This window comes from Leuresthes tenuis, unplaced genomic scaffold (genome assembly GCF_036924035.1).
Source record: "Leuresthes tenuis unplaced genomic scaffold, fLeuTen1.0.hap1 SCAF_18, whole genome shotgun sequence".
In the NCBI taxonomy this organism is placed as follows: Eukaryota; Metazoa; Chordata; class Actinopteri; order Atheriniformes; family Atherinopsidae; genus Leuresthes; species Leuresthes tenuis.
Genome location: NW_027325372.1, coordinates 30,156,181 through 30,300,359, shown reverse-complemented (window position 1 = coordinate 30,300,359; position 144,179 = coordinate 30,156,181). Strand labels below are relative to the sequence as shown.

Here is a 144,179-nt window from a genome sequence, read left to right as displayed (position 1 = left end):
GCTTTCTTATACGTTATTAAACTATCTTTCCAGACTAATTGAGACTCTTCTAAATTAGAGGAACGCCACTGTCTCTCCAGCTTTCTTGCAGTCTGCTTTAACGCATGCAGCTGTGAATTATACCAAGGAGCCAACCTCTTCTGACTGATTACCTTCCTTTTCAGAGGAGCAACATTGTCCAGTGTTGTACACATTGAAACTATAGTGCTGTCAACAAGAGAGTCAAGTTCTACTAGAGTAAAATTTAGGTAGCCGTCCTCTGTCATATCTGCACATGGCAGTGAAGAAAAGGATGATGAAATCAACTCTTTAAATCTGGTTACAGTATTCTCTGATAGACACCTATCAGTATTCTCTGATAGGTGGCTGTAGCTCAGGAGCAAGAGCAGTCGCCCACCAATCGGAAGGTCGGTGGTTCGACTCTGGCTTCCCCGGCTACATGTCGAAGCGTCCTTGGGCAAGACACTGAACCCCACGTTGCCTCCTGATGTATCAATCAGGGTATGTATGTGTATGAATGATTAGAAAGCACGTAGTTATGTGTATCTTAAGACGTGCTGTGTGGGTGAATGTGGCGTGTAGTGTTAGAAGCGCTTTGAGTGGTCAGTTTGACTAGAAAAGCGCTATACAAGTCCATTTACCTTTTATGTATAAAATTCTTCTCAGAAACTGTGTAGTCAAGTAATGTAAATTCAAAAGTTATTAAAAAATGGTCAGACAAGACAGGGTTATGAGGGAACACTGTTAACTGTTCACTCTCAATGCCATAAGTCAGCACAAGGTCAAGGGTGTGATTAAGGCAGTGAGTAGGTCTGTGAACACTTTGAGAAAATCCAATAGAGTCTAATATAGAATTAAAGTTAATATTTAGGCTGTCATTTTCAACATCTACATGAATATTAAAATCACCCACTACAATGACTTTATCTGTACTCAGCACTAACTGTGATAAAAAGAATTCAGACAGAAACTCAGAATAAGGGCCAGGTGGACGATACACAACAACAAACACAAGAGGTTTTTGTGATTTCCACCATTAGCTAAAACTAATCTTGGGTCTAGGACTGATTAGTAACCCTGATCTGGATATAGCTGTCACTCCTCCTCCTCTGCCTGTGGTTTGAGGAACGTGAACATTTAAATAGTCAGAGGGAGTTGATTCATTAATGCTAACATGATTCTCCTGCTGCAGCCAGGTTTCTGTTAGACAAAATATATCAATATGATGATCACAAATCAAATCATTCACGAACAGAGACTTCAAAAGGAGAGATCTAATATTCAGCAAACCACATTTAATAGTTTGATGTTTTGTTCAGTGAAAGTTTTTGTTTTAAAAATTTTTTTTGCACAAGAGGATTTGCTCCTTTTGTGTTTTTTGATGGAGAAGTGTGCATGACTAAAACTCTGCATCCTGGTCTCAACCCTGGGTCGTCATGTTTTTGGATGACTAATAAATTTTAAATTTTAAATTTAATTAATTCTAATTAATTTTTTTAAATAAACTCCATATTTCTAGAAATGAGAGTCGCTCCTTCCAAAGTGGGATGGATGCAGTCTCTCCTCATCAGACCAGGTTTTCTCCAGAAAGATTGGCAATTATCTATGTAGCCCACATTGTTTGCTGGACACCATCTGGACAACCAGCGATTGAATGAGGACATACGGCTGAACATGTCATCACTGGTCAGATTTGGCAGGGTGTCATTACCGCCGACGTGAACAACTATTTTACCGTATTTACACTTATCCTTAGCCAGCAGTTTTAAATAGGATTCTATGTCGCCCGCTCTGGCCCCTGGAATACATTTGACTACGGTCGATGGTGTCGCTAATGCCACGTTTCTGACTATAGAGCTGCCAATTACCAGGGTTTTGTCCTCAGCGGATGTGTCGCTGAGTGGGGAAAATCTATTTTAAACGTGGACAGGTTGATGGTGAACCATGGGCTTGACCATAGGACTATGACTCCTCTTCCTGACAGTCACCCAGCCACTTTGAGGTCACGGCTGCTCGGGATCTGCTTGGGGACGACTAACAGAGCTAGCTACGCTCAGTGGCTCCGCACTGATGAAAAGGGCCTGGCTCGCTATCGGCTGGTTTTCAACAGTGCAGAACCGAGCTTCCAATTCAGTTAACCTTTCCTCCAAAACTACAAAAAGACTACATTTGCTACATGTAGCATTACCACTAAAGGAGGCAGAGGAGTAACTAAACATCTGACACACGGAGCAGATGAAAGCAGGAGATGGAGGAAAATAACTGGTAGCCATGCTAAGCTACAGAACCAGACACATCGCTAAAAAGTGAAAAATAAAGACTAAAGATTCGTAAGAGTGAGCGTTAGAATATAATAAGTATGCAATAGAGTTAACAATGCAAGATGTGTAAATTTTAGGGAGAAATAGGTGATTATTAGTAGTTCAAGAGGAGCAAGAAATATCACAGTGCACACACAAAGCAACAGGAAGTGATGCAATACGTCTTACTGCAAAGCAAAGCCGCCGTCATTGTGCCTGCAGACATAACTAAGGCGATTAACAAACTCAAAACTGACCTGACAGACAACAACTCTTTGAGACAAGAAATCAATAGTAAACAATAGTAAAATAGTAACCTACATAACCTATCAGACAGAGTGGTAGAAGCTGAGTCCAGGGTGGAGACAGTTGAGAGATGGGTGACTGAAGCAACCAAGGCCTTGAGGTCCTGCCTGAAAAAACGAATCCTGCAACATAAAATAAATTACCTAGAGTCACGCTCCAGACGCAAAAACATCCATATCTTTGGAGTGGTTGAAGGAGGGGAGGGAGAGGATTTGGGGATTGAGTTTGTCGATGCACTCTTCTGAAGCAAACTGCCAATCCCGGATGACATGGAGTTAACATACAATGCCCAAACAGATCCGGACCTCAAAGGCCTGCTCCAGATAAACCCCCAAGAGCATTCATTATAAATTTCCAGGAATTTGTGACCAAAGGATTGGTCTTAAAAAAGGCATGGAACAAGTCCAAAAAGGAAAAGATCCAGCTGAATAACAACACCATTTATTTTGATCATGGTTACAGAGGTGGTCAAGAAATACAGAGAATATAATTGGCTTTGAAAGTGAAAGGAGTTTGCTTTCAAACACCTTTTTTAAGTATAAGGATCTACTGGGAAATGGAAACAACTACAACAGTGCGAGAGAGGAGTTGAGGAGATGAGGAATCACAGTGGAGGAGATGACGCTAGTCAAGGGAACGACTAACTGGGGAGCACATTTGGAAGAACTGCTGAGATCATTGCAGAAGGTAACAGGATGTTGTGAGCTAGAAGTTGACGTCACCCAGATAGCGAAGAATAAACTACAGTTTCCAGAGTTTCCAGAGTAGTCATGCTGCCCAAAGAGGTGATCCCCAGAGATATGGAGGTAAAATGAAAAAGAAAACACGACAGGCTGGTAGGACTTCTGCCATTAAGAGGCTAAAAAACATTGACTGAACTGGACTAATATTAGGCTTTCTGTATACTATCAAGAAATGTCTGTGAGTGAGTTTTTTTACTCTTGTTTTATTGTGTTTTTTAGGAAGGAACAATATTATAAAGCCATTCATATTCTCCTATATTCAAGTGACAATGTCATATAACTTAAAAATAGTTTCTCTAAATGTGAACGGTTTGAGCAACTCAGTAAAGAGGAGTAGGGTGCTAGCAAAAACTGAGGAAAGATAAGAAGTGGTCTTTTTACAAGAGACACACATGTCAAAACAGGAGCACAAGAAGCTCATTCTTCTGCATCCTCCTTTCCAGGAGCTCCTCATTCATATACTCTGGCTCAAAACGGTACGGACGTCCATTGTACTCAAAGTCATCGTCCACATCGTCAAACTCTGATAAATATTCTGCCATGTTGCACAAAACTAGTAGTAGCAAACTCTGTGTGAAGATAGCCGACCGTCACACAGCACGTAGTACATAAGCTGTGTTGCAGCAGCATGCATCGATGGCGTCATCCCACTAGGCGTGTCTAGTAAGGCCCCAATAGCCCCCAATCAATGAATCAATCAATAACACTTTATTTATAAAGCATTTTTCATACATTGAAATATAGCACAAAGTGCTATACATTTTTAAATGCAGCCCTTATCCCCACCCTACCGTGCCCCACCCCAGTACATACACACAACCAGACAAATGCACACACACACAGAGACACATGCACACACACGCGAAGACACATGCACACACACAAATAAAATAAACTTGGAAATTTGTGGCTGAATACAGAGGAGCCAGGTCAGGAAACACCATCAAAGAAGGCCATCTGCACTCAGTGCTGCTCACGACCCACGACTAGGACGCCTCCACCTGGGCGCACACCAAGCTATAGGCCATCGAGGGGCCCACAGCAGTGGAGCACTGCCACAGACCCCCCACCTGGCCAAGCCGATGTTCACCATGAGTCAGAGACATCCCAGCCAGAGCCAATCACAGCACCAGCGCAGACAGCCTCCACCGAGGAAACACTGGGAATAGGGAATAAGAACATAAAAATACAAAGGCTTAAAACATCAAATAAATTAAATAAAATAATAATAGGAAATAGCTAAAATGAACTCTGTCGCAAAGAGTACAATGAATAATAATAATATTAAATGAATGAATAAATATGACATCAGTTAAGAGCCAAATTAGATAGGTGGGTCTTGAGCCTGTTTTTACAAATATCAACACTCTATGCGGCCCTCAGGTCCTCCGACAGGCTATTCCACAGACGGGGTCCATAGTGCTGAAAAGATGCCTCACCGTAAGTTTGTGTTCTAGCTTTGGGTATTATTAAAAGGCCAGTACCGAAGGATCTTAGGGTGTGTGACATGTTGGGTAAAATCCAAGCAACTCAGTAAATTTAAAAACTCTTTCACCATAAAAATCAGATGGTTTGTCTATGTGTAAGTTAAAATCACCAGATATAACGATACAGTTGTAGGTGGCATGGATAATTGATAAAAATTCAGAAAAGTCACTGATAAAGCAGCATCAAGCTTTGACGGTCTGTAGACAATGATGCGAAGAATTGAGTGACTGTTAGAAACAACTGCATGATGCTCAAAGGTGGTGTACTGATCAAATAGGATTTATTTGATTTTTAATAAATTATTGGCTATTGATGCAGTACCACCACCTTTCCTGCCACTTCTTAAGGAGAATGTGAAGTTAAAATTTGGTAGGGACGCCTCAGTGAGAATAACTGGCGCGTCTGTACCCAACCATGTTTCAGTTAAAAATAAACAGTCAATTAACAGATTTGTTTAAAAGAGAGCATACTTTGAAAAGTGCCATGTTGATGGTGACGGGTGATTTATAGACTGTATGTGTGGATTATTGATGGTTTGGGAGAGATCTGAGGTTATTTAAGTTCACAGAGTGGACATTGTGGGATCTGCTTTGCTCACGCTGAGAGATGATTAGGGATGCACCGATCAAGCTTTTTTGATTCCGATTGCGATTTCTGGGTTTTGCATATCGGTTGATACCCAATACCGATCAGATACCATTGTTGAATTTACAAACTGTATACCTCACTATGTGGAAGGTTTCAGGTTTGACTTAAATATTTGCTAACTAAACTTATCCTAAAATTAAACAAAATAATAGATATAAATATAAGGAATGAACCATTGTTTATTTGTTATTAAAATGTGTGAACCAGCTGATAATAAAATTAAATTAAATAAAAGCTAGAAATACATTTATATAAATAAAACGGAACACTGAAACAGAATAAGCACCTTTTTTTCAGAAAAGTTTTTACATTGAAAATGTACATTCAACGACTCTGTACACTGAGCTAAAAGTAAACCTCAAGGTAATGAATAGAACAACTTAATCTAATTAAAACACAACAGAACAACAATAAAAAACAGACTCATTGAAGGGCTGGGCTGTCTGGACAGGACAGGTTAGGAGCTGGACTGGGCTCAGTGGCACATTGTGCAGCTGTTGTCAGGAGTAAGCCCTGACTGCAGACCGCAGATCGGGGCGGGGCTCAATGTGGTCGGAGCTCACATTGAGCCACATTAAAGAGATTCACAGGGTTGTTTGTTTCGTTTTCCTAGACAGCATGTTTTTTGACGCACTGGTCAGGAATAACACTCATATTTCATTGTTTTCATTTAATTTTTAATTAAGTAAAGGCTGTTTCATATTCTGTTCTCCTCCTCTGTATTTTATTTATTTTTCTATCTTTATATAATCACGCAGTGATTGAGGTGATTGAATAAGAAACATTAATGAGAACACAAGTAGGCTACATCCCAATGCAGTGTGTCTCATAAAACAAGTGTAGTACTTTGCTCCTACACTAATTTTTAAATAAATATGAGCATTTTAGCTCAACAGCTTCCAGGTCATGTGACCTATTGGGTAAAAATGAGTGTAAATCAAATTTTGACAGCCTTTGTCATGTTAGCAGACGGTCAGTTGTTCTTCATCCATGCTCTTCAGCATCCATGATATAACATGAATCAATGTTTGTTATTGAGGTGAAAAATTATTTAATATTTTTGGTCTTTTGTATTTGTAATTATTACTTTTATGCGTATTCATTCCCCCTCTGATATGTAGAGACATGTCAGTATATGGTGACACACCAACGGTGACTAAATACACCAACAGTGGACCATTCCACTGTCCCTTCTGCAGATACAAGGCTGCAAAACCAATGACGGACAACCATATAAAAGACCATTCCTCAGTAAAATGCACACATTTTCATTATTTTTTCACAGGTATGAATCTTTTTTCATTTATTATTGTCATGTCCAGGGAATCCAGTCATGTTTATTTTTTGTTTGTTTGTTGTCTATTTTATTTTCTAAATTTATCTCTCCTTTTGTTTCAGGTGACTTGCCCCTTCCTCTTGCGTTCCCCTGCTGGTCTAATTGTCTTCCCTTCCTGATTGTTTCCCCCAGTTCCCCACCTCCTTAAATGTGTATATTCAATTCTATTCAATTTTATTTATATAGCTCCAAATTACATCAAATGTCATCTCAAGGCACTTTGCATGAATGAATCCAATCATCCATCCATCTTCTATACCGTCAATCCGTTAATCGGGGAGCAGTCATCAGGCGAAAGGCGGGGTACACCCTGGATAGGTCGCCAGTCCATCACAGGGCCGCATAGAGACAAACAAGACAAAACACCCATACACGCTCACACTCACTCCTACGGACAACTTGGTGTCACCAATTAACCTGACATGCATGTCATCATGCATGACATCTCCGGAGTACCCGGAGAGAACCCACGCATACATGAGGAGAACATGCGAACTCCACACAGAAAGGCCCCAGGCAGGGATCAAACCTGGAACCCTCTTGCTGTGAGGTGACGGTGCTAACCACCACACCACCGTGCCGCCCTATCAATTAATTTAAAAATAATCCACTTCATTCGTATAGAGCCAATTCAAAAACAATATTCTAGCTAAGGAAACCAACAGATTGCTGTGGAAAGGAACGACTCCCTTTTAACAGAAAGAAACCTCTGGCAGAATCAGACTCAGGAAGGGTGGCCATCCGAAGAAAGATGAAACTAATGATGGAATTACCTTTTTAAATCTGGTTACAGCATTCTCTGATAGACATCTTCTATATGTAAAATTCTTCTCAGAAGCTTTATAGTCAAGTAATGTAAATTTAAAAGTTATCAAAAAATGATCAGACAAGACAGGGTTTTGAGGGGGAACACTGTTAACTGTTCACTCTCAATGCCATAAGTCAGCACAAGATCAAGGGTATGATTAAGGCAGTGTATGTATTCAGCATTCCCATTTGTTTTGTGCCAGTTCAGCTTGTCCAGAGAAAGCAGGCATGTCCAAACTATTCCACAAAGGGCCATGTGGCGGCAGGTTTTCGTCCCAACCAAGCAACAGTACACAAGACTTGACTCAGTTAATCAACTGATCTCAGGCGTTTTCTGCCTTTGAACCCTAATCCCTACAAATGTCCTGTCATGGTCTTTGTCTTTTGTTCCCTATTGTGCTCCTGTTTTATTTTGAAGTTCAGTGTCCTGTCTTCCTGTGTGTTCTGTGCCTGTGTTTTGTCTTGTGTTGTAGCCTGTTCCCCATGGCTGGTGTTCCTGTGTTCCTCCTGTTGTCTGTGAGTTCAGTTTGCGAGTAAAAATAAAGTTCATTGTTCACCTACCTGTCTCTACCAGCATCTGCATTTGGGTCCAGTTCTCTGCAATTCCTGACACATATATTGTTCGTGAGATGTACAGACTATCTCTGGTACAATCATATACAGTAGGTTTCTATACAGAGGTGTATGTTTTTGTTTCTGTTCTGGGGAAAATCTATAAAAACTTTGTTTTAAATATAGGCAGAATGGATAAAATTATGGACGGGAAGAAAAAACAAAATCTATCTAATATATATAATTCTAATTATTTCATACATTGCTGTTTGGTAATGTGCTGCATGGTCTTCACCACCAGATGGCATCCAAAAATGAGTCAATCGGGGCTCGACGTGGCCGTGGCTCAACGTTGAGCCCGGCCGACATTGAGCCCCGCCCCGATCTGCGGACTGCAGTCAGGGTTACTTGGTTGTCAGAGCACTTAATTTTCCTTGACTTTTTGAAAAAGAGTTTGATTTGAGAGTTTTTGCTACTCAAGCCAGTCGTAGCGAGGAATGCTCTTCTGGTCATTTTCACAAAAATAAAACACCCGTTTTATTTTATTAAAAAGAAAACCATAAGGATAGAATTTGCGCTTTTATTTTATAAACAGGAAATTAACCTCCCCTCGCTATAGCTCACTTGAAACCGCCGTAACTCTGTTTCAAATTACGCTATAGAGCCGGTAACATCAAGTTTTAAAGCTTTTTCGTGCGAGAAAGTAGCCGTTTATTTCCCCGTTGTGCCGCCAGTTTATCCAAATAACGCTTGTTTGCACATTTGCTCCGAGTGGTGGGTGAAGTCCAGACCAGCCGCACCTGTAGCGGAGCAGCCCAGCCCAGGTCTGCGGAGGGGATCTGCAGTGAAAACTACACCGTCATACCGGTAGAAGAACACGAGCCAATTGATTTACCTGCAGCTTTTTGGAGATTAAACGCATGGATGAAAATAAACATATGTGGCAGCTTCGTTAGCTTATTTGAATGAAAAGTGTAAAATGTAAATAGCATCCAACAGTGTGCAGAGAAACAGACAACAAGCACATAGATTTTCCCGTTTTTTCAAAGGGGGCGGGGACCCACAGTAGTTAGTGCAGTCTCTCATATAACCTGTGTGATTACTCTGTTATTTTGTTATGTACTTGTTGAGAAGTATTAAAAAAAAAAAATGTATTCTTTTTTTTTTTTAATGGATCGGTCCCATTATTGGTGTCGCAGGCAGAGGCGAGCCAGGTGTTCAGGCTGAGCAACCTGCTGAAATGCCCTATGCCCCTGCCACAGGTGTGGGTGGGGCCAGAGATAAAAAAGACCTAGTTGGGGACTGCGAGAGTTTGTTAAAAAAATTGCATAAAATCCCACCTTAAAAGCTCAGCTTGTTGTTTTGAGGTGTGTTGGTACCCACATGAATGACTCTGTTTACCTGCGGGTGAGAGCCCAGGACGCTTGGGATTTTCTCCGTTATATCCGTAACGGTGGCGTCGGGGAATGACAGGGTGAACGCCCCCCTCAGACGGACGTTCCAGACGATGGAGTAACCGATGACGAGTGTCCCAGTCCATCCTGGACAGGTCATCAGTCCATCTCAGGGCCATACAGAGACAACGGAGAAAAACAACCACATACGCTCACACTCACTTCTAAGGACAATTTTAGAGTTGCCAATTAACATAACATGTATGTTTTTGGAAGGTGGGAGGAAGCCGGAGTACCCTGAGAGAACCCACATACACGGGGAGAACATGCAAACTCCACACGGAATTTTGTGTTTTTCTGCTCACAACAAACATGAGCCACTTATCAGGCCTGCAACAGGGTAATTGAGCTCAAAAGACTTGGTTATCAACAAATAGGTCATAACCTGAACTGGACTGAGAGGGGAAATATATTGTTTACATGTGATATATTTATTTTCCTATATATTGTTATTCAATCAATTCTGTTGTTTTTACTTTAACTTCCTGTGCCATAGTTATATTGATTACTGATTTACAATTCTTCATAAAGGTTACACAGGCTTAAATAAGGTTTAAAAACTAAAGTTAATTTTTCTTAGTGGGTGTAAAACAGAGTAACTCATATATTCCTGCTAAGTGGAGGCACCATCATAATTAAAACTGAATAAATGAAATAGAAATAAAAGGTTCAAAGCCGAGGATTCAGCAGGCCCCCTTGGGCTGAGAGTCAGAGTGGGGGAGAGATGCGGGCCCATTCTGACTGCCTGTGGCCTGTTTGTCAGGAAGTCCTTAAACCAAAGGCTGAGGTTGAGCTCTATACCCAGGTAGGTCTGGACCTTTAACCTATTGAAAATATTTGATGCACAATGAAAAAACAACAAGGACGATCCAGGACTGCTGAGCAGCGAGATAAGTTTAGGGACAACATTCCTCTCCCAAAGGTCTAGCAACTGGTGTTCTTAGTTGCCAGTTGCGCACATGTGAACATTTGATGTTTGTATAACAAAAGCAGCTAAGAGAACCACTGACTTAATGATGAAAACAGCTAATTAAATCAATTTTGAACTTTTTTATATAGAATTCCATGCGTCCCTTCTCTCTGCTTACATTTTCCTAAATCTTTTAAGAAGTAACAAGCAACTGTTTGAAAAGGAATTGTTATGTCCAGTGTCAAACAGAGGTTTTAGAGGTAATTAATGAATACATTGATTTTCATGGCAATTAAAATGATTATCTATAGAGCTTTTTGCTGTTAGTTTTGAATTGCTACACAAGTAAGGGACAAATAAAGCGAAAAAATGTTTTATTAGTAAGTTGAGGGAAACCATATTAAAATGCAAATGCACAGGCTGTTAATAGTTCTTCAAAAACCAATAATCCCCTACAGTCACTCATGTGTCAAAATGGTTAATGGAAAAATATCCCAGAAGCACAGAGGGTCGTTTTTCCATTCCACTTTTGATTAAAGCAGAAATTATGTTGGGGGAAAACTACGGATTGGGTCTGGATGGGACTTGTAGAGATGGCTTAATTCTAGCAGGACTCATTGTTCTGATTTGATAGAAATTTCTTCACATGGGAAGAACTCTTTGTCACGAACCGTGAAGCACTGGACACAGATGCAGGGTAGAAACAATAACCAGATTTTATTTATATAATGATAGTCGCTTGCAGAGCAAAGCAATAGATTATAAATTCCTAACTCATTCTTCTCGATACCTATGGAGAGAAGAGTGAGGCTATAAAACTTATCAAAAGAAAACTCTCTCCACGCTAGGAGGAAAAAACAAAAGGTTATATAAATTTTTACAACTAAACTTATCCCTCTCCGACCCGTCGGAGGCTCTATAGAAAGTTAACAAAACCAATAAACAAAAGAGGCTCCTTCTAATGGAGTTACTATGAAAGGTATCACTAGAAATCAAAGAGACTCCTCTACCGGAGGTACTACTGAAAATACGAACATACAAGGAAAACTTAACTTCGCTAAATCTATGACAAAACTTACAACAAAAAACGCTCTCAAGGAGGAAATCATTAACAAACAAGATCTATGGGTTACGTAGTCGTGGAATCACTGTGGAGGCTAGCGGACGAAAGCTCGAGAGACAATACGACACACTGGCAACGAGACAAGGGAAGACGCAGACTAAATACACATGAGGGACCAAGGGGAACAGGTGGAAACACTTGGGAATCAGGGAAGACAATGAGAGACATGACACGGGAGGAAGAGCAAGTTATCGGAAACGAGAGGAGTTGTTAATTTCAAAATAAAACAGGAAGTGACAAGACAAGATACAAAAACCTAAGAGTCTCTGTGAGACCTGACACTCTTATAATGAACAAGAAGATTCCAGGCTGCATATCAGATCTGTATTCATCACTAGCATTCATTGTACAGCTAACTCTATGTTAGAAAACATTAACATGAAATTATATCAAGTAGTGGTAAATGAAGAGGGAGGTGGTTAGAATAAAAAGCTTTAAGTGCTATGCCTATATCTTAAATGACCCTCTGACTAATTAAACTTGTATGAACTATTAGATTAAAATTTGCTTTTATCATATAGATAAGATATTTAAGGGACTCTCGTAGGGCTGTAGCTATAGAATATATTGGTAATCGAGTATTCTATTGAATATTCCATCAAGTAATCAGATGAAACATACTTTTGCTTAATTAAAGCCCAATCATAAACATACAATAGAAAGCATTGAAGTAGTGCTGTTAGGGTACGACAGCTCCATCTTGCAATGTACACATCACAATGTAGTCTTAAATTTTTAAATGATGAATTTAAAATGATCCCACACCTTCAACATCTTCTCTCTTCCTCTTATTACTTTCGCTTTGCTGCGTTTGCTCATTTTAGCTGTTTACGGTCCCGGTGTCTGCCATTCTGTACATCAAGACTGTCCCCACATGTTACCAAAAGCCTGCTTCCGTCTTCTTCCCCTTTGCAGGGAACACATAGCCTATAACACAGGCCTCTTCAAATGGCGGCCATTTCATGTACAAAACAATTCAAAGTGCTTTACATAAAATAAAAGCATTGCAGCGGGGAGCAGAAAAAGCATTAAAAATATGTAAAAGAATATAAATAGAAAGAAATAAAATAATTCAAATGAATTAAAACAAGCAACAGTCTCGATAAATTAAAATATACCGAGCAGATGTCATGCATAGAAAAGAAATATTTTTAACCTGGATTTAAAAATGTCTACATCTAGTGACAGTTTAATCTCCAGTGGCAGTGTGTTCCACTTGTTTGCAGCGTAACAGATAAATGCTGCTTCTCCATGTTTAGTCTGGACTCTGGACTGGACCAGCTGACCTGAGTCCTTGAATCTAAGAGCTCTGCTAGGTTTATATTCTCTGAACAAATCAGATGTATTTTGGGCCTAAACTGTTCTGGGTTTTGTAAACCATCAGTAGGCTTTTAAAATCTATTCTGTGACTGACTGGAAGCCAATGTAAAGATTTTAAAATCCAAATAACGCTTGTTTGCACATTTGCTCCGAGTGGTGGGTGAAGTCCAGACCAGCCGCACCTGTAGCGGAGCAGCCCAGCCCAGGTCTGCGGAGGGGATCTGCAGTGAAAACTACACCGTCATACCGGTAGAAGAACACGAGCCAATTGATTTACCTGCAGCTTTTTGGAGATTAAACGCGGGCTGGATAGTTTCATTTTGGAAGATAAATGTAGGTCTCATAGATGAAAATAAACATATGTGGCAGCTTCGTTAGCTTATTTGAATGAAAAGTGTAAAATGTAAATAGCATCCAACAGTGTGCAGAGAAACAGACAACAAGCACATAGATTTTCCCGTTTTTTCAAAGGGGGCGGGGACCCGCAGTAGTTAGTGCAGTCTCTCATATAACCTGTGTGATTACTCTGTTATTTTGTTATGTACTTGTTGAGAAGTATTAAAAAAAAAAAAAGTATTCTTTTTTTTTTTAATGGATCGGTCCCATTATTGGTGTCGCAGGGAGAGGCGAGCCAGGTGTTCAGGCTGAGCAACCTGCTGAAATGCCCTATGCCCCTGCCACAGGTGTGGGTGGGGCCAGAGATAAAAAGACCTAGCTGGGGACTGCGAGAGTTTGTTAAAAAAATTGCATAAAATCCCACCTTAAAAGCTCAGCTCATTTTAGCTGTTTACGGTCCTGCCATTCTGTACATCAAGACTGTCCCCACATGTTACCAAAAGCCTGCTTCTGTCTTCTTCCCCTTTGCAGGGAACACATAGCCTCAGAGAAATAAAAGGATACCTTCGATCAAACTCATTTTGACAGGTGACCTCTGACCTCTTATCGATCAATCAAATTAATATGACAGGTGACCTTTGTTTGACATCCGTTTGCTGACATCTGGGGATATGACTTTTGACCTCTTATCGATCGATCAAGCTATTTTGACGTGTGACCTTTGTTTGACATAGATTAGCCATCTGTTGAAGAGATCTTTGACATCTAAGGAAGGGGGTGTTTATGGCTAGGGTTAAGAATGATTACAGCTAAAGTCAGGAGGTTGTGAGAAATATATTAGTTGAATGTTTAAATAAGAGAAAGGGTTAATAGAAAAGGTTAAGTTGTAGAAGCGGTCAGCATTTTAACAGCTTCAAAGACCGGTCCCTGTAAGGTAAAGATGGGAAAATAATTAGATGTGTGGGGGGTCGCAAGAATGCAGCATTGCCAGGATTTGTGTGTGGGGTGGAGGGTAACAGACATTTGGCTCTGACTGATCAACTCATACTATGAGAGTCAACTGCCTGCATGCTGTGGCACTGGGCAGTAGGAACAAATGGCCCGGGGTTCAATAAGAATGCAAAGTACAGTGTGGTAAACAGTATGTGTCGTTGTCTTAGTTCGCAAGTAAACAAATGAACATATAGGATGTTCACTAGAATGCACCATGCTGTGTGGGAAAGAGACAACATTTTAAGTCTCGTACGAGCAAGGCTCAGGGTGCCGGAAAGTCCTCCTTTTACCAGGTGTTGCTAGCACTGCATGGATTTGGGTGGGGTGGGGGTGTTAACAGACATCTGGCTCTCTCTGGCTGCACCATACTGTGACACTGAACGGAGGATGGGGTGTTTATAGCAAATAGAGGTAGGTTTAAATTACATAAAAAGGTTTCCCTCTTAGTTTGCATACATGTTGTATATGGTATCATGGGCTAATCTACAGAGAATTCACTAATAGAACAGGTTGCCCATAAAGTTTACATCTAGTTCTCGCTCTGACTGATCAACTCATACTATGAGAGTCAACTGTCTGCATGCTGTGACACTGGGCAGTAGGAACAAATGGCCCGGGGTTCAATAAGAATGCAAAGTACAGTGTGGTAAACAGTCTGTGTCATTGTCTTAGTTCGCAAGTAAACAAATGAACATATACGATGTTCACTAGAATGCATCATACTGTGTGGGAAAGAGACAACGTATTACTTCACAAGTAAACAGAATCAATCTGTTACTAACCGTAGGGTGGATGTAGACCAGGTGTGAAGAGCAAATGGGTTGAAATTAGCACTTCAAGAAATTTTTAAAACACTCCCTTATTTCTATGGAGGGGGATGTACCCTTATTTCTATGGAGGGGGATGTAAGACTATATAAAATGGTTCAGGCATTTACGTCAGGGGCTCAACCGGCAGGACAGGAACCATGGACACAGGTACGCAAAAAGTCTCCTTAAAACTTTAAAAAAAAAAAAAAAAAAACCAACAACAAACAACTTTTTTAGGACGGAAAACAAGAGCTGACATCCATACACAGCCAACCGGCGGTTCTTTGGCACTCTTAGGAGTATTCAACGGTGAGTAAAAAAGATCTGATGATAAACATATGAATGCGTGTATAATTATATTACCACACCATGACAGAGTGCTAATTTCCAGAGTTGGACGCGGAGGATTTGGATGACTTCATATTGACGCAAGCCGATTATGGTAATGTTTCTTTAACTTTAATAACCTTTAACAAGTGAAATGTTTCAATGAAATAACATCAGATGTAACTGTTTACAGATTTACTAAACAGTGTGGAGCAAGGGCTTCCCCGAAAAAAGCAGAACCCAGCCGTGTTCGAGGGTGAATTGACTTTAATCGCACCGGGAGGGGGAAACGGACTTTCCCTGAATAAATCCCGGCTACGACGAAGACTGCTCCCTGTACAGCACAATCAGTTTTCAACCGAGTGTCCGAGTGTTAGTAGAGAGGACGGACGGCAGGAAACATCTACACACACCACCGAGTATACCTTTCACCCCACGAACAACACCGCGACCCGAGTCGCCTGTGAGCGGCCTCAATACCGATACGGTTAAGGGTGAAGGGGCACGGGCTGTCGGTTTACTAGGCTGCATATCGGCGCTATTAGAGGTGCCGGGCGTTGCTCGCGGGGTGGAAGGACCCCTCGCTAAACAGCCTGATCAGCGAGGTAAGTTTTTAAAAAAAACTCATCACACATTGTTTTTGTTTTCTCACGTGAGCGCGTAAGCGTCATACGTCATCAACACGGATGTGACGCATAGTGAGAGAGTGAGGGTGGGAGGGGTTAAAAGAGCGCAACCTTTTTCAGTAGAACTCATGTGGGGTGCCTGTAAAACAAGCCAGTTGATATATTATTACTGCTCTGTCCACTTATCCGTGCTGCATTCAACGGGAGCATTACATGGTAACATCTATGCAAATTTCACATAGTGTATACTTAAGCAAGGTTTTTTTTTATTTATCTATTTTATGCTATTAAACTGTGTTTCAATTTGACAGAATCTGACGTTATAGTTCCCGTGAGGTCCGTGGTGAAGAATCGACGGTGCAATAGAGTGCGCAACAGACTGTCACTTGTCGAAGGGCTAATGAAAGGTACAACCTCTTATTATTATTATTATTATTATTATTATTATTATTATTTTAAATTATTATAATTTTTTATTTTTTTATTTTAATTTCTTTAATTTTTTCTTTATTTTAATTTTTTTTTTTTTAATTTTTAAATTTTTTTTTAAAAATTTTATTTTATTTTATTTTTTTTATTTTTATTTTTTTAAATTCACAATCACTGAACCAGGTATATTCAAAATACTTTTATGGTTATTTCTCCTTCATCCACAGAGGCCGATCTGTCGATAGAACGGATAAATCCTCCAATCCGACCCGACCCTCTTCTGTGGAGGAAAAGACACGCTACCATCCGACGTGAAAGATCAAGAGCTCGGGCATTCATGAGAAGTAGCGAGATTCTTATACAGAGAATTAACCGTGACTTGAACGTGATTTCGAAGTAAAGTAAATGTGTGTATATATATATATAAGTAGATATCTTAACCCCTCTTAGCCATTCTCAATTCTGTGTAAAGATGGATAATCAAGCAGGCAGAGCTGTGCCGGCTGTAATATCCGAGGCTGTGGGAAATTTGGAAAACATACCCATACCGGTTCATGTGTGGGATTACTTTACACCACTGGAGTATGCGCTCCTTAATGTCGATTATCAATCATCTCCTATGAATATTGAAGAAGATGAAAATGATCAAATTGATGTGTTACATGAATTAGAATCATCAGTCCTGAATTTAAACGGGCCTCCACCACCCGCCCTGAGTTTACAAAATGAGTCATCGAATATCGTCTCATCAAATCCAGCTCGTTGTGTCAGACCACTAGAGACAGCTTTAGCGATTAGTGCTTCTCAAACTTCAGCATCAGACACAGCCTCATCAAATCTGAATTCTTTACCTTCTCCAGCTGCAGCAGAGCAAACTCGGCAGCATGGTAGGGGGTTGAATCAGGAGAACGAAGCCGTCCCTGAAACGAATCGGAGAGCTACACCTCCACCGATTGAGCGTGAACGTTTCAATTGTCTTGAAATAAGACGTCCCGTCACAATACCGCGTCCGTGCCCTGATAGAATGCCCAACATCGCTGAGTTCACTTCAGCTGTTATGAGCAATCTTATTGAAGTGGCAGAAACAGCGCGATCACACGCCAGATGTAATGATGTCATCCAGCTAGAATTAGTAGGTGAGAGTTTTTCTCAACACATTACCGTTTCTGTCACAAATGAGTCTGATGTAATCCTGAAAGCCTTTCTGGATTTTTTAGACGAGTTAACTCAATCGAACGCAGAGATTGCCTCTGATACTAACATGGAGTTAGTCCTCCAGGTAGTAAGAAACCCTACAGGGGGCGCCAAGCGGAAGGCTTCAAAAACCTTAGAATGCGAATTAATCCATAAGAAAAAACGTCACTTGTACATTACAGATAACTGTGACAATCAGCTCTGTTTCGCCATCAGTCTCGCGCACGTCTCCGGTTCTAAATTTACCGATAGTCAGGCTTCGGCCCAGGCGAGAGAGTGGCAGCGTCAGGCAGGGCTGACTGATCAGACTCCAGTGTCTTTCAGTGATGTTGCAAAATTTGAAAAAATCCTAAACAGAAAAATTGTGGTGTTTCACAGAACCATGGGTTATCGAGCTCTGTGTAAATTTGAGACTGATTTCAGAGATCGATCAAGCCCTCTCTTTCTGTTATTACTCCAAAACCATTACTATGGAATAAAAAACCTCAAAGGATTTTTAGGGTCGAGGTACATTTGCGTGCACTGCTACACCAGTTACAATGAGCCACACTCATACTACTGTCCTGGTTACTGTCCTGTGTGTTGCGACTCGTCATGTACAAATCAAGAGCTCAGTCCTGTATTTTGTGGCGATTGCAACAGAAGCTGTCGTAACTCGTCGTGCTTCAACAGACACAAAGAACCTCGTGAGAGACCCCGAGCCAGAATGCAAGTGAGTGATTGTGATCTGATTAAAAGGTGTCCGACGTGTAAGAGATTTTATCGCGTTGCGATGACTAAGGTAAAAACCCCCCACGTGTGTGAAGGTTTAAAATGTACAATCTGTGGTGAGAAACTGACCCTCGGTTCTACACCAACTCTCGGTGGACATCAATGTTACATTCAGCCTAGCAGCGCCGACCAACGGCTTGACAAAAAACTGATCTTTTATGATTTTGAATGCTTAGTCGGTCAGAACGATGTGCATGTCCCCTTTCTGGTCTGTGCAAAAACGCTGAAAGGTGTCGAGTGGTCTGCCTACGGATTGGATTGTGTCAAGAAATTCCTCCTCCGTTTCAGGAGACCACGCTACCGTGGATACACGTTTATTGCTCACAACGGATGAGGTTATGATAGTTATCTAATCCTTAACGTCATGGTGCAACTAGGTATGAAGCCCTCTCTCATCACACAGGGGAGTAAAATTCTCTGTTTTACAGACTGTGATTATAGTTTGAGATTCATCGATAGTCTGTCCTTCCTGGCTTTCAGGTTTCAGTGATCATACCAAAGGTTTCTTTCCCCACAGATTCTCTTCAGAGCAGAATTTGAAATATGTGGGGCCTTTTCCTTCACCGAGTTACTACTCTGTAGAACTCATGAGCCCCAGTGAGCAGGGAGAGTTCTACAGATGGTACGATGTTTGTAAAGGCACCTTTAACTTTCGTGAACAGAGCATGCTTTACTGCAAAAATTATGTAGATATACTGTTCAAGGGGTGTGTCAAATTCCGCGAGCAATTCTTTAACAAGACGCGCATGGACCCCCTGAAATGCATCACGATCGCGTCGGCCTGTATGAAGGTTTTTACCGCCAACTTTCTGCAGCCTAAAACCCTGGCCATACCTTCACCCGTTGATTACAGTCAGCAGAGTAAGACCTTCTCAAACGCATTCATCCAGTGGCTGGAATGGTTAGCGTTTAGCAGAGGGATTGAGATTAGCCACGCGTTAAACACAGGGGAAAAAGGAATCGGTCCTTATCACGTAGATGGGTATGCGGAAATTGACGGTGTGAGGGTAGCTTTTGAGTTTTACGGCTGTTTCTTTCACGGCTGCCCCATCTGCTATCTGCCTCAGGACACATGTCCGCTGAGGAAGGAGCCGTTTGAAAAGTTCTATGCAGAGACCCGTGAGAGAGAGAGAGTGCTTCAGTCAGTGTATGGTCTTCGTCTGCATATCATGTGGGAGCACGAGTGGACTGAGATGAAAAAGTCCCATCCGGAGGTCATTGAATTTCTCAAGAGCTTTAACGCCCCCTCTCCAAGACAGGCACTGTACCGTGGTCGGACCTGCGCACTCAGGTTGAGGTACAGTGCGGGGGTAGATGAAACTGTGCACTACGCTGACTTTACATCTCTTTACCCCTATGTAAATTGCAGCTTTCCTTACCCTCTCGGCCATCCCAGAATCATCTGCAAAGATTTTGATGACCCTGACAGCTACTTTGGTTTCATAAGAGCTGTTGTTTATCCTCCGCGTGGGCTGTTTTTCCCAGTTTTACCTTACAAGTCATCTCACGGAAAACTTGTATTCACTCTCTGTCGCACCTGTGCTGAAATGAATAACCAGGCAGGTGCATGCAACCACAGCGATGAGGAGAGAGCACTAACAGGTGTGTGGGTGAGTGTGGAGTTTAGCAAGGCGTTAAAGCTTGGTTATCGTCTTGCTAAAATCACTGAGGTGTGGCACTTTGACAGGACCAGTAGCTCAATCTTTGTAGACTACATACACACATTTCTTAAGGGTAAGAGGCTTCAGGATATCCCGCAGATGCAATTGATGAGGAGAGTAAGCTGAGGTACGTCAGAGATTACAAACTCCATCAAGGTATTCAGTTGGATACCAGCAAAATAGAGGTGAACCCTGCTAAAAGACAGGTGGCTAAAGTGTGTCTGAACAGTTTCTGGGGGAAATTTGCGCAGAGGAGCGACCTCCATCAGACCACCATCGTCACAGACCCGAATGAATTTTTTAATTTCATGTTCTCGGGTAAATACAAGATAGCCTACTTCCACTTTCTAAACCCTGACATGTGCATGTTGCAGTGGACTTACAACAAACGGTGCATCGCTCCACCCAACAAGGTAAACAATGTATTCATTGCAGCATTTACCACCGCATATGCACGCTTAAAACTGTACAGCTGTCTGGAAGTAATGCAGGACAAAATTCTCTACATAGACACAGACAGTCTGATCTATGTGGTGAAAAAAGGTGAGACTCCTCTGAAACTGGGAAACTATCTGGGGGATTTGACCGACGAGCTGGGGGGTGACACAATTCAGGAATTTGTTGCAGCAGGACCCAAGAGTTACGCCTACCAGACCAGAAATCAGAAAAAAGTATCGATGCGCGTTAAAGGCATCACTCAGACGCATGAATGCAGCGAGAAGGTCAACTTTGACAGCGTCAAAGAGTTAGTGGAGGGATACTTGGCTGACTCCAGAGAAACGGTGATCGAGACCCCTCAGCGTACCATCAGAAGAGATAAAAAGGGGTTTCTGTTAAAAAATGTGACATTCCAGAAAAAGTTCCGGGTGGTGTATGACAAGAGACGCCTTTTTCCTGACGGTACAACTCTGCCTTTCGGTTATTAAGGTATTAAGGTGGTTAAGAGGGGAAAAAATAAAAATAAATAAAAATGCCGCAATTTTCTGATATGAAGGAGATTGATTTTGACCCCAGACTAAAGACTCCTTTTTCATGTCTGATTGTGGGGCCCAGCGGATGTGGAAAATCAATTTTTGTTAAAAGTGTTTTAAAAAAGTGTAACCATGTGATGGATGTTGTACCGGATAATATTGTTTGGATTTATACCTCTTTCCAACCATTGTATGCTGAACTGCAGCGGTTGAATAAAAACATGAAATTTGTGGAAGGATTGCCTCATTCTTTTGAAGATGAAAATCTGTTCCCTCCTGATTGTAAGCACTTGGTTATTCTGGACGATGTCATTTTTCAGGCTTCAGACCATCCTGAAGTGGTAAAAATTTTCACACAGTACAGACATCACAGAAATATGAGTGTCATGATGTTGACTCAAAATGTATTTCATCAAGGGAAATACAGTCGCACCATCAGCCTGAAGAGTAACTACCAGGTGCTGTTTAAGAATCCCAGAGACAGATTGCAGGTGAATATACTAGCCCGTCAAATCTTCCCCTCAGAGAAAGCTATTTTCCTGGAGAGCTTTGAGGACGCCACCAGAGAGCCGCACGGTTATTTTAATCGTTGACCTGACCCACTCATTCCCAGAACAATACAGACTGAGAACGGGTTTACGTCCTAGTCAGTGGCCAGCTGTCTCTGTTCCGAAAGCATAGTAATTTATCATGTCAGCCCGTATAAAAAGGAATGCTCCGTTACTCAGAGCTCTGTACCACGCCACACCTCAGAAATGTAAGGACATTCTCGGCCATTGTTCACCCGACTTTCTTAAAGCTTTGTGTGAGATTGCTCTGAATATTTTAAAGGGTAACATTAAGCTATCCCCTCCCCAGTATCGGAGTTTGAAAAAGCAAAAGAAAGTTATCAGACTGCTAGCTGATAAGAGAACCGGTTTAAAACGTAAGCAGCTGGCTCTCAAAAGTCAAGGAGGTGGGTTTATTCTCCCCATCCTAACGGCTCTTGCACCCGTAATTGGGGATCTAGTGGCCGGAATCGTTAGAAGATAAGATGTCGCTCAGGACGGAACAAAAGATGTTTCTCATCTCACCTCATCAGTTCAAACACTTGAGTCAGTCAGAGACTTCTATCAGACAGACGGCGGAGGATGATTTGGATAATAAAATGAGAGAGATACTCGACGAGTCAGGAATGACCTCTTATGAAAAAATTAAGAAATACGACGCCCTGCTGCAAAGATACCTCACCCTAATCAAGCAAGGTCAGATGGAGGAGCCGCGGATGACTGTGACTCTTCAGCGAAATAGTCTTAATGATCCAATACCTGAATCAGATTCCCGTGAGACGGATCGTGTTCACGAGCCCGATCAGCTAGAATTGGATGCAATGGCGAGTGAGGTATTAAAAATCCTTCCAAAGCGCGATCGCAGAAATGGTGAATACATCTTGAGGAAATTATCTGAGAGAAATGGCTGGACCACCAGAGGAGAATTTGTTTATCAGGGGCAGGTTGTGAGAGGATCACATTTGGTTGATTTACTTAAAAACCTTCTGCTCCCTTTTAAAAGAAAAGCCCAAACCATGCAACCAGCAGGCTGGACAAGTTTTCTCAATGTTCTGAATGAACTGAACATACCTTTATCCTCTGTGAATAATCCGCAAGCCTGTGAACAATATCGTCGTCTCAAAACAGAGCTGAGCGGAATGGAGAAAATACCATCTGTAAAACCGAAGAAGAAGATAACCCTCTCCCCACATTTTTTAAGATCTGGACATGCTGAGCGAGACGAGGCTGCAGATGAACATAGTCTGCATAAAAATATAAAACCTCTGCGCTGGGTTACCTTTTCACCATAAATTTCTGTAAGAAATGAATAAAATCATACCGTCATTTGTTCTCAATAAAAAATTTTATTGATTCCAATTTTCAGAGTCTACAGAGTCATCACTTTAATGCATTCACAATTTATAGCACTCTTTGAACATCTGTAAAGAACAGGCTCCGTGATGAAATGAGGTAGCACTGTGCTTTCTGATGCATCTCTGATATTTTTTCACAAAGTTAGATACCATCATATCATTTTTAAGAACATCGTCACTGTAGGAGGATAATACTTGTTGCAGAGACATTCCGCACGCCCGGTGGCAGAGGTAATAAACGCACTGCTGACCGCACACGGTGGACAAGGTGTTCTGAAGTTGGCGATTATGGTACGTTATCTTCAGGGATCGGTCTTTCAGAAATGACACAATGTCTGAGGGGTAGTGAGAAAAATCTGGCGGTAGCCCGTAAGAGTCGAAAAAGGTGGCTTGACCGTTCTCCTCCAGAGTCAGAGCTAGCCAGTGCTCCCCAGGCATGTGAGAAGGATGTGTGTTCACAATGAAGTAAGCCGGCTTTGTAAACGTTTGTGTGAGCAAGGGGAGTTGGTCACTAGCCCACACGCCACAAAATAGGTCTCCCAGTAGATGGTGCAACAGGCTCTCCAGTTGGTGGTTATTCATGCTTACTCTTTTAATAATAGTCCACCAGCACCTGTCTTCTTGAGTTGATCTCCAAAATGGAATCGTAACATGCATAGACAATGAGGGTTGTGGTGTGAGGTAGCGGAACTCTAAACCTCATCTCCAGTCTTAAATTCCCATTAGAAACAGGTGACAAGGCGTCGCTATCCTCACCAGGATTGAGATTAAAGATAAACAGCGAGTAACCGTTGTTAAATTCTTCACGTGTGATACTCAGAGGGAGATCTTTTAAATGACGACCTGTCGCTGTGAACAAATTGTAAAATTCCCGGACTGAAATGCCTTGGTTGAACTGAGGCTGGAACGCCTTGGCGGGAACTTGTTTACCATCCTGACAAAGAGCTAGATACTCTATATCCATATGTTTAAAGTTGAAGGGTGACAAGTCCCTTCTTCCCGTGAATGCCTCGTGGTGCACCATACCTAAAACAATATATTTAGGCATCGCTCCCAAAAAGAGATTCTCCTGATTGCATATCCTCGAATTTTCAGGGATGGAGTATGTTTTTACATTCACTCGTGACAGTGGGTAGAGAGCGTTTTCCTCTCATATCCACAGAGTTCAGCAGGAGCCTTTCGCAGAAAAAGATATCCCCATGGAGGGGGCCCAATAGGTGTACTTCTCTGGAATTAGCTGTACAGAGAGCCCTCTGGTTTAGCCCTCTGTTTGGCCCATTATTGGTTACTATAGAGTCTATGGTGCCGGCTGTGTCTTTACAATAAAGACCAGCGCTGAACTGACTCCTTAACGTGTCTTCAGAAAAGTTTAGCAGAGTCTCGATCATAGCTCTATATGGGTGGGTGGCACCAGACTGTGAAATTAATCTATCACCCAGAGTAACATCGCATTGACTGAATAGTGTATTGAGAGGATAATTGATGAGACCCACAGGTGCGTCGTTCGCCAAGTTTGTGCCGTCTGCATTGGTGATCTTCACGCGTAGATGTAACAAGGTATCGTTGAGATCCAGATACTTTTCACCATCTCCCGGTATAAAAAACTCAATCGGACCATTCTCAGTAATAGCGGATAAAGGCATAATTTCCGTGTAGATCTTATCCCTGATAGAAAGCTGGGTCATAGGGACTGAAAATAAGTCCAGTTCTGCCAGGGTGCACTCAGGGGATTTGTGATGCAAAAGAGCCATGTTTCACTCTCTTTCTCTCTCTATTTATGATTCAGTGAAATATATCCCTGCTCCGTGCAGACTTCCTCCCTTTAGGCTTGATCCTTCCAACTGACTTCTTTCTTTTGAGCGGCCTCACTATTTGTGACCTCCTCACACGTTCACCCGGCGGCCGCTTTCTTGGTCTTCGTGACAGAACCATGATACCCGATCCTTCTTGTCCTCCCGTCTCTGCAGGACCAGAGATCCTTCTCATGGTTTTGCCTATGACATCTGAGGCAATGTTTGTAGCTGCTGTTTTCAGATGAGGCTTAGCTATAGCAAAACCTTTTTTAACAAGGGGGGCTACGAAGCGAAATAATTTTGAAAATATAGAACCTATTCCACGACCGTACATTACAGGTGCTCCATAAAAACCAGGCAGGGTACCTCCGACTGGTTCTGGTAATAGTTTACGAAGCGGTGAGGATCATTCATCCACGCGGAAACTGGAACTGGTATTATTCTTAAAGACGTTGAGACTAGCGTTGGAGGGCAGGGTGATATAAAACCCCTCATCCTCTGGTGTAATGTTGCGGGCTAGGAGTAGCGATGGCCCCCTTTATACCTCGTGAAGGTCACTGGCTCTGACCCAGCTGTTGAATTTCTCAGGCCAGTTTTTCCAACGGACAAAAACCTGTTTTACACCCCTGATGTTGCGTCGTTTTAATATCTTCTCCACTTGATACATCTTGTCTTTATTCAGTTTATTCATTAACTTTTTGAATCTCCTCCGCGTAAAATGAACCTTCAATAGCTTCTCCATCAAAATCTTTGAGTTTGTACACAGGGGGAGATCGTGCAAGCTGCTCGGTCACTGTAAACACTTCATCTGTAAAACTATGTTCATATTTCTTGTCAAACACGCCTCGCAGTTTAGATATTCTTACAAGATCTCCTTTTTTAAACTTTATCCTTGAGTCCTTGCAGCGTCGATCGCGTGCAGAGCCGTATAGGTTCTGAAAAACTTTAAAGGTGTTTTCTAGAGTCACCTCTACAGGCTTCATTTTGATGCTCGTGTGGTAACTGTGGTTGTAACTTTCCACGAGATCCTGCAGGACGTCGAGGTATCGACGTGTGTTATTAGCAGTAAAATATCTCCACATCCTGGTTTTTAACGTGCGGTTAAACCTCTCAATCACAGATGCCTTTACCTCGCTCGGAGTAGCAAAATGCACAACTCTGTGGTTCTCTAATAATGCCTTACATTTTTTGTTATAAAATTCTTTCCCCGCATCAGTTTGAAGTTTTTTAGGGGTCTCGCTTTCTCTAAAAACGGATTCAAAAGCCTTTACCACCTCTGCGGCTGTTTTTCTCTTCATAGTGCGAACGTAAGCCTTTTTTGAAAACACGTCAATGACGGTTAATAGATAATTATAGCCGTCATTGTACTCAGCCAAGGCCTGCATGTCGCAGAGATCTGCTTGGAATTGTTTTAAGGGGCTGGTGACAAAAACTCTGTTTCTCGGAAAATGTATTCTTGCAGGTTTATGTAGAGTATATGCATCTTGCTCTGATAAGAAGTCTTGCACTTTTTCGCACGCGACTTTCTTACCCGTTTCGTCCTGTACAGCTTTACGCAACCTCTCTACTCCCCCAAAACTACCTGGGTGGATAGGATCGTAGAAAACCTTTTTCATTAACCTCGTTTCAGCCATCTCACCTTATACAAACTCTGGCTTGTAATGACAGAAAACACAGAACGCAAGTATATTTCAACCTTTTATTTTTTCTCTAATGTGTGATAATAGACATGCACACACACAAAGAAATGATCACAAAAAGCAGGAATGCTAGTAATATAGGATTTAAGAAAAGTTAAATGTTATAACAACATCACATGATTACAATATTAGTCTAAACACATCTGGCTGATGGAAAGAAGGAATGTAATACCCCCCTTTTAACCCTCCCAGAACTTTGTCATGGTTTGAAGCTGCTGCAATTTCTTTACATCTTCTCCAATCAACTGCTCGTACATATCGTGTATAGAAGTGTTGATTTGTTTCACCAGAGTTAGTTCGTACAAGTAAGCTTCTGCCACAGCCCTGACTCTGGCATCATCTTCACAAACGTTACGCGCAGTTAGAAGATGTTGAATGGAAGCAATGAATCGTTGATTATAAAGTCTCCGCATCAGAGTGTAGTAATGGTCATGAAAAAAGTCGTCCTCGAGGACATCCTTGCACTGATGTTGGCGTAAACTAGGGTGATCGACACTACACCCGTAGCATGATTCAATCATAAATTTTTTGATGGTCTCATTCAAGAGGTGTATCACTGCAGTTTTCACAACTTTGATAAAACCTGAGGGGACCCATCCATCAAACTCGTCCTCACCCTCTCCTCCGGCATCCCGAGTGTCTGCAGGGGACCCCTGGCCTGGTGGAAGCTGAGAGTCCTCCATTTCTTTAGATTTAGCTTCCTCCGTTGTTACGGCCGCGGCGGATCCTATCGGGTAGAGCGTTAAGTAGCGGTCATCAGGCGCCAAATTTGAGAGCTCGATCTCGAGAGAAGAGGATGAGTTGGAGGAGAAGACTCAGACGAAGTCGCTGGTGAAGGAGGTTGATACGGCTCCAGGTAGTATCTGTCGCTGTCTGGTGATCCAAACTGCGGTGATGTGGATGTTGCAGAAGGGGTCCCTGTATGCATCAATAGCGATGGAGAAGCATTCTCCAGATCGTGGTCAGTGATCTCCTCGCACAATGTCTTCTGGACGCTAGTTCTCATCCTGTTCCTCGTGTTGATCGGTGTATGACCTGTGCTGGAGTGTGTCCTTATAAACCTGAAGGGGGTGTGGTTATTGAGGTTGAGGAGGAGGGTTCTCAGCAGAGGGAGGTCTACACAGCCAGGGTTTTCTTGACTGCTAGAATCTCACCCCAGTTCTGGCAACTGTGGAACAGCGTGGAAACTCGATCCGCTATATCATTCATCTTCTCCACCCAGGCTGCATGAGGTATTGCTAACAGCGTCCTAAACACACCACAGTCAGAGTTATAACACTCAAGAACAAAAAGATCCCCGTCTTCATTCTCATTAGATTTCCGGTGGCTTGCACGGAAGAACCAACGGCCTGTAACGCCTGTTTTCGATTGCCACACAGCAGTGAAAACCATCCTTGTTTTGGCCAGCTCAGCATCATCCAGAGGATTCTTCAGTCTCGGACTCTCCAGTCTCGGCCGTTTGGCTGCAGACGTTGCCGGGATTTCTTCGGGTTCTTCTTTCACTGTTAACACCTCCTCAGCCGAGCCCTTGCCTCCTTCTCTATGACGCGGTATCGCTAGTTTCAACACTCCCCAGTCGTTGGAAGTTAGCATACCCACAGTGGTCAGAGGTCCCGGCTTCTCACCACCCTCGTCAAGCTGATACAGACAGAGGTCACCTGTTTCATACATGAACACATAGCCCCATCTTCCCCGCAGTCCATAAGGCTCCAGTGACCATTCTTCCCGTAGAGACACGGGCGGCGGTTGCTGCGTTCTGCACAGAAACACCATCCTTTTCTTGGGAGCATTTGGTACCAAGGGCTGATCTTCAAATATCGTTACCGGAGTCTCACAAATGAGAGACCGCAGAGCACACGTCCTCTCCGGGGCCTGCGTAGATTTATCCTCTACACTCACTCTGCTTCTTGTCCTTGGCATCTTGAATCAGCTATCTTTCACCCCAAAGTCGTTCTCTACACACTGACTGTCTCAGGGTTTTTATCCTTTACTCGAAACCCCTCCCCTGTCCACCCATTGGCCCTCAAACCTGGGGTCGAACAATACCCCACCCCACACATCTAATTATTTTCCCATCTTTACCTTACAGGGACCGGTCTTTGAAGCTGTTAAAATGCTGACCGCTTCTACAACTTAACCTTTTCTATTAACCCTTTCTCTTATTTAAACATTCAACTAATATATTTCTCACAACCTCCTGACTTTAGCTGTAATCATTCTTAACCCTAGCCATGAACACCCCCTTCCTTAGATGTCAAAGATCTCTTCAACAGATGGCTAATCTATGTCAAACAAAGGTCACATGTCAAATTAGCTTGATCGATCGATAAGAGGTCAAAAGTCATATCCCCAGATGTCAGCAAACGGATGTCAAACAAAGGTCACCTGTCATATTAATTTGATTGATCAATAAGAGGTCAGAGGTCACCTGTCAAAATTAGTTTGATCGAAGGTATCCTTTTAATTCTCTGGCCTCTTCAAATGGCGGCCATTTCATGTACAAAATAATTCAAAGTGCTTTACATAAAATAAAAGCATTGCAGCGGGGAGCAGAAAAAGCATTAAAAATATCTAAAAGAATATAAATAGAAAGAAATAAAATAATTCAAATGAATTAAAACAAGCAACAGTCTCGATAAATTAAAATATACCGAGCAGATGTCATGCATAGAAAAGAACGATTTTTAACCTGGATTTAAAAATGTCTACATTTAGTGACAGTTTAAGGGTGTGTGATGCTGTGAGGGAGTGTGATGCTGTAGTGTCGCGAGATTGTATGAGACTATTGGCAGATTCAAACAAGGCGCGCCTCAAATAGAGCAAACAATATAGTAAGATTATAATTACGGCAATAACTACTGTTTAAATAAATATATTATCGGGTGAAAAAAAACAAAACACTGGAGTACAGTGAAGAAAGTCTGGAAAGCCTCACGGATTTCATCGACGAGTGTTTTGACAGGATCGTCATGGGGAAAACTAACCAAACCCCATCTGCTAGCAGCAAGGCTTCAACTTCAAAGAGAAGTCGTAATGAAGAGTCACCCGGAGCGACGTCTCCAGCTGGTAATGATTCGACGGACATTTTAACATCGATCGATAACAAATTATCCAGCTTCGACGCCCGTATGTCTCTGTTGGAGATTCTACACAGAGAGTTCCAGGCATTACGGGAGTCGTTGGAGTTCAGCCAGCAACAGGTGCAGACGCTGGCTGCAGAAAACGCAGCCCTCAGAGGATCGGTGAAAACACTCACCGAAGGAATGAGCCGGATCTCTGATGAGAACAAGAGGATAAAAGAATCAATTATTGATCTCCAGGCTCGTAGTATGAGGGACAATCTGGTGTTTTCTGGAATCCCGGAGCAGGCAGACGTGGATCCTGAACTCGCAGTGAAAAACTTCATTCAAAATCAGCTGAAACTTCCAGGAGATGTAGTGAAAAACATTACTTTTCACCGAGTCCACCGCCTGGGAGGGAAAAGACCTGATGCCCGCCGACCGAGACCGATTGTGGCCAAGTTCGAGCATTATCAACAGAAGGTCCAGGTGAGGGGACGCGGCAGGGAGCTGAGAGGAACGGACTTCAGCGTCAATGACCAATTCCCCAAAGAAATCTTGGAAAGGCGCAGGGTTCTGTTCCCCATCCGGAGAAAGTTCATGGAAAGAGGATCCCGAGCTGTCATCGCGGTGGATAAGTTATTCATCAACGGGCAGCTGTACCGCGACCAGGAAACCACTCCTTGGCTCTTCTAAACTCCAGGTGATCTGTATTCGTTAACTTGTAGGAATCATTTCACTGTAGATGACATAAGTAAGATGAAATAATCTATCCAATTCACAGTTATCTATCAAGGCAAAATATATAGCTCACTGCCAGTCTCACCAGCACAGGATGTATGCAGTTCATATTTGTTTATTTGGGTATGTTTTTTTGTTTTTGTTTTTCCTTTTTCTATCTCACACTTCCACTCTTTTGCACTGTTTTTCTATTCTGTCTTTCTTCCCCAACCCGCTGCGTTTCCACCTTAATAAGTAATGTTAACAAGCACGGCGCACATAGAGTTTTGAGCAGAGCACATAATAAAGTTCCACACAGCATCGACAGCGCAAGTACATATTGTAGCAAGCTCATATTGACAACTGAAACACCAACAATGGCATGTTCATGGAAGCATATATGCACACACACGCACGGGATGCTTTTAGCAAGCATCCAGCACTCACTGCGTTAGTCTGAGCATGTCCACGCTGAGGTTTATCTCATGGAATGTGCATGGTCCAGAGAGAAGAGATTAAAAATCTCCAATAAATTGAAGGATTTACAGGCGGACATTGTTTTATTACAGGAGATTCATTTATCAAAGACTGTAGCTGATGTTCTCACCACAGCACAGTTTCCTCATGTGTACTCAGCCTGTTACAACTCCAGACAAAGAGGTGTAGCCATTCTGATAAATAGAAGAGTAAATTTCACCGTAAACAACACAGTTATAGATCCAGAAGGTAGATTTCTAATAGTTCATTTATCTATTCAAAATGTGAATTTATGCATTGCAAATATATATGGTCCAAATGTGGATGACCCCTCATTTTTTCACTCCTTTTTCACTTCACTCTCTGATCACTCAGATAACACACTCATCATAGGAGGGGACTTTAACATGGTATTAGACTCAGGAGTAGACAGACTCAGTACTTCAGGAAGTCAGCGGAACTGGCAGTCCACGAATATTGTTAAACAGTATATGAAAGATTTTGGTCTTTGTGATGCTTGGCGCTCCCACCACCCCACTCTTAGAGAATACACCTTCTTCTCACCGGTACACCACTCATACTCAAGAATAGATTATTTATTAGTTAGCAGTTCCTTGATGAATCCACCCCATCACTATCAGTGATCACGCTCCAGTTTCTATCACACTGAAGAATAACAGAGTTACACCACCAGCTAGGAATTGGAGATTTAATACATCATTACTAAAAGACCCTGATTTTATTAATTATTTCAAAAGGGAATGGTCTGTATATATAGAAAATAATGACCTGCCAGGAATGTCAGCTTGTACTCTTTGGGAAGCCGGAAAAGCAGTTATGAGAGGCAAAATAATCTCTTTTTCATCAAATAAGAAAAAGAGGGAAAGTTCAAGGATATCAGATTGAGAACTCAGGATTAAATCATTAGAAATTGTCTACAGTACCTCCAAAGAGGAACACACACTGAATGAACTAAGAAAAGCTAAACTTGAATTAAACAAAATTATTGATAAACAAACACAGTTTCTGATACAAAGACTTCGCTTGGAGAACTTTGAGCACGGCAATAAATCTGGAAGGTTCCTAGCTAACCAACTAAAGAGAAACAAAGAGAAAACAACAATCACTTCTGTTAAAGACTCAAAAGGAAATGTCACCAATGACCCCGATGTAATCAACAATGCTTTTAGGGACTTCTATAAAACCTTATATTCATCACAAAATGATCCATCAGACAGTAACATAGATCAGTTTCTTAGTAATATCAACCTTCCAAAATTACAAACCGAACAGGCAATGGCTCTGGATTCACCTCTCTCAATAGGAGAACTCCATGAAGCCCTTCAACATATGCCTAGTAACAAAGCCCCGGGACCAGATGGTTTTCCAGCAGAGTTCTACAAAGAATTTTGGACTGTTTTGGCACCTGCATTTCACAAAATGGTATTACAAGTTAAGCAGAATGGCAGATTATCCCACACATGAACTCTGCTAACATTATCTTGCTACAGAAACCAGGAAAAGACCCCATACTTCCATCCAGCTACCGCCCAATATCTCTAATAAATGCAGACCTCAAAATAATTTGTAAAGCCCTCGCCAAAAGAATAGAAAAATTAACTCCACTCATAATACATCCTGACCAGACAGGTTTCATAAAGGGTAGACACTCATCCACTAACACTCGCAGGCTAATTAACCCTTTAGGCGCCAGAGGTTTTTTTCTAAAATCCTTGATTTTGACAAATAAATTTCAAAAGGCTATATCTTAAAACTGATAGGAGATAGAGACTTTCTGTAAATTAGAGAAATGTTGAGGATGACCCAAAGTGTATGTAGGAAGCAAATTGACACACCTAATTTGCATATTATGACGTCATGGCGTGGCGGCCATCTTGGATTATAGAATTTTTATGAAATTTTCATGTTTCAATGATGAAATGCAGCCTTTTTCCCCAAATATGCCCCTATGAATGTCTGTGCTATATTAAATATTCTATATTCAAAGCACTAGACAATGCAAAATGTTCAGGGAAATAGCAAAGAGTAAACCAACACTGTAAATTATTTCTAGTAAATGGCCGAAAAAATGCACATGAGCGATAACCTCACGTTTGCCTGCAGAGGTCAAAATAGGCCCATGCCTATCCATCCAGGTGACACTGTTTGTAGTTTTTTATGGTGTGATACCTTTCATTGCATGGTACCACACAAAGACCCACCCCACACTGCCTACAACTGTAATTTGTCTGACGGCGCCCTTAGGGCGGGTTCGATCAGAACATACGACACAATCTGGGTGGTCATCAGCCTTATACAGAAAGTGACGTTCTGTGAGTCTCTGTGGCATTTCTCCCGATGACTTCTTCATCCCTTTATGGCTCTCTTTCCTGGAGTAGCCTTCCAGTAAACCAGTTACTACGTCTTGCACAAAGACCTTCAGAAACTTGTGAGGAGCTGGAATACAGCTTCAGTAAATTATGTGAGCATTCACCATACTTATGCTAAGAATAGCATGGAAAATTCTGTTATGCCACTTTCTTGATCTGTGGGGAAAGAGTTAGGTCTTCATTCTTTGATCTGCAGTGTCAATGCACCCCATGAATGAATTATAATCATCAACACACACAGGTGTATTTATTAATCTGTACCCACTGGTAGTGTGTTTTGTCCTGATGCGTTTTTTCAATTTCACTGACAGTTACATCAGACCACTGGTGAAATCTTGAATGTGGCTTGATTTCATGGCATAACGATTTGTTTATACAGTCAATAAATTCCAGAAATCATCATTGAGAAAAAGTGACAAAAAATCTAGGGCGGAATCAGCATTGGATAGTTCTCTGTCCCCCTGATATCCAACTGTTTCATCAAATGGCTTTATCCAATTTTGGTACCCCACCTCATAAGTAAAATACTCAAAGCCTGCATGTCCATAACCTGGTTTAGTGAGACGCATGTTGGCTGACTTGGCTCTGCGCTGAGTGACAGCGCGTCTGCCTCTAAATGCACCACTTGTGCCACCTTGCGCTCCTGTCATGTCTCCACCAAGTGCGCCAACACGCGCTCCGGTCAGTGAACAGACAGCATGGCTGCGGCTGCATGAACTGCGCCGCTACGTTTTCCCACAGTTCTCCCACTGACACTTCGACCACGTCTGACATGTCCATCAGATTTGTCAAGCTACTGGCTGGGCGATCGCGAACACTTTGTAAAGGCACCGTGTCAGAAAGCACAGCGTTCACTTGGCGAGCTCGATAAAAAGACCGAACACGCACATTACTCCCAGCCTCGTTCCCTCCAGTACTACCATGCCTGCAAACTCCTCGATGCAAACTTCGACCCGTGAAACATTTTCCTCACCATCAACATTGCTGGGCAAAGGATCTGAAGTTGGTGTTTGATGTAGGAAAACACTTTGTCCGACTGCTGGTGAGGCAGGGATGCGGCGCGGGAACGTGTCGCCACTAGCGGGACTAGCTAACAGCTGACCGTCATCTTCTGAAGGTAGATTTTCCCCTTCAGAATAAGGATTATGAAATAGAAGATCCAGCGCTTCTTTGCAGGTAAACCTTTTAGTGGACATTGTGCGATTATTGGAAAAAAATACTCGCTCATGCTGCCTATATCGCTCTGCTGCTGTCGCTCAATGACTACTCGCTCGGTGAAGAACTCGTACTGATTCAACTTGCTGTAGCTCAAAATAATTACATTGAAGGATGACGTTTTTTGCGTCAAAGGTGAAGTTTGACATGTCTGCCAACCAGAAGTGGAGAGTAGGAACAAAATATGACGTTATTTTTGCCACAATGGGCCGTTTTATTCAAGGCGCAATCTTGTCGACTTAAGTCAACCATGGCGCTTAGAGTGTTAATCTCATAGACTATTCTACCATCAACAACCTGGAAACCACAATAGTCTCTCTAGATGCAGAAAAAGCATTTGATCGAATGAACAGGAAATTTGTATTCGCAGCATTAAACAAATTTGGGTTTGGGTCACACTTCATCAACTGGATAAGGATATTATATAGCTCCCCAAATGCAAGTGTCAGGACAAATGATCAAACCTCTCCAAGCTTCAGTCTGCAGAGAGGTACAAGACAGGGTTTCCCACTTTCTCCCTCACTTTTTGCTATTTTCATCGAACCTTTAGCAGCTGCTATCAGACAAGAAAGAAATATTAAAGGCATCCAATTCCAAAATATTGAGCATAAAATAAGTCTTTATGCTGATGATGTTTTACTTTTCCTTCAGAACTCTCAAACGTCTCTCAATCACACGATCACACTCATAAATAAATTCTCAACACTTTCTGACTACTCTATCAATTGGTCTAAGACCACGGTTCTGCCCATTAACTGTAGGGTCCAGAATATACCTGCGATCACTTTACAGTCAGGAAATATCAGATATTTAGGCATAAACATTTCCTCCAGGCTCTCAGAGCTAACAAAGCTAAATTATGTGCAATTATTAAAGACAGTAGAGGATGATCTCTCTCGTTGGAAGTCCTTATCTATATCACTTATGGGGAGAGTTACAACCATTAAAATGATGATACTACCAAAAGTTAATTATTTGTTCTAAATGATCCCCATAAAACCATCTGCTACTTGGTTTAAGTCACTAGATTCTTGCATCTCCAAATTTCTGTGGAAAAACAAACCACCACGTATTAGTTTAAAAACCCTACAGAAGACCAAGGACTGTGGTGGATTAGATTTACCTAATTTTCAGCACTATTCCTTAGCCAATAGGTTACAGTATATATCAAAATGGTTTAAACCTAGCCCAATAGATGAACCATGGATAAATATAGAACAAGCATTGTGTGATAATCTGGAAATCTCTGACCTGCCACTTATTAGTCAAAACGTAAAAATTCACAAATGTTTTAAAAGCATTAACATCAGCACCTCTCTGACATTTCGTTTGATGAGCTCATATCACAACACGAGATAGGCAGCAATAAATTCCTAGAATATCAACAACTTAAGTCTATAATAACAAAGAAATATATCCTCCACCAACCAGACTTACAACTTCCGACTAGGGTAGCAGAATTTCTAAGCATCTGCACCCCAAAACTACTATCAAAAATATATAAATTATTGTCTAAAATAGATGACACAATGTCTCTTCCATCCTCAAAATGGGAGGCAGATTTATCCATCAGTTCTAGTCATAGCTTCTGGCCACAAATATGTTTGAACACCTTCAGAATGACTCAGAATTCTAATTTACAGCTCATACAATACAAAATTCTTCATAGAACACACTATACAGGACAAAGGATGTCCAGGATGGGTCTAACAAACTCAAACATCTGCTCACATTGCACAGATAACACACCTGATGATTATGCACACGCTTTGTGGTTTTGTGCGCCTGACCAGAAGTTCTGGCTTGAAGTCTGTGCGGACCTATCAACATGGCTAAAGTGTAGCCTCCCTGCATGCCCCACACTGTGCATACTGGGTGACTTAGACAACATCAACATGGAAATTAACTCAGCACACATGGTTCTCACAGTGTTATGTATCGCAAAGAAAACTATTCTCATGAACTGGAAAGCGAAGAACAATCTGTGTATTAACCAGTTTAGCAATTTTCTTTTAGACTATATTAGCATGGAAACAATGTCTGCCTCCTCAAAACATCAATTGGCTGAATTTAATTCTCTCTGGTCTCCTCTGATTAGCTTTATCACATAGTGGTGGTGGTGGGTTGCTGTTCCGTCGCTCTGGGCGGTTGGGTGTGTGCTGGGGGGGGCTGTGTGGCTTCGGGCGTCTGGTGGTCTCTCGGGTCATGGGGACCGGGTTTGTCATTGCTGGGGGGGACTTTGTGTCGGGCTTGGAGGGCAGTTTTGGGGGCTTGCGGGTGGGACTGTCTTGCGGTGTGGGGCGGGGTCCCTTAGGGGCCTTGGGGTGGTGGCTGCTGGCTCTATGCCGGGTGGCCAGGCCGCTCTGGCGTGGGTGGTGGTGCTGGGCCTGGGCCCTGGTGGCTGGGCGCTGCCTGTCCCTGGGGGGGCTGGGTTGTCCTGGACGCGCCACAGTATGGTTGGGTTGGTGCAGGTCCTGGTGCCAGGCTTGTTGCTCTGAGACCTCCAGGGTGTCCGCAGATTTTTTTTTTCAGGGTGTTGGGGCGTGTGTTTGTTTTTTCTCTGCTTGTCTGCTTTCAGGTGCTCCTGGTGGCGCTAAGGCTGTATTCCCCTCAGAGGCCATTGATTGTTGTCTGTTTTGTTTTTTACAGGTGTAGCAGCTGGTTGTCTGGTTTTTGTTTCTATTTTTGTTCTGTTTCCCCTTCTTTCCTCTTCTTCTTTTCTTGTCCCCCGGTCCGGTTCAGTTCTATTACATGTCATATATTGTAAACAGAAATAAATAAATGGGCATCAAGGGGAGCTTTACATTTATAAAACTTCCCTTGGCAAAGCAAATCTGTTTGGCATCAAAGGTATTCAGACTACAATTCTGCTGCCATAATGCTGAACAGGACAAGGGGAAGAAAAAAAAAAAAAAAAAAAAAAGTGACAGTTTAATCTCCTCTGGCAGTTTGTTCCACTTGTTTGCAGCGTAACAGCTAAATGCTGCTTCTCCATGTTTAGTCTGGACTCTGGACTGGACCAGCTGACCTGAGTCCTTGAATCTAAGAGCTCTGCTAGGTTTATATTCTCTGAACAAATCACAGATGTATTTTGGGCCTAAACTGTTCTGGGTTTTGTAAACCATCAGTAGGCTTTTAAAATCTATTCTGTGACTGACTGGAAGCCAATGTAAAGATTTTAAAATTGGTTTGATGTGTTCAGATCTCTTAGTCCTGGTTAAAACTCTAGCAGCAGCGTTCTGGATGAGCTGCAGATGTTTAACACTCTTTTTGGGAAGTCTGAATGCATGGATGAGTTTCTCCTGGTCTTTTTGAGAAAACCTTTAATTCTGTTGATGTTTCTGAGTTGGTAAAAAGCAGCCACATCAAAGCTGTCACCAAGGCAGATCTAAGTCTATCAACACTCCAAGGTTACGGACTTGGTCAGTGATTGTAAAGGCCCGAGTCTCAAGGTATTTACCAATGCTGACCCTCTTCTCTTTGCTACCAAACAGAATTATCTCAGTTTTGTCTTCATTTAATTGTAGAAAATTCTCTCTCATCTCGGTGTTTATTTCCTCCTGACACTGACACAGTACGTCTGCTGGGCTGCAGTCGTCTGGTGACAGAGACATATATATCTGACCTAAAGGATATACAAGTTAAAGAGAAGAGGTCCAAGAATTGACCCCTGGAGGGACTCCACAAGTCATGGCTACTTGCTCAGATTCATAGCTGCCAATTGTAACAAAATAACTCCGGCCTTCTAAATAGGACCTAAACCAGTTAGAGACTGCTCCAGAAAGTCCAACTCAGTTTTCCGCCTGTGCAACAGGATCCTGTGATCTACAGTATCAAACGCAGTGCCGAAATCCAACAGAACCAGGAAAATTATTTTGATTTGTTGGCCAAAAAAGTTGGCAAATTCTTTGCATTTCTCACTAGTGAGGAGATCTGGGTTTAACTGTTTAGGAGGATTTGTGAGTTTTTCAACCATAGCAGACAGAGTTTGAGAATTGTTGGCATTCTTATTAATCAGTTCAGATAAATGAGGCTCTCTGGCCTTGCACAGCTCATTGTTATAACTACGCAGGCTTTGTTTGTACAGTTCATAGTGTATCTGAAGCTTTGTTTTCCTCCTCTTACGTTCAGCTTTCCTGCATTCTCTTTTCAGGTTTTTGACCGTAGTGGTGTTTCTCCATGGTGTTTTCTGTTTGCTCAGGGTGCTCTTGATTCTTATCAGTGCAACAGCTTAAATTACATTCAAAATTCTTAAGTTGAAATGATCCAGTAGTCCGTCAACCAACTGTGCGCTCATTGTAGGTGACATAGCTATGGCTTCCCTAAACTGAGCACTTGTTTTCTCATTAATGTACCTCTTCTTAACTGAGAAGCTGGTTGTTTGAACATTCTGAGTAATCAATAAATAAAATAAAATACAGAAATGGTCAGACAAGGCCAAATCAATAACCACAACAGAAGAAATAGCAACACCATTAGAAATGACCAGGTCCAGAGTGTGACCTCGAAAGTAGGTCGGTTCTGTTACATGTTACTACAAATCAAACATGTCCAGCACAGAAGAAAATTCTTTGGCATTACCATCCGTCTTATTATCTCTGTGAATGTTAAAATCCCCGGTCAAGATAAAATGGTTAAAATCAGTCGAGATAACAAATAATAATTCAGAAAATTCACCAATAAAACTTGTACAGTATCCTGGAGATCTGTAAATGATTAAGAACAGAATTTTAGGAACACCCCTTAAAATAAAACTAAGATATTCAAAACAAGTGTAATCACCGAATGAGATCTCTTTACACTGGAATGTATCTTTAAATAAGGCAGCTTCTCACCCACCTTTCCTCCCATTTCAGCATTTATCCATAAAACTAAAATATTTAATTTATTTTTAAACCTAGACCTTATTTCTGGCATGAAATATGTTCATCTACTCACTGAGAGCAGTTTGTCTTTATTTCACCAATACTTTAAGATGAATGAATGAACACGTACTATTGCAATATTAGCTTATAGCTTCCATGTTGTTGTCCTCCAGGGAGATAGGTGGGCTCAGGGGGCTTTCAACATAGACGTCTACTTGGATGACGTCATCGACACGCAAGCTTGTTTACTCTGTGCTCTGAGACAGTCAGCTAACTTCATACAGTTTGCTACTGCTAGTTTTGTTCAACATGTTAGAATATTTATCAGCATATCAACATATTTATATTTATCTCGAGGAATCTAAATATCTTCTGAAGAATGCCGACTTTCACCAAATTGCTCTCGGTGAGTAGATAAATGTATTTCATGCCAGAAATAAGGTCTAGGTTTAAAAATACCGGAGTTCCCCTTTAAGAACTGTTACGATACGCCCCTCAGGCTCATGAGAAAGATGTGGTTTGACATCAAGCTGTATTTTTCTCGGCGTGGCAGGGAGGGGAGCCATGAGCTGACCATAATCATGACTTTCATCATCCAAAGTATGGCGTTGAATATGTCAGCTTAGCGCATAGTCCTCTGACAAAAAAATCATAAAGATCCGAATGACCCACACAAGGGTTCATTTTCGCCAGGCCCGAGGATCCTCCGTCTCCAGTAAAAAAGTTTTAAAAAGTACATCTCCAAGTGTCCACCAGATGCAAAATCGTTTTAGCTCCACGTTTTAGCTCCATCACCGTGGCATCAGATGTGTGGTACTCCAGGGAGCCAATGGGTATCCACTACCTGGGGAACATGCTGAAAAAAAAAATCAGCAAAGAGGTCTGTACAATAGCTACATTCTAAAAACAATGCAGAACCCCTCTTCTGTCCTCATTAATATAGCCTAAGTGTGTTTATTATTGTTTCTTTCAGGTGGCTCTGTCGTGGGTTTACACCAACCACAGCCTCCGGAGAAAAGCTGTCCGTTGTCTGTCTGACGCCGGGCTGGAAACTCGCCAGATCATGTTGGTGACGAGGCATCGTTGTGAGAGCAGCCTGCAGACTTAAGCTTATTTTATAGTTGATGCGTCGCTCACGACACGGCGCGTGACGTCACAATGACGTATTTCATGCACCAGTCAAAATTTGTAACTTGGACCGCGCGGAGAAGAACAAACCAGATGGACCAAGTCGAAAACAGGCTCAGCGAGGAAATGCGTCTGTACAGGCACCTGTACGACACTGCACAGAAACAGCATAAGCATGTAAAACAAACCGATCTATTATTATTATTATTGTATCCTGAAAGGCAACAATAATTTCCAAGTGTGTCCACTGAAGCACACTATTTCATAACAAACAAACAAAAAGGTAACACAATAATGGTGATAACACACCTAATGCAATTTCAACTTCTGCATGCTCATCAGCTATTATGTAAGTAATGGGTGAGAATGCTGATCATTGATGACAGTGCTACTCTTCCTGCTCTTGATGGGGGCATTGTTTTCTTCTCCACTTTTCTCGTTCTAGAGTAGTTAGCAGTAACCTTCACATTCACTTAGCAACACCTCTGTGACAGAGAAGATTTCAACTACTAGTACATTGACTCGCGCCACTATATATGGCCGGGACAACACCGTGACGCCATCAACACCACTCACGCGAGCCATTGCAGAAGCCACACTGGGCCCTTTAGTGGGCTCCGTCAGTACAGAAAACACGAAAATGGAGTAACATTTTGTCATCTCCCAATGTCCCAAGCAGTGGTCATAGCAAGCCACAAACTTTAAATCTACGTCCATCAAATGCCACGATGATGGACATGCCAATATCGCTTTCAAATTTTACAATTAATGGAAATGTAGCATTTAGTTTTAAATAGTGCGTTAATAGTTAAATTACCTCTGGCATACTGCTATTGCCTGTCTTTCTGTCTTGCATACTTAGGCTACTTGCTTGCTTTCCTTTCTAACATTTGATGATCAGAGTGAATGGTTGATAATATTTGCTGTAATAAAAACTATCTGTGGACTTTGGTGTCCATTATTAGAAATTAATGGACTTCGCGTCGGGCGGTTCATGTCTCCGCGTCGTCCATTAATTTCTGATAATGGACACCTCATCGGGCATCATCCTTTACTTCAACAAGGTTTTGAGGCAGAGGAAATTCCTCGATAATTTTTTGTAATCGAGTTACTCAAGAAATGTATTTCTTAATAGTATTATTGTTATACTTATACTTTTTTGCAGCCTTGTATGCTCAATGCATACTAGATAATAGTGATATAAGGTGGGGACATCCCATGACCAGTTCTAGTCTCTGCATATTACAGCAGCATAAAAAGTTCTGTTCAGTCTTTTATAATTTGAACCCAAGCCCTGCAAAAGAGCTAAAAACAAGACTGAAGTCAATACTAGATATGTACACCAAGATGAAGAAAATCAGAGTGGTGGGAAGGGGAGAGTAGAGTAAAGTCTGTGGTGTCTACACAACAACTGTCTTTTAATGCAAAAGAAGCAGGGCCAACTTCAAGCACCTGTTATTTAAGGTAAACCTGTTGGAGCAAGTCTGGGGCAGCGATTTAGACTGAGGACATATCAGGTGTGTTTGTCTCTGAAGCGCTTTGAAGCACCAACCTGACAAGAAAATTATGGTCCTGAAGCAATGCATGCTGGGTAAAAATCTAAACACCTATTTCATGCTATTTAATAATTTGAATTGGCTTTTATTTACAGATAATGAATCGTGTCATATGTGAGAACAATATAATTTACTCAGCCATCGTTTCAAGAGAAAATGTACCCACCTTCCAGTGTGGGGATTATTATGTAATCATATGCACATAATGATTCTCTACTAACCAATCATCCATACACCTAATATGACAAGCTTGTCTGAACAGTATGTGATACAGTTCTCCATGAAAGTGTGTTGCTTTAACTGGAATGGTGTCCACTCAGGAGCACCTAAGGAAAACCTGACATCTTCATGTTTGATACCATCTGTATGGTTGTGGAGAAGGAAGACACATGGACTCTATCTTTGTACCCAGAAGCCTTCTGAAAACAAGACTACAACTTACAGTTCAGCTTTTCTAGTGTAAAGACAGACCCAAAGTTTACACACAAAAAATTTTGCCTTTTTAGGAAGGAAATGTTCAGATTTTTCCCTACTTATTTAAGCTTAAATAGAGTAACACCTGCAAGGTTGTTCAGGCAGGCAACTCGAGCTGCTCATCGAGCTGTCACATACTCTACATGCCACTTATTAAACACACCCCACTAATATTTAAACTTGAAAGCTCTCTGCCTTATGCTTGATGCTGCCACTGCTGCTGCTCTTCAATACCACACACTGCTTGCTTTTCAGCAGCTCTTGCTTACTACGCCTTGCTCGCAAATGCGATTGTTTTTTTAACTTACAGTTTGCTTTATCGTCGGCTGTCTCCAATTTGGAGAATGACTTTCATTCCTTAGGGAGAAAGGTGACATTATTCACGAAACCACCGATTCAACCTGCTGATATACGTCCTGAGCAGTGTTGGTCATCTTACTTTTAAAAAAGTAATTAGTAACAGTTACAAATGACTTCTCCCAAAAGTAATTGAGTTAGTATCTCAGTAACCTCATTATAAGAGTAATTAGTTACTCAGCTCATGTTCTATACGCTATTACGTTCTATAACATCTTTAACGTCAAATATGTTTATATTAACTGATTGAAGAATATAAACACTATATACAGTATTTTATAACATTTGGTATTTATTTGATCTCAATAGTTTGCAGCCTGCCATATGACATGAATAAAAAAACAAAAACGAAACAAAGGAAAATCTGACCATTAAGTAGTTCAAATCTCTGTAACTGTATTTTAGGCCTACTGCACAATAAACAGAAGACTATATTTAGATATTTGGGCTTGGGGTTGGGTTAGCAGCAGCAGCAACAAGTGCCAGCATGTATTGATGTGAGGTGCTTCATAAGATTTGAACTGCTTGAGGCAGATGTGGATAAAGTCTTTTTCCTGGGCATAGCGTGGATGTTACATAAACATTCTTGCCTTTAATTAAAATGAACGAGAAGTAGTACCGGTACTCCCAGTTTGAGGACGCTACCTTTGAATTTCCCTGGCTCGTCGCCATTGTCACTGTCTTGTTGTGTCTGGCAGTCAGCGTGTGCAGCGAGAAAGCGTGAGCAGGGCATGATCTGCCCACCAAGCCAATCATCATCGCATTTGCAACGGTGTCATCATCCCCACCCCTGCTCTCTCCAGGCAGCTGATGTTTGGCCAAAACCTGACACTTTGCGCTTCATTCAACCAAATTGTAGTAACGAGCCACTTCACATTCTCAGTAACGGCAACGGTGTTGCAACGATGGGAAAAGTAATTAATTAGATTACTCGTTACTGAAAAAAATAATGTCGTTAGTAATGCCGTTATCCTCTAAAGCCATCATTACCAACACTGGTCCTGAGCGTGATGCCCTCCTCATCAGCGCAGTACCTGAAAATGCAGGTAGTGGTAGGTTACCACTAAGATAAATGGTTAAGAACAAAAGATCTACAGTTCGACTCAGGGAATGAAAAGAGCCAATGTTTAGAAACACGCAAGACAGTATTTGCAGTGAACAATTAGTGTATTATATTTCTCAGTGTACCGGGTTATATGTACAATATATACAACAGTTGCATGCACACAAAATAACCCTTTAAAATAATGAATAGGGTTCAGTCGTTCTGGAAGGTTCAGTGAATGGGGGCAGGCTATAGAGCCTCCTACCGCACAGGCAGAGTTTTGACAGTCAGAGTATGTCTCAGTTCTAGGCCTTGAGCAGCTCACCATCCGGATGTAATCACAGCTTTAATTAATCAAGGGGAAAAGACAAAGGGCAAAGGGACCTGGCCTGTGTAAGGCAGTTACATAACCTCACAATACTTTAGACTCAGGGTAAAAAAATACTTCAGACATAGAGAAACTAAATTGAAGACGGTAATATGGAATTAATGGAGTGGGGTTACAACTAGGGTTGCCACCTTTCAGAAATGAAAATAAGGGACGCCCAGCACAGCTCCTCCGGGCCATGACCACTACTGCATGTGGGGCGCCTGCAGGAGTGGTTTTATTTTCTGCGAGAGTTTTTAGTAAAGGGGTGATTAAGCAATTAGTCATACTTAAATCTTGAAATCAGGTGAAGTCAGGTCATCCAAACAGTTAAACCAAGATCAAGGTCACATATATTTCTATAGCACATATAAACTGAATGTGAACTGAAGTGCCAAAGTGCTTTACACAAATATTAATAAAAGTGCCATGAAAATAAAAAAAGTCATAAAATAAGAATAAAAGTACCATAAAATAAGAACAGTAAAATAAAAAGTGTGCAAAAGCTATCACACATAAACAATACAGGAATCCACAGGAAATATCAAGTCTGGTTCACAGCAGGACCAAGAGGACCAAAGGCCAAGGAGAAAAAATTATTTTTTAAGGAAGACTTTGTCACAGTTTATGTATTGTTAATCTTGTTTAAGGTCTTTTGTCATGTTTTTGGTTATGTTTTTCCCCTGTCACTTCGTCTCACTCATGTCACCTGTTTCATTGTCCTCAGCTGCACGTCATAACTAATCACTCCCTCCTCAGTATTTAGTTTCCTGGTTCACCCATGTTCAGGGCGGAATCCTCACTTTCACTACCCTTCATGCTACAATCACTAGTTAAGTCAAGTCTCTGTTCTCATAGTCATAGTTTTGTCTTGCTTTGTTTTTCATAGTCTTGTTAAGTTTCTATAGTTAAGTATTTTTGATTATCCGGCTCAGCCGAGCTTTATGTTTTTGCCTTGCTCCCTGTTTTTTGTTCATTGGGAATAAACCTTTTGATTTTGAAGAACTGCATCTGGGTCCTACCTCACCACCACTCCTGACAGACTTAAATGACTTCAACGATGCGGCATGTCGAATACAAAGTGGCAAGCTATTCCATAGCTTTGGAGCAGCCACTGAGAACGCTCGGGTTGCCCTTAGTTTTAAATCTGGATCTTGGGACGTCAAGCACCAGCTCATTTGATGATCTGAGGGTTCTGACTGGATCATGAATAAACCACACTAATAAAAGAATGTATATGCAATGATCACTGAACACTGTATTCCTAAAAATATGAACATTTTGACATAGAACACACATAAAACTGTACAAACATTTTTAATCAAGGAAATGTAGGCTATATATGTTAAAAATAAACATTTTCTTTTAACAATATTAATTAATTCATTAATTTATTATCTGTTTATCCATTAGTGCGATTTGTTCTTTAAATGGCCATATTTATATTGGCTAATACTACTTTGTATTAAATAATTAATAATGAATTCGACTTTAAAAATTCAAAATCCTAAATAATTAATCAAACCACAACAGTCTTCTGAAGTAGGCTCTGCTCATGCATGTACTGACATCTTCTGCAAAAGTACAACCAGATTAGATTGAATTGAATGAATCATAACATCATGTTCCATACCGTATAAGTCTCAGGAGATAATTGGGGTAGGAAGAACTGACACTGACGTTTGTGTCTTCTGCGTTCTGACTTGTCTGCAGTGTTGCTCTCTTGATGCATGTTGTCTTATGTCAGACAGCCCGCCGTGCGCCACTGACAACACACGCCTGCATATTTTGCAATTTCCCTTGTGATGATCTCAACTCATTTCTGTATTTCTGTAAGCGTTTTCGCTTAAGGGGAAACGCTGTTGATTCAGGTGTAGTGGACATTTTTAAAAGGTGCAGGTGTTGTTAGTAACTCTGGTGACAGCACCACCGGCAGGTAGCCAGGAACAGAGAACCGGAAATCCTGCGCAAATCCCGCCCATACAGTCAACGATCCTGCCACAACAATTTTGCTGCTATGAAAGTTAATAAACAAATTTCTCCACACTGGGAGGAAAACAGAAATGCTATGAACAGTTTAACCAAACAAAGACACGCTCTCCTAACGAGGCGGATTTAAACAAAGGAGGCACGATGAAATTGAACTAACTTAAAGCTCTCCTTTAACGGAGGCGACTATGAAAGGTTGCAACAAAAATCTCTCCTTGAAAACGGAGGAACCAACCAGGCTATGAAACTTACCGTGTAGAATAATAAACTATAATAAACTGTGACTAAGAACTATGAATAAATTCCAAACAAGATAGCACTGCAGGAGAATCACTCACTGCAGGCTCGTGGAATCTGTGGGTCGAAATAAGGCTGATAATGAGGCTCATGAGCGGAGACAACACACTCGCACAAGACAAGGGTTTAAGACTATTTGAACACATGAGGGACCAAGGGGAACAGGTGGAAACACTTGGGAATCAGGGAAGACAATCAGACGCCTGACACGGGAGGAAGGGCAAGATACCTTAAATGAGAGGGGAAGGTCAGTGATTCTTAAAAATAAAACAGGAAATGACGAGACAAGACATGAAACAGAACGTAAATCGTGACACTACGCCACTTACAGCACGTCCTCCAACGTCCCGTTCCAGTAAATAAGGCTTTCCTTATTTCCAGTTACTATGTGTCCCACTGGTCTATACCCATTCCAATACGTCTATGGGTTTCAGCCACTGTTGTTTCCTGCCCTTTAGAAGGAGGTTTCCTGCTCATCAGTTCAAGCCTTCATCCACTGCTGCTTCTTCCTCTGTGGGTGGAGTCTAAGAAATTGGCACCTGAAGTTGAGATCCTGAAAGTCATAAACCTTGCGGGAGTTAGACTCAAGCTCCCTCTGTCCATCCAAATGCACCTGACATTCCAGGTCTCAAGGGTCAAACTAGTCAGGAAAAAGTCCATTGGCGCCCGCTGATTCACCTTTGGCTCTACCCTGGTTCATCGATGGAGGGTTGGCCTTGTCTGTCCTGCTTGTCCCTCTAAGGCCTTGGAAAAGACTGAAGAGAAGCCATTGTCCGATGGGGATGACTAACCTACTTATGCTGGGGAAGAGGAGGCAGAGATGGACATCCTGCCAGTGGGATGCAACTGGGTCCAAACACCACCATTACATGTCTGTTTAGGCTGCAAAGCTCTCTGCCTCGTGCTTGCTGTCGCTGCTGCTCATCACTTGTGATAGTTTATGTTATCTAAACATAGTGAGACTAAATTTAAAGTTGTCCATTTTTCATCAGCTACTAATCTTTATGATATCAAATAACGCAGGTAAATGTAAAAGGTGGGAATTGATATTAAAATTGCTTGTTCTTTTTAAAATATTAGTTACGAAATACTTAACTTTTTTCCATATTCCATATATAGCTGCAATTTCAAATGCATTATTTGCCAGAAATATTTTTTCACGAACCAACAAGAAACATAAAAATAAAATAAATTTTTTCATACAATTTCTCATCATTGTGCTTCCTTTTTGATTTCACTAAATAACAGGATTGACATTGTAATAAAAACCTTGACTTTAGCTCAGTTGGTAAAGAATTTGTCTTTCAACACCATCTTTGTTTTTGTAAATGAATGACAAAAAATATGACAGCAGAGAGTTGAAGGCAGAGTCTCTAACCATAAGCAAAAAAAAGCATGCTAAAGCAAAAATTCTACTTCATGAATGAAATTTCTACTTAACCTCATTCCATCCTAAATGAGCTTTAGCCCAGAGACAGCGTCATATTAGGGTGTTGTTTATCTTGGGGAAGGAGTGGCTTAGACAGTTAAATGGCCCTCTTCCAACTATAAGTTTTTAAGACCCCTTTGTGTTTAAGGGTCCTTGCTACGACAGTAAACCCCAGATTGCCCCCAAATATGCTCAATGGTTTGTGATTATCTTGATAGAAAAATAGTCCTGCACATTTGTTGAAACCTTGTATGGGTGCTTGAGTGAATGACAAACAGACTTCAGGGATTTCAGTGAGAGCAGTTACAATTTCTGTTTTTATTCTAGTATTGCCTGAGGGCTTTGAGGTAAAAAATAATAACCATAGGTTTTTCGCTTTATTCCTTGGGAACCGAGACGTCATCATATTCTCTCAATCTTTTAAAGCAACTATGTGCAGTATATAACAAAATCCTTCCTTTTATCTTTATATTGAGAAAAATCATTCTTAGATTATTTGAGTGGGTAAAATGCACAAATTGTTCTTTCAAAAGTCTTTGTTCTGTTGTTTATCTTGTAATCTTGTGTGTGTTCAGTATAATGTACAATATTCTATGGGTCCTCAGATCAAATTAAACCATGTCTTTAATGTCAGTGTTATAAAGGTATGAAAAAATTATATTCATTACACTTAGAGTTGTTAGCGCAATCCCAATTGGCACTTTAAAGTGAACATTTAGGGCAAAATTTTTATGATGGGTCCTTAATGAGGACATCTTTAAAAGCCCTCCATGGGCCAGCAATAAACATGCAAACCTGGCGTTTTAACTGTTTTAATTACTGAAAAATTATGAGCAAGAAAAAGGCAGCGATTTCCCTCCTCCAGAGACTCTAATTTATTTCAAATCTGACTGCTGATTCTAACTGATTAGTTAAAGGATTTGATGGCAGGTGCCACTGTGTCCCAGAGCAGACGCTATCAGTCTTGCATTCCAGTCTCCACATCCCCCAGGGACTATAATACGAGAGTGCCTCCCTGTGTCCAACTTTCTGGCACATTTGATTATTCGGATCTGCATGATCACACATGGTGCTAGATCAGAGGGTGCTCCAAAAGTAATTATAATCAGGCAGAGAGCTTATGTGTTCTTATTTTACTCTGGAGAAAATTGTGGTATTTCCCACAGACAGTTTCTACAAATGCTGTTTGTACATTACACACATCTTTTATGTGAAAGATTGAAGCTACATAATTTGTCATTAAACAAATTAAGCATTTATGTTGCTTCAAGAAAACACTAACTTCTATTCTATTAAATAGATCTTGTTTTAGGCAATTCATTCAGTTTGATCATGAAAATATTTTGCAAAGCATTGCAAAATTGGGATTTTATGTGAAATTGTAGATGAATTCTGTAGTTTAAAGAAAACAGTTTATGAGAAATTTCAGGAGTAGAGACGTTTAGATATTTAACATCAATTGTCAAACAGTGATCAACATTGCGACACATGAGCAATTAGGAATTTTACAAACAACATGGCCATACTGTCAATTTATTTTTAATTTATTTAGTTTAGAAAACCTTTTCTAAACATCCTAAAAGGTTTCTAGTATTTGGTTTTATTTAGTGTGATTATTAACATATGGATAGTATCAGTACTAACTCAGACTATACAGGCTATAAACTAACATAAGATTTAAACTGTTGTTAGAAGTCTTCAATGAAATTTTGGAAAATAATAATAATTTTAATGAAAGGTTTAGTAAAAACCATGGTTAATTCTAATAGCTCTATTTTCATTATGATCACCTTGTCATATTTGTACTAAATAACAAACAAATAAACTTTTTTTTCCCATATTCTGCAGTCATGTTTTCTCTCCTCTTCAGCACTATTCTGTTGCAAATCAGTGCATTATTACACACAGACACTTATCATTGTACACAATTCTTCAGTTACCAGGAGTTGTGGTACATAAAAAACCTTCTACAAATAATTACTGACTAATTATGATAATAACACTCAAAGGAAGAATGCACATGCACCAACGATCAATTGATAAAATTAACAGATTTCTTTAATTCATAACTCCAACCTTCCATCCCCCAGGAAATAAATATTTAAGAGAATAATTTAGTTATATTTTGTAAGTTTTACAACGTCTGTACATGATTGCTGTTTTCATTAAATCCACAATAAGGGAAGCAACATCAATTTGTTTGTTAGAGGAACAAAAGCAAGAGGGGAGGGAGTTAAACACTTTTACAGAAGCAGCATAATTGGGAATAACTATGTACAGTACAAACCATTCATACAAATTAGACTAAGATATCTAATTCAATACTTGACATTTGATATATCAAATTAAAATGAGCAAGCTCATCCTCACAAACTACTCACTGATCAATCAGTTAGGCAGTCAGACATTCAGTAAGCCCAGTCATGTATCAATTATCCAGCCAACTCAATATTGGCATTCACAAAAGAAAATACAGACATCAACTGAGGATTGACAGTGTTACAGTACACATTTTGAGACTATACCGACAGGGAAACACCTCTTCAGTCCCAGTTCACCCCTATGTAGGTAAGACAATAATCTGACAATACTCAGATTTCTAACAGCTCCAACCTCACATTTGAATCTTCACTGTCTTTGTCAGTTGCTTTTGTGGGTTTTTTAAAAAAACGTCTGAGGATTATTTCTGTTATTATTTTCAAGTTAGGGTATCCTTTTGTTTTCTAGTTTTTCAAGAAAAAGAGCGGAGCATAAATAGCACAGCAGAGGAAATCAGTCCATATTTTGTTCTCCAAACAGTTAATGCACAGTGTAAGAAAAATGCTAAGTGAAAACAAAATGGGAATGGAAGTGATAAATAAAACATAAAGCAAAGTTTAACAGTCACATAACGGACTAATAAGCCCCTAAGAACTAACCATGGTTCAGTGGGGACAAACTTCATTTAAAACGTTAATGGAAAACCATCATTGTTATCACATAGTTTTTCAAGGTCAATTTAAAACATCCTACAATATTATATACCATTTCTAACAGTTAGAAGTAAATTCAGAACATTGATAAAGGAAAAATTATTTGAGATGGCAGAATGTTTTGTTGAAGGACATTATGGCTATTAAACACATTTCTCAGTGATGGAACCTCCAGATTGCATTTCACTTAACTGCTGTGGTATATATGCAATGCAGGAACATCAGCCAGAAGGGAAGTAGGGAGTGTCACTGTGGTAGTTGTAGTCTGGGCACACTTTCTGCACCAGTTTGTAGTCGGTGCTGTAGAAGGAAATGAAGATGCAGATAACTTTAAAAGGTTTAGAGCAAAGCCAGGAGACATGGCTCTGGGTTTGCTCCTGGTAGCAGGTCTTGGATGGGTCAAAATTGCAGAGTGTGTTCTTTGCACCCTTCTCCACTTTCTCGAACTCTATACGGCAGTTGAAAGACTTTGAGTCCTTTGCATCAATGACCGACTGCTGCGCTGCCACATCAAACTCCACTATCTTGGTTGGAGGAACCAGGCTAACAGATACATTGCCCTGCCCTGTGGAGTTGTGGCGGAAGTATACACTGAAGGTGCCATTGCCATGATCCACAATTTTGCCATTGATCAACAGGTTGAGTTTGACTGTCTTTATGTTGGAGTGGAAATCCCCCCAGCCGAACATCTTCTTAAACTTTCCTGTCTTAACCATGGGCCGCCGTTTAGCTCGTGGCCGTGAGTCCTGCAGGTCCGTGGAGTTCCTCAGCCAATCCCACAGGTCCTGTTCCGAATAGGGCTCAGGAGTGTCATAGCGAAGGTCCAAGGCTGTGTTGTTCTCTTTGCCATGCAGAGTCTGTGACAGCAGTCGACTGATGGACATTTCTTTACTGTTTTCAGTCCATATATGCTTTATAGTAGACTTTGGGCTTCCTGACCTTAGAATGTCTGACCTTGAGGCTTCAACACCTTTAACCTGAGGAAGAGAGTAAAACACATCTGTCAACTGGTGCGTAATGTTTGTAAATCAATATTCACAGGTAAATTAAAACTATATAAAGCCCTGCAATCACTGGAGGTCTCCAAAAAGATAAAATTACAAATGAGATATTCTCTTTTACACATTGTCAGAATGTAAACAATTCATAACCTCAGTGTTTGGTATCTATTAGTCGTCTTTGCCATCACTATCTTACAGGTTTGTAATGTCCATTTAATTTATGATTTGGTACAAATTAGAGATGAAAATTAGATGAATTTGTTTTGAAAGTATTTTCTATTATATTATATTGTACAACCTAACATTCACCAGTCCTTAAAAAAGAAGTAAAAATTTCAGAAAGGATTACAGATATAACACAAACTTTTTAAGGACTGAATATTCTGGATTGGTAAAACATGCCTCAAAATCATTGTTGTCATTAATGTTCTAATCAATGTCAATTTTTTGCAGGTCAAGTTCAGGAAGAAAATATGGAATTACTCAGTCATGAGTAATTCCCTGGTCTGGTTTTATGGTGTTTGTTGTCACTTCTTTCCTGTCCTTTCAAACCTCAGTTGAGTCTGGTTCTGCTAGAGGCTTCTTCCTGTAAAAGGGAGATTTTTCTTTCCACAGTCGCCTTGTGCATGCTCAATATGGGAAATTGGATTGAAGGGAAGATGATCTCCTTAGCTAGGATACTTTCTTTTAATTGGCTCTGTATTTATGAATTGGACTAATTTGGAAGGTAATTTGATTGGATTAAGATTGCATTCCAATTAACTGGATTATAATCTTTGAAATGCCCTGAGATGACATTTGTTATGATTTGGCACTATATAAATAAAACTGAATTGAAATAAGATCTGTACGCCTTCATATCTTATCCAAACTGAACGACAGCAGAGGTGGGGATCACTTTATCTTGTGTCCCACCAAAATTATTAGAGTACAAGGGTCTGCAGTCCTCATAAATCATTTCACAAATTTGACCCATTAATTATTTGGTTTTCCAGTTGAATTAATTATAGTGCGATGCTGTCAAAACCCAATCTTCTTTTTATATACTCTGATTGGGACCGATAGCTCTCTACTAGCTGACAGAGGCAAAGCAATACAGAGCTGCTGAATTGCTAAGTAATAAGACCACCTATGAGTCTCTGAAGAGGAACCAAATAAGCAGTTATAAGAAGTCACAGACTACCTAATTCATTCATCCATCCATCCATCCATTTTCTATACCGTCAATCCGTTAGCAGGTGGGCTGGAGCCTATCCCAGCAGTCATCGGGCGAAAGGCGGGGTACACCCTGGACAGGTTGCCAGTCCATCACAGGGCCACATAGAGACAAACGAGACAAACAACCATGCGCGCTCACATTCACTCCTACGGACAATTTGGAGTCACAAATTAACCTGATATGCATGTTTTTGGATGGTGGGAGGAAGCCAGAGTACCCGGAGAGAACCCACGCATACACGGGGAGAACATGCAAACTCCACACAGAAAGGCCCCAGGAACCCTCTTGCTGTGAGGTGACGGTGCTAACCGCCACACCACCGTGCAGCCCCTTTATTGGCACAGAAGTGTTGTCTAAATTTAATTAAGTTTTGTTTAGAGATATGTCATCTCAAGACACTTTAAAGATACAGTTCAATTCAAGCAAATCCTAATTCATTTGATTGCAATTAAATGAAATCCAATTAATTAATAACCAAATCAGTCCAAGTCATATAATCCCAATTCAAAAAGAAAAGTTGCCTTGCAAAGGAATGTAATGGAAAATTCATTCTTATGTGCACTGTATTGAGTGTTATTGTGTATAACCTGCAAATGACCTAGCTGCAAGGTACCACCCTGTCCTGTTTTCTTAAATTCCTCTTTACAATGGTAGGCTTATTATAATGAGATAGGTGCACTTTAAGGGGGGAATGGGTGAGGCTGATATTTACGACTGTATCTGGGTTACCTCAACTGATGGTTAGGAAGGAAAGGCAGAAGAAGAATCAACTATACCCAAAGAGAGATGATGTGACAAGTAGGCAATATAATGGAGTGTCTTTGCCTCAGTGGTCAGAGCAACTCTGTATTTTGTACTGCGTTGTTCTCTCTTGCAAGATATTATTAATAAAGACATCTTATCTCCTCAGAAAATAACTGACTCTGTGCCTTACTAAAATTTCCCGAAGGACTTTCTACCACCTATTTTACATACAGTGACTGCAGCTGCGCCATTGATTCTCCAGTGTCCCACATCATGGCTAATCACATGATGGAAGAAGTGAAAAGAAGAGCTCAAACAAGGTAAAAGCAACAAGGCATTTGATATATGTGGATGATATCTGGGTGTTTGGGGTGGAACATTAAGATTTTAATTTGTTCTCCCATGCTGACAGATGAGATTGTCCACACAGGCAGCTGCATGAAATGTGCATCTCAGTTGTTGCTTGGACCATGATGCAGCCACATGTCCTCTTGAGTTTCGGAGTGGTGCCTATTTTTCATGCATGAGGTATGACAAGTGCCAAGGAAGGGGTTTTCAGCACAGTAAAAATGCTGCAAAACATTTGTTGGTCATCACATTGATCTCATATCAGCAAGAGCATGGAAGCATACGACCCATATAAGGCAATTAATTAATTACAGGGTGCTGCTTTGAAAAAACTAACAAACACTAGTATCAGTCTTACCCTTAGCAAAAAGTAGTATACTTGAAGTTAATTTTATTATGTATGCTTGAGTATAAGTATAGCAAGTATACTATGGACCATGTACTTGTAGTGTACTAGAAAGTACACTAATTTAATACTTCTTAAATTACCAGACTAAATTGGAATATTTTTAAGTTAATTAAAGTATACTTTCAAGTATACAACAAGTACACTCATCTGTATACTACTAGTGTACAATGTATACACTTTCAGTTCACATTTTAGTTTATTGAAGTATACTTTAAGTATATTTTTATGAACTTAGAATTACTAAAACTAAAAAAATACTATTTTACTAATTGTTATAAATGAAGTATACTTGTAAGGCGGTCTTGCCTAAGGACCCCTACTGGAGGTAGTACCTTTAATGCAGGGGATATGAACCCAGGTCACCCCATGAAAGGTGGAAATCTTTCAACAAGTTTCATGTTTATATAACATTTAAAAAAATACCTGTCTGAAGGATGTGGCCATGGCGGGGCAGCGAAGATCGTGTTATGGCGTTTTTGGATTAAAAGTGTTATCATCATCGCAATGTCATGAAACCTGGCACACATGTCCACACTGACGACCTCATACGTATGTAAATAATATTATTTGTGGCAAAATGGCTGTGTAGCGCCCCCTAAAAACTTTCAAAATACCCCTGCCATTGGGCTTAGTTTTTCGTAGGCTGGAGAAATTCGGTACAAGCCTTTGTGGTGCCCAGGCGCACAAAAACACCTCTAGAAATCATGGCGCTGGGGCCACAGCGAGTCGGCCATCTTGAATTGAACGTGCAAATTAGTACCGAACTCCTTCTACAGATTTAATGCTACTGGGTTCAAAGTTGTTGTGCTTACTCTTCAGCCATGGGGGATAAACAGTTGTGATCAGATTTTCCAAATTCTAAAAGGTGTGTCCGTGGCAGACCCTCAAACTTTGACGACTTACCACTGCTCGCCACAAAACACAAAGTCACTCATAACTTTTGCATACATTGTATGATCTTCACCAAACATCATAGGCTTGCCCGGGACTCCAGCCTGACTGCGTACATATATGTATACTGACATGCAACAATAGCGCCACCTGCTGGTGGTTGGAAATGTCAGTCTGTTTCCACACCTCACATTTGATCGAACTCCTCCTACAGATTTAATGTTAACGGCTTCAAATTTGGTGTGCTTACTCTTCAGCCATGGGGGATTAAAAGTTGACTTTTCCAAAGTCTGACGGCTTTGTCCGTGGAAGGGCGGCGAAGGTTGTTTTATGGCGTTTGTGGTTTGATAGCCATATCATCATCTCAAGGTCATGAAACTTGGCACAAACGATCAAACTCTAGCCTGACTGCGTACATATATGTATACTGACATTCAACTGTAGCGCCACCTACTGGTGGTTGGAAACGTCACTTTGTTTACACACTTTGCATATAATCGAACTCCTCCTACAGATTTAATATTAACGGCTTCAAACTTGGTCAGATTACTCTCCTGCCATGGGGGATTAAAAGTTGGGAGAATTTTTTTCCAAACTCTAAACTCTGTGGGCATGGCCGGGCACCGAAGATCGTGTGATGGCGTTTTTGGGCTGAAAGCCATATCATCATCGCAAGGATCATGAAACACACATCCATGCTGACGACTTCGAATGTATGTAAAGAATAACGTGTGTGGCCGGAGCAAAATGCCTCTGCAGCGCCCCCCTACAAATTTTCTAAATATCCCTGCCATTGGGCTTAGATTTGCATAGGCATACAAAATTTGGTACATGCCTTCATCATGACCAGCCGCACAAAAAAGCCTCATGGCGTCACGGTGCACTTGGTAGTACACAGGTAGCCATTTTCACTGAAAAATGCAAACTGGTGCCATTTTGCCTGTTTCCACACCTTGCATATGATTGAACTCCTGCAGATTTCATGGGTACGGTTTCAAACTTCTTCAGGTTACTCTTGAGTCATGGGGGATTAAAAGTTAGGAGAATCTTTTCCAAAGTCTGAAGGGTGTGGCCGTGGCCAGGCGGCAAAGATCGTGTGATGGCTTTTGTGGGTTGAAAGCCATACCATTATCGCGAGGTCATGAAGCTTGGCACACACGTCCACAGTGACAATCTTGAACATATATAAAGAATATCGTGTGTCGCCAGAGAAAAATGCCTCTGTAGTGCCCCCTACTAATTTTAAGAAACCCTGATGATGATGTCTTGATATACATGGGATTCTCAGCCCGCGTCCAATTCCAACCCAGACGTACGCACTTGTTCAGGCCCGATCATCGCTGCTCTCAGCTTTGATTCTTCTTTTTTCTTTCCTAAATTAATTGTTTGTTTGGGTATGAACATGCTCAAAAACTTACGAAATGCCTATGCCGCCAAGGGAATGCATAAAATGATGTACTTCTGGGTTTGTACATTTTTAGGGAAAAATGACTCCACAGCGCCATCTTTTGTGTTAGCCCTGTAATTATAGCACCTGGATTTTCACGAAACTTGGCAATCATTTAAAACACATTAAGACTAACAAAAAATCCTTGGAGCAATGTCCCAAACCCAAGAGGAAGTTGGCCATTTTGGTTCAGAGAGGTTATGTTGGTGTTTTGCAAACATAACATTTCAACAAACTCCTCCAGGACACCTGACCAAATAGCTTTATGCGGTAAAAACATGATTAAAAGTGATAAAGCTTTGTTGTAAAGCATTGGGTCTGCTTGATGTTTCACCATGAAACAGGAAGTTGACATATCTGCCACATTTTACATCCAAAGTGCACAAAATATCACACATATGGAGTCTCAATTACTCTGGAAAGATAGTTTAATAATGTATAAGAAAGCACTTCGTAAAGCTAGAACTGCTGATTATTCATCATTGATAGAAGAGAATAAGAATAATCCCAGGTTTCTTTTCAGCACTGTTGCCAGGCTGACAAAGAGTCTGAGCTCTGTTGAGCTATGCATTCCTTTAACTCTGATGATGATGCAGTGATGATTTCATGAGATTCTTTATCAATAAAATTGTTTCTATCAGAGAGAAGATTAATGGAATCCTTCCCACTGTTATCACTGATGTATCATCAAGTAGAGCAGCTTTAGAAGTATCTTTAGAACCTGATTTGTATTTAGACAGCTTCTGCCCAGTTGGTCTTTCTGAGCTAACAACAGCAATAGTCTCTTCTAAACCATCAACTTGTATGTTAGACCCAATCCCAACCAGACTGTTCAAGGAGGTTTTCCCCTTAATTGACACTTCCATATTGGATTTGATCAATCGGTCTTTGTTGACAGGATATGTACCTCAAACTTTTAAGGTTGCTGTAATTAAACCTTTACTTAAAAAACCTACTCTTGATTCAGAAGTGTTGGCTAATTATCGACCTACATCCAATCTCCCTTTTTTGTCGAAAGTTCTTGAAAAAATAGTTGCAGTTCAACTTTGTGATCATTTACATAGAAATAATCTGTTTGAAGAGCTTCAGTCAGGATTCAGAGTGCATCATAGCACAGAAACAGCACTGGTGAAAGTTACCAATGATCTCCTCTTAGCCTCTGATAGCGGACTTGTTTCTGTGCTTGTCCTGTTGGATCTCAGTGCTGCATTTGATACGATCGATTACAGCATTCTGTTACAGAGACTTGAACATGTTATTGGGATTAAAGGAACTGCATTAGGCTGGTTTAAATCACATTTATCTGATAGATTCTAGTTTGTTCTTGTAAATGAAGAATCTTCCTCACACATTGGAGTAAGTCATGGAGTTCCTCAGGGTTCTGTGCTTGGACCAATTATTTTTACTTACATGCTTCCATTAGGTAATAACCTAACATGGCAAAAATTTCCATTGTTATGCTGATGATACTCAGCTGTACTTATCTATGAAACCAGATGAAACCAATAGGTTGGTCAGACTACAAGCCTGTCTTAAAGACATAAAGACCTGGATGACTCAGAACTGTCTGCTTTTAAATTCAGACAAAACTGAAGTTGTTCTCTTTGGACCTGAGCGCTTCAGCGAGAAATTGTCTAGTTATATAGTTACTCTAGATGGTATTTCCTTGGCTTCTAGTTCTACAGTGAGGAACCTTGGAGTTATTTTTGACCAGAATTTATCATTTGACGCACATATAAAACTGGTTTCTAGGACTACCTTCTTTCACCTTCGTAATATTGCTAAAATCAGGAACATCCTGTCTCAGGGTGATGCAGAGAAAAGAGAAACTAGTTCATGCATTTGTTACTTCAAGATTGGACTACTGTAATTCCTTATTATTGGGCTGTCCCATATTTTCTCTGAAAAGCCTCCAACTGATCCAAAATGCTGCAGCCAGAGTTCTGATGAGAACTAATAGGAGAGATCATGTTTCTCCTGTTTTAGCTTCTCTTCATTGGCTCCCTGTTAAATTCAGAATAGAATTTAAGATTCTTCTCCTCACATATAAAGCTCTTAATGACTGAGCTCCATCATATCTTAAAGATCTCATTGTAAGATATTTTCCTAACAGAGCACTTCGCTCCCAAACTGCAGGTTTACTTGTTGTTCCCAGAGTTTTTAAAAGTAGAATGGGAGGTAGAGCCTTCAGTTATCAGGCCCCTCTCTTGTGGAATAAGCTGCCAGTAAATGTCCGGGAAGCAGACACCCTTTCCACTTTTAAGATTAGGCTTAAAACTTTCCTTTTTGATAAAGCTTATAGTTAGGGATGGCTCAGGTAATCTGCTGCTATAGGCTTAGACTGCTGGGGGACCTCATCTGTCACACCTTTCCTCACTTTGCTCTCTTTTTCCCCGTGTTTAATTTCTCAAATGATTTTATGTACATGTGACATTATTGTGGTTATTAACTTGTGTTTCACTGTTCCAACAGGTATCCTTTGAATAATGTTATGGTGTTTTTCCCCCCTCTTTTCCCTCTTTTCTGTCTTCTCAAACCCCAGCTGGTTGAGGCGGATGGCCACCCTTCCTGAGTCTGGTTCTGCCAGAGGTTTCTTCCTGCTAAAAGGGAGTTGTTCCTTTCCACAGTCGCCACAGGCATGCTCATGACGGGAGATTGAACTGAAGACAAGTTTCGGTGCAATCTGTTGGTTTCCTTAGCTAGGATATTATTTTTTGAATTGGCTCTATATGAATTATTTGGATTATGATTACAATGAATTGAATTCCAATTGGCTTGAATTGGACTATATTATTTAAGTGCCTTGAGATGACAATTGTTGTAATTTGGCGCTATATAAATAAAATTGAATTGAATTGAATTGAACATATTATCACACTCAGCTCCTGTGCAGATTTACACGACAATATGTTAATGTTTTACGCATTTAGCATAACCTTTTATCTGATGCGACTTACAAATGAGGATATAACATTACCGCCAACATCAAAGCTTACAATAAACTACATAGAAGGAAACCACCAGTTTTAACCAAAGTGCTTAATGGAACAGCTCATATCTATTTGAATGCTCTCATGAAGACTCGGTCTCTCCGGTCGTCAGAGGATTGTCATCTAGCTGTGCCTACACCAAGCTCAAGACAATCCAGACTCTCCTACCGGGCGCTACCAGAACAGGGGCGTCCCTATCTATCTTCAAGAAACTCTTGAAGACCCAGCTTTTCAGAGATCATATCCTATCTCTAGCACTTACCCTATACTTCGCTACTGCACTTTCTCTTTCTGTATTTCCCTTGATGTCTGCACTCTATGTCTACACTGTCACCTCTGACAGAGCCTGACTAGTGGTTTTCCTTCTTTGGCTCTTATTGCTGGCTTTGGTGTTAACTGTAATGTTATATCCTCGTTTGTAAGTTGCTTTGAATAAAATCATCTGACAAATGCATAAACATAAAGAATGAAGGTCTGAGCACAACGTGGTGTATAAATAAATCTTTTACACAAGACAACAAATACAGTTATGTAGAAAGAGAGGAGGACCATTTGAGGGTTAGAGCTACAATGTAGAATAAATATGATAATTGATGACAATTACATACTTGGCATGAGGGCAAATAACTGTCAGTTAAGTGAAAGACAAAACTTAGAGCTCGCAAGCTTGACACTCACGAAGAGTTTATTAGAATTATTTATCAATCACGGTTGTTTTGTTTATTCAACTTTTCCACTTAAGGCCATCTCACTAACCATACACAAACATTCACCTCAAGACTAGTAATGACACACTTATATATAATTATCCTCACTCTATTTTTCCAAAATTTACTGCCTATGTGTGCTTGCCTTTATTTCTTATCAGTCCATTAGGGGATAGCTGTCACGATTTACATTCTGTTATATGTCTTGTCTCGTCATTTCCTGTTTTATTTTGAAATCACTAACTTTCACCTCTCGTTTCAGGTATCTTGCCCTTCCTCCCGTGTCAAGCGTCTTGTCTTCCCTGATTCCGAAGTGTTTCCACCTGTTCCCCTTGGTCCCTCATATGTTCAAATAGTCTGCGTTTCCCTTGTCTTGTGCCTGTATGTTGTCTCCGTTTGACCCTCATTACCAGCCTTGTCTTGCACCATTGTATCCACAGCCACAGTTTCCTCGAACCTAAAGCCGAGCGATCCTCCTTCAGAGCTACCTTTGTTGTAAGTTTTCGTAGTCATAGTTTATGTATTTATTACAACAGTAAGTTTCATAGCTTTGTCTTGGTTCCTCCGTTTTTGGAGAGTTATTGATTTGTAAGTTTCATAGTTCCTCCCCTAGCGGAGCGGTTTTGGGTTTTCGTTTATTGAAAGATTTTTTAGCCCTTTGTTTTTCCTCCTGAGTTGGAGAGATTTGTTTTATATCTTTCATAGCTGCACTCGTCCTCACCCAAAGTTACTGAGGAGAGTGCTTAGGATTTTCACAGCCTGTTTTTTGCTCTGTGAGGAGATCCTCATCCTGCCTTGTTGTGTTAAAGAATAAACATTCTTGAACCGACCCTGCATTTGTGTCCTGAGTCCTGAGGCCCTGACAATAGCTAAAGATGCTGTTAGTTCCAAATCATACCACTTTTTTCCCAGTAGTGATTTGATCCATGTCTGGACACATAGACGATGAACTTACACAAATGTTTTTTCTTAGCGCAAAAATCAATTTTCTAATAAAAATGTCCTATAATCTGAAACAAGCTGGTCACGTAACAGCTGACATTTCCTTCAGGTCCCTCATTTCAGTATCAGCTGTTGATTTAACATCACTTAGACGTTAGCAGACAACTTGTATGTAAACCATGTGCATGCATACAGCTGAAATTGACACTATGGCTCAGGACCTGAATAAATTAATTTTATAACCAATGAACAATAGATTAAAGAGGTACAAGCAACAGACTGACTGTTACTTGTAACAATTACTTTCCAGTTGTATCAAGTTTTACATTTTTTTTTTTAATTTCTATTTCTAAAGTACCTTAGAACTTGTGTTTGTACCAGTTAATTTTTATATATATCTATGGCATACACACAAATGCTGAACATTATTTTTGACTATAAGGTAAATATTTACCTTGCAGGCATTTTCTTGCTGTTCAGAACCACTGACACATATAAAACATTTGTCTACAAACAGCACTGACCAATAAAATTAACTAACCACAAATAGAAAACTCAAAAGAAAAAATAATTTTTTAGATTTCAAATTACAAAGAACAGGTTGTTTTTTTTCTGATCTGTAACAACAAGCAACTTATTCAGTTGTTTCCAGTCACTGTTCACACATCTCAACAAGTGCTCCTTTGAAAGAAAAAGCCATTAAACTCAGTTGCTCACAGCTATTTACACCCAGACCACACAATAGAAGTAAACTACTGGTGCAGAGCACCACTAAATCTAGGGTCTTGGAAAAAAAAAACAGTTTACCCATATGCAGAGGCTGTTGAATGGTTCAGTACTACAAGCAGACTATGACACACATTATTGGAAAATTGCTGTGTTCGTATTTGTTTGTACTGATTAATTACATTCAGACTCTGGTGTAGATTTAAGTTCAGTAATTCAGTTTACATAAATATTGACTTTTTAAAAAAGGCATACAAATAAAGGTTAAGGGCTATCTGTTTTGTAGTTCTTCATCAGATGAGATGGTGGAAATGGGGATTAAAAACAGTTCAACCTCTGAGGGCACTTTCATTTCTACTCTATTTGAAAAAGAAACAAGATAGCCCATTCTTACTGATTTATTTATCTATTTTGTTTTGGCTGAGTAATTTTAATACAGCTGACCTAGTCCAATGCTAATTGGTGAATGATTATCACTATCACAACTGTGGGGTGCCACTTAATAAATTGCTGTTGACGCCATAACATTAACTGTTGATTGATTTAATTCATTTTGATTTGTAGTATTTAGACATTTTGTGTAAATAGAACTCAGGGTAATCGTGGTAGTCGGAATACAATCCACCCGCGTGTATCTACATGTACTCAAGATTCACAGCTAGGGTGCTACAAATCCCATATTACCAACACATAATCATGTTTTAAGATTGCTTTACAACTTGGGTGTCTCTGAAAATAGCTGCCTTGACATATTGTTAATTTGCACTAACACTGGTCTTGTGAGTGAACAAAAACATCTATATTATCGTCCCATGATTTTTTTTTACATTTTCATTAATCTAAAAATGAATATAACTCCCAAATCTTAGAATGTCAAAAAGTACAAATGTTTAGAGCTTAATAATTAGATGCACAATTAACAGTTATAAAGTGAGATCAATAAATGTGACATCTAGTGTTTAAATTACAATATAGTATAATAGTATATAATAGTTAAGCATGTGAAATCCAGAACCAAATAAATATCGAGGTACCATAAATCAAAGCTGGCTTTATTTTGTCAGCACACAGATGGCCCAAATACACAACTTACTTCAATTAAAACTTGAATATAAGAGCTAAAATGGAGAAGTGTTTGGAGAGGAAAGAGGGCAACTGTTCACCTGTCATATCCACAGCTTTTTTGATCAGTGACTCTGAGCTTCCCTTCGAGCTGTTTCAATATTGAATTAATAATGGCAAATAAAGCTAAAGACTCCTCACATTCTCTTTGATAGTTCATTCTGTTTCCACTTTGGTCCCTCTCGACTAATCTTTCAGTGTCACACTTAACAAGATTTTCAGTTTGTAAAGTAAGTGGAGCAATAATTCCTCAAGCACAACCTGCCATCGTCTTTACCAACATCTCTTTGAATGCTTTTAAGCAACCACATTGCACCTTCTTCTCCTCTCAGTAAGGCATGCATTTAAGGATTAATATTTATCTGAAAGAACATATTAAACTATTCACTGTACAAATAAGAAGCTGAACTGATAGTTTGTGTGTAATGCTTGGCATTATTCTCTTTTTATAAAGACTGAACAGTTTCCACAAGTTCTACTGCTAATCATTAAATCATTCAAAATCATGAAAATTAGGTCCATGTGCACATCAACATTATCACATCGACACTACACGAAATTAAGCTCAATATAAATTCTGTCTCTATCTGTGAAGACTATTTTATTCGATGTAATCACTGTTTTTATTGGTGTGATTTTTTTTAAATGATCTCTCAGGCAGCTGAGGGGAAACACATTACTATTTTGATTTCTGTGAATGTACTGTTACATACAATGTGCTGTAAAGTGCACTGAGATTATACTGACTATGCATACATATACAGCATTAATATTGTAAAGGTCAGCCTCTTTCAGTTCTGATACTTTATGAATCAGGACTGTGCAACCAGGTGTTAAAATAAGGAAAATGTAACCATACAACACACAACGCTGGATTTAAACATTGTCAGAGTTGAGGCCTGTCTCACATCTTCTGAAAGACTGTTCCAGATTTTAGGAGCATAAAACTGAAACGCAGTCTCACCTTGTTTAGTCCTGACTCTGGACACCAGTAGGAGGCCCAGCAGGAGGCCCCTCTCATTTAGAGAGGCCAGTGTGCAGGCTGTTAAAAGTAGTCTAACCTGTTGGAGACTAATGCATGGATTAGTCTTTCTAAGTCTGGTTTAGACACTATTCCTTTGATTCTGGCAATGTTTTTTAGATGGTAAAAAGCTGCTGATGTTATTGATTTAACATGGCTGTTAAAGTTCAGGTCTGAGTCCAATATTACCCCTAGATTTCTAACTTGAGTATTAGGTTTTCGAGAGAGATTCTCAAGGTGACTGGTAACACTTTCTCTTTGTTTCTGTGGGCAACAGACAATGATTTCAGTTTTGTCTGAGTTTAGCTGGAGAAAATAGTTTTGCATCTACACACTGATCTGTTCAATGCAGTGACACAATCTACAGCCCCTGTTCTCCTGCCGTCAGTGACATGTAGATTTGAGTGTCATCTGCATAGTTGTGATAGGACACATTATAGCTGTGTATTAGCTGGCCTAATGGAAGCATGTACAGATTGATCAATAGGGGTCCCAGGAATGACCCCTGGGGCACCCCACAGGTCATATGCATTTGGTCTGAGACACAGTTACCAATTTCAACTAAATATTTCCTGTCCTCGAGAAAGGACTTGAACCAGCTTAAAGCACTACCAGAGATTCCCAGCCAGTCTTCTAACCTCTGTAATAAGATCGCATGGTCAACTGTGTCAACAGCAGCACTCAGGTCAAGCAGAACTAAGTCTGTGCTCAGGCGGATATCGTTTGTCAAATTGATCAGAGCTGTCTCAGTGCTGTGGTGGGGCCTAAAGCCTGATTGGAAAGTATCTAAAGCATTGTTTGACAGGAGAAAGTCAGTAAGCTGACTAGGACTTTGCCTAAGAATGGCAGGTTTGATATGGGCCGGTAGTTGTTCAGTACTGTGGCATCAAGATTGCTCTTCTTTAGAAGAGGCTTGATGACAGCGGTTTTTAAGGCCTTTGGAAATGTTCCTGCCTGTAGTTAGATGTTAACTAGATGAGCGAGTTGGGGTAACAAACTGCTCAGCACAGACTTTAGAAATCTAGTGGGAAAAGTGGGAAAAAAGGCAGCATGTCTATGAACTCAGACTGCAGATGATCTCTTCGACTGTTTTGTCAGTAACAGGTGTTAGATGAAAATTAACACTACATATTGGACACAATCAAGTAAAAAGATAAGTCCTATTTAGCCAACATTTGTATTAAAATAATTAAATATGTGTAATGTATAATCAGTGCAGGCATAGCAGTTCAGACTAATTAGTCATTTCTATTCACTATGACTGAGCCAGACCGTATGGATACCTTCTGACACTTACAGTCATATCAGAGTAAACAGACAAAAGTGAGACAATATGGTGACCTGAAAAAATTACCTTGACAGTTTTATGGATTCTGTAAGAAATAAATAAAAACAATATTTTGTCACCATTAAGTGCTGGAATTCAATTAACCAGGGCTGGCATACTCTCATACTCACTTAACAACAACAATTATATAACTAATGACAAAAGAAAGAGGCAAATACCATACAAACCAAGAGGTCAGAGGCAACAATAGTGACATTTCAGAACAATTAGTAAGGAAAGGGAAAATTGTTCACAGTAAATTACCATTAGTTTGTTTATTTACTCTGTTGCACCAGAGTTATGAGAGTTCTGTTGGAGTGTGAGGACATTCTTGTGAGTATTGAGAACAGCAACCCTTATGTTTAACAGTGTTTAAAGTGGACATGGCATGATAATTTCCAGTCATTAATTCTTAATCTTCGGTATCTCTAGATTATCTTTGCAGCCATCATATCCCTGCATAGTTTATAATTATTCAAGGGGGAGCTTTCATCTGGATGAAGCATCCTCCATGGATCAAGATAATTTCACTAAAGTACCTTCTGATTGGTTGAAATCCTACAGGTTTGCTGAAGTGCCAGAGAAGGAGATGATGGGGATTGATGATGATTGCTGTGTCTATAGGGAAGCTGAAAAAGGTTTACTTGCCCTTGCAACCACAAATACATTTTATTGGAGGTGTTTCCAAAACAAAAACAGAATGTCATGCTCTAATAAGTGGTGGTGGATTACTCGCTTCTTGAAGAGCAAAGACTTACGCTTGAACATGCACACTCGAGCTGGGGCGCACTAACTGAAGAATTTGACCATACAAGCAAAGTTAGGAACTATGACGTGATAGTGATAAGGTTGCTGAAAAAGACTTGAGAGTGAGAGCTCTAGACTACTGGATAAATTCAGTTCCCTCGGTACAGAAATAATAAAAGATGTGGTCATCTGCAATAGAGATACTGAACACAGTCTATTCAGATTCCATGTCCCCAAACTGTGAAAAAAATTCTCATGGAGGTGCAAGTTGAAAATGTCCTAATGTGGCCCTCCACCAGATGTTACCAGGTCTGTCCAGCAGTCTGCCTTGCCAATCTAACTGGTGCGACTCTATCAAGATCTTTGAATCACTCTTAATCTGACCACTCCCCTAAGATAAATTTGCCATGGGAGACCCTACCAGGGGCTAACGCCCCCAACAACGCAGTTCTCTGCATCATGGGCATACTCCAACATTAAGGTGGTGATTCTATAGAGGTGGCTTAACATAGTGCTTCTCATAAATATCCACTGATGGATACCATTTTCCTTAAGCAAACAAAATTTAGACCTGGTTGGTACTAGTATTTGTAGAGAACTTATTTTGTTGTTTCAAAAATCAGTTTTTGGCATCTTTTATAGTCGTACCACTTAAGATTTAAAATTAATATAATACCTAATCTGTAAATAGCTTTTAGTTTCTTTCAACAAATTTTGTTGAGAGCTTTATACTGTTGGGGCAGGTACAAAAGTGTTCATTATCTAATCAGAAGGTTGGCAATTCAATCCCCAACCTCTCTACATGTCAAGTGAATAAGACATTCCTCTGAGATTTTGGTTCATATTCACGATAGCATCATGCAGTGGCTGCAGATTTGTCGGCTGCACATCCATGATGTGAATCTGCTGTTCCACCACATCCCAAAGGTGCTCTATTGGATTGAGATCTGGTGACTGTGGAAACCATTGAAGTACAGTGAACTCATCGTCATGTTCAAGAAACCAATTGGAGATGATTTGAGCTTTGTGATATGGTGCATTATCCTGCTGTAAGTAGCCATCAGAAGATGATTACATCTTACTGTGATGATTACTGTGGTCATAAAGGGATGGACGTGGTCAGCAAAAATACTCAGGTAGGCTGTGGTGTTTAAACAATACTCAGTTGGTACAAAGGGGCCCAAAGTGTAGAATAAGTGTTTCTATGAATAAGACACTGTAAAGCTCTTTCTAGATATGGTTACAAGGCACTATACAGACCATTAAACTACTTCAATGTAAATGCTACATAACATGCCTGTCTCCAAATAGTATAAAGAATAAGTTAAATATGATTAGGATTACTTTATTGTCATGGTCGTCCGGTGCCTCACACAAAATTACTCTTCACATTTGAGAGTAATTGCCAATAGTCCAGGTTGGACCTGTTGAATGCACATGCACAAAGGTCATACACTCATGGAAACAGATGCCATACACTGGAGTGATGGGCAGCCAATCACAGCGCCCAGGGGTACAGTGCCTCGGCTGTGGCAAGGAGTGGACTGCCACCCCTCCAGCTGTCAGTCCACCGATCTATTCTGAGTAGCGAGAGTGGGAATCGACTCACTCTAATCACTGAGCCAATCATAGTGATGTGCTCACAAACTAACCTGATATCCTTCTTAAGAGTTAGGGAGACTAAAAAGAGAGCTCATATTAGAAATTCTGACGCAAATTAAATGTTAATATTGTTCAGATCTACTTACAAGAAATGTTTATTAACACACACACAAATAGTTGAATCAATTTTCATATGTAAGCCTCCTGCTTTTCTACAAATTTGAATTCCTAATTTTCAGTCACATGCTTTAAGTGGAAACTAAATCTCTCATTAAGAGCAGAGCTGGCTGTTTGTGGCCTACCCAAGGTTGTGCTGCATTGGTTTGTTGTGACTACATAATGCACTTCCTGTAATGATTCTAGTATGATTCTGGTGAAACTAAACTGAACTAAACTAAACTAACTGAAAATAAGTGTTAAATAACATGCATTTATTTAGTTTTATGTGAATGTTTTCTTATCAGATTTTGGATTTAATTTCTGGGTCTTGTGGCCCTCTCTGCCTGCTTCTGATTGCTGCTTATTATACAGTTGCTATGTCGTCCTGTGGTTTCAAACCATCCGTATCCACAGTTATGTTATATGTACGTACTGCTGATGTTGTTGCTGCTTGTGTTTTTTTTTTGTTGTTGTTTTTTTTTTCTCTCTGTTTGTCTGCTTGCAGGTGCTCCTGATGGTTCTCCGCCTGGTTTCTCCACAGAGGCCGTGAGATGTTTTCTGTTTGGTTTCTACAGATGTAGTGGCTAGTTGTTTGGTTTCGTCTTGTTTTTCATTGTCATCTCTGATCATTTCTTTCTATCTCGTTTCTCCTTCCTTTTTTTTTTTTGCTCTCACGCTTTCCCTGTCCCCCTGTCAGGTTTGGCACTATTATATGTAAAGTATTGTAAAAAGAAAAAGAAGCAGTACTTGGGTATCAAGTGTGGCAAAGAAAATGTATTTGGCATAAAACGGTATTCCGCTTACAATTCTGCTGCCATAATGCTGGTCAGGATAAGGGAAAAAAGATAGAAAATATTTTGTATTTCATTTATCATGTATGCTTATATTAACCTGAGAATTGTGAAAACAGTATTTCTTTTTTTTTCCTTTTGGCTACACTGCATTATGAAATGTATTATGAAATATTCAAAAGTTGCGGTGACCTTATGTTTTCCTTGAACTTTTTTCAGAATTGATCACACAAGCGCATCCAGCCTACAATAATACATACAGGAAGCTGAAGACAGGCCGGTGAAGAAAACTGACTTTTTTATAATTAGCAAAACTTGTAGCACAAGTTTCTTGTGTTCACTTTGAATAATTAAACTTAAGGCACTGCAAAGGCAGGAAGAGCAAAGTATTAAACTGAAACCTAACAATAACTCAGGAGAAAACCCAAGACGAATGACTGACTGACAGTAGACAACAATCTACTATGACAACGATCTGTAACCAAACTAAGAAAAATATGAAGAATATATATTGAGGGAGATGATTTCAAACAAGGAGCAGGAAAAGTAATCAGTAACTGACAGCCAGCTGCGACAGGAAGTTAACAGACCAGAACACACGTTAGAACCATCTCTTCTAAATAAAATAGGATGCAAGTGAACTAAACAGAGAGAAGTAAACTGTTGAGAAAAAAAAAATTACATGGGAAAACTAAGAAACCAAAAACAAATATAAAACCAAAGAAAAACCATTACAACACAAATGTCATTGTGGTAATATACAACTGACTATGCGTTGTGAAAAAGCAACACATGCCAGCAAATTCAGCAAAGAATATTTATTACATATATTCAGTTATACTTATGTAAAATTTGAAATATAGTAAATGCATCTCAGAAGAATTGACAGGGTATCTTATTGTTTTTATATTCTCATCTGTACAATTTATACTTAATGAAACAAAGTAAATCCCTATCATCAATAAAAACAAACAGAATAAATGCAAGCCTTTCATTCAATGCTTTGCACAACTATCACAGCAATATGAACATTCAGTGCTATCAAAAGCATATTTCTTATTGAAAGATTCTTTGAAAAGCTTATAGTATGCCTATATACAGTGGCAGGAAAAAGTTTGTACGCCCTTTGGAATTTCTCACATGTCCTAAATTGATCATAAAACATGGTCTGATCTCACCAACAATCTGCTTCAAGTAAAACCACCCAAACAATTGTGTGTAATCATATTTTTATTGACCACAAGATGGAATTATTCAAAGGATAGGGAGGCATAAGTAAGTACACCCTATGAGTCAGTAGCTGGTTCACCCTCCTTTAGCTGCAATTACTTCAACTAGACATTTCCTGTAGTTGCAGATTAGACGGGCACAGCGATCAGGAGAAATCTTTCACCATTCGTCTTTGCAAAACTTTTGCAATTCAGCAAGATTCTTGGGATGCCTGGAATAGATAGCTTTCTTGAGGTAAATCCACAACGTCTCAATTGGGTTTAGGTCAGGGCTTTGACTGGGCCATTCCAGAATGTTTATCTTGTTTTTTTGGAACCATTCCAATGTTGATCTGCTTCAGTGTTTGGGGTCGGTGTCCTGTTACAGGACCCATCCTCTTTTGAGTTTCAGCTTTTTGACTGATTGCTTAAGGTTTTTCTGCAAAATATCTTGATATACTTGAGAATTAAATAGCCAGTTGTCTAGGCCCAGAGGCAGCAAAGCACCCCCACACCATGATGCTACCGCCACCATACTTAACAGTGGGGATGAGGTTTTGGTGATGGTGTGGTGTACCAGCTTTCCTCCATACATACTGTTGTGTCTTCCCCCCAAACAATTCAACTTTTGTTTAATCAGTCCACAATATGTTGTTCCAGAAGCACTGAGAGGCATCCAAATGCCTTTTCGCGAACTCTAAACAAGAAGAAATGTTCTTTTTGGACAGCGATGGCTTCTTCCATGGCCTTCTCCCATGAATCCCATTCTTTTTCAGTGTCTTTCTAATTGTAGATGTGTCAACATAGATGTTAGCATGTTCTAGTGATTTCCTCAGGTCTACAGAGGACACTCTTGGATTCTTCTTTACCTCATTGATGATGACTCACCTTGCCCTTGGAGTGATCTTCGCAGGACGGCCACTCCTTGGCAAAGTAACAACTATCCCAAACTGTCTCCATTTATACACTATTTTTCGAACTGTGGACAGATGAACATCAAGGCTCTTAAAGATGGTTTTGTAACCCTTTTTAGCTTTATATAAGTCAATTATTTTGTGCCTTAAGTCTTTAGACAGCTCCTTTGTGCGAGGTATGATGCAAAGAACATGCCTCTCATCAAAACACACCTTTTAACTGGTTTTCCAGTGGGGTGGTTAGCTTACGACACACCTCAGTGATTGGACTAAAGGGTGGCTCCCACCTGAGTCAAATTGCCTAATCATCTAATTAGTCTAATTAGCTCTTGGAGGACTCTAAGGGAAGCTAAGGGTGTACTTATTTATGGCTCCCTGTCCTGTCAATATTTCCGTCTTGTGGCCAATAAAAGTATGATAACATGTGGTTGTTTGAGTGGTTTTAGTTCAAGAAGACACTGTTTGATCAGACCATGTTTTATGACCAATTTAGGAAGAAATGTGAGAAATTCCAAAGGGCGTACAGACTTTTTCCTTACTATATATATATACAAAGAAATATACATCTGAGTAATCACAACTTTCTATGCACCTACTGTTAATAACGTATTCAAGTAAGAAACTTTGAAGCCAAATACATGCATTTAGGAAGACTTAAAAGGGTATCTCATTGTTTTTATGTTCTCAACAGTGTAATATACACGCTATCATAATACAAAATAATAATGATACAAAATATGGCAGGCTCCCATTTTTTCATCTCAAAACAATGTATACAAACCATTTTCATAACATTTGGCGTTTAGCACATCTATCAGAACTATCAAAAACATGCTTCTTTAAAAGTGTATTTAAATGTTTGTCTGACAGATGAAGATGGCTGGTGTGCAAGTGCAACTATTGTTGTCAAAATCTTTTAACCACACCAAATCAGTCTACCTTGCTAATGTGAGAGATGGGCCTGCTTGTTTTTTAGGATTTCATTCAAGTTTGGCGTACATGACAAAAGTGCAACATGCATATGAGGTGCAGCATTCAGGCTGTTCCAGAATTTTATCTCTTTTTTTAGTGAGAACAGAGAATCCCACCTAACACTTGTATGACATTGTAAAAGGAATAAGCAACAATATGCTTCCCTTACTTAAGACAGGATACTCAGATGAGATGCTTTTTAGTGTCCGGTCACTCCTCATTTATGACAGCTCAGTTCCTTCAGCAGCAGTTAGTCCTAGCTCAAGCAGTGATTCTGGGCTTTCAAATTCAAAAGGATTTTGAATCCAACTTTTGTAACACAAATTTTTTATATCTGCCCTTAGGGTAATAGTGATCAAAGTTATCAATGAAATGTGTCTTTATAAGTCCAGTCAGATGTTTCACTTGTGTGTCAGTGATATAATTTTCCTCTCCTGGCTGTAACACAGTGGGGAACATGTAGTGGCTTGGGTTTGGACTTGGAGTCGTGCAAGCCACAGCTTCAGAGACTTTTAGGAAAGTGAGAGTTTGCAAAATTTTTGAGAAGTTTCGGAAAACATCATCATGCTGTCTTGCAGTTTCAAACTCAGCTTGTTGAGATAAAAAAAGATATCTGCCAGATATGACAATGTTAGAAGCCGTTCATCAGTGAACAGCTCAGTAAGTGAAGACTTCTTCTCAAGGGAAAAAAACATGGATTTGATTTCTCAATAGATACATTCATGAGGACCCTACCTTTATTTCCAACACACTTCAGTATGAAACAGTAAGTGTGTTCACCCCCCATGTCAGTGCACAGCTGATCAAAAAGCTGTCTGTTGAGTGTGCGCCCTTAATATGAAGGACTTCTTTAAGATCGGGGTATATTCCTTTGCAAGCCAAAGCCTGGTGATGAATGAAACAATGATTCCACATCGCCCATCGCATTTGCAGTCCTGTCACTCGTTATGCCTTCACAGTTGGCATATATCCTGTAGTTGTTCAGTGCAGAAAATATTTGTTGCCCTGTCATTCCAGTAGGAATACTCAAGTAACATTGAAGTCCCCCAAAAATTATTTTTCTCACATGTACTTTATTTTATATTACCATTAAACTGACAAAGTTACGTAATCTGAGACATCAATGCTCTCATCCAGCTGGATTGAAAATTCCCCTGATGCCTTTAGTATGGTTCTTTTTCATACAACAAAGTACAACCATGTTTGTTGTTGAAAACTATTTATAAATGGATAAATAAGAAGGACAAAGCAGTCTTAACTTAGTTTGAGTGAATTAAATCATTTTATAGCAAAATCCGTATTTCTTCATATCTCCTTGACATAAGCTTATTGTCAAGTATTGGGTGGGTTGCTGTGGTTGTGCGTGGCGTGGTGTAGATTAGAGGACCCGGATGCAGATATCTAAAGTAAAAACTTGATTTATTTAAAAGAACAAAAAAAATCATGGCTGTGCCGCAATACAAAAGACCTAAACTATGGAGAAAAAACATAAACAAAACCTGACTGCGACTATGACTGACATGACATTACATGAGCAGACATCCGGCGGCGTAGAGGCGAGCCCCCCTGTGGCGACTGTGGCAACTGTAGAGCCGGCAGCAATCTGGCGGCCGGCCAGACAATGAGGTTGCAGGAACTGGAGACGGTCTGGCGGAATGCCAGAACTCCGGCGAAGTGGGGCCTGGAGCTGGGGACGATCTGGCAGACAGCCAGACCTCCGGCGACAAGGGACTTGGAGCCAGTGATGCTCTGATGAACGGTCAGACTTCCAGAGACGAGGGGGCGGGCCCTTTGGAGGCACGAGGGAAGAGGAACCCCCGGCAGCCACCTGTGCAGACCCCCTCCCAAAGAGCTCCTCCAAGGCTGCACGGTTGACCCTCTCGGCCATGTGAACAGGTTTTTCATAGAAAAAGTCAAGGAGTTCATTAGATTCCTTTAGCCTCCGCAGAGGGTTGGGTTCTTTCACCTTGCAGGTCCAAAGGGCACTGACCAACTCCAGATACTCCTTTATATTTGTTGCGTCCATTCTGGCGAGATCTTTCCGTCAAGTAACTAATAACTAAACCAAGAACTAAAAACATAACAAAACCAACAGATGTGACACATATTGTTGAAGCACAAGTGTGCTTCTTTCTCATATATGCTAATATAAAGAAATTTATTCTTGAAACTTATTTGGATATGGATAAATATGAAGGACAGAGCATTTTTTAACTTGGTATGAGTGAAGGAATTCATTTTTGAGTGAAAGAATTTATTTTATAGCAAAATCCGAATTCGTGCATAACTCGTCAAAAGCAGCTTGTTCTCGGATTCCTGAAGATTTAGCGTGGTTCTTTCTCATACTACAAAGTACAACGTGTTTGTTGTTGAAACCTATTTAGACATGGATAAATATGAAGGACAAAGCAGTTTTAACTTGGTTTGAGTGAAGGAATTCATTTTATAACAAAATCTGAATTCGTGCATAACTCCTCAAAGGACCTTATTGCTGAAGCAATAAATCCTTCATTTTTTTAAATAAGCTGCTCCTCGAGGTTGTTTAGAATATCATTGACCCTTCTAGAAACAGTGTTGTTACTCAAGGAGATGCGTTTTAATTTTTGTGCAGATTTTTCATCAACAATTGTGCTAACAATGTCTATTGTGGCAGGCAGAATTAATTTTTCTACAATAGTGTTGGGCTGTTTCTCTTTGGCCACAAGGTCAGAAATCACATAGAAGGCAAGCAGGGCTTTGTTGTTTAATGTCACATTTCTATGAAGAAACTAATTAAACCCCTGCGCCAAACTCTGAAAGAAATCAAGTGGTTTATTTGTGAAGACAAAGTGTAGTGTTTCCAAATGTAGCTGGCTTCAAACTCTCATTTGCAAATTTTTCACTGCATATAACACACATGGTCTTCGGGCATCTTGGTTTGGTTTGGAACAATTAACAAAACCATATTTCAGGAAGTCTCTATATGGCCTTGACCTTGTTGTTCTCTTCTTATTTGGGGGCTCTTCACCTAACTCCTCAAAACTACTACCTGGTCAGGTTGAAAGCATCCATTGGCTCAGATTTCCTCACATCCATCATCATTATGGCATTTCTTACCGGAGGTAGCTTCGCTAACATTAGCTACAGACTTTTCTTTGACTGGAAAGTCTGAACCAATCTTTCTTTGCCATTGAGGGGTTGATTCACATTGATTTTCATGCTGGCTTCCCCCAGGGTCGGTGGTTCGGCAGGTGTCAGTATTAGCCTGGTATTGGCCAAGCAACAATTTATTTTGGCTGGTTGCCGACTCTTATTATACTCATGCTGTATATAGAAGAACCATGAGCGTGGCAAAAAAAAAAGAGCTTCCTTGTGTGGCTAACAGGTGGACTGCACATAGAATTTTGATAAAGAGTATAGTGGGCTTAAAAAAAAAAAAAAAGTTTATTTGGTGACCCACATAAAATGTCCTGCGACCCATTTTGGGTCGCGACCCCATATTTGGGAATAAAGAGGATCCAAACTATGGGTAGATTTCCATAATTGAAACTATTGGATCGATTTTGCTGGTGTGTGTTGTTTTTTCACAACGCATTGCTGATCATATTCAACGCTGCATATTACCTCAATGGCATTTGTGTTAGTGTTGTGCTGTTGTAATAGTTTGAGATTATGTTTAGTTTTATATTTGCTTTTTTGGTTTCTTTATTCCCATGTTAATATGTTTTTTTATATCCTGTTATATTTAGAAGAGATGGCTCTTACTTGTGTTCTGTTCTGTTAACTTTCTATGTCGCACCTGGTTTTCAGTTACTGATTACTTCACCTGCTCCTTGTTTGAGATTATCTCCCTCAGTGTATATTCTTCATATTTTTCTTTGTTTGGTTCCAGATCGTTGTCACACCTCCTTCTGTCAGTGAGTCATTCAGTCTTGTCTTTTCTCCTGAGCTTAGTTTATTGTTAGTCTTCAGTTTAATACTTTGCTCTTCCTGCCTTTGCAGTGCCTTTTGTTTATCTATAACAAAGTCACAGTTTTCTTCACCTGCCTGTCTTAAGCTTCCTGTAAGTGGTGTATGTATTATCATAGGCTGGATGCACTTGTGTGATCAATTTTGAAAAAAATGTTGAAACTTTTGAATACATTTCAGCTAAAATGACAAAAAGAAAAATAAATTATACAAATAATTGACATACTGTTTCACACATCTCAGGTTAATATAGACATATATTGTAAATTAAATACAAAATCTGATAAGAAAACATTAAAACAAAAGAAAATAAATGTATGTTTTATCTAAAATTTATTTTTTGTTTTACCAACATCATGCTACTATCATTACAGGAAGTGCATTATGTCCACACAACAAACCAATGCAGCACATCCTTGGGTAGCCCACAAACAGCCAGCTCTGCTCTGAATGAGATATTTAGTTTCCACTTAAGTATGTGACTCAAAACTTATGAGAGATGATATATGTGTTGGTAATATGTGTGTTGGTGCAAATTTGTAGAAAAGCATGAGGCTTGCATATCAAAATGGATTCAAAAGGAAACATTTAGTCTTAAAACATGTTCGCAATGCTTTATCGTCCCATCACAATGCATTTGGGGGTGGGGGTGATGAGAGCTTTAAAAAGTTACTTTGTGTGTTTGGAGCATCTTTAAATGTGTCATTATCCTTACCCATCAATCTTCCTTTTGGGATTTTACATATCCTTGCAAAATACTGTACATCAATCAGCCACAACATTAAAACCACTGACAAATGAAGTGCATTTGATTTCTGGACGTAACTTCAACAGATCCCCATGGCAACAGCACTGTCTGATGGCAGCAGTCTCTCATGCAAAAACAAAACAAATGCGTCTACAAAGGTGAATGACTTGGTTCAACAGCGGTAACAAAGACTGCTCAACTGTTTTTTTTTCTTTGTGAGTGTCTCAGTTGTGATGTAAATTAAGATCAACTGCAATTAAAGTAACTGAAAGTCTGATGAGAATGTGTTAGTAAAAACTCTATCAGCATTTGCAGAGATATAGGGATATAGATTGATATACTTGTGGAGTTGCAGTGCATAACACACTCCATTTAATGCAGATTCAAGAGTTCCTTTCTAATTTAAGCGTTCCTGTAATTTAGAAGTCTAAATTAGTCTATAAAGATAGTCTATATAAAAAAGCCCTTTGTCAAGCTTGAATTCTAAGAATTCATCGATAGAAGAGAAGAAGAATAATCCCAGGTTTCATTTCAGCACTGTAGCCAGGCTGACAAAGAGTCTGAGCTCTGTTGAGCCATGTTTTCTTCTAGTAGTGATGATTTCATGAGCTTCTTTACCACCAGTTTCTATTAGAGAGAAGATTCATGGTATTGTTCCCACTATTATCATCGATGTATCATGAAGTACAGCAGCTTTAGAAGTATACCTATCCGAGCTAACCACAACAATAATCTCTTCTAAACCATCAACTTGTAATTTAGACCCAATCCTAACCAAACTGTTCATGGAAATTTTCCTCTTAATCAATACTTCAATATTGGATCTGATTAATCTATCTATGTTGTTCTAGCTATGTACCACAGAGTTTTAAGGTTGCTGTAATTAAACCTTTAGTTAAAATCCTACTCTTGATCGAGGAGTGTTAGCTAATTATCGACCTATGTCCAATCTCCATTTTATGTCTAACAGTTTAGGCCTAAAGTTCTTGAGAATTGTTGCAGCTTTGTGATAATTTATTCTAGCACTTACGCTATACTTCCCTACCCCCTCCACTTTCTCTTTCTGTATTTCCCTCTATTCCTGCACTCTCTACATCTCTACACTGTCACCCGTCACCTCTGACAGAGTCTGGCTAGTGTCTACTAGCGGTTTCTGTCTACGTAGCTTATTGTTAACTTTGATATTAGCTGTAATGTTATATGTTTATGTTTATGCATTTAGCAGACACTTTTATCCAAAGCAACTTACAGATAGGCAGATAGAGTAAGGGGTCTTGCCTAAGGACCCCTACTGGAGACAGTACCTTTCATGCAGGCGATTTGAACTCAGATCTTCCACATGAAAGGTGGCAATTATACCACTACACTATCCAGTCATATTTAATCTGTAAGTCATTTTAGATAAAAGCGTCTGCTAAATACATAAACATTTACACAGATTAATAATATAATAATAATAAAGCGGAGACTGCAAGCCAGGCCTTCTCGTCCAACATCAGTGAAGATGAGTCATTTTGCGTGCCCTGCTGCAGCCACTTCCTCTCTTGTCCCTTTTGTCTGGGTGAACCAGTCGGATTCCGCTCCCCTTCCTACATACGAATTTCCTCATACAGACCCACTTCCTGAACTCTACAGCAGTGTAATAATACCCAACTACAGCCACCGCAGCCACTACAAACCACGCCCTGCAAACCATGCCCATACAAACAACCACGCCCCTGTAACCCATGTCTGTGTGTTGCAAGACGAGACGGTAATGGCGTTTCAGGTTACACATTTATATTTTTACATTTTGGGAAGACATCTTTTGCTTGGCAGAAAGAGCATTAATGACTGTTTTTCAAAGACAGCGGACTATTTGTAAAAAAACACAAACTCAAACCCATTTTGTGTCATCTTTTACATGTGTTATGAAAATCAAAATAATGAGTGAGCATGGGATTATAACAGGAGCAGTGGGGGAACACGGCATGTAGATGCAGAATATTTTTAATTGTAATTTAACTCAACATATCAAACTGAATAGTTTCTGTAATATATGTGTTGGTGAAGTTTGATTGAAGTGTGGTTTACCGTTACAAAATACGTTTCTTGAAATGCAGTCTTGTTGCTTTGGAAAGGACAATAAGGCTGTTTCTAGTTGCAGCTGCCTCTTCCTAGTGGACCAATTCAAAGTTGTTTTCCTGATTTGTAATTTAGACACACAAAGACATTAGATAATAGGGTCCTGTGTTTGAACTTGACAAGGAAACAATGCAAAAAGAATAAATTGACCATAATGGGATTTTGTAAATTTTAAAAGTTATGAGTAGACATGTCTGCACATTTTCAATCAAATAGGTTAGCAATATATTTTTGCTTTAAAGTATAAAGCAAAAGTATATTTAAAGTTTAAAAAAGTATGAGTTTTAATTGTATTTTATTCTCCTATAGACCAACATCGCAACATTTCGGGAGGTTAAATATGGAGGTAAGTTCAACCACGTTCGATCGATTCGCCTTATTGATCTGATTCTTTGTCAATTATGTTTTTGATTTATGGTCAGTATTCTGTGCGAGGAAACTTAACTGTTCACAGTATCCATCACTCCTGCCTGTTTGAAAATAGGTCACCATTCAAACAGCTATTAAATGAACATTTATAGCACACAATGCAATTTGTTTTGGGTGGTACTGTGTTATTACATGTTGCATACAAAATGATTGCACCCCTATTGCAGAATCGGTGTATTAGCTAAATTAAACTTTCATCAGTTGGCAGGAAACAAATACAGCCATAATTTTTGCAATAAATATATTTGTATGTCACTCAGGCACATTTCTGACATGTACTTAAACATCCCCGTTGACAAATCTCTTGTCAGTAAAGTTATTTGAAGTGATATCTGAAGCACACCTGATATAACTAATGAAGCTATTGGTAAATTGCAACAAGTGTACAACACCAGTTTTGCAAATGTGTACGCTTATGAGGGATTCCATTGCGGGGATTGAATGATTTTGAGACAGCAGTAGTCATAAAAAGTGGGATTTTGTGTCAAATTCTGAAAAACCACAATTATCATGTGTTGTCTCGAGCTTTTCCAATGTTCTTTGGTTGATTTGTTTATTGTAAAAAGCAGAAAGTTTGTACATTTTATCAATAATTTGCAATAGGTGTGCAATAATAATGAAAATGTCAATCCTCTCTTGATCCCCATAAAACAAACTGACGTAATTATGGTTTGCTTTCTGCAGAGTCCACAGTACACCAACCCTGCCACCGACCACATGTACAGCAAAGAGGCCTTACAGCTTTCCACCCAGAGAGCAGGTTAATGTGAGTGAAGATTATTGCATGAGAGAAAAATATCCAGTGTTTACAGCTGTACAGTAAGTCCAGTATTTGTGTCCTGATTAAGGACAACAATGACAGCATTGACCAACATGATGTGGTCACTACAAGCAGAGATGTTGGGATCCTGAGTGAAAACACATCTTCCGACAGGCTTGTGGTAAAGACATGCAAAGGATCAAGAAACAACCAATCTTATTTAATATACTTAAACAGAATAATTACGTTTAATATCTAAATGCTATTTAATCAAATTTTAGGAGAGGGCTCAGCAAGCTGAACGCCAAAGAAGAGTCACCAGTGACCTTGTTTTAACGTTCATCACTCAGGATAAAGATCTACCTGCAACATCTTGAAGTGCGTTTGCATACTATAACTAATTGAGGTCAAAACACGATTAATAATTTAAGTGAAACATTTTCTGTTAGCCTAGTGTTTGTACATTTACTGTGTGCATCCTCCCAAAATATATATATATATTTACAGGCAGCCATCACAGGAAAAGTTTCATCCTCCTGGGCAACATTAAAGAGCAGGTTAAAAAAATATTTTCGAGGAGAATGAGCAGTTGGAGTGCTGGGCTTCTTGACAAGCCTGGTTGAAGTACAGACAACCAGATGTCACAATCAAGTGGCATTTGTTATGGATGTGCTTCTGCCGGAGGTTAATTCTGAACCTTTTTTATTTATCATATTAACATATTTTGTATCATTACTGTTGTCAGTTTTTAACTTATGGTTAATATCTTGTTAACTGCAACATGACAGACTACTTGAATGTCAAAATGAAAGATGTTCTTTTGTTCACCTCATGACACAGGCAACAGTCCACGGCCTTTCAGCTTTCCATGCAATTTCCATTGAAAGAGCCACAGAAATGTACAACTGTGGACTGCAGTACGACTTGAGGTATGCTACAAACTTAAGGAGAGTGCTAATACCTATATGTATTGTTTGTACATTGTTTATGACAGCCTCTCAGCATGAATGTCCTTTCACTAATTGCTGTTTCATTTTGTCTCATCAGTGAGAAAAAGCTGCTATCTTATTTTAAGTAAAAAAAAACATTAGCAAGGAAAATGGACACATATACAGAAACTGGACACATATACAGAACCACTCAGAAGAGCTCTGGACTCGGAGGAGTTTTTGAAGAGGCTGCAGAATGATAAATATGTTGAAGTGAGAATGTTTGTTTTATTTCATTGCCAATAACAGTTGTTGCTGGCTGCTTCATTTGTCTGCTGAACTTTTAATTGAAATAACTATTGGTTCCAGCCTAAATTGTTTCAGTATTGAGTGGAGAAATCATGGTTTCGCATTGTCAGAAACGCATAATTTGAGATACGGAATTGTGCAGAAAAATGTTGCCATTCTGCTAAAATTCAATAATCTGGAAAACTAATTTAAAATTTGATTTATTTATTTGTGTTATTATGCACTTTGTGTGTTTATTTTCTAGGGTGGTCCTTGTGGAGTTCTTGCATCTATCCAAGCTTTTGTTCTAAAGAAACTACTGTTTGAAAACATCAAAAGCAGTGACACAGGCCTTCAGTATGTTATCTTTCAATTCATAGCTTTGGCCTATATCATTAACCTCTGTTCACCCTATTGTAATCAATGGGATGCTTTTGCAGTCATTAATTCACATCAAGGAATATGTTGAAGTGAGAATGTTTGTTTTATTTTATTGTCAATAAAAGTTGTTCCTGGCTGTTTCATTTGTCTGAACTTCTTTCTCTTTTACGGTACATATTTTAAAGTGAATTGTATACTTAATTCAAAATATTTTGTTTAGTTCTACACATTTTATTTGTGTCAAAGGGTCAACAGTACTTGCTGTAGTGTCGCAAAATTCTGTGAGACTATCAGCAGATTCAAACATGGCGCGCCTCTAATCGAGCAAACAACATAGTAAGATTATAATTACGCCAATAACTATTGTTTAATAAATATATTTTTGGGTAAAACAAAAACAAAACACTGGAGTACAGTGAAGAAAGTCTGGAAAGCCTTATTGATTACATCGACGAGTGTTTTGACAGGATCGTCATGGGGAAAACCAACCAAACCTCATCTGCCAGCAAAATGGCTTATACTTCCAAAAGAAGTCGCAACGAAGAGTCACCCGGTGCGACGTCTCCAGTTGATAATGATTCGACTGACATTTTAACATCGATTGATAAGAAATTATCCAGTTTCGACGCCTGTATGTCTCTGTTAGAGATTCTACATAGAGAGTTCCAGGCGGGAGGTGCAGACGCTGGCTGCAGAAAACGCAGCCCTCAGAGGATCAGTGAAATCACTCACTGAAGCAATGAGCCAGACCGCTGACGAAAACAAGAGAATGAAAGAATCAATTATTGATCTCCAGGCTCGCAGTATGAGGGACAACCTGGTGTTTTCTGGTATCCTGGAGCAGGCAGGCGAGGATCCTGAGCTCACAATAAAAAACTTTATCCAAACACATCTGAAACTTCTGGGAGATGCAGTGAAGAACATCAATTTTCACCAAGTCCACCGCCTGGGCTCCTTGGCTCTTCTAAACCCCAGATGATCTGAATTTGTTAACGTATAAATCATATCACAGTAGATGGAAATGTGTAACCCTGAAATAGTCTATCTAATTTACAGTCATCTGTCAAGGGAAAGTAGAAAGCTGACTGCCAGTCTCACAAGCAGGTGATATTGGTTTATTCGGGTTTGTTTTGGGCTTTTTTCTCTTCTGTCTGTCTTCCCAAACCCACTGTGTTTCCACCTCAATACATAATGCTAACATGAACGGCGCACATAGAGATTTGAGCAGCACACGCAATCAAATACCACGCTTATAGTCTTCCAGAATGTTGATGACATCGACGTGACGTCTTCATTGAGCATTTGAAGCTCTGCGTCGAGGGAACACGTTGCTCTGCAATTCACCATGCCGTTAGGGAGGTGTTGCTGTATGTTTGTGTGGTTTCAGGGGTTATAGCCGAATCCTTGCTTTTTTTCCGGTTAGAGTTAATAACAGTAAACAATGGCAACCGAGGTGGAGCAGCTGTATTTAGAGTTGGAGCTCATCAATATTGAAGAACAAATGCTTACAAATGTTGAAGCACAGGCGACAGAGGGGACTGATCACAAGGCTGCAGCAAAATTTCTGTGTAGAGAGGTGTTTCCCAGGTTTGGCATGCCAGACACCATCTCATCTGATAATGGTCCGCATTTTGTTTCACAGGTGATACAAGAAATGTTCAAAATCCTGGGTATCAAGCAGAAGTATGGATGTGTTTATCACCCACAGTCTCAGGGGTCTGTGGAGCGAGCCAATGGTGTCTTGAAAACCAAAATAGCTAAAATCATGGCTGATTGCAATGGCAAACTAACATGGGTAGACGCACTTCCCCTGGCATTGATGGCAATGCGCTCCCAAACTAACCGACTAACGCATCTAACTCCTCATGAGATGCTTACAGGGCGTCCTATGCCTCTCCCACAAACTAGAGGACCACTGGAGGGGCCTGCCATGGCTCAGCTGGAACGTGAGTTGGGAGATTATTTGCGTGCATTAACTCAAATCCACAGACTTGTGTTCCAACAGGTGAAAGAAGCCCACGGCAAAGACGAGACACACATTCCCCTTGACGTTCGTGACGTCCAAATTGGTGACCTGGTGTTCATACGGGTGTTTAGGCGACAGTGGAACGAACCACGTAGGGAGGGACCCTTTAAGGTTGTGCTCACTACTCCCACTGCTTTGAAGGTTGAAGGTAAGCCCTTCTGGTTCCACAAGAATCACTGCACCCGCTATAGGCCACCAGACCCACCTGGACACTTTCCAGAACCGTCGGGGTCTGAGCATGCTGAAAGGGCGGCGCACAGCCTCCCTCAGGACACCGGTTCCAGTCCGTCACCGACCTCCTCAAGTTCTGAATCACTATCACCACATGGTCAGAGGAGGTCAGCCCGTTTGTCAGCCCGTCGGCACAGACTGCAATCCAGTGACTCAGAGCATTCACATGCTGCTGAGACGCCTGACAGGCCCAGTAACCCTCTTACTGACGCAGGTGCTCCTGCAAGTCAGGTGGTGCCTCAAGACGGCCCACCAGCACCTGAAGAGCACCATTCGCAACACACACAGGGTTCTGATGGCGGTGTGGCACGTTCATCAGATGGCCCGTCACATGCATGCCCATCGCCACTTTAACCGCAAGAGGAAGTACCGGGCCCGTCTGAACCACAAACTTTCACTTATCCGCCCACGCCGGGAGCGGACTGGTTTACCTCTGATTCAGATTAGCTGCATGTTGGTGTTAACCCTCTGTAGGTTAACAATGGGGGAAATTATAGTAACCACCACTGCTAATCCTCACACAGTCACCCCACGATACACATTAGACACATGCGCTCTGGCAATGACCACATTAGCCACTAACAGAGGGATAATAGATAGTGATAATGGGGAAATTAAATACATAATGCATGTCAAAGCAGATATATATGATTATGTGTTAACAGAAGAAATAGGGGCCGAGTCAATGGGTAAGCATTGGCTGGGATATCCCCAAAACGCGGACTGCAGTGGGGAGGGGACGGTGACCATTCAGGTAAGATGCACCAAGACAATGTGTAAAAACACACAAACAGGACAGAGCATGTCAGTAGGAGAAGCCAGAATCAACGTAAGATTGATGAATAAAAGACAAAGACGGGATTTGAACAAATTAAGAACGGCACATTGGAACACAAATTTGTTCCAACAATGGATACAGTATTCAATAAGCGATATGTTTGCAGCAAGAAGGCAGGAAAAACGAGACTGCATTGCCTGCTATAATGCTAAAAAACTGCCCCAAGTTCAAATATTACCAGGGAGTAAGATAAGGGATTGTCCAGACATTTCCAAATGTTTTCCCCACTGTACTATGCACATGGTGGGGGGGAGGGTCGGGATGGAGTGGAAACAAGAAGGTCTGCCCCAAAAAGCTTGCTTTTGATGATTATGACACACTGACAGTACTTCCCCCAGTGTTGCGCAAGCCTGACGACCTTATCTTTCCTTTCTGCATAGCACGAGGAGACGAATTGGAGGAGGTTACGCAGAGAGCATCTGCAGTGATGACGGATGCGAAGGGATTGGTGAGATGCAGCAGATTAACATGGTACCCAAAACTAACCACAGGAAATGCCACAGGAACCATCAAAATATGTGAGACCAGTCCGAAAGCCCGAATACAATGTAAGCAAATAGTACCAAACGGGGGACATGTGATTTATGAACAAAATTCGTCATATATAGCCCAGTACAGACTGCTAGATTTGGGAAAGGATACAGAACCATTGGGAGATATCTTTTGGACTTGTGAGAGTAACGCCACTATGTTGCCACACCTACCGGCCAACTGGACGGGCATATGTGCTCCAATAATGTTAACAGGACGTTTATCCTTAATTACACAAGAATCAAATTAAACTAAAATACACCTTAGGAGCAAACGAAGTGCTCCTGACTCCAACCCAGATAAGGACTGGGATGTTTGGAAAGCATGGGATTGGAGAGCATCCAATGAAGTTTATATTACCTGGGATCAGATCCCCTTGGGTGTTCCTGATGATAACACTGCTATAGGAGAAGCCTGGATAGAGTCTGGGAGGGGATTAGGCTCGGTTCCGTTTACAGGAACTATAGCGAACGCCCAATACATAGCTAGAAACAGTCGGTGGGTCAATCTCCTTTGGTTTAATCAACAGAGATTTATGAATTTCACTGTCAAAGGGGTGGCGCTAGTGCGGGAACAATTACATGCAACGTCATTAATGACCTTACAAAATAGATTTGTGATAGAAACACGCATGGCAGAGGATCAGGGAGTTTGTGATGTAATTGGGGAAGAATGTTGCACCCTGATTCCAATGCACACAGGCGCCAACGGTAGTTTGACAGGAGTCCTGAAAGAAATGAAACGGCTGCGAGATGAACATGTGAAAAATTCCAATTGGAATACGCAAATTACAAGCTTTTGGGACTGGCTAGGTAAATTAGGATGGCTAAAATACCTAAAAATGGCTGGAATAGTACTGGCCGGAATTGTGTTGGTGGTGCTGCTGGTGATCTGCTGTGTCATACCTTTGCTCCGCCTCCTAGTATCACGTCTTTTTGTTAGCATAACTGGACAATTCCCTGTAGTGTTGCTGCAAAGTCACCCAGACGTGGAAGAACGTATAGGGCTGTATGAAATATAGGAAAATAGGTAGGAAGGTAGATGGTCGCCGCCTGCTCCCCACAAGGTACGTGTTGTAAATACTCACATACGTGTTGTAAATATTCACGTACATGTTGTCGATCGTTATATATACAAAGGAAGGCAAGTCTCTTGTATACATGTTATACTCATATAACCACTAAAACCTACCATGTCTCCATCACAGACTATTAGAAATGGCGGAAGCTTTCTTTACCCGACCACATGTGGCCGTGGATGATTGGTTTGGTCACAGTTCTAGCAGAGGGGACTACACACACACACCCGTAGGAACACACCCACCTCTAGCTGCCAACCCATTTGTTCCAAATAGGCACCTTGGTGACTCCCAGCAGGACAAAAGGCACTTCGACCCGCCGTCAGGGGGGCCTGAGTGGAGCCAGTCCCAGACACCTCCAAGGGGGAATCCAGTGAGACTAGCAGCACATCTATCCGACATCCAGTGGCCACTAGCTTTCCGCAGACCTCCGTCCAACCCGCAAAGTCCAGACGATCCAGAGGATCGAGGGCATCCTTCGGAGATCCACATCAACCAACCAGCAGTTGCGATCCAACCGATGGCAAGACCTCCATCTGTCAGACCGACCTATCTTCAAGTCGGCCCGGGTGATAGGGCTCATATCTCAGCATTCCTGACCCGGCCTTTCGATCAGTACATACAACTCAGTGATCTTCGGGGTGAGATTGGGACCATGACAAAAACAGTCTACTCTTGCGCTGCGAGCAGGTCTCACTCCTATGGCCCGCAAACAGATCCAGAAAGTCAGAAGCTCCGCTCATAGAGGCAAGTACAAACAGAACCTGACTCGGGCGAGAGTGGAGCAAGAGCGACTGACTCAGCAATTGGTCCTTGCCCAACAGACAGCCAACTCTCTGCAAAGGCAGAAGGATCGGACCCAGGCTGATTATGATCAGGCTCAGCTAACCCTAACGCAACTGCGACAAGCCAATGCCTCTCTTCTCACGTTTTGTCAAAACAGACTGCGGCGACAAACCACTGCAGTCAATGGAATAGAAGCCATACTGAGAAGGGGGGTGGGGGAACCCACCTTACCCCAGGAAGGACCGGCTGGAGGATTAAGACAATAGAAATGGGACTATCTGAAAGAGGATGTATAACCTATTACGATGGATTAAATGAATGAAAGTAATTAAGACAAAGGTAGTAACTACAGATATACACTTAGTGCTTGGTTATGGGTAAAGGGGATAATGATTAATATTAGTAAATCGGTAACCTTGCTGTGTAGGCATGGTTCAATGATGTATTCACAAGTGCATACGCACTGTGAATAAGTATATTGCTACATAGCACTATGTTGTGATGCTCTATAGCAATATACATACGGAAGTAGCGTGGGTGTGAACCCTCGGTTGTAAGCTTAGCCTGCGTCACAGGCACAGGCCTGATGAGTGCTTTTAAATTGGTACAATTTAAGCATTGTCCTAGTGGCAATGAAGCTAGTGAAAACAATAATTAAAAATCTTTCTATAAAAAAAGTTTCAGAGGATTTACCCTCATACGTGTGCCAAGGGTTCGCCCTTAGAACAAACCAAAGGTAACTGGCTGCGTGTGCAGAAATGGACATGGTTTGGTGTGTGCTGTTGCAACTATCATTATGTCACAAGTATATTTACTCTGCATGTTCACGTGTGATTTTTATGGTACGATTAGTTTAGTGTTGACATGTTGTACTGCTGACGTTGCCACCTGGCGAGGGCTTTACCTCTCCCAATTTACATGTGAGAGGATGTTTCTCTGGCCATGTCTGCATGGTTCAGCTAGGAGCCGTCAGGGACGATCACGAGAGCCATCTGGATGGGCCAGTCCCAGGATGGATTTTAAGGTGAAGTCGTACAGCTGTCCTTACAGCTGGAACTTCATCTTCTCGTGATCCTCACTGTGGGATGCATATGTGCTGACTACTTACTGTTGGTGTGGTGTTTTTACCTCTATCATATAACCAGTGTGCTGTACTTCATTAATCTGTGTGTGCACGATATCTACTGCCACGTGGTTTTCTTTGATGGGTGGTCCTTATCAGGACCACAGGGGGGAAATGTGGAGTAAGTTTACCGGGCCCCAAAAGTTATAGAATAAATTAAGGCATGCTGTCGAAAATTAAGGCATGCTGACGAGGGTTAATATATGGAAAGTACCCATGGAAGTCAGGCATTAATGTCTGGAAAGTACCAATGGAAAGTACCAACGTTTAGCTCTGTGTAAGGACGAGTCAGGCATTAGGGTCATGGAAAGTACCTAAGGTCAGTGTCGAGTCACGCATCAATGCAAACATAGTAAAACAGGAAAAATGGATGTAGAGGGGAAGTCAGGAGTAGGGGGAAGGACTATTGCATGAATAAAGGTTTTAAAAAAGACATGACGAAGGGCCCTGCCACGGGTAAGCTAATTGATTAAAACATAACGGTGGAAGATTGGGGAAAACATGCCATATGAAAGGAGGGGCCCGGGGAGGAGCGTCCACAGGCCCAACTTGTATAAAAGCAGGGACTTTCAGAAGAGTTTTCAGACTTAGCCCGGGCTACTTCTCATGTATGGTCAAATTGTAACTCTGCAATAAAACCATCATTGGACCGCGAACCAGCTGTCTGTCTCATCTTTGACACTCCGTGACGTCTCATCTTTAACTACTGAGTATAGCACATTAGGTAATTTGGACTCCACGAAAGTCACAACACAGTGTACACTAATACATGATTAGCATGCAGCAGTCAAAGATGCCACGACAATCAGGGACAGGACTCAAATTTGTTAGCTGGAACTGTAATGGTCTAAATCAGCCTATTAAACACAGCAAGGTTCTTCACCATCGACAACAACGAGGTGCTCATATTGTTTTCCTTCAAGAGACTCATTTAAAATCTTCCAGCCATATCAGATTAAAGGGGAGGTGGGTCGGTCAGGTATTTCATTCCAGCCTCAATAGTAAATCTAGGGGTGTTGCAATTTTGATTCACAAATCTGTTCCTTTTATGTGTTCTGATGTTATAGTTGACCCCGATGGAAGGTTTGTGTTTGTAACGGGGCAGCTGTATAGTAATTCTGTGATTCTGGCCAATGTGTATGGTCCAAATTGGGATGACGACAATTTTTTTCCACCAATTGTTTGCCAAATTACCTGACATGTCAAAACATCTACTGAGTTCTCGGTCTCTGATCCATGGCGCTTTATTAATCCAACGAGTAAAATGTATTAGTTTTTTCTCTCATGTACATTATTCTTTTTCTCGTATTGATTATTTTCTCCTGGACAACCGATTTCAGTCTTGCTCTTACGATACTATTTTCATTTCTGATCATGCTCCGACCACATTGGACTTGTTCGTACAGGAACGCGAACATACATGCCCCCCTTGGCGTCTCAATATGAGCTTACTATCCAATGACGACTTAGTTAAGTTTGCTTCTCATCAAATTGATTTTTTTCTCATTACCAACAGTACTCCAGGGATTTCAGCCTCCCTTCTTTGGGAGACTTTGAAAGCATACATAAGAGGTGCAATTATTTCATACAGCAGCTATGAGAACAAACAAAGGAAAAAAAATGAAAGGAATTGAGGTCACGAATTTCCCAGCTCGATGTTATATATATATGTTATATATATATGCTTCCTCCCCATCCCCCGATGTATATAAAGATTGTCTCTCTCTTCCGGCTGCGTTTGATGTTCTTTCTACAGCAGAGGTCGAGGAGCTCTTATTTAAGGCTAAATATTGTTTTTATGAATCAGGCGACAAGCCAACTAAACTTTTGGCTCATCAGCTTCGACAGGCTTCCTCCTCTCAACAGATTCCACAAATCCATACTCCATCTGGTGTCACAACTGACCTTAAAAAAATGAATGATCAGTTTAAACAGTTTTACTCCTCTCTATATACCTCTGAGGCCGAGTCTGATCTGTTAGCACTGGATAATTTTTTGACTTTTTGACTTGATTTGGTCAAGGTAGATGCTGATATTGCTGAGCGGTTAGAGGACCCGATCAATACAGATCGTCTTAAACGGGCTACATTTTCTATGCAGTCTGAAAAATGTCCAGGCCCAGACGGTTTTCCGACCGAGTTTGATAAGACCTTTTTTGACAAATTAGCACCAGTTTTGATCGAAATGTTTAATGAATCTTTTACTCTTTCCAAATTACCTCAGACTCTAAGTCAGGCCTCCATATCATTACTCTTAAAAAAGAATAAGGACCCTCTGTGTTGTTCAAGCTACCGTCCAATTAGTCTTTTATCTGTAGATGTAAAACTTTTGTCCAAATTATTAGCTCTACGGTTGGAATCAGTTTTGCCTTCGATAATCTCCCCTGATCAGACTGGTTTTGTTCAGAACAGGCATGGGTTCTTTAATCTCAGACGACTTCTTAATATTGTTTATAATTCTTCTACGTCAGTGGGGTCAGAAGCTGTAATTTCATTGGATGCAGAGAAGGCTTTTGACAGAGTGGAATGGAATTACCTTTTCTACGCTCTGGAGAGATTTGGTTTCAGCCAGGTGTTCATTTCTTGGATCAGGTTGCTTTATTCATCCCCTGTGGCTTCAGTCAGAACTAATAACACCAATTCAGACTATTTGCCTTTGTACTGCACCACTCGTCGGGATGTCCTCTGAGTCCTCTTCTATTTGCTGTTGCTATCGAACCTCTGGCTGTTGCACTTTGTTCAGAGTCACACATCACTGGAATTATTAGATATGGTATTGAACAGAAGGTCTCCCACTATGCCGATGACTTATTACTGTATGTTTCTGATCTCTTTGTCTCAATTCCAGCTGCTCTTGACATCCTTAGTTCGTTTGGTCAGATTTCGGGTTACAAACTAAATTTGGACAAGAGTGAGCTGTTTCCTTTAAATCAAGGGGCCCGGAATGCAGCTCAGGGTTTCCCATTCAAAATTGTTTCATTTGGCTTTAAATACCTTGGTATCCAGGTTAGAGACCGATTTGCAGATTTATTTAAAAACAGTTTTGTCCCTTTGTTAGATCAGATGCAGAAGGACTTTCAACTGTGGTCTCTGCTGCCTCTGTCCCTTGTGACCAGGGTTAATTCGGTTAAGATGAACATCCTCCCTAAATTGTCTTACCTCTTGCATTGTATAACTGTCTTTCTCCCTCAGTCTTTTTTTAAATTAAATTAGACAAATCAATCACTGAATTTATATGGAATGGGAAGGTCCCTCAATTGCGAAAGGAGCTGTTGCAGAGACTTAAGACCCTCGGGGGCTTGGCCCTCGCTAACTTGAGATTTTATTACTGGGCTTCCATCCTTCGAGTAATTCAGCTCTGGATCTCTCTGGAGGGGACACCAGTTCCTCCTGAATGGTTGAGAATGGAGATGTTTTCTGCTAAACCTGCTTTGTTGACTGCTCTCATCCACGCTCCCCTTAGCTTTTCTCCCTCCCCTTTTTGCAATAATATCTTAGTTAAATCCACTTTTAAAATTTGGAAGCAATTTAAACGCTACTTTGGTCTACAGTCTTTCTCTTTCCTAGCACCCTTATCAGCTAACCCTGTGTTTCATCCTTCCTTAATTGAAGGGGCTTTCTCTTTGTGGTCTGACTGTGGCATCGGGGGATTTAGGGACATGTTTATTTCTGGTATATTTGCATCCGTTCAACAACTCTCCGAGAAATACCATTTGCCTAAACAGCATTTTTTTAGATATCTTCAAGTGCATAGTTTCATCCGCAATCATAGCCCCAATTTCCCCAGTCTCCCGGAGCCTCTCCAATTGACTCCTTTTTAATCCCATTTCCTACCATAAAGGGTGCTATTTCACATTTGTACAATCTTATTTATACTTTGCAGCTTACCTCGCAGCATGAAATTAAAACCCAATGGGAGGAGGATCTAGGGAAGGAGATCTCGGAGGAGTTGTGGGGTGCCATTTTGCGTCGGGTTCCCTCCTCATCTATTTGTGCTAGACATGGTATGACCCAGTGCAAAATTTTACATCGTGCCCATCTCACTCGAGTTAGGCTCTCCAAAATCTATAATGATGTTGATACCCTGTGCGTAAAATGTCATAAGCTACCCATGTCCATATGTTTTGGTCTTGCCCGTTACTATTAATTTTTTGGACACAGATATTCAACTCTATTTCTGTTTGTAAAAGGTTAAATTTGATCCAACTGCATGTACAGCTTTGTTTGGAGTTTTACCTCCTACTTTGCAGCTTCCTAAATATAAAGCTGACTTTGTGGCCTTGTCTCTTTTTTAGCTAGACGTTTGATTCTATTGAGGTGGAAGTCCTCTGTGCCGCCTTCCCATTGCTCTTGGATCAAGGACATCCTTCAGTTTGTGAAGTTGGAGAAAATTAGGTGTTCGATACATGGTTCACTTTCAAAGTTTAATAAAACTTGGGATCCCTTTTTTGCACATGTTGAGGGATTAACTTTTACTGCTATTCCAGCGTGACCGCCCTGATTGTCTACTGATGGTGTGTTTTTCCTGGTGAATTTGTAGCATGCTGGGTATGTTTTTCATTTAGCTCTGTTGTAGTGAACATATTGGACTTTTATTTAGCAGTGGGTGACCAATTTGAGTTTTGATTTTGTATTATATATCTGTTTTTTTGTTCTATAATTTTTTTACCTGATTTCATATAAGCTTATTTATTTCATTTTTTTACTAGTTACAATTGACTTCTATGTTGACGCTCAAAATGCCCTCTCCTGTCTTTGCTATGTCTCTGAAAAATCAATAAACAAATGTTTAAAAAAAAAAAGAAGCAAAGCAAATCTGTTTGGCACAAAAGGTATTCAGATTATAATTCTGCTGCTGGATAGGACAAGGGTAAAAAATAAATAAATTTGACCAAATAATTTCAGACATGTCATTAAGGTGCCTGGGACCTGTGTGAACTGGTGGAAAAGGGGTATAATTGTTTTCCTCTAAAGTTGTTGCAGATGTGATCTCATCTCATTTTATTAATCTATTTTGATAATCAGGTGATTGCATGCGGAATGCAGGTACCAGCAATTCGTACATTGGTTTGTACAGATAAATACAGAATTATTATCAGGTTCTCAACAGTATTTCAATTCAGGGGGGGTGAAAAAAATTCTGTCCCCTAGGGGGGGCATGACAGAAATTGATTGAGAACCCCTGGGTTAATTGGTGAGGCGAAATTGCCCCTAGCAGAGGGAAGCACGAGCCAGTGTATTTCTAGTGTCGGTCCCAAGCCCGGATAAATAGTGAGGGTTGTGTCAGGAAGGGCATCTGGCCAAATCAATGTGCCAAATCAGATTGTCTTGCTGTGGCCACCCCTGATAAAGGGAGAGGCCGAAAGAAGAAGACGAATTCATTAATATCATCATCTAACATTTAGCTGTATTAAAATATCCAACATTGAGTATTATAGTAAGACAACATGAACTTTTAAAACACTATTAACTTTGTGGTTTTACTGTATATTAACTGCAAGAACAGTATATCAGAAGACCTGTTTAATCAATTTACAGGTAAAAGTTCAAATAATTCATATTGTTCATCTCTTGTAGAGGTTTCATGCTTTGATGCCTCTTTGATCTTACCTTCCTGCAAAGTCATGAAAGATTTAAGAGAAAGAAGCCACAGCGTGAAAGCGTCACTTTCTGTTCAACCAGATGAGCAAAACAGATTGATAACCAACAGATACTTGTATCAAATTAGTGACATTAATCTGGAAACAGAGACATGATAGCACAAACTGTTTAAGAAAGATCAGTCAGACGAGTCAGAGGTAAATCTGGTGAAAAATCTGTGGCCCCCTGTTGTAGACCAGTTTTGACATTTTTTGCACTCTTGAACACAAGAGAAACACATTGTATAGTGTGAATTAACGATGATCCATTTATCCTGAAAATCTGCTACTCTTTTTTTTTATCTCAGCTGAGTTGAAGATATAATGTTGTGTTTATTTGAAAATGTGCAACTATACAACTATACGCTTCTCCTCCGTTGTTGCCGCCGCTCTTCCAACCTCCAGCACATTCTCCTTCCTTGAGGTTAATGATGCAACTGAGTCCCTTTGCTCTACGCTGAGCTTATCTCTGGATAGTCTGTGTCTTCTATCCACCAAACCCTCCCGATCCTCCCAGCCTCACCCCTGGCTTAATGATACTCTCCGAGCGTCACGCACCAATCTCAGAGCTGCCGAAAGGAAATGGCAAAAGTCAAAAGATCCGACAGATCTAGCTAAATTCCAGGCGCTACTGTCATCATTTGCATCCAGTGTTACTAATGCAAAAAAGTCTTTCTACATCAACAAGATTCATAGTACTACTGACACCCGGAAACTTTTTTACACCTTCAAAACTCTACTTAATCCTCCGCCTCTGCCACCTGCTACCAATCTAACAGCAGACACCTTTGCGTCATTTTTTACTGACAAAGTGGCAGCTATAAGCAAACAGTTTACCGAACCTGGTGCCACAAAATCTGCATGCAGAAGTCCTACTGCATCATTTTCCTCATTTACCCCTCTCGCTCAGAGCAGTGTGCCTAAACTTCTCACATGTAGCCGTCCTACTACATGCCCGCTGGACCCCGTTCCTACTAATCTTCTCCAATCCATTGCTCCTACTGTAACTGCAGCAGTCACACATGTGATTAATGCTTTACTGACATTGGGCACATTTCCTACCACATTCAAGCAAGCTCAGGTTACACCGCTGCTCAAGAAACCTTCCCTCCCTCCAACTCATGTGGAGAATTATCGGCCAGTCTCTCTCCTCCTGTTTCTGTTTAAAATCATTAAAAGGGTGGTCTTTAAGCAGGTCACCGATTACCTCTCACATAACAACCTCCTTGACCCAAACCAATCTGGGTTTAAAAGTGGACACTCCACCGAAACGGCTCTGTTAGCTGTGACAGAAGCCTTAAAAGAAGCCAGAGCGACAGCTAAGTCCTCTGTACTTATCCTGCTCGACTTATCAGCTGCATTTGACACTGTCAACCACAGTATCCTTTTGTCCATACTCTCTAGCATGGGCATCACAGGGAGAGCACACTCCTGGTTTGAATCATACCTCACTGGTCGGTCTTTCAAAGTATCCTGGCTTGGTCACACTTCTGCAGCGCACCACCTCGTCACAGGGGTTCCACAAGGTTCAGTACTGGGACCTCTTCTCTTTGCCATATACACCAACTCATTAGGACAGATCATCCGATCACATGGCTTCTCATACCAATGTTACGCTGATGATACCCAGCTCTATCTGTCATTCCCACCTGACGACCACACGATCTCAGACTTTCTCTCTGACATATCAACATGGATGAAAGCCCATCACCTCCAACTTAACCTCCCAAAAACTGAACTGCTGGTCTTCCCAGCCAAACCAACCATACATCACAGCATCTGGATCCAAACTGAATCCCTATCTCTTGCTCCATCAAAGGTTGCTAGAAACTTGGGTGTCATGATTGATGACCAACTAACCTTCAAAGAACACGTTACCTCGGTTGCTCGTTCATGCCGCTTTGCATTACTAAACATAAGAAAGATCAGACCATACCTAACCCAACATGCCACCCAACACCTGGTGCAGGCCATGGTCATCTCTCGCCTTGACTACTGCAATGCTCTCCTAACTCGTCTTCCAGCCTGTGCTGTGAAACCTCTGCAGATGGTCCAGAACACGGCGGCGCGTCTGGTCTTCGGTCAGCCTAAAAGAACACACGTCACCCCTCTGTTCATTGAACTCCACTGGCTACCCTTAGCCGCCCGTATCAAATTCAAGTCACTGATGTTAGCCTACAAAGTGCTTAATGGAACGGCTCCCATCTACTTGAATGCTCTTGCAAAGGCTTATGTCACAACTCGGTCCCTCCGTTCGTCCCAGGATTGTCGTCTAGCAGTGCCTACACCACGCCTAAGACAATCCAAACTCTTTTCATGTGTCGTCCCACGATGGTGGAATGACCTACTGAGCGCTACCAGAACAGGGGCGTCCCTGTCTATCTTCAAGAAGCTCTTGAAAACCCAGCTCTTCAGAGAGCACCTCCTATCCTAGCACTTAACTTGTACTTCCCTACCCCCTCTATCTTTGCACTTTATCTTTCTGCATTCCCTATATGCCTGCACCCTATCTCTACTCTGTCACCTCTGACAGAGTCGGACTATTGGGTTTCTTCTATGTAGTTTATTGTTAGCTTTTTGTATAACTTGTTATATCTTGATTTGTAAGTCGCTTTGGATAAAAGCGTCTGCTAAATAAATAAACATAACATTTAATGGCAATCCTGCATCTATCCGCTTCTACTGGATATTTCATCCAGCTCTCAATTATCACCTTCATGAAGCATTAGAGTCAAGGAGAAGTAATTATTTTTACATCATACTGCTCCTTTAGGATGACTTCACCTAAGCTCTGAGTGTTTGTGTTGCATGTACATTCACACCACCAGACTTTTTCCTGGTGGCAAAGTCACTGCTGTCAATTCTTTTGCTATTTTTTATTGCCAGTTAAATATGCTTTGTTTTACATCAAGGGCAACAAATATTTTAACAGTTTTTTATGCAGGGGACTGCTTACTTGAAACTTACATCATAAATGTCAAATAGGCATCCCATTGTTTGGAAAACGGACAGCACTTTCAAAATACTTTGCATACTTGATGAAGCACTTGTATGTCACCATCTATCTAAAATGAACTTCACATACAGATCAATCAAACCTAATCAAACCTTTACTGAAGCAAGTTTGGACAAGAGTAAATCTTATTTTACACAATAAAAAAACCTTCAGTGTCATTCTTAGCTCATATTTCAATGAGGAAATATTCTCCAGTTTTGATATAACTAGTGCTATACCAGAAATACCACTAACCTCTTTAGGAGCCACCAATGTCATCATACAATTTGAACAGGAGTACAATGGTGGTTTCTGAAAATAATGTAACAAGCCCTATCTTAAACTACCCCAAAAGCAAAAGCCTTGCTTTTTAAGGTCATTGCTTCAACAGTTACAAACAACCTGGTTGCATAGAAAAATAGGTTTAATAGTTGTAACAGGCAAGATGTGTTGACAAAAAGTTGTTCACCATCCTTTCTATGCCTTGTGGTTTACTTGCTTTTATTTTTCAGACTGATTTTTAAGTACAAGCTATATTTATCTTCTGCCTCCATATCTCCATTTCTTTATTTTCTGTGATGCATCTCAGTGATTTAAGATTCTGTGTTTTAAATTCAATTCAATTATATTTATATATTGCCAAACAGTCATCTCAAGGCACTTCAAATATACAATATAATTCATGCCAATTAGAATCTAATTAAGTGTAATACAATCAGAATCTAATCAAATCCAATTAATTAAATCCCAAATTAGTCCAATTCATATATACAAAGCAAATTTAAAAAGTTGCCTAGCTAAGGATGTGCCATTGGTGAAAAAAGTATCTTGTCAAGGTGTAACTTCCAAAGGAATTTGACTTTTTTCATATTGTGGAAAATTATGTAATCACTCAGTCATGATGAAAAAAAAAACAAGAAATCACCTCCTTATTTGGACATTTAAAACTATGAGCTGTATAAATATATAAAGTATAAGCAATTTATTCTGCAGTTAAAAGAGTGCTTGGAGAATTTTAGGAGCTAATGCATCTGGTTTCAAATCAAAGTTTATTTCTATAGCACAGTTAAAGTAGACATGGTATGATCAGTCATTCTTAATTTTGGGTACTTCTATATTAGCTCTATACTCATATCTCAAAACAGGAAAGCGTCTTCGTAGAGGTCCCCTCCTTGTGCAAATAAGAGGATTTGGGGAAAGTGTCTTCTGATTGATAAAAATCTTGGAGGTTTGTTGAGAGGCAGTGGCTAGTATGCTAGCAAGAGTAGGCAACAACTCATAAACAAAGTAGAGACTCACAAATATGCTACATCACAAATGAAAAGTCTTCAATCCAGCTACAGATGCTTGAGCCAGAAAGTGAGCAGCACGAAGATTCACCACAAAAAAGATTACAACAAGACTCTCTCTTACAGCAAGTCTCTGTTGAATTTGCTCATTACCTGCTGCTGTGCAACATACGATTTATGTTGACTTTTAGTTACTCTGCGTGTATATGTTTTTCTGTTTATCTCCCTGTTAATAGATGCCAATATGAGAAGTATGGTAAAATGCCAGCTGAGGTAAAAAACATCTGCTCTAAGAACGATAGTTTAAATTAATACATTTTCGGGTAAAAGAAAAACAAAACACTGGAATACAGTGAAGAAAGTCTGGAAAGCCTCACGGATTTCATCGACGAGTGTTTTGACAGGATCGTCATGGGGAAAACTAACCAAACCCCATCTGCTAGCAGCAAGGCTTCAACTTCAAAGAGAAGTCGTAATGAAGAGTCACCCGGAGCAACGTCTCCAGCTGGTAATGATTCGACGGACATTTTAACATCGATCGATAACAAATTATCCAGCTTCGCGTATGTCTCTGTTAGAGATTCTACACAGAGAGTTCCAGGCATTACGGGAGTCGTTGGAGTTCAGCCAGCAACAGGTGCAGACACTGGCTGCAGAGAACGCAGCCCTCAGAGGATCGGTGAAAACACTCACCGAAGGAATGAGCCGGACCTCTGATGAGAACGAGGATAAAAGAATCAATTATTGATCTCCAGGCTCGTAGTATGAGGCACAATCTGGTGTTTTCTGGAATCCCGGAGCAGGCAGACGAGGATCCTGAACTCGCAGTGAAAAACTTCATTCAAAATCAACTGAAACTTCCAGTAGATGTAGTGAAAAACATTACTTTTCACCGAGTCCACCGCCTGGGAGGGAAGAGACCTGATGCACGCCGACCGAGACCGATTGTGGCCAAGTTCGAGCATTATCAACAGAAGGTCCAGGTGAGGGGACGCGGCAGGGAGCTGAGAGGTACGGACTTCAGCGTCAACGACCAGTTTCCCAAAGAAATCCTGGAAAGACGCAGGGTTCTGTTCCCCATCCGGAGAAAGTTCATGGAAAGAGGCTCCCGAGCTGTCATCGCGGTGGATAAGTTATTCATCAACGGGCAGCTGTACCGCGACCAGGAAACCACTCCTTGGCTCTTCTAAACTCCAGGTGATCTGTATTCGTTAACTTGTATGAATCATTTCACTGTAGATGACATAAGTAAGATGAAATAATCTATCCAATTCACAGTTATCTATCAAGGCAAAATATATAGCTCACTGCCAGTCTCACCAGCACAGGATGTATGCAGTTCATATTTGTTTATTTGGGTATGTTTTTTTGTTTTGTTTTTCCTTTTTCTATCTCACACTTCCACTCTTTTGCACTGTTTTTCTATTCTGTCTTTCTTCCCCAACCCGCTGCGTTTCCACCTTAATAAGTAATGTTAACAAGCACGGCGCACATAGAGTTTTGAGCAGAGCACATAATAAAGTTCCACACAGCATCGACAGCGCAAGTACATATTGTAGCAAGCTCATATTGACAACTGAAACACCAACAATGGCATGTTCATGGAAGCATATATGCACACACACGCACGGGATGCTTTTAGCAAGCATCCAGCACTCACTGCGTTAGTCTGAGTATGTCCACGCTGAGGTTTATCTCATGGAATGTGCATGGTCCAGAAAGAAGAGATTAAAAATCTCCAATAAATTGAAGGATTTACAGGCGGACATTGTTTTATTACAGGAGATTCATTTATCAAAGACTGTAGCTGATGTTCTCACCACAGCACAGTTTCCTCATGTGTACTCAGCCTGTTACAACTCCAGACAAAGAGGTGTAGCCATTCTGATAAATAGAAGAGTAAATTTCACCGTAAACAACACAGTTATAGATCCAGAAGGTAGATTTCTAATAGTTCATTTATCTATTCAAAATATGAATTTATGCATTGCAAATATATATGGTCCAAATGTGGATGACCCCTCATTTTTTCACTCCTTTTTCACTTCACTCTCTGATCACTCAGATAACACACTCATCATAGGAGGGGACTTTAACATGGTATTAGACTCAGGAGTAGACAGACTCAGTACTTCAGGAAGTCAGCGGAACTGGCAGTCCACGAATATTGTTAAACAGTATATGAAAGATTTTGGTCTTTGTGATGCTTGGCGCTCCCACCAACCCACTCTTAGAGAATACACCTTCTTCTCACCGGTACACCACTCATACTCAAGAATAGATTATTTCTTAGTTAGCAGTTCCTTGATGGGGATATTTCAGACACCAAAATCCATCCCATCACTATCAGTGATCACGCTCCAGTTTCTATCACACTGAAGAATAACAGAGTTACACCACCAGCTAGGAATTGGAGATTTATTACATCAATACTAAAAGACCCTGATTTTATTAATTATTTCAAAAGGGAATGGTCTGTATATTTAGAAAATAATGACCTGCCAGGAATGTCAGCTTGTACTCTTTGGGAAGCCGGAAAAGCAGTTATGAGAGGCAAAATAATCTCTTTTTCATCAAATAAGAAAAACAGGGAAAGTTCAAGGATATCAGATTTAGAACTCAGGATTAAATCATTAGAAATTGTCTACAGTACCTCCAAAGAGGAACACACACTGAATGAACTAAGAAAAGCTAAACTGGAATTAAACAAAATTATTGATAAACAAACACAGTTTCTGATACAAAGACTTCGCTTGGAGAACTTTGAGCACGGCAATAAATCTGAAAGGTTCCTAGCTAACCAACTAAAGAGAAACAAAGAGAAAACAACAATAACTTCTGTTAAAGACTCAAAAGGAAATGTCACCCATGACCCCGATGTAATCAACAATGCTTTTAGGGACTTCTATAAAACCTTATATTCATCACAAAATGATCCATCAGACAGTAACATAGATCAGTTTCTTAGTAATATCAACTTTCCAAAATTACAAACCAAACAGGCAATGGCTCTGGATTCACCTCTCTCAATAGGAAAACTCCATGAAGCCCTTCAACATATGCCTAGTAACAAAGCCCCGGGACCAGATGGTTTTCCAGCAGAGTTCTACAAAGAATTTTGGACTGTTTTGGCACCTGCATTTCACAAAATGGTATTACAAGTTAAGCAGAATGGCAGATTATCCCACACATGAACTCTGCTAACATTATCTTGCTACAGAAACCAGGAAAAGACCCCATACTTCCATCCAGCTACCGCCCAATATCTCTAATAAATGCAGACCTCAAAATAATTTGTAAAGCCCTCGCCAAAAGAATAGAATAAATAACTCCACTTATAATACATCCTGACCAGACAGGTTTCATAAAGGGTAGACACTCATCCACTAACACTCGCAGGCTAATTAATCTCATAGACTATTCTACCATCAACAACCTGGAAACCACAATAGTCTCTCTAGATGCAGAAAAAGCATTTGATCGAATGAACAGGAAATTTGTATTCGCAGCATTAAACAAATTTGGGTTTGGGTCACACTTCATCAACTGGATAAGGATATTATATAGCTCCCCAAATGCGTGTGTCAAGACAAATGATCAAACCTCTACAAGCTTCAGTCTGCAGAGAGGTACAACACAGGGTTTCCCACTTTCTCCCTCACTTTTTGCTATTTTCATCGAACCTTTAGCAGCTGCTATCAGACAAGAAAGAAATATTAAAGGCATCCAACCCCAAAATATTGAGCATAAAATAAGTCTTTATGCTGATGATGTATTACTTTTCCTTCAGAACTCTCAAACGTCTCTCACTCACACGATCACACTCATAAATAAATTCTCAGCACTTTCTGACTACTCTATCAACTGGTCAAAGACCACAGTTCTGCCCATTAACTGTAGTTTCCAGAATATACCTGCTATCACTTTACAGTCAGGAAATATTACATATTTAGGCATAAACATTTCCTCCAAGCTCTCAGAGCTAACAAAGCTAAATTTAGTTTAGCTTTTAATGACAGTAGAGGACGATCTTACTCACTGAAAATCATTAGCCATATCACTTATGGGGAGAGTTGCAACCATTAAAATGATAATACTTCCAAAAGTTATCTACTTGTTTTCAATGATCCCCATAAAACCATCCGCTACTTAATTTAAGTCACGAGATTCATGAATCTCCAAATTTATGTGGAAAAACAAACCACCAAGTATTAGTTTAAAACTCTACAGAAGACCAATAACAGTGGTGGATTAGACTGACCCGGAGAGAGCATTCCACCCTCTTTCGGCTGAGAACCATAGTCTCGGATTTGGAAGCGCTGATTCTCATCCCAGCCGCTTCACACTCGTCTGCGAATCGCTCCAGTGAGAGCTGAAGGTCATGGCCTGACGACGCTAACAGAACCACATCATCTGCAAAAATCTTCCTTTTGCAGATGATCCTTCCCCAAGTGGAGGAGTTCAAGTATCTCGGGGTCTTGTTCACGAGTGAGGGACGAATGGAACGTGAGATTGACGGGCGTATCGGTGCGGTGTTTGCAGTGTTGCAGGCTCTGCACCGACCCATCGTTGTGAAGAAGTAGCTGTGCCAGAAGGCAAAGCTCTCTATTTACTGGTCAATCTACGTTCCCATCCTCACCTATGGTCACGAGTTTTGGGTAGTGACCGAAAGAACGAGATCGTGAATACAAGCGGCCGAAATGGGTTTCCTCCGCAGGGTGTCTGGGCTCTCCCTTAGAGATAGGGTGAGAAGCTCAGTCATCCGGGAGGGGCTCGGAGTAGAACCGCTGCTCCTCTGCATTGAGAGGAGTCAGATGAGGTGGCTCGGGCATCTGGTTAGGATGCCCCCTGGACGCCTCCCTGGTGAGGTGTTCCGGGCACGTCCCACTGGGAGGAGACCCCGGGGAAGACCCAGGACACGTTGGAGAGACTATGTCTCTCGGCTGTCCTGGGAACGCCTCGGGGTCCCCTCGGAAGAGCTGGAGGAAGTGGCCGGGGACAGGGACGTCTGGGTTTCTTTGTTAAAGCTGCTGCCCCTGCGACCCGACCCTCGGATAAGCGGAAGATGATGGATGGATGAATTAGATTGACCTCATTTTCAATTTCTTAGCCAATAGGTTACAATATATATCAAAATGGTTTAAACCTCGCCCACTAGATGAACCATGGATAAATATAGAACAAGCATTGTGTGATAATCTAGAAATCTCTGACCTGCCACTTATTAGTCCAAACTCACTCATTTCAACATTTTTGGAATGTTTTAACATTTCCATCTATGCTTACCATCTTATCATTTTAGACATTTTATCATTTTTAATCTTTTGAAACATTCAACTGTTCAATTCTTCCAAAAAATAATTCAAATGTGTCTCATTGATACAGAAAAACGTGTGTTCTTACCATCACATTCTTTAAAAGATTTTTAAAAATTACTAACATATTTTCAAACATTTTAAACATGTCTATCTGCTCCCAACATTTTTTGGAGCACACTTTTGAACAGTATTATTTTCTGTATGTCGTCGGCAAACTTTTGCTCATCCTTCAGTGGGAACAATGGGTCTGTGTTTTTGATGCGCAAAGACGGCTGATGCGGGGACGCACTTCAGAGAGGAATAAACGTAAATCATCCTCCACTTGCAGCCTTGAGCGGTACTTGCTTTTAATCATGGTCAGTGCAGAAAATCCGCACTCACACAGGTAGGTTGAGATGAAAGGGATGATAACTTTGAGAGCCTTTTTGGAGAGGTGCGGGAACTCGGATTCCACAGACAGCCAGAAGTGCGCAAGTGAGACTTCGCTCATCTTTGTTTTCAAGTCCATGTTGGAGGTCAGATCGATGAGAGCCTTCTCTTCTTGCATGCTCAGTCCATCCCGGGGTGTCACTGGGAAAGAGAATGGATTTCTCACCCACTGATTTGTCAAGCCCTCCTCTCCAAAATAATCTCCAAACTGCTCACTCAAGCCTCTCAAATGCGCAACGATCAATAGCTGTGTAGAGTCCAGCTGCAGCCCTGCTCTCCCCACAAAATCTTCCAGTGTCGAGAACATTTACACCGAGCCCCGTTCGACCCGAGAACACCACAGATTTAGCTTTTTTCTGAATGCAGCGACTTGATCCTGAGCCGTAAACACATTGCACTCTTTGCCCTGAAGAGAGGTGTTCAGCGTGTTTATGCGGTCGAACATGTCAGAAAGATAGGCCAACTTTGCACCAGTGGGGAATGAATTTCAGTTAGGAAGAGGAGCACTTCCTCGCGCAAATCCCACAGACGGGTAAGGATCTTGCCACGGGAAAGCCACCTGACCTCGGAGTGCAGCAGCAGTTGCTGGAAGTGAGCACCCATCTCAGCACAGAGGATGGAGAAGAGACGGGCATTCATGGCGCGTGATTTAATTTGGTTCACAATTTTTACTGCCTCATCCAGAATGTTGCGCAGCTCCTGCGGCATCTTTTTGGCTGCCAAGGCCTGACGATGAATGATACAGTGCTTCCAAACAGCGGCGGGGGCAACCGCCTGCACCTGTTTCACCAGACCGCTGTGACGGCCTGTCATTGCCCTCGCACCATCAGTACATATTCCACAACAGCGGCCCAAATCAATGTGACTGTTCTGAACAAAATCATTCAAAGCCTTGAATATTTCTCCTGCTGTAGTGCGAGCTGGCAGAGGATGACAAAATAGAAACTCTTCCTGGACACTGAGCTCTTTAATGTAGCGCACATAAACCATTAACTGAGCGCAACTAGCCACGTCGGTGGACTCATCCAACTGAATGGAGAAAAAAGGGCTCTTACGCACATTATCCAGCACCTGCTCTTTCACATCAGAGGCCATGTCTGAGATGCGGCGCTGGATGGTATTGTCAGACATGGGAATGGCATTTAGCTTGGCAGCCGCAGATTCTCCTATCATTGCCGCACACATACCTTTAGCTGCAGGGAGGAGTAAGGTCTCTCCAATGTTTACCTGCCTTCGCTATACGTAACGCCACCCGATATGATGCTTCGGTTGCCCTGGTATTCACAGTGCTTAATGTCGCAATTGCTTTCTTTTGTGACTGCAATTCACTTAGCTTCCTGTCAAAAAACTCCCGTGGTTTGGTCGCCAAAGCTGGGTGCTTTGTTTCAATGTGGCGCCGGAGTTTGCATGGTCTCGTGCTGTCATTAGCTAGTACCTCTTTGCAAATAACACACTGTGGCTACGGAATGTCTTCAGTACCAATCCATGAAAATCCAAACTGTAGATAATCACTGTCATACTTCCTTCGTTTTCTTGTTCCAGATTCACTCTTTTCTCTCACCTTGCGTACCACAAATCGATCCATGCCCCTCAGATAAATTAGCTAGCTAAGATGTTTTCGTTTCTTTCGCTCTCTCTGAAGTTTTGTTCTTTCGTGCCTCCCCTGAAGTGCTCTGGTGCCCCCCAGGGGAGGCGCGCCCCACACTTTGAAAATCACTGGTCTATAATAACTAAGAAATATATCCTCCACCAACCAGCCTTACAACAACTGCCCATTAGGGTAGCAGCATCTGCACCCCCAAGGTCAAGGTCAAGGTCATATTTATTTATATAACACATTTAAACGTATACCAAAGTGCTTTACAAAGATATTAAGAAAAGTAGTATAAAAATAAAAGATCATAAGATAAGCGCAGTAAAATAAATACAAGAGTATGCAAAACCATCACACATAACACAATACAGGAATCACCAGGAAAAATCAAGTCTGGCTCACAGCGGGACCAAGAGGACCAATGGCCAAGGAGAAAAAAATTAGTTTTTAAGGGCGACTTAAATGACTCCAACGATATGAATGTCTGATATGAAGTGGCAAGCTATTCCATAGATTTGGAGCAGCCACTGAGAACGCTTGGTCGCCTTTAGTTTTATGCCTGGATCTTGGGACCTCAAGCAGCAGCTCATTTGATGATCTGAGGACTCTGACTGATCAAGATCAATGTATAATTGCAATAGTCGAGCCTGGAGAAAATGAACACTTGAATGACCCTTTCCAGGTCATCAAAAGATAAATATGGCTTCACTTTTGCCAGGAACCGAAGCTGGTGAAAGGAGCTTTTAATCACTGAGCCAATTTGTTTCATTAGATTAAGATCAATGTCCAAAATTACACCAAGGGTTTTTATATGAAGGCTGGTTTTGGAGGTGAGGGGGCCCATACTGGCAACCGATTTAATGGTGTATGTTAATACACAATGACTTCAGTTTTATTGTCATTTACATTAAGATGACTTTGGCTCATTCAAGACTTAAGTGTTTGCAGTTTGTACTTAAAGGGAGGTAGATCTGTATGTCATCTGCATAACAGTGAAAGGAAATATTGTGCCTCCGAAAAATGGAGCCCAAAGGTAGCATATATAAAGAAAATAGCTATGGACCTAAAATAGATCCCTGCGGGACCCCGCAGGTAAAAGGAGCCATACTGGAGGAGAATTCACCCAACTTTACAGAGAAGCTTCTATTGGTTAGGTAGGACTGAAGCAGCTTAAGGGCTGCACCCCTAATCCAGGTGTGACAACAGGGTCCTGTGATCAACAGTGTCAAATGATGTAGTCAAATCCCCCCTGAGCTGTCACCTTATCGTGGTGGGGGAGTTTGCGTGCCCCAATGAGTCTGGGAGCTATGTTGCCCGGGGCTTTAAGCCCCTGGTAGGGTCACCCAAGGCAAACAGATCCTAGATGAGGGACCAGACAAAGAACAGCTCAAAAGACTCCTTATGATGAATAAAAAATTTGGACCTCGTGATCCCTTGCCCGGATATGGGACACCGGGGCCTCCCCCCGGAGCCAGGCCCGGGGGTGGGGCCCGGCAGCGGGCGCCTGGTGGCCGGGTCTGTGCCCATGGGGCTCGGTCGGGCATAGCCCGAAATGATGACGTGGGTCCCCCTTCCGACGGGCTCACCACCCGTGGGAGGGGCCAAGGGGGTCGGGTGCGATGTGAGCTGGGTAGCAGCCGAAGGCAGAGGCCTTGGCGGTCTGATCCTCGGCTACTGAAGCTAGCTCTTGGGACGTGGAATGTCACCTCTCTGTTGGGGAAGGAGCCGGAGCTGGTGCGCGAGGCTGAGCGGTTCCGGCTAGATATAGTCGGACTCACCTCGACGCACGGCTTGGGCTCTAGAACCAGTCCTCTTGAGAGGGGTTGGACTCTCTTCCACTCTGGAGTTGCCCGTGGTGAGAGGCGCAGAGCAGGTGTGGGCATACTTATTGCCCCCCGGCTGTGTGCCAGTACATTGGGGTTTACCCCAGTGAACGAGAGGGTAGCCTCACTCCGCCTTCGGGTGGGGGGACGAGTCCTGACTGTTGTTTGTGCCTATGCGCCAAACAGCAGTTCAGAGTACCCACCCTTTTTGGAGTCTCTGGGGGAGGCACTGGAGAATGCTCCTACCGGAGACTCCCTCGTTCTGCTGGGGGACTTCAATGCTCACGTGGGCAATGACAGTGAGACCTGGAGGGGTGTGATTGGGAGGAACGGCCCCCCCGATCTGAACCAGAGTGGTGTTATGTTGTTGGACTTCTGTGCTGGTCATGGACTGTCCATAACGAACACCATGTTCAGACATAAGGGTGTCCATATGTGCACTTGGCACCAGGACACCCTTGGCCGCAGTTCGATGATCGACTTTGTGGTTGTATCATCGGACTTGCGGCCGTATGTCCTGGACACTCGGGTGAAGAGAGGGGCGGAGCTGTCAACTGATCACCACCTGGTGGTGAGTTGGCTCCGCTGGTGGGGGAGGATGCCGATCAGACCTGGCAGGCCCAAACGTATTGTGAGGGTCTGCTGGGAGCGTTTGTCAGAATCCCCCGTCAGAAGGAGCTTTAACTCCCACCTCCGGCAGAGCTTCAACCATATCCCGGGGGAGGTGGGGGACATTGAGTCCGAATGGGCCATGTTCCGTGACTCCATTGCCGAGGCAGCTGATCGGAGTTGTGGCCGTAAGGTGGTCGGTGCCTGTCGTGGCGGCAACCCTCGAACCTGCTGGTGGACACCAGTGGTGAGGGAAGCCGTCAAGCTGAAGAAGGAGTCCTATCGGGCCTTTTTGGCCAGTGGGACCCTGGAAGCAGCTGATAGGTACCGACGGGCCAGACGGGCTGCGGCTTCGGCGGTTGCTGAGGCAAAAACTAGGGCCTGGGAGGAGTTCGGTGAGACCATGGAGAACGATTTCCGGACGGCCTCGAAGAGATTCTGGTCCACCATCCGGCGTCTCAGGGGGGGGAAGCGGCTCACAGTCAACACTGTTTACAGTGGGGACGGGGCTTTGCTGACCTCAACTAGGGATGTTGTGAGTCGGTGGGGGGAGTACTTCGAGGAACTCCTCAATCCTACCAACACGTGCTCGGAAGAGGCAGAGTCGGAGAGCTCGGAGACGGGGCCTCCCATTTCTGGGGCTGAGGTTGCCGAGGTGGTCAAAAAGCTCCTCGGTGGCAAGGCCCCGGGGGTGGATGAGGTCCGTCCTGAGTTTCTCAAGGCTCTGGATGTTGTAGGGCTGTCTTGGCTGACACGCCTCTGCAGCATCGCGTGGACATCGGGGACAGTGCCTCTGGACTGGTAGATTGGGGTGGTGGTCCCCCTCTTTAAAAAGGGGGACCGGAGGGTGTGTTCCAACTATAGGGGTATCACACTCCTCAGCCTCCCTGGTAAGGTCTATTCGGGGGTATTGGAGAGGAGGATCCGTCGGATAATTGAGCCTCGGATTCAGGAGATGCAGTGTGGCTTTCGTCCTGGCCGTGGAACAGTGGACCAGCTCTATACCCTCGGCAGGATCCTGGAGGGTGCATGGGAGTTCGCCCAACCAGTCTACATGTGTTTTGTGGACTTGGAGAAAGCGTTCGACCGTGTCCCTCGTGGAGTCCTGTGGGGGGTGCTCCGGGAATATGGAGTGCCGGACCCCTTGATAGGGTCCGTTCGGTCTCTGTATGACCGGTGCCAGAGTTTAGTCCGCATTGCCGGCAGTAAGTCGGATACGTTTCCGGTGAGAGTTGGACTCCGTCAGGGCTGCCCTTTGTCACCGATTCTGTTCCTAACTTTTATGGACAGAATTTCTAGGCGCAGCCAGGGCGTTGAGGGTGTCCGATTTGGCGACCTCCGAATCGGGTCTCTGCTTTTTGCAGATGATGTGGTTCTGTTAGCGTCGTCAGGCCGTGACCTTCAGCTCTCACTGGAGCGATTCGCAGCCGAGTGTGAAGCGGCTGGGATGAGAATCAGCACCTCCAAATCCGAGACTATGGTTCTCAGCCGGAAAAGGATGGAATGCTCTCTCCGGGTCGGGAATGAGATCCTTCCCCAAGTGGAGGAGTTCAAGTATCTCGGGGTCTTGTTCACGAGTGAGGGACGAATGGAGCGGGAGATTGACGGGCGGATCGGTGCGGCGTCTGCAGTGTTGCGGGCTCTGCACCGACCCGTCGTTGTGAAGAGGGAGCTGAGCCAGAAGGCGAAGCTCTCTACTTACTGGTCAATCTACGTTCCCATCCTCACCTATGGTCACGAGTTGTGGGTAGTGACCGAAAGAACAAGATCGCGAATACAAGCGGCCGAAATGGGTTTCCTCCGCAGGGTGTCTGGGCTCTCCCTTAGAGATAGGGTGAGAAGCTCAGTCATCCGGGAGGGGCTCGGAGTAGAACCGCTGCTCCTCCGCATTGAGAGGAGTCAGATGAGGTGGCTCGGGCATCTGGTTAGGATGCCCCCTGGGCGCCTCCCCGGGGAGGTGTTCCGGGCACGTCCCACTGGGAGGAGACCCCGGGGAAGACCCAGGACACGCTGGAGAGACTATGTCTCTCGGCTGGCCTGGGAACGCCTCGGGGTCCCCCCGGAAGAGCTGGAGGAAGTGGCCGGGGACAGAGACGTCTGGGTTTCTCTGCTCAAGCTGCTGCCCCCGCGACCCGACCCCCGGATAAGCGGCAGATGATGGATGGATGGAAATCCAGGGTCACTAAGATAGCAGCACATCCTGAGTCAACAGTTAAAATTATATCATTAAAATCTCTCAGAAACGCAGATTCAGTACTATGGCGGGGCCTGAAGCCAGACTCAAATTTCTCAAAAATATAATTTCTCTTTAAGAAAGATAATAGCTGGGTAGCCATTGCATTATCCAAGTCTTTAGATAGAAGTGGTAGTTTGGAGATGGGCTGAAAATGGGAAAGGACAGAAGGGGGTCTAGGTTTGGCTTTTTGATAAGTGGCTGCACTATAGCATGTTTAAGAGGAGTTTGAAAGCACTCAAAGCTAAAAACAGGCATGGACCCACAAAAGAATAAAAGAGCCAGTGGAATTAAAAACTTTTTTGAAAAGGCGAGAGGGGACACTGTCTGTCGGGCAATTAGTAGGCTGAAGCTTATGTACAATATCAGACTCTGACAGTAACATTGGCTCAAACTGATTAAAAACAGCAGAGCGCATAGGGGTGTCAAGAACAGGGTGAGGAGCACCAACAAGTAGAGCTGCCCACAGAGCAGAGATTTTCTGGACAAAAAAGTTTAGAAAGTCATTACAGAGAGCAGGTGTTGGCACAATTGGATCAGTATTACAAGGGTTTACAAGAAAATCCAAAACATAAAATAAAAAGCTGGGCCTATTTACATTATTAGTGACAAGGTTTGAAAAAATAGTTGGTTTTAGCAGCTTTCACTGCACCCTGATACCCTGATAAACAATCATGAAATATATCAAATGACACCTGCAACTTGTCTTTCTTGCATCTTCTCTCAGCATACCTGCAAGAGCGCCTGAGAGCACGGATAGGTTAATTTATCCAAGGTTCAGAGGGAGCCTTAGGGGTTCGGCTCCAAAAAGGAGCAATATAGTCCAGAATGCTAAGACACTTGTTATATGTAAATATAACACTTGATATATTTGGGAGGTCGATAAACAACTTCAAATACAATGGGAGGAGAAGAGTTCAACAAGCTGCAGCTTACAGCTGGAGTAGATGGACGATGGGATTCCTCGACAGATAAAGTTAGATGTATACACACAAGCTGTCCCTCCCCCATTACCTGTGGTTCGGGGGAACTCAAAAAGTTACAGTCAGGAGGGAGAAGCTCAGAGAAATACACAGACTCACCAACTTGAATCCAAGTGAGTGTAACTCACGGAAGGAGAAAAAATCCTTCAACAGAAACTGCTATCAAAAATATATAAATTATTGTCTGAGATAGATGACACAATTTCTCTACCATCCTCAAAATGGGAGGCAGATCTATCCTTCGGTTCAAATTCTAATCATAACTTCACAATTCTTTTATACCAAAGCCGTGCTACAAAGCTAGAAAATTGGAATATCATATTAGAAATTGGAATACCATACAGCTGAACAATAGAAAGATGATGAAAGTGGATTTTAGAAAAAAATGTACAAGACCTAGACAACACATTCATCATGATCCGTGTTTTTTTTAATGCTTGTTCTCATTCTGTTGTTTGGGTTCTGTCATTTCTTCACTCACTTCCTTCACCAATCACTCTCCCCACAGTATTTAGTCTCCCTGTTTGTTTAAAGCATTTGTCAGATCCTCAACATTACTCTCCCTCGTGCTACTGAAACAGTTCCTTGTCTCTGTTTTGGTCAGTCTATTAGTTCCTTTAATTCAGCATTTTGATTTTGTTTTGTCATGCTTGGTTTTTGTGTGTTTTTCCAGCTTTGCCGCACTTTGTTTTAAAATATATAGTTTTCAATTCGTTTTTGCTTCCTGGCTCTCACTCCGTGTCTGCACCTGGGTCCTCCTTCCTCACCTCCACCATCGAACTGGACTAGACTGGACAATTATGCAACATAGATGCTGTTTAAGAGGGGAGAAAAGGAAGTCTCAGTAAGATAGTCTTGCAGTATGATACTCTTTATCATCTATAAGTCTGTGGTGAAAGGTGCAACATTCTTAACATCCATCTGGTGAGGCATCAAAGTCAGTGGCTCAAAGAAAGAGAACAAGGTGATAAAGAAGACTTCCTCTTTCCTGGACACAGCTCTGGAGCTCTGAGAATTGACTGTGGAAAGAGAATTTAAAAGAAGGCAAAAAAAAAAAAAGACACCAGGTCATCCCAGCCCACTGCAATAAACGTATACAATGACACTTTATGATGAGAATTTGTTCATATTTTCATATGACATGCAAACTCCATACAGATGGGCCCCAGCTGAAATTTAAACCAGAAACCCTGTTGCTGTTAAACGACAGCACACACACTAACACATCTCCATGCAGCCCATACATTTTGACAGGATGGGATTAATAAGTATTATTTAATCAATTTAATCTAAAGTCTTATAGAGGTTATTTTTGTATATTTCTTTTCATTCTGTCATATGTAAAACAGGTATAAGGCTGGTTTGTTTTCTGAGCATGTCACATGCCATTTATATACACTATATAGTGTATATAAATGTTGCATATGAAGGTGACCAGTAGAGTCATGAGTGGATATCCAACAATATCCAGTTTTATGCCAAGTCCAGCATCAAACTGGTTGAAGTTGGTAAAATCAGTTTGATGAAAAGTGGTTGCTGCACATCCACAGTCTTCAGCTAACTCTTGCTCTAATATTGGCCTAAAATATAATGGCATATACTTGACTCCTACATCCTCCGAGGATGGAGGTAGATGTAAGATGTTTTTCTCCTCAGTATAGCTGACAACAGAACACCTCCAAGCTAATCTGGCTTTACTGGTCTTCCTGGGTGAATGCAAGGTGGCGGGGCTCAGAGGTCAAGGCTGAACGGAGGAGGCAGGGTTCATTTTAGGAAAGACACAAGTTTACACTGAAAATCTGAGCAGCTCCTTGAGTTAGATATTTTCTAACCAAGAGGGCCCAAAATGAAATGCCAGGCTAACTCAGTTGATACTAACTTCAGACACTCAATTATCTCAAGAACAGATAAGTATTTTTTCACCATGTTTCTTTTAAATTATTTGAGAATTAGAGACTCCCAATAAAACCCATTTGAGGCAAACCCCACAGAGTAAATCCTGGAGCTAAGCTGTAAACATGTTTATGCTTACTGCCTTTTACAGGTGGGTTGATATGTCTCAAAATCAAAAGCCAATATCTCTGTAAAAGTGGTAAAAATGTGGTGAATCATTAGAAATAGTGTGCAATGTTTTTGTGTTGAATTGGTAAAAGTTAAGCATCATGGTTGCCATGTTTGAGCGGGCCTGTTGCATATTAGTTCAGTAAAAATTTAAAAATGAAAATAAACGTAGCAATGCCACTGATACATAAATGGCTAATTTTTTTTTGTGTGTGTGGCTACAGATGCAGGAGTGATTTAAACTCCAGTACTATTATTTGGGTGTGTTAGTCGAGTTTTGAGACGCTCGACTTTTTTCATCTGACCAATATGTACATTCAACATTCAACGTCCAGCTTTGGTCAGACAAACAATATAGCTTCTTTTTTTTTCTAGTGTCATGTTAACTTGCACAGTGTCACTTTTGTATTTTCTGGAGATGATATGACATATATTTACTGTCACTGAAAAGAACAATTTAGGTATCTCTGTAAGTCAGGGATGTCCACATCCGGTCCTCGAGGGCCGAGGTCCTGCAGGTTTTATATGTTTCCCTGTTTCAGCGCACCTGCTTCAGATCAACGCATCATTTGCAGGCTTGTGCAGAACTTAACAATCTTTTAAAGTGATCCATTTCATCTGAATCAGGTGCGTTGAAGCAGGGAAACATCTAAAACCTGCAGGACAGTGGCCCTCGAGGATCGACTTTGGACGTCCCTGCTGTAAGTCAAGCTGTAAACACGCTTATCCTTTCTGTCTCTTTGTTTCTACATTCAGCCTCAGTCAACCATCGGGCCAAAATGAACACATGAAGTTCTGAAAATCACAAAGTTTGGTATGTCCCTCCTCATGGAATCACCTGGTAATAGATAAAGTACACAGGCATTATGAACAATTATGCCAACAATGGCAACAAACGCTTATATGAACACAAGGTTAAAAAGCAATTATATTAAGCTCTTAAGAAGGCATTGCCTCACTCTTCAAAATGAAAATCATAAATAAAAAAGATAACATGAAGTAATTTCTGTACGTTGTACTTTATTTCAAAGGCCAGCAATTTGTTTCAGAAGTGTGAATTTTTTCTATCACTGTGCAATGGGAATAGTTTTCTTCATTTGGGTGCAACATAATCATGACAGTTGATTATTGTAGTGTGCTGGGCAACTGCTCTATAAAACAGTCATCAACATTGTTTTGTAGCATATTGTTACATTTACAAAATGTATTTGGGAAAAAAAAGAATAAAGATTCAATCTTAATGAACGTGAGGACAGATTTGGAAAGGCACTGTACCCCCATGCTCCCCGGGCGCTGTGAATGGCTGCCCACCACTCAGATGTATGGCATCTGTCTCTATGAGTGTGTGACCCTGTGCATGTGCATGTGTGTGTCAACAGGTGCCAACCTGGATGGGTTAAAAGCAGAGGACAAATTTCGTGTGTATGCATGCATGTATGACAAATAAATCTGATCTTAATCTTAATACATTTTAAGTAGGGCAGTGTCTGAAGTCAAATGTTAGTTTGATAAAAAGTGCTATTCATTTGATTCTAAAGAAAGAATGTGGAGAATATAGAAAGTCAGAAAGAGAGAGAGAGAGATAACCAAACAAGGAGACAGTGAGAGGTGGCAAATGAGGAAAAAAAGATAAGTGGCAAATGAGAGGCCTTCTCCTCTTCCTTTCCTAAAGGATAACTTTCATCTTGCTGAATCTGATTGACAGCTGTCACCCACACCCTTAGTGTCTGTTTGTGACTGGAAACCGTGCACAAGTTGAAAGAAAATACTAACTGTAACTAAGATAATTAATACACGTTTCCTGGTCAGGACAGCAGCAACATATTACATATATTACTGAAATAATGTTATATTAATTGTAGTAGAATATATTTTCTATCAATACAAGATACCCTCAATGATTTTGTTTAAATGCCCAATATTGGCTCCCTGAAAGATTCTATCAGCATAGCAGTTCAAAACAACATCAATGGGAAAGTAGGACCTTTGATCTTCCCATTTTGGTTTACATTTCCAGTATATTTTAATGTTGTTGGACGGGTTCAAATTGCAAAGGTCAGGCAGAAATCATGCTTATCTCAATATAAGCTCAAGAGATCAGGGCCATTCGATGTTGCTACTCCAATTGACTTGAGATAGGAAAAACAATGATGCCAGTAAAAAAAGTTTTCCTAATATTAATACAAAAAAATCTGCAATATTTTTAATATTATATCTATACAGCCAATTACCACAATAATCCAAACAAATCTTAATCTTCTGGATCAAATCCAAAGGGGGCTCCATGATGGTGTTGTCTCCTTCCTCCTTTAGTCCACCAACATGTGTGTTATGTTAGCTGGTTATTCTAAAATTACCATTAGTGTGAGCATGTATAATTGTTTGTCTTATTTGTGTCTACGTTGGCAGCTTAGTCAAGGTGTACCTTGCCACTAACCCAATGGCAGCAGGGATAGGCTCATTTACAGTTACTTTACATTGTTTTCTTTTTTGTTCATCTTACTTTTTAAAATCTACTTAGTGATTTACATATCAACCTGTCCAGGGCGTACCCCGCCTCTCCCCCGATGACTGCTGGGATAGGCTCCAGCCCCCCCGCAACCCGACCGACGGATTAAGCTGGTATAGAAAATTGGATGGATGGATGGAAAATTTCATTCCTTGTATTATTGCTTTTCATCCTTTTCTGTATTTATTTTAGTATTTTCTTTTTACTTTTCTGTCTCTGTTCTTACAATTGTTTGCATTTCGGATTCATTATACAAATAAGTTAGGCTGTCTTTTGAGATTGTGTCATGGGAGACCCGTTTCACTACGTAGCCACTGAGACTGGAAGTGGGAAAGGCCAACGAAAGGCAGTTAGCTTAACTTGCAGTCAGAACAATGGCCTAAAAGCAGTCAGCAGTAGTGTTTCTTTTAACTCTATAAAGAACAGCTATACTTTAGGCAAACTGATCAGTAACTGAGAGAACAGAAACTGTCACGTTAAAAAAAAATGCTACTTCTATCATAGTATAAACTATCTGTTCTGCCATTCTGGATTAACATACTCACTCATAAGGAACTGCTAAGACTAATAGTATTACGGGCTACGCAGTGCTATTTCTCAGTCATATACATTCACACACCTATGTATGCATTGTGGTAATGTGGGGTTGAGTGGCTTGCCCCAAGACACTTTGACATGTGGTCCAGGAAAGACGGGAATTGGAAATGACCTCTCTTTTTCCTGAGCAACAGCTGCATCTAAATGCAGAAATTAATAATTTGGGGGGAATAAATAAATCTGGAAAATGTGAGGGAAAACAACAAATTGAACAAAAAATAATTAAATAGAAAATGTAGGTAAATAAGTCGGGGTAATAAAACAAAACAAGGTTAACTGAAAGGCTAAAGTTAGGAAAAAAGCAGAAAAATGTATAATAAAGATTTGAATTTCTTCTTTATTGGGATCTATAGGCATATCAGTTTGTCTATTGAGTCATTTATTGTAAAATTGTTTTTGCATTTATTTTTAATTATTATGGCAGTTTTAGTCCGCCATAATGCCAGTTTAAAATGGCTAAAAATGTTTCTCTAACATGGTGCTTTTTTTTTAGGTCACAAAATGTTAAATTACCAGTATTTTATTCAGTAATTAGAATGAAATTGTATTGCTATTATTTTGAGGTAGTATTTGATTCTAAAACTTCACAATTAATCTCAAACTAATAGAATTGTTCTAAATCTTCTTAAAACAGGACAAAGTTGGGTTCATTGCAAGTTTTTAAACTGCTGAATAAAATCACCCCACAATTCACTCTAATATTTTCAGCCTACACATGGATCAAAACTCTTGTTTTTATTGAGGAGTTTTTATTGATTTTTTTTAATTTATTTTTTTTGTAAAATTTCCATCCGTATCCTCAAGCAAGGCGACAGCATTCATATAGCAAGTCAATGTAGCCTAACAGGATGGAAAGATCTTAAGTAGAAGATAACAGACATGGCTGGTAATTTCCATCAGTGGGTGCTGTGACTGTCAGGCTTTGTAGCAGACACGAGCTCTGATAGCAGCTCTATCACTTCTGAGGCAGGGGGTAAACATTAACCCCACCCCCCGCTTCCGTTGCTACCTGTTGGCCTGCTCTATTTCACTGGTCAGCCTAGGTTAGGTTAGGAAGCAAGGCAATCCGCCATTATGCTATTTCTAATCTACTGCCTTCTTCATTACTGTGTCATTACTACAACACCACTACAACATCTTTCTGCTGCAACTGATTAAATTTAGTCTAGCAACTGACAGTGAAGCACTTTTTCCTTCTTGTGTGGAAATGATCAAGTAATTAGGCCTCACCAGAACATATGATTCTTATAACTGAAAGAAATTGTGGAATGAGAATAAAAAAAATGTATGTGTATACACACATATGTATATATATATATATATATATATATATATATATATAAAGTTTTCATCTCAGTTCAGTCACTTCATGTCAGTTTCACAAAGACAGGTATTTTTAAACTTAATTCAAATTTCATTCAAAACAGTAATTTTGTATGCTTTAGTAATCATGAGGATATCATTAATTGCTTATATGTGCCTGTGTTCAGTGTAATGTCATGTAGTTATGTAAGCTGTTACGTCACAAAATAAAACAAGGCACAAAACATATTTTATAAAAGAATATGTTACATCTTACTTTACATCCAAAGCACTTCAAATGTAACCACATTTAAAAGTAATCAGCGCCTATTACATCAAAGGTTGACTGTATATAACATGAGAAAGTTTACACTAATTATGATTACAATTTTCATATGTGCTGCATCTTGGGAAACAGCTAAAAATATTGTAAACCTCTTAGTTACTTCACATTCTTGCAGAACGAGTGATAACACGACAGTCTTTCAATTGCGAGATATTATGTAAAAGTTTGGACCAAATACATGGACGGACATGGATGGATGGATATTCCCACTGGGAATATCAAAGCATTTTGTTATATTATGTAGTCATTTACTTCATCAAATTGTGAAAAGGAAAAATAAATGCATAGATTTACTGCAACCTTGAGAGCCATATAAAAAAAGTAAAGTTGAGCCTTAACAGTAAAGCTGTGGTCTGTAAAACTAATACAATAGTCTCCACCAAGCTGAAGAGAACATTGAGCTGTTAGATTAATGTAGCAGTTGAGAATATGGCAACTGCTCCTTGGCTCCCCCGCAGTTGTGGGATGTAATAACACTGTTAAAACAAATCTCTTTGTGAGCCCTGCACAAGTACAGCAATATACATGAATTTGTTGGCATTGCTATTGGTGCTGGAACTATCTCAACCCCCAGGCACTCCAAGGTAGTTTCAGAATATGTATAACAAAAGTCAGTGTACTTCAAAATGAGTCACAGGCACAAAGTTTTAAAGTTCAGAAACTTTTCATGTTATTTTAATTAACCCATGATTTTCACATAACTGTGGTTAATTAACTACTTAAATGAAAAAAATTGAAGCTTTACACAATAATATAAACAACACTGCAGCACCATTGTTAGGTTCCTATTATCTACTATTCAGGTTGATTTTAAATGTTAAATCTTCATTTAAAAAAAAAAGAAAAGTAAAAACATACTTTGGACTCCAGTCACTGGAGTATCTAAAGATGTGAAATGGCTGTACAAGATTATCTAGTTGCTCCCTTACTTCATAGACACTCCTCCCCCTTACCTGCTTCAAAGCACTGCTTTCGAGCTGTCATACACTTTGCTATAAAAGGATATCTCAATGTAGAGAGAGAAACAAGGTGATTAAAACTTCCCTCAGGATCAAACACAGGTCGAAAGCAGTGGAACTACTCCCTTCAACAATCAGCTCTCACTTTGACCTCTGAACTAAAAATGCCATTGAAAATCAAGAACAGAGTATGAAGAGAAAAATAGAGGCTGTAGTCATTAATCACAGACTCCTACCTTTTTAAATACACTAAATACACACACACTCACTGATATTAATACCCGTGTCTGTTATGGGAATAAAAGACAGGGTAAAGTCAGACTGGGTGGTCATTCTGTGATTATTTTTCAAGACTTTTCAAATTGAACACAATTTAAAGATCCAGATCCAAAGGAGAAGTCTCTCATTTTCTCATTATGGATTTTAATAGTTATCTATGGAATAATATATGCAGAAGTGCCTGAGGCACATTCAAACACAACAATAGCTGCTGTTATCATTGACTTTGTGGCTGTTTTTTGGAAGCATACAGCTGCTCAGGGAGACCGAGCTCAGATCAGATAGCTCTTAACTCACAGGCACATTCAGAAAGGTTATAGTTCATGTGGTCGAGACCGAGGCAAGACGAGTCACCTTGATGTGAGTCACCTTCAAGGTTCTACACAATCAATTCTCCATCATATCAGTTCTAATTACATTTCAGACTTGATTCTTTATTTTCTGAAACATTTTACTAATTTGAAGAAAGTAGCAAACTACTGAGATTAGAGTTTAAACATTTTGTAGATTAAGAAATTAACCAATCAATTGATGTAAATTAAAAATCTTTAAATAATTCATCTATATCAATGATATAATGAGTCACTTAAAAACATACCAACTTTTTCTGATTACAGATTTTTAAATGCTATAGCTATCTATATTTTGTTTATCTTTTATATTTGCACACTGATTTGATCACTTTTGACTTGCTGATGAAATATACAATTTAGTTTGTGCAAAATGTAGGCTCTTACATTAATTTTCCAAGATTTTCTAACATTTGTTAGAATAAGGTATCAAGGATAAATACTGAGTGGGACATTTTACAGTATGAAGTTTAGCTTTTTAGTGCTCTCTTATGGACACACAGTGTAATGATGATAAAATTACAGTACCTTTGGTATTTCTTGATTTTTTTTTCATGATTATTTTACAGATAAATGTCTGTAAATTTATGTAAAAAACTAAGTAGCCTATATATGTAAAAAAAAAACACCTATGATTTATCAAATGTCCAATGTCAGTTGAGCTCTACAATTTGATTCCATTAACCTTTTAGCAGCATTTCAATAATACAAATCATAAAACACTTTTCTTAAAATAAAAAAGGCAATGTGAGAGAAACATAAGAAATGTCATTCATAAGTGAAATTACAGCAAATGGAGTGATCATCTGCAGTTTTCATTCTGTGAAACACCTAAGTACTTTACTGTGGACCATTCTCAAAAACACATAAAACCTCCTTCAGTTTCACTGAAAAGTTTCCAAACTCCTTATCTATAATACAGCATTTGATGCAACTGTGACCCACTTGTCATCTGAGGGGCAGTAGAGTCACTGAGAGCAGTCTGATTAATGTTACAGAGCAGAGTAACAGAGCTAAGACAATGCACTGGCAACTGAAACAGGGGAATTGCACTGTAAATCTCTGAGATTGAACTCTCAGCCCTTTTGTACTGTTCTCTCTTCAGTAGCCGAGTATCGATGTCTTAAGTGAAGCTTCCATGCTGTTTTAAAAGCTAAGTAGCACAAAGGTTGAACAAGGGACTAAGAGAAATATTCACTTAGACTGAAACACATAACACTACACACACTCAACAGTTCTCATTTAATTGACCATGTGCTGCATTTGTTCAAGTAAGTACAGGCTTTCACACGAATGCCATTTTCTATATAACTGAATTATTACTGGTCTGCTTTTTATTTTAGTTTGAAATAGTTCATGCAAATATATAGCTTTTTCATTATTTTATTATTCAATAATATTATCAGCTCATTTAGAGGTCGGTGAACTAACATGTTGGGGGATGGAAGATGAGTGGTGGTGATCACTAGGTGTTCATTGTATGAACTGGGCAGTAGTGATCTAACTGGTAATTTCATTTTTTTTTTCATAATCCACTATGCAGAATTCTTGACATCTGTGCACCATTTGATATTAACAACTTATGGTGACATCAGTGACTGCTAGCAGTGGGACCACTGCATCTGTTTGCCCTCAGGGAAAAAAGAGGGAAGAGGGGCTACGGATGTGCCAGTGGTGTTGCCGAGAGCCAGAGAGACCTCCCTGCCCTGACTAAAATTCTGTACCAGGAGCCAGTCTGCACCTTTTTGTTTATTCCCTATGAGGAGCCAAATTTATTAGATGATGATAAAGAGGATGACCACAAAGTCCACAATGGCTAATTCACTGGACTTATTGCAGAATCAACACAGGTATACATAAAATATATAGATAAAGAATAAAAAGTGCTCCTTATGCAGTTTTTCAGCCAAAAGAACAAATATGATAACCCTTTTCATTTCTACACTGAAATCTCTGCTTTTAAAATGTTTTACATTTGTAAATAGTCTGTCGTGTATAGATGAACTGACCTAATATCAAAACTACAATACAAAATATTGTTATACATGACAACTTGTTGACATGCTAGAAGAAAGAAGAAAATCCCACACGAGAAAAAAATTAAATTAAATGCAATTTAACTGCAAATTAAATCTTCTGAAACACATGTAAATCTTAAAGTAAAAAAACTGATCCATTCAATACATAATTTATATGTATCATAATTGGCAGAAATAAATTACAAACACTCCCATAAAAGAGATTTTACAAAATTTGCTATTATTTTTCCATAAAATTCTGTTAAGCAGGAAAAATAAGAGGCTTGCTTATTATATAATGGACTTAGGTGATCATCCACTCTACAGGCTACTGGTCAGCGATCTACCTGGGCAGTGCTCTTGTCAAGGTCAAGGCAGAGCTCTCAAGACAAAAAGCTTGAGCAGATACAAGAGCATTTAACATAAAAAAAAAACTGTCAAAGTTCAACTTTAATATCCGCTGCTGAGGATATGTCACTGGTTTGCCCAAAAAGCTTCATTAACTGTTGACGGTATTATTTGGAAAGAGAAATGGCACCTCCAATATGCATAATTTAAAACTCACACACAGAGACGGAGTAGTAATACTGTATTGAATTTACCGCTGTTTAATGTCTAGTTAAATAGTTTAATGTCAAGTTAAAGATATCAGGGGAAACATTTCAAAAAGCTGAAGAGTGGTCACAATTTTGACTATGCTGGAAAAAAAAACCAATAACCAGAGAAAGTTCTAAGTATAATTTTCCATTTAAAAAATCTTTTTAATAACGAAATGTCATTATGGTCACATCTATCATTATTTCCTGGTTCTGTAGATCACAATCAATTCTTTGTGTATGTCTGATGGAAAAAGAGTGCTGAAATTATTTTGGTGCCATGGAGAGCTCCGCACCATCAGGTGTGCATTAGTTCTTCTTTTTTTTTTGTTCTAAACAATAAATCAAGAAACCACACATATTCTAATGCTAAACCTACTTTAGCAACATTGTATAATAATGCCAACTAAAAAGTTTGTTAATATTTATCTTATATGTATATATGTACTGAGAAGTTTCATGATCGTTTCTCTAAATTTGCTTTAGGTAGGCAGATTTCCTTGATGATTACACTTTTTTTAGTGAAATCTACCAGTTGGATATGGTGTATCATCAGGTATAACTTATAAATTATATTATAGTAATTTGTCATGAGTAAGAAAGACAGGTATTAATGTATCTTCAGAGAACCATGTCTAATTATTAAACAGTGGGATTTAAACACTGTTTTCATTTTTTTTATGTGAAGTAGGTACAGAATATAAAAAACTAAGTTTATTTTCTCCTCTCTTATTCCATTTCTGCAGAAGGTTTAGAGCATTATTGCTTTTTTTGTGTGTCAAGGACAAGAGTCACACAACAAAGACCCACTGCCAGTTTCTGAATTACACTTATATTAAACTAATACGTCAAAAGTGAGTATTTTCAAGATTGTGTGTACAATAAGAAGTATTTTTTTCATTTTGTACATTTTTGTGGGTGGCCGTTGTTAGTCTTTTCATTTAATACTTTAAATAATCTCACGAGTGTGTAATTGGTCTCCAGTCAAACCGGCTGCTCGATGTGCGTCAGGTAACTGAACCGTGACTAAGAATTTTTCACTTTAATAGGGCGCCCTCTTGAGATAAGTTTAATGCTTGTCATCCGTACTGGTCACTGTTTTGAGCAGATACTTTTATCTTATTAGTCGTTTTATTCTTTAAAAAAAGAATATTTCTGAAAATCTTTCATCTTGTATCAGGTATATTGAACCATTTCAAATGCATGAAATTAAGATCTCCTCGGCAATATCAATTATTCAATTTTACACATACCAGAAATTCGTACAGAAAAGACCCACCTGGTGCCTATTCCTCTGATTATTCCTCAATAAAGTTACAAAGAAGTTAGATAAAATATGGAAAAATTTTCCCTTACACATATGCCATATTAAGCAGCCTAATGTGAGATGCAATAATGTGGAATTCCCGAACAGAATTCCTCTGTCCGACCGCAGATGTGTGTGGATTCCACACTGTCGAACCAAACAATGCCCTCTCTCATAGTGAGAAAATAACAAGTATCCTTTCTAATATAACTGTGAGATGTAGAGAAAAGTTCAGAGAGAAATAAAGACCAGGAGAATAACTCACCAGGCAAAGTGCAAGCGTCTGGAGGAACACGGCGCACCTAGACGTCATCTGCATCCTCCCGGAGCTCAAACTTCCACTAATTTCCCTCGGCTGATAATCGCGGCTCTGACGACCATATATCCACTTGATATCCACCTCACAGCACGGTCAAGGTCCTCAGATGCCCAGGCAAAAAGGAAACTACGCACCCCATGACCGCAGAGCAAAGCTGAGAGTTGGAGATTGGGGATGGAGAAGCCGTTGAGGCTGCACGTGCTGCAGGTTCGGGTTAAGGGTGAAATAGGTCGACAGAAAACAGTTACTTAAGAGTTAATCCAGGTATTGGGAGCAGGAGGGTCATAGCTGAGGGCTGGTTTGAGTCCTGATTTTCTGATAGATGCCGCAAGCACCGGTCGGAGCACACCAATTTAAAAAGAATGACTGGACTTCCCGCTTTATAACGTGCGTCGACAACACTAACCGGTAGATTCTCCCTATGGGGGAGGGACTAGATGAGAGCGAGAAAACAAGTAGGAAAAAATGTGAATAAATTTGTTGAAGTAAAAGCAGGAATATATAATGCGAACGTCCCACTCTTTCTTACTTTTCTCTTTAAATAGAAGCCATTAAATAAAATGCATTCAATCTTGGCCGACGTTTGGTTCATTTGATGTGAATGAATGAACTGAGAGTAAGTACCCCGCTGCCAGTAACTCTTGGCAGCGCCCTGCTTTGTCTACCCCACAAACAAGAGATCCATAAATCTGAATAGGCACAACAACGCAGCTATATTTTTTTTAATTCTGACATTCTAGTATGATAAGAGTACTCATTATTATATACAGGTTATGGAACTATCAATATTTTGGCAAGTAATAAATCATTTTACATTTTACTTTAGTAACATTACACATTGAAATGACCAGGTTTCTTTTATTTGTTGAGTAAAAATCCTAAGCAAATAAATTAATAGAACTGGGCTGTTTTGGAAACCACAAACAAAATACACATACTATTTGGGTTTGTCTCATCCAGAAACTGCTCACCAAAAAGCATTCCTTCGTGAGCAGAAAACTGAAAATAAAAACATTTCATGAAACTTTATTGCTGCACATTCGTCTACATATGCAAAATATTCACAAATGACTTGTGTAACTTACTCAGCTGAAATAGTTGTTTACAATGAGATGCATTTGGTTTCACAACTCCAAAATTAAACCAGACCAAAACCAAAACCAAAACTTTTTGAAAATCAAGGAAAGAATCCGTTCCAGGGGGTAATTTAATTAACACAGACATGTGCGACCTCATTGTGCGACAGACAAATTTTATGCGCAAATACGATGCAATTATTTGAACCGCAGTGTCTTCGGTCACTCAAGCCATCGCTCACGACACCCGCATCTGGCCAGGCACGTCAGCTGAGTGAGCGTCACCGGAGAGAAAGGGCCTCTCAGGTCCGTCGTCTACCGTACCGTAGGCACTGCTGCAATGATTGACAATCAACAAATGGCTGATCACTGCTCAGATCATGGCACTGCTGCAAATCGATGGTGGTTGAAAGATAAATCTTACGCGAACAAGAGGAAAAAGAAAGCAAAACAAGAAGCTGCTTGAGTCTCATTTGAAGAAAAATGTGAAAAACTGACCAGGAGAGCTGCAATTCCCAACAAGGTAGCAGTCCAGCATTTGTATATTGAATACTGGATATTCAAGTCTTTTCAGCTGTAAACGTTAGCCGTTATCATCAATAACAATCATAACAAAATCCAGGCCCAAGTTTGATCAGGGTCAGTGCTTCCATGATCTTATCCCTGCTAGAGTTTTGCTGTAACTTGTTCCTGATATTTGAATTGTACAGATTATTTTGGGGTGTTCAGTGGTTAACACTATGCCGCACAGCTGGAGGCATTCCAGTTTGAATCTTGGGGCCTGTGTTTGTGTGGAGTGTGCAGGGTATTATTTGGGTTCTCTGGCTTCCTCTCAAAGTCCAAAAACATACATGTTATACGTTGATTCTAAATTGACCTCGTACTGAATTTGAGCCGCCTTACTTACTTTTCTCCTTGACCCTGTGTTTGCCCTGTGATGGATAGGGGACTTGTCAAGATTGTACCGGATGACAGCTGGGATAGGCTCAGGCTCCCCTGTGATCCTTAATAGGATGAAGCATGTACTGAAAATGGATGGATTGACAGATGGTTGTTTTAGATATGTATCATGTAAACATAATACTGACATTGATATCTATATAATTTTATTTAAATTATTTTGGTATATGATGTTGGTACATACTTTCTTAAGAAATTTGACCTCATGATTGGCTCTTAAGGCATTTTTAACTCAAAGTTGTGCTTTTGTAAATTACATACAGGCAACATGAGTTTATGAGTTTCCTGTAAACTTAGATTTTTGTTGTTGTGGAGAGTTGATGAGAAGGTGATTCAGTGCAGGATATTTCATATTCAGTTACATTCACCAACTAAGAATGTGTCTGACTTCTGAGATGAAAGTCTTTTGTTACTCACCTAGGGAGCTTTATTGTTTAAAAGTAACATTGGAAATACTATTTTGTATGTATTTTTGTGTTTAGCTATAGTTTGTGAGAAGATGCCATTGTGTTTACAGAGTCTACTGTCTATGCTGCATTCTTCATTTCTTGGTTGGAGACTTTTTGTTAGTGAAATGCAATGGGGAATTTGCAGAAAAGACAGGAGGAGCTGAGAAGCTTTTAATAAATCCCCTGCAATCTCATTGCTACAACATTTCAATGGTCTGGTAGTGTCACCATAAGTCAACCAGCGGAGCTGATGGGACCCTGCTCTGGCCCAGATAGCCTTCACAGGCTGAGCATGGCATATTATGGTGGACATGTGGCAATAACTCACTAGTGTCATCAGACATCCATTGTGATTGTAATGAAGTGCAATTGGTGTCTGTGAGATGAGGAGCCCTTAATTCAGGATTAGTTCAACATTTCCCTTTGCTAAATAAATATTTAATTAAAACAATTCTGCTACATTTAAACATTTTTTAAGCTTTTGTTGTAATATAAGTTGCTTTTTATTTTGTTTTGAGAAGACCTACAGATATCACATTAAGAAAGGATTTTATAGACATTTTATTTTATTTTATTTTTCATATTCTAGAATGCTGTGCGCCATGTAGGCAGAAAATTGCAGTAGCTCTGATCATATTGTGTGTGATATTTTGTCCAATGCTTTCAGACAAAACAGACAAACAGAGAAATCATAAGTTGTGGCAAAACCAAAGACAGAGGTATTGTAGTATTTCTTAACAACAGACTATATAATCTTGGACATGTCACTGTAAAGAACAAGAAATGTACCCGGAACATTGAACTGTTAGCTTTGAGTTTCTATCCATTGTGTCATATTGTTTGCATTGCTGGTGTGGTGGGTTAGCACTGTTGCCTCACAGCAAGAGGGTTCCTGGTTCAAATTCCGGTTGGGGTCCACTGGCTTCTACCCAAAAACATGCATGTCAGGTCAATTCTCTAAATTGGAGCGTGCATGGTTGTTTGTCTTGTTTGGCCTTGAATGAGTGACCTGGGTGCAGGGTGTATCCCTGCCTCTTTCCCAATGAGATATGAATAGACTCAAATCCTGATTTGGATTAAGTAGGTTTTGAAAATGGATGGATGTTCAGAGTCAGAATCAGAATCGGCTTTATTGGCCAAGTATGTGAACACACAAGGAATTTGACTCGTTTTTTTTTCTTAGCTCACGATGTACATAAACGTAAACATATAATAACAAACATTCAACTAGAAAGAACAAGAACAACAAAAAACAATAAGTTAAAGAAAGGTATAAAATAAATGAGTGAAGTGTTCATTGCTTATAACAAGGGCTAAAAATTCTATGATGCAGAATTGACTAATATGAGTCTACAATATTTTCATGGATTACCTGGATATTCAACAATCTTTCATTTCATGACTCTCTACTGATGTAACAGTTTATGAATTTGAATTTATTTATTTTGTGACTATATTTTGTTTCTTTGTTTTATCAATGTATTGGAAGGTATTCCTAGTTGGGCTATATTTTAATTGATATTCCAGGTGCACTAAGGAACACCAGTGCAACTTGTGAGTTTCACAGAATAAGAACCATGCCTAAAATTAATGCTAACAGAGCCAGCACAAACCAAACCAAAACAGAAAGAGAGGAAGACAAGATTTCTTGCTTCTCTGTACAACACCTGCTTCCTTTCATTCTTTCAGTGCCTGCCTGTCTCTCTATTGATAGAGCAAAATCAGGAGGTCAAGTCGCTAATTTTCCAAATACACATTTTGATGCCCATTCAGTTCCTGGGGGAAAAAAATTACAGGGTGGCTTCTTCCTAATAGCTTGTCATTGGATCACTGGATTCCAAAAGAAGCTTGAGATAAAGACAAGACAGAAGAAAAAGGATGATTGCCCAGCTGAGTGAAGCTGGCATTTGGTGGAATGAATGTTTTGCTGGCTCGGCTCCATTGACGATTGTGAGGGCAGATGTTGCTTCAGGGCTTTATACATGGCCATCATGTGAAAGCAACAGATTTTCTGTAGCTGCTGTCCAACCAGCTGCCATCTGAAGTATCACTTCACATCCGGAGAGAGGAATAGGAGTCAAAAATGGCCTTGACCAAAAGGACTAGGGGTGCACTTCACATCATGTATGGAGACAAAAGGCCTGGTGATCTGCAGTCACGGCTGAGAGTGCCAGTGCTTTTAAAGCTGATGTGGAGGATGAGTGGGCTAAGAGGCAGTTGACAGAGACAAATGGCTGAGCAGTGCGTCGGTCACAGGATGCAGCTGCTACATCAATCGCTTCCTTATTGCAATTAGAAGGACTGCCGGTTTCAGCCTTGAAAAGTAGGGATTTAAAGTCAAGTTTCTATTTGATTTATTAATGGGTATATGTACAAGTTTTCAAGTGAAAATACAAGAAACTTTTTTCTTTTAATTCTGAGTTTAAAATTACAATGAAATGCTTCTTTTCTTTATGCTTTTTGATTAGGAATCTGCAATTTGGTCTTGATTGTTTGCACTATGGCCAAAGAAAGATGTTCAAATCTAGTTTATTTCTTACAATTGAAAATGTGATACCTATGTAAGCAGGGCACCCAACTGTCATGTAGGAGACTGGAATCACCTTAACTACACCAAATGGATCACAAGTGAGACGAAATAACTACAATAATGTAGATAGATACCAAATGACAGATAATGCCAGATAATGCCAAATGTTGGCACGCATCTTAACTGAGCACACAATTGAATTAAATAGGCTTAAGACAAACACTAGCAACGTGAATTATGTAGGATGTTTACAAAAGATCATTTCTGCAATACTTTTTTTATTACAGATTATTTGACCAACCCTTAAGTGCTATTTAAAATCGGTTTGATCTTCTGAATATATGTGCTTTTCTGGTGTGATGTTGCTATGGAATAATGTATGCAATTCATTCTAAGGTGATATTCATGGTAAATATAGATGAGCTGTTGGCAGTTTACAGATGTCAAAGCATACAATTTCTGAAGTCTCCATTTTCAAAAAAAGCAGTTTTCACCACCATTTGGGGCAGTGATTTTTTTTCTTTTTTGAATTTGCCATTACTGTTGCATGTGCTTCAAATCCAATATTTGCCTTTGAAAAGTCAGACTGCTTTTTGTCTAAGGCAAGTACATTATCAATTTAAGAAAACAACATTTATATTTGGACACATTAGAATTCAATTTAGAGACAAAGAATGCGAATTTGATAATTTTTAATGTTTCACTTTTTGTCAGATCATTGTGTATTTGATGTTACAGAAAGTCATTCATTTTAAGTGTTTTTCATGACATGACTTAACTGATTAGTGAAGCCTACAGGATATCCTTTCCTTGCCTGAAAAATTTGGCATGTGCTGCTTGATGAGATGAGATTACCAAAACCATATAGCCTGTATCTGTTTTATTTTCCAATATGTGATCATACTCATGGACTCTAATGAAAAAAGGCAATTATATTATTTTAGCAAGGAGATAACAGCAATTTAATTAATAGCAGAATGAAATAGTCAGATGTAACCATCTACTTTATTGCATTAGGACATCAATTGTGCTTTATGGATCAGCCAAAAAATACAGTGCGAAAATGGCAGAATAAGGCAGAGTCTGCAGCCCTCTCAGCCTGTACATAGTGTTTCCAGTTTTTTTCTGCAACAATTCTTTATGACAAAGGTTAATTTGCACTGATTTCGCTCTCTCCAGCAAAGCACTTTTATCTGAAAGAGAAATAGAGGTTACACGGAAGCTACAAACTTCGAAATGATCTACATATGGCTATAAGTAATATAAGTCTTCTCAAAAAATATAACATGAAATATGAATATTGTTTCTGATGTTATATAATTACATATAAGTCTAGTTAGCTGATGTCACTGCACTACTCAACCAAATATTTTATCTAGATAAGCAGTCCTTTATTGACATCTGGTGGTGAAATGTATAACTGCTACACATTTGAAATAGCAGGTTACTGTATTTATCCTGCAACTGAACCATAAAAGTAAATAAGCTTTTATATGCCTTTATGGATATATGCCATTAAGTATGAATTAATTGGCAATGAATTGGCTTGTTGATTAGAGCAGATCCATCAAAAAACTTTAACAAACATATTTTTAATTGCTATGGTACTACTGAGCTATCAAAAACTTTTTAATCTACAAATGTTATAAATATTTACTGCAATCATTCATCCTGTGCATATTGGCCCAAAGTAGCTTTATTTTTGTTCACTCTAAGGGATGGAAAACATAATTCAAAACTGTGTGTGCAAAACTTTCAGATAATGTTTGTGAGGCTTAAACATTTGTCATATCTTGGTCTTTATGTTATTTTCACATCACCAAAGCTAAAAAAATAAAAAAAAATAAGAGGGAATCTGTTCTTAAAATGGTTGTAATTGTGATTTTGAAAGATATCCAACTGCTTGAAGCAGAATTGGTAATGATAAAACTCCAATTCCAAAAAAGCTGGGACGCTGGGCAAAATAAATTAAAACAGGATATAATGATTTGAAGGTGTCATGGTGTCTGGGAGAGAATTGAGAATGAGACTCTAGAAAGACTGTAGCTGATCAATAGTCTTGGGTGTTCATTGTTGTATTTTAAATTTCACGAAGCACCAAATTTCTTCAGTTGGTGAAAGATCTGGATTGCAGGCACACAAGTCCAGTAACCAGGCTCCACTACTGTGAAACTATGCTGTTGTAATAGATGCAGCATGTAGCTTAGTTTTTTCTTGAAATATGCAAGGCCTTACCCAAAAAGACTATGTATAGATGGATGTACATCTTGCTCTAAAACCTGCATATGCCTTTCAGCTTTTATGTTACCTTTCCAAATGTGCAAATTGCCAATTTCATAGGCATTAATACACCCCTATGCCATCAGAGATAAAGGTTTTTTAACTGAGCACTGATTAATAGCCAAATGATCCTATCTATTCATTTTCTAAACACACTTAATTCAATTCAGGTTCGCAGGGAATTGAAGCCTATCCCAGCTGAGAGAGAAAATAGGCTCCCTTCGATCAAACTCTTTTTGACAGGTGACCCTTGACCCCTTATCGATCAATCAAATTAATATGACAGGTGACCTTTGTTTGACATCCGTTTGCTGACATCTGGGGATATGACATTTGACCTATTATCGATCGATCAAGCTATTTTGACGTGTGACCTTTGTTTGACATAGATCAGCCATCTGTTGAGGAGGCCTTTGACATCTAAGGAAGGGGGAGTTTATGGCTAGGGTTAAGAATGATTACAGCTAAGGTCAGGAGGTTGTGAGAAATATATTAGTTGAATGTTTAAATAAGAGAAAGGGTTAGGGTTAATAGAAAAGGTTAAGTTGTAGAAGCTGTCAACATTTTAACAGCTTCAAAGACCGGTCCCTGTAAGGTAAAGATGAGAAAATAATTAGATGTGTGGGGGGTCGCAAGAATGCAGCACTGCAAGGATTTGGGTGTGGGTGGGGGGTAACAGACATTTGGCTCTCTCTGACTGACCAACTCATACCATGAGACTGAATGTGTGAGGGTGGTCACAAGAATGCACCATACTGTGACACTGAACGGAGGATGGGGTGTTTATAGCAAATAGAGGTAGGTTTGAATTACACAAAAAGGTTTCCCTCTTAGTTTGCACTCATGGTGCATATGGTATCAAGGGTTGATCTACAGAGAATTCACTAATAGACCAGGTTGCCCATAAAGTTTACATCTGGTTCTCTCTGACTGATCAACTCATACCATGAGACTGAACTGCAGGGGGTCGCAAGAATGTATCATACTGTGGCACTGAACAGTAGGAACAAATGGCCAGGGGTCATAAGAATGCAAAGTACAGTGTGGGAAACAGACAACATTTTAAGTCTCGTATGAGTATGGCTCAGAGTGCCGGAAAGTCCTCCTTTTGCCAGGTGTTGCCAGCACTACAAGGATTTGGGTGGGGTGGGGGAGGTAACAGACATCTGGCTCTCTCTGGCTCATACCATGAGGGTGAACGTGTGAGGGGGGTCACAAGAATGCACCATACTGTGACACTGAACGGAGGATGGGGTGTTTATAGCAAATAGAGGTAGGTTTAAATTGCACACAAAAGAATAAAAAAAAATAAATAAATAAAAATAAAAAAGGTTACCCTCTTAGTTTGCACTCATGATGCATCTTGGCTATCATGTATTGTTACCTGACTGGCCATTTGTTCTTTCCGTTCAGTGTCACAAGAATGCATCATACTGTGGCACTGAACAGTAGGAACAAATGGCCAGGGGTCATAACAATGCAAAGTACAGTGTGGGAAAGAATCAAGTGTCGCTGTCTCAGTCCACAAGTAAACAGTTTCAATACATCTGTTTCTAACCGTAGGATGGTTGTAGACTAAGTGTGAAGAAGAAATGAGTTGAAATTACCACTTCAATAAATTTTTAAAACACTCCCTTATTTCTATGGAGGGGGATGTAAGACTATATAAAATGGTTCAGGCATTTACCTCGGGGACTCTACAATTTGTGGTGAGAAACTGACCCCCGGTTCTACAGCAACTCTCAGTGGACACCAGTGCTACATTCAGCCTAGCAGCGTCGACGAACGGCTTGACGAAAAACTGATCTTTTATGATTTTGAATCCTTAGTCGGTCAGAACGATGTGCATGTCCCCTTTCTGGTCTGTGCAAAAACGCTGAAAGGTGTCGAGTGGTCTGCCTACGGATTGGATTGCGTCAGGAAATTCCTTCTCCATTTCAGGAGACCATGCTACCGTGGATACACGTTTATTGCTCACAACGGACGAGGATATGATAGCTATCTTATCCTTAACGTCATGGTGCAACTAGGTATGAAGCCCTCTCTCATCACACAGGGGAGTAAAATTCTCTGTTTTACAGACTGTGATTATGGTTTGAGATTCATCGATAGTTTGTCATTCCTGGCTATGAAACTGAGTATGATGCCGAAAGCATTAGGTTTCAGTGATCATACCAAAGGTTTCTTTCCCCACAGATTCTCTTCAGAACAGAATTTGAAATATGTGGGGCGTTTTCCTTCACCGAGTTACTACTCTGTAGAATTCATGAGCCCCAGTGAGCAGGGAGAGTTCTACAGATGGTACGGAGGAGTGTGTAAAGGTACCTTTAACTTTCGTGAACAGAGCATGCTTTACTGCAAAAATTATATAGACATACTCTTCAAGGGGTGTGTCAAATTCCGCGAGCAATTCTTTAACGAGACGCGCATGGACCCCCTGAAATGCATCACGATTGCGTCGGCCTGTATGAAGGTTTTTACCGCCAACTTTCTGCAGCCTAAAACCCTGGCTATACCTTCACCCGTTGATTACTGTCAGCATAGTAAGACCTTTCTCAAACACATCCATCCAGTGGTTGGAGTGGTTAGCATTTAGCAGAGGGATTACGATTAGCCACGCGTTAAAGACGTAGATGGGTATGCGGAAATTGACGGTGTGAGGGTAGCTTTTGAGTTTTACGGCTGTTTCTTTCACGGCTGCCCCGTCTGCCATCTGCCTCAGGACGCATGTCCGCTGAGGAAGGCGCCATTTGAACAGTTCTATGCAGAGACCCATGAGAGAGAGAGAGTGCTTCAGTCAGTGTATGGTCTTTGTCTGCATATCATGTGGGAGCACGAGTGGACTGAGATGAAAAAGTCCCATCCGGAGGTGATTGAATTTCCCAAGAGCTTTAACGCCCCTGAACCTCTCTCTCCCAGACAAGCACTGTACGGTGGTCGGACCTGCGCACTCAGGTTCAGGTACAGTGCGGGGGTAGATGAAACTGTGCACTACGCTGACTTTACATCTCTTTACCCCTATGTAAATTGCAGCTTTCCTTACCCTCTCGGCCATCCCAGAATTATTTGCAAAGATTTTGATGACCCTGACAGCTACTTTGGTTTCATAAGAGCTGTTGTTTATCCTCCGCGCGGACTGTTTTTCCCAGTTTTACCTCACAAGTCATCTCACGGAAAACTTGTATTCACTCTCTGTCGCACCTGTGCTTAAATGAATAACCAGGCAGGTGCATGCAACCACAGCGATGAGGAGAGAGCACTAACAGGTGTGTGGGTGAGTGTGGAGTTTAGCAAGGCGTTAAAGCTTGGTTATCGTCTTGCTAAAATCACTGAGGTGTGGCACTTTGACAGGACCAGTAGCTCAATCTTTGTAGACTACATACACACATTTCTTAAGGGTAAACAAGAGGCTTCAGGATATCCCGCAGATGCACTTGATGAGGAGAGTAAGTTGAGGAACGTCAGAGATTACAAACTCCATCAAGGTATTCAGCTGGATACCAGCAAAATAGAGGTGAACCCTGCTAAAAGACAGGTGGCTAAACTGTGTCTGAACAGTTTCTGGGGGAAATTTGCGCAGAGGAACGACCTCCATCAGACCACCATCATCACAGACCCGAATGAATTTTTTAATTTCATGTTCTCGGGTAAATACAAGATAGCCTACTTCCACTTTCTAAACCGTGACATGTGCATGGTGCAGTGGACTTACAACAAACGGTGCATCGCTCCTCCCAACAAGGTAAACAATGTATTCATTGCAGCATTTACCACCGCATATGCAAGTTTAAAGCTGTACAGCTGTCTGGAAGTAATGCAGGACAAAATTCTCTACATAGACACAGACAGTCTGATCTATGTGGTGAAAAAAGGTGAGACTCCTCTGAAACTGGGAAACTATCTGGGGGATTTGACCGACGAGCTGGGGGGTGACACAATTCAGGAATTTGTTGCAGCAGGACCCAAGACTTACGCCTACCAGACCAGAAATCAGAAAAAAGTATCGATGCGCGTTAAAGGCATCACTCAGACGCATGAATGCAGCGAGAAGGTCAACTTTGACAGCGTCAAAGAGTTAGTGGAGGGATACTTGGCTGGCTCCAGAGAAACGGTGATCGAGACCCCTCAGCGTACCATCAGAAGAGATAAAAAGGGTTTTCTGTTAAAAAATGTGACATTCCTGAAAAAGTTCCGGGTGGTGTATGACAAGAGACGCCTTTTTCCTGACGGTACAACTCTGCCTTTCGGTTATTAAGGTATTAAGGTGATTAAGAGGGGAAAAAGAAAATGTCACAATTTTCTGATATGAAGGAGATTGATTTTGACCCCAGACTAAAGACTCCTTTTTCATGTCTGGTTGTGGGGCCCAGCGGATGTGGGAAATTGTTTTTTGTTAAAAGTGTTTTAAAAAAGTGTAACCATGTGATGGATGATGTACCTGATAATATTGTTTGGATTTATACCTCTTTCCAACCATTGTACGCTGAACTGCAGCGGCTGAATAAAAACATCAAATTTGTGGAAGGATTGCCTCATTCTTTTGAAGATAAAAATCTGTTCCCTCCTGATCGTAAGCACTTGGTTATTCTGGACGACGTTATTTTTCAGGCTTCAGACCATCCTGAAGTGGTAAAAATTTTCACACAATACAGACATCACAGAAATATGAGTGTCATGATGTTGACTCAAAATGTATTTCATCAAGGGAAATACAGTCGCACCATCAGCCTGAACAGTAACTACCTGGTGCTGTTTAAGAATCCCAGAGACAGATTGCAGGTGAATATACTAGCCCATCAAATCTTCCCCTCAGAGAAAGCTATCTTCCTTGAGAGCTTTGAGGACGCCACCAGAGAGCCGCACGGGTATTTAATCGTCGACCTGACCCACTCATGCCCAGAACAATACAGACTGAGAACGGGTTTACTTCCTAGTCAGTGGCCAGTTGTCTATGTTCCGAAAGCATAGTAATTTATCATGTCAGCCCGTATAAAAAGGAATGCTCCGTTACTCAGAGCTCTGTACCCCGCCACACCTCAGAAACGTAAGGACATTCTCGGCCATTGTTCACCCGACTTTCTTAAAGCTTTGTGTGAGATTGCTCTGAATATTTTAAAGGGTAACATTAAGCTATCCCCTCCCCAGTATCGGAGTTTGAAAAAGCAAAAGAAAGTTATCAGACTGCTAGCTGATAAGAGAACCGGTTTAAAACGTAAGCAGTTGGCTCTCAAAAGTCAAGGAGGTGGGTTTATTCTCCTCATCCTAACGGCTCTTGCACCTCTAATTGGGGATCTAGTGGCTGGAATCGTTAGAAGATAAGAACCATGTCGCTCAGGACAGCACAAAAGATGTTTCTCATCTCACCTCATCAGTTCAAACACTTGAGTCAGTCAGAGACTTCTATCAGACAGACGGCGGAGGATGATTTGGATAATAAAATGAGAGCGATACTCGACGAGTAATGACCTCTTATGAAAAAATTAAGAAATACGACGCCCTGCTATAAAGATACCTCACCCTAATCAAGCAAGGTCAGATGGAGGAGCCACGGATGACTGTGACTCTTCAGCGAAACAGTCTTAATGATCCAATACCTGAATCAGATTCCCGTGAGACGGACCGTGTTCACGAGCCAGATCAGTTAGAATTGGATGCAGCGGCGAGTGAGGTATTAAAAATCCTTCCAAAGCGTGATTGCAGAAATGGTGAATACATCTTGAGGAAATTATCTGAGAGAAATGGCTGGACCACCAGAGGAGAATTTGTTTATCATGGGCAGGTTGTGAGAGGATCACATTTGGTTGATTTACTTAAAAACCTTCTGCTCCCTTTTAAAAGAAAAGCCCAAACCATGCAACCAACAGGCTGGACAAGTTTTCTCAATGTCCTGAATGAACTGAACATACCTTTATCCTCTGTGAATAATCCGCAAGCCCGTGAACAATACCATCGTCTCAAAACAGAGCCGAGCGGAATGGAGAAAATACCATCTGTAAAACCGAAGAAGAAGATAACCCTCTCCCCACATTTTTTAAGATCTGGACATGCTGAGCGAGACGAGGCTGCAGATGAACATAGTTTGCATAAAAAGATAAAACCTCCGCGCTGGGTTACCTTTTCACCATAAATTTCTGTAAGAAATGAATAAAATGATACCGTCATTTGTTCTCAATAAAAATTTTTATTGATTCCAATTTTCAGAGTCTACAAAGTCATCACTTTCATGCATTCACAATTTGTAGCACTCTTTGAACATCTGTAAAGAACAGGGTCCGTGATGAAATGAGGTAGCACTGTGCTTTCTGATGCATCTCTCATATATTTTTCTGATATTTAGACATTTACCATTACCATCTTCAGGGATCGGTCTTTCAGAAATGACGCAATGGGGTAGTGAGAAAAATCTGGCGGTAGCCCGTAAGAGTCGAAAAAGGTGGCTTGACCGTTCTCCTCCAGAGTCAGAGCTAGCCAGTGCTCCCCAGGCATGTGAGAAGGATGTGTGTTCACAATAAAGTAAGCCGGCTTTGTAAACGTTTATGTGAGTAAGGGGAGTTGGTCACTAGCCCACACGCCACAAAATAGGTCTCCCAGTAGATGGTGCAACAGGCTCTCCAGTTGGTGGTTATTCATGCTTACTCTTTTAATAATAGTCCACCAGCACACGTCTTCTCGAGTTGATCTCCAAAATGGAATCGTAACATGCGTAGACAATGAGGGTTGTGGTGTGATGTAGCGGTACTCTAAACCTCATCTCCAGTCTTAGATTCCCATTAGAAACAGGTGACAAGGCGTCGCTATCCTCACCGGGATTGAGATTAAAGATAAATAGCGAGTAACCGTTGTTAAATTCTTCACGTGTGATACTCAGAGGGAGATCTTTTAAATGATGACCGGTCGCTGTAAACAAATTGTAAAATTCCCGGACTGAAATGCCTTGGTTGAACTGAGGCTGGAACGCCTTGGCGGGAACTTGTTTACCATCCTGACATTGAGCTAGATACTCTATATCCATATGTTTAAAGTTGAAGGGTGACAAGTCCCTTCTTCCTGTGAATGCCTCGTGGTGCACCATACCTAAAACAATATATTTAGGCATCGCTCCCAAAAAGAGATTCTCCTGATAACATATCCTCGAATTTTCAGGGATGGAGTATGTTTTTACATTCACACGTGACAGTGGGTAGAGAGCGTTTCCTCTCATTAAGGCCGATGCGTGGCCTAAACGAACAGCGGGGGAGACAGAAACTTTTTTGATAAAAATAGAGGCGCCTAATATCATTAATCGGAAAGTCGAGTCTCTGGTTCCCATGAGATAGAAAGCCTCACTGGCTCTGGTTAGTTTAACTCTCATATCCACAGAGTTCATCAGGAGCCTTTCGCAGAAAAAAATATCCCCATGGAGGGGGCCCATTAGGTGTACGTCTCTGGAATTAGCTGTACAGAGAGCTCTCTGGTTTAGCCCTCTGTTCGGCCCATTATTGGTTACTATAGAGTCTATGGCGCCGGCTGTATCTTTATAATAAAGACCAGCGCTGAACTGACTCTTTAACACGTCTTCAGATAAGTTTAACAGAGTCTCGATCATAGCTCTATATGGGTGGGTGGCACTAGACTGTGAAATTAATCTATCACCCAGAGTAACATCGCATTGACTGAATAGTATATAGAGAGGATGATTGATGAGACCCACAGGCGCATCGTTTAACAAGTCAGTACCATCTGCATTGGTGATCTTCACGCGTAGATGTAACAAGGTATCGTTGAGATCCAGATACTTTTCACCATCTCCCGGTATAAAAAACTCAATCGGACCATTCTCAGTAATAGCGGATAGAGGCATAATTTCCGTGTAGATCTTATCCTCGATAGAAAGCTGGGTCATAGGGACTGAAAATATGTCCAGTTCTGCGAGGGTGCACTCAGGGGATTTGTGATGCAAAAGAGCCATGTTTTACTCTCTTTCTCTCTCTATTTATGATTCAGTGAAATATATCCCTGCTCCGTGCAGACTTCCTCCCTTTAGGCTTGATCCTTCCAACTGACTTCTTTCTCTTGAGCGGCCTCACTATTTGTGACCCCCTCACACGTTCACCCAGCGGCCGCTTTCTTGATCTTCGTGACAGAACCATAATACCCGATCCTTCTATTCCTCCCGTCTCTGCAGGACCAGAGATCCTTCTCATGGTTTTGCCTATGACATCTGAGGCAATGTTTGTAGCTGCTGTTTTCAGATTAGGCTTAGCTATATCAAAACCTTTTTTAACTAGGGGGGCTACGAAGCGAAGTAATTTTGAAAATATAGAGCCTATTCCGCGACCGTACATTACAGGTGCTCCATAAAAACCAGGCAGGGTTTTGGTAATAGTTTACGAAGCGGTGAGGATCATCCCTCATGTTTATCTGAACCATGTTGCTTTGTTTTGTTATCCTCCTCCTGACACAGACACAGAGACTGAGGTTACCTCTGACTGATCGTTTGCTTGATAGTGACAGATGAGCCTGTGATCAACCCGTTTATATATATATTTACTTCTGATCAGAGCTTATCGGGCGAGATAGAATCACAATTCCCTCTTACTCTCTCTGTGATATCAGAGTGAATGACCATCATTTCATTACGCCTTGTGATATCACGGGTCGGAAGTGTAGTCTCACAACGGTTTTCCCATAAGTAAAATTTACCGGAGTGTTTTGATCCGTTTTAATCTCTATGTGGATGTTTTCAATATGCCTCTTTGCTACAGGTAGATAGTTGACTAGGTTAAAAGTATGCGTAATTATATCGCCAAACTTACCCTCTACTCTAACTGTTCGCAAGAGCGAGGCATAAGCATCGCCGACTATCTGAGGAGCAACCACATCGCTGTAACAGTAAAGCTGGTAGAAACCTGCTTTTAAATCCATCGGGTAAGGGGCACTCCTTTTATCAAATACGATCCATTTGCTAGGCTCCACACCTAGCATGTAGCTCAGTGGTGGATAAAAACGCAGGTGGTACTGGGCACCTGCCTGATACATGAGTCTATTTTCCACCGTGTTCACGACTAAATAAATATCAGAACCTATTTTTCTAAGGTGACCCTCAATCTCTGCTTTGAGCTGATTCAAATCCTTGAAATGTCCACATCCTATATTCTGGCGGTAGAACTTTTCCAGCCCCGCTTTCCTCCATTCTAAAAAATCCTGGTCCCTAGGGGCATTATGCCATGTGTACGGATAAGAAATCTCCGTCAAGGCAACTTGCCACGAACCTTCCAAATCGATATGCTGGGCTAAATCCACACAGAAACTGGAACTGGTATTATTCTTAAAGACGTTGAGACTAGCGTTGGAGGGCAGGGTGATATAAAACCCCTCATCCTCTACCGTTCGGTTCATGGCGTAATGTAGCGGGCTAGGAGTAGCGATGGCTTCTTTATACCCCGTGAAGGTCACTGGCTCTGACCCAGCTGTTGAATTTCTCAGGCCAGTTTTTCCAACGGACAAAAACCTGTTTTACACCCCTGATGCTGCGTCGTTTTAATATCTTCTCCACTTGATACATCTTGTCTTTATTCAGTTTAACTTTTTGAAGCTCCTCCGCGTAAAATGAACCTTCAGTAGCTTCTCCATCAAAATCTTTGAGTTTGTACACAGGGGGAGATCGTGCAAGCTGCTCGGTCACTGTAAACACTTCATCTGTAAAACTATGTTCATATTTCTTGTCAAACACGCCTCGCAGTTTAGATATTCTTACAAGATCTCCTTTTTTAAACTTTATCCTTGAGTCCTTGCAGCGTCGATCTCTTGCAGAGCCGTACAGGTTCTGAAAAACTTTAAAGGTATTTTCTAGAGTCACCTCTACAGGCTTCATTTTGATGCTCGTGTGGTAACTGTGGTTGTAACTTTCCACGAGATCCTGCAGGACGTCGAGGTATCGACGTGTGTTATTAGCAGTAAAATATCTCCACATCCTGGTTTTTAACGTGCGGTTAAACCTCTCAATCACAGATGCCTTTACCTCGCTCGGCGTAGCAAAATGCACAACTCCGTGGTTCTCTAATAATGCCTTAAATTTTTTGTTAAAAAATTCTTTCCCCGCATCAGTTTGAAGTTTTTTAGGGGTCTCGCTTTCTCTATAAACAGATTCAAAAGCCTTTACCACCTCTGCAGCTGTGTTTCTCTTCACAGTGCGAACGTAAGCCTTTTTTGAAAACACGTCAATGACTGTTAATAGATAATTATAGCCGTCATTGTACTCAGCCAAGGCCTGCAGGTCGCAGAGATCTGCTTGGAATTGTTTTAAGGGGCTGGTGACAAAAACTCTGTTTCTCGGAAAATGTATTCTTGCAGGTTTATGTAGAGTATATGCATCTTGCTCTGATAAGAAGTCTTGCACTTTTTCGCACGCGACTTTCTTACCCGTTTCGTCCTGTACAGCTTTACGCAACCTCTCTACTCCCCCAAAACTACCTGGGTGGATAGGATCGTAGAAAACCTTTTTCATTAATCTCGTTTCAGCCATCTCACCTTATACAAACTCTGGCTTGTAATGACAGAAAACACAAAACGCAAGTATATTTCAACCTTTTATTTTTTTCTCTAATGTGTGATAATACACACACACACACACACACACGTACACATGATCACGAAAAGCAGGAATGCTAGTTAGTAATATAGGATGTAAGAAAAGTTAAGTGTTATAACAACATCACATGATTACAATATTAGTCTAAACACATCCAGCTGATGGAAAGAAGGAATGTTACACCCTTCTTTTAACCCTCCCAGAACTTTGTCATGGTTTGAAGCTGCTGCAATTTCTTTACATCTTCTCCAATCAACTGCTCATACATATCGTGTATAGAAGTGTTGATTTGTTTCACCAGAGTTAGTTTGTACAAGTAAGCTTCTGCCACAGCCCTGACTCTGGCATCATCTTCAGAAATGTTACGCGCAGTTAGAAGATGTTGAATGGAAGCAATGAATCGTTGATTATAAAGTCTCCGCATCAGAGTGTGGTACTGGTCATGAAAAAAGTCGTCCTCGAGCACATCCTTGCACTGATGTTGGCGTAAACTACGGTGATCGACACTACACCCGTAGCATGATTCAATCATAAATTTTTTGATGGTCTCATTCAAGAGGTGTATCACTGCAGTTTTCACAACTTTGATAAAACCTGAGGGGAACCATCCATCAAATTCGTCCTCGTCCTCGCCCTCTCCTCCCCCATCCTGAGTGTCTGCAGGGGGCCCCTGGCCTGGTGGAAGCTGAGAGTCCTCCATTTCGTTAGATTTAGCTTCCTTCGTTGTTACGGCCATGGTGGATCCTATCGGGTAGAGCGTTAAGCAGCGGTCATCAGGTGCCGAATTTGAGAACTCGATCTCGAGAGAAGAGGAGGAGTTGGAGGAGAAGAAAGACTCAGACGAAGTCGCTGGTGAAGGAGGGTGATACGGCTCCAGGTAGTATCTGTCGCTGTCTGGTGATCCAAACTGCGGTGATGTGGATGTTGCAGAAGGGCTCCCTGTATGCATCAATAGCGATGGAGAAGCATTCTCCAGATCGCTGTCAGTGATCTCCTCGCACAATGTCTTCTGGACGCTAGTTCTCATCCTGTTCCTCGTGTTGATCAGTGTATGACCTGTGCTGGAGTGTGTCCTTATAAACCTGAAGGGGGTGTGGAGGGTGCTCAGTGGAGGGAGGTCTACACAGCCAGGGTTTTCTTGACTGCTAGAATCTCACCCCAGTTCTGGCAACTGCGGAACAGCATGGAAACTCGATCCGCTATATCATTCATCTTCTCCACCCAGGCTGCATGAGGTATTGCTAACAGCGTCCTAAACACACCACAGTCAGAGTTATAACACTCAAGAACAAAAAGATCCCCCTCTTCATTCTCATTAGATTTCCGGTGGCTTGCACGGAAGAACCAACGGCCTGTTGGAAGTTAGCATACCCACAGTGGTCAGAGGTCCCGGCTTCTCACCACCCTCTTCAAGCTGATACAGACAGAGGTCACCTGTTTCATACATGAACACATAGCCCCATCTTCCCTGCAGTCCATAAGGCTCCAGTGACCATTCTTCCTGTAGAGACACGGGCGGCGGTTGCTGCGTTCTGCACAGAAACACCATCCTTTTCTTGGGAGCATTTGGTATCAAGGGCTGATCTTCAAATATCGCTACCGGAGTCTCACAAATGAGAGACCGCAGAGCACACGTCCTCTCCGATGCCTGCGTAGATTTCTCCTCTACACTCACTCTGCTTCTTGTCCTGGGCATCTTGAATCAGCTATCTTTCACCCCAAAGTCGTTCTCTACACACTGACTGTCTCAGGGTTTTTATCCTTTACTCGAAACCCCTCCCCTATCCACCCATTGGCCCTCAAACCTGGGGTCGAACAATACCCCCCACACATCTAATTATTTTCTCATCTTTACCTTACAGGGAACGGTCTTTGAAGCTGTTAAAATATTGACAGCTTCTACAACTTAACCTTTTCTATTAACCCTAACCCTTTCTCTTATTTAAACATTCAACTAATATATTTCTCACAACCTCCTGACCTTAGCTGTAATCATTCTTAACCCTAGCCATAAACTCCCCCTTCCTTAGATGTCAAAGGCCTCTTGAACAGATGGCTGATCTATGTCAAAAAAAGGTCACACGTCAAAATAGCTTGATCGATCGATAAGAGGTCAAAAGTCATATCCCCAGATGTCAATAAACGGATGTCAAACAAAGGTCACCTGTCATATTAATTTGATTGATCAATAAGAGGTCAAGGGTCACCTGTCAAAAAGAGTTTGATCAAAGGGAGCCTATTTTGTCTCTCAGCTGCCATCGGACAAGACCCTGGATAGGTTGGCAGTCCATTGCAGGGCCAACATAGACACAAACAAGACAAAACACCCATGAATGTGCACTCACTCCTACAGTCAATTTCGAATCACTAATCAACCAAACGTGTGTTTTTGGTTGATGGAGGAAGGTGGAGAG

At 40.8% G+C, this 144,179-nt stretch overlaps 1 protein-coding gene across 1 annotated transcript; it reads right to left on the bottom strand.

The window, feature by feature from the left end:
• Positions 1–49,868: 49,868 nt before the first annotated feature.
• nxph1 (neurexophilin 1) lies at positions 49,869–124,273 on the bottom strand. The gene is made up of 2 exons (XM_072370752.1): positions 123,847–124,273; positions 49,869–51,817 (listed from the first exon to the last, which is right to left on the bottom strand). Exons 1-2 carry the CDS (start codon positions 123,898–123,900, stop codon positions 51,062–51,064), a joined length of 810 nt encoding a protein of 269 aa, XP_072226853.1. The 5' UTR covers positions 123,901–124,273; the 3' UTR covers positions 49,869–51,061.
• Positions 124,274–144,179: the final 19,906 nt, after the last annotated feature.

Bases quoted from the DNA above. Each gene is read 5' to 3' on its own strand.
- nxph1 (XM_072370752.1), bottom strand. From the start codon at position 123,900: ATGCAGATGACGTCTAGGTGCGCCGTGTTCCTCCAGACGCTTGCACTT. The intron at 51,818-123,846 runs GTGAGTTATTCT...TCTCTTCCTCAG, and splicing joins AGACGCTTGCACTTTGCCTG to GTTAAAGGTGTTGAAGCCTC.